At 37.9% G+C, this 144,179-nt stretch overlaps 1 protein-coding gene across 3 annotated transcripts; it reads right to left on the bottom strand.

Moving 5' to 3' along the window:
* Positions 1 to 73,987: 73,987 nt before the first annotated feature.
* On the bottom strand, positions 73,988 to 136,095 carry MTNR1A (melatonin receptor 1A). 3 transcript variants are annotated; one of them, XM_030022276.1, is made up of 2 exons: positions 135,621 to 136,095; positions 73,988 to 79,265 (listed from the first exon to the last, which is right to left on the bottom strand). In XM_030022276.1, exons 1-2 carry the CDS (start codon positions 135,811 to 135,813, stop codon positions 78,397 to 78,399), a joined length of 1,062 nt encoding a protein of 353 aa, XP_029878136.1. In that variant the 5' UTR covers positions 135,814 to 136,095; the 3' UTR covers positions 73,988 to 78,396. The 3 variants fall into 3 exon arrangements, 1 of the variants encoding a protein (XP_029878136.1); XR_003924575.1 differs by lacking the exon at positions 73,988 to 79,265 and adding an exon at positions 127,086 to 130,749 and having other exon boundaries at positions 135,621 to 135,814; XR_003924579.1 differs by lacking the exons at positions 73,988 to 79,265; positions 135,621 to 136,095 and adding exons at positions 127,086 to 130,749; positions 132,767 to 133,279.
* Between the last annotated feature and the right edge of the window lie 8,084 nt (positions 136,096 to 144,179).

Below are 144,179 nucleotides of genomic sequence, written 5' to 3'. Positions count from 1 at the left end.
AATTTAAAAGGTACTTATTCAAAAGATTTTCCTGGCAGATGAATACTCCATACTGCCTTGTTTCATGTGAGTATTAGAGATAAGAAATTAAAACCTCATTCCTATTTGGCCTGATTTTTTCCTAATTTTTAATGTAAAAGCATATGGACTCCTAAAAGAACTCATTCCAACTGCAATAATTTAATACCACAATTAAGAATAGGCAGATAAGAATTTATTTCTTACCCTAATCAAAGATGGTCTTAATTTGCTTCAGCTGATAAGCATAATTCCAGAAAGTCACTATTTCTTTTTCATGTACTGTAAAACTAGTTAAGTGATAGTAGGTAAGACACAAACTCTCAGACTGCTTGTACTAGAGTAAAAAAAAACAGAACAGAACAACTTGATATCAGCTATTGCACCCTAGAGCTCTCCTCAAAATATAGCCTTTTGTGTTTAAAATATATGTCACTGTCTACACTACAGAGGAATACTTAACAATAACAACATAAACTGTTTGCTTTTCATCCACAAATAAATCAGAGCATCAGTTCAGGTTTTTGGACACAACCTTCACTTGAAAAACCCTGAGGAGACACTATGGACTAGCGTGTGTTTCCAATTTCAACCTAGATTCCTAAATTAGAAAAGCAGTATCCCCAGAATCCTTCTTTATTCAGTGAAGCAGTTTCAGAGCTGTAGCATATCTAAATAAGTAACTGAGCTGGGATCAATATCCAAAGGAACTTACTCACTTATTACATGTGAGGTGAGTCCCTATAGTCTATATTATATGTAAGAAAAAGTGGTAAGGGAAAAGAATAGACAGCGTCACCTTGACTGTATGACAAATAGATCACATTCCTAGAGACACAACTGGATCAGTTGTGGTAGCTGCAGGTTCAAATACCACAACTATTAGTAACTACCACTTCTGAGCCTATTTGAGGATACCAACTTGCTTTGCTTGAGAATGACAGACCTCTCTTCCATATTTCTTTGTCTTATGTTTGTTTCACTGAATGTTACTATGCTTCCCAGAGCTGTCTCATCCTGTCACATTTTGCTGGGAACCTATTATGACACCACTCTTTCTTCTTTTACCTTTTCAGCATTATTATGTCTTCATTCCCTGCTGTAGTAATAAAATTCCCCATTCGCTTTTCCAAGTAAACTCAGGCCTCTTCCATTCTCCTTCTTCATTCTTAGTGAGACATCTCTCCTTCGTCCACCAAATGCCCTTACCATTTCTTGCACCTTGCATGTCACAGCATTTATTCCTTTCTCTTCCACTCGAGCTAGGTCTTCTCCAAATTAAAGCAAAGTAAAATCTTTCATTAAAGTAAATCTTCTCAAAATAGAAATGTAGGGAATTATAGTTTATAATCTTGTGTAGGTCCCTCAAAATCTGTTGCTAACATATCTACCTATGAATATTCGGGTACCTAAGTTTCATGTCAATGGAACCTATATATTATGGAAAGTAGGACTGTCATGATCTGTGAAAAGCAAACATAAAAATAGCAGAAGAAGGAATAATTTATCTTTGTGGTTCAGTAACACAGGGTGGAGCTCTGTGGTGGTGGGTTAAAAAGAATGTCTTTTGAATGTGTGGTGTCTGTACTGCAGACTAGATCTTCCATGGAAAAACCACAAAGTTCACCCACAATACATCATGAAGTTGATGTTTTGATACAAGTCTAGAAGATTGGAAGAGTGGCATGGATTTCAGCAGTGTAAGTAAATTAAAATAGCTCCTTTATTAACTGAAGAAAGTACAGCACCAAGAACCTGCACCAAACTAAGCAGTATTGTGACTTTCTGAAAAGCTTGAGAGATGTATTCTGCCTGACAGAAATGGGAAAAAAGTAAAATTGAATACAAGAGAAGCTTTTTAAGTGCTTCCTGTTGCTAGTCAGAAACGTACCAGTGAAGCAGTACTTTCAGCATCAATGCATACAACTGCCTAGGGAATAAGGAACAGAAGAAACTATTTCAATGATTTTTTGCAACTCTATAATGTTAAGCATAAATGTGATCCAGAAAATATTCTCCTATTACAAAATCAGCGGTATGACACTTTCTATTATCTCTGTAATGGTCATGTACAAAAGCTTTAATCAAAGATAAATGTCTCATTCCCTGAAGCACTATAAACCCATCCACAGTAAAAAGTCAGTTATTTAATGAATTAAGTATCTGTAGGCATAACCACTGGCAAAGTTAAAGTAAGTTAACATGTGATTAAATTTAGTTGTGATCAATGCTGTACAAACACACACAAATCATGGTTATTTTTTACAAAAGACATTCAGATTTCAGTCACTACTTGATCCAAGATACCCAAGTTAATGAGTTAGTACTGATGTATCCAATATCTTTAAATGGATCTATATGTCTGTCTGTACATGTCTGTGAAAAATAATAATATCATTGAAGAGACATGGATGATCCCCTATCAAACAGGCAAATCTACAAAGATGCTAATAGATAGATCTATGAATGAGCACTTGCATAACAAAGAAAGAGTAGACAGTGGCAATTATTAGGCAAGATTTAGAAAATATATGTCAAACAGAACAGTGATTATGTGTAGCCTGGAGGGCCAAAGTACAGGCAGAAAAAAGACTGGAAAACAAGTCTAGTAAAGAAAAACTACTGACTATAGATATGGCAGAGGAAATAAAACAGCTTCTGGAGAAATGACTGTGGATGGATAAAACTTCTGAAAACAGTATGAAACCTAATAACAGCTTTGAAAGCCATTGCAAGGTATTAAAATAGATCTAAGATACCAATTTGGAAGATATTGGAAGCCCCATGCCTTCGGTGGGCTCTCCATCTGCCTGACTGATTAGCAAAGTTCAGCTCATACAGATATTTTTTTTTGTGTGTGTGTGTGGTTTAGCTAGAGATCATATCACCTCTCCCGGTCAGATGGAAATATGTGAATCTAGAAATACATATCATATCTGGTTTCTTTCTTTCTGTATGTTCTGACCAGAATATGAACAAAATACTATGAATATGAGTGTGGTATATACAAGGGTGATGGAAAAAATTCTGCCACAGGGCATTGCCATACTTCTAGACCAAGAGTATCAACAACCATAGAATCCTATGAATTTTATAAAAGCAAATGAAACTTTCTGCAATTTGAATCATGACATGTTGAGTATTCTCATTCCATTATTTTATTTTAAAGTGTGAGGAATTAAGCATAATTGCTACCTACACTAAATTTAAGCATACATATCAAAAAGCCGTGAGACATACTCTTAACAAAAAACTTGCAGGCATAAGAAAAACAAAGTGGATAAAATGTATTGAAAAAATAAGACTCACTTAAAAGGAATTGTTGTATTGACTTGTTGATAGAGATGTTCTGACCGACTTGTAAAAAAATATTCTGTATGGTAACAGCATACTTAGAATGACTTCTATTCTAAGGGAGCAGAGAGTCATTATTAGTCCTTTTCTGCAATTCAAAATAAAAACCGAAGAATGTTCATTACATGGACTGACTACCCTGATTTTTCATATGACTTGTAAAGACTGAAGAGCTGAGTGGTCATATATGCTGAAATGCATAAGGTCTATATACCTGTCATATGAATATTTGGGGTTACACAATTAAAATGTGAAAGGGAATAGTAGAGAGGAGTACCTGAAAGGCTTTGCAAACATCAACTTAGTACCTCAATATTTTACTTAGGATGTAAACGATTTGTTGAAGAACAGAGTTCAGAGACAGTAAAATTTACTGATGACTGAAAACAGCAAAAGGAAGAAACCTCTGAAAATGCACAAGAACAAAGTAGACAAACTAATTTGCATGGATTACTCTCAAGTGGCTCATCCATCTCAGCAGAGAGAAGCACAAAGTAATTAGACTAGGGATTCAAATAAACGGACACCACAAGTCAGGAGTCACAATATTGAGTAACTGTGTGGTTTGAACATATGCAGTAGTAGGTTTGAGCAAATCAATATATGAAGCTCCAGAGTACTTTTCATCACTGGACCATGGGAGCTATATGGATTGCATTTTTACACAACTGCCAACTTACTTGATTTTATTTTTGTAGCTTGTAATATTTATTTTTACAGCTTCATAACTCCTTGTGACTTCTGTTTGTAACTATAGTTTGTGACTATAAAAGCCCTTATCCACTATGTATTGAAAATACTCTGTAAATCAGTATAAGCAGCCTGAAGATCCTGACAAGGAGAGAAAATCAGCAGTTTAGATTCTGAAATCTTCTTGATATTGGCATCTCTGGGGACAATATGACCAGAATTTTGAGATTGTACTTGGTTTATCAGCATGGCTAGAAAAAAAATCAGCACTGAATACTTTGATGCAACAGATATGGCTACAGTGGAAGTACACCAGGACAAACTGCATAATGGTGTTTGGTTTGGTGAAAAAAGGGAAGAAGGGGTCTGAGATGTAATTTATGTTTCTTTTTTTTGTAATGGGAAAATCATATTGTTAGGAGTTTGATTAACGTTTGATCTGCACTGTTCTGGTTCCCTTGACTTTTTGATTATAAGTATACAACTTTCCCACAGTTCTGGCTGCTCTGGCTATATTTAAGGTGTGGAATATTCTTACAAACTGCAGAATATTATAAATGAATGTTAACTACAAAGTCCTGAAGGGACCAGGATTTTAATGCTAACTGTTATAAAATAAATATCAGAGGTTTCACAGGGAATAAGTTCAGGAGTTATTGTGGATATGTGGAATAGCTTTGCATGTATGTGAATTTATAGCTCATGAAATTATTGTTTCATCTGTCCAAAAAACACAAGTGAGTAAACAGTTGCTATAACAACGGTGTCTGATGGACAGAGGCAGCTCACACTGTTGTAAATGTAATTAAACACACAACAAAGCAACTGTGCATCTGTGACATGATGAACAGCACAATACTGGAACCGCTAAACACAACAGAATTGTCTGAATAGTAAAAAAAGTAGTTTGCAGAGATTTTCAAGATTTTTCTGTGTTTCTCAGAGAGCTATGCTATTGATTATTATTTATTAATATTCATATGGTCATTGACTTGTACCTGAAAATGTTTGCATATTGCCAAGATGTTACTCCTTTGTCTAATTCTAGCATAAATGAGAGCTTGTCAGAACCCTCTTAATTAAATGCATCATCTTCTAAACTATTTATTTGCTCTCTGTTCATTTATTTAGGAAGCAAAACCAATACGATGTTACATGATAAATTTGACACAATAAATAGAAAACAGAGAATGAAGGAAGTCTCTGAGAGAAACAAGTTATCATCAATTCATTATCTTACATTTATACACATTGTGCATTTAATTAAAATTTGCAGAAAATGTTTGTAAAAAGCAGGATTTGCTCATGAACAGAGAGTTAAATATGAAATATCAGACCCTATGCATACCTTAGTTTCATTGACCTGTTTGGTAACTAAAAAAGCAAATAAATTAAGTGATGAAATACTATGTCGCTACAACCAAATGTATCCCTAGCCTGGTAGGCACAGCATCTATGCTACTATGACCCTATTACAGCATTTGCCTTATCTAATTGATCTGAAAGTAGAAGGCAAAAATGAAGTTCAGCATGTTGCTCAAATTGTCAGTGTATGTAGCATGAGGTAGGTCTGAGAAATCTAAGGAGAAAGAGAAAAGCTGCATCATCAATTCAGAAGTGCTTTTAAAGCTTCTGGTGGTAGCAGGAGAGCCAAAGCCAAAGCTTTAATAAAATTTGACTTTGTGCCATATGCATTTTCTGTATGACAAATACTCAAACTCCTGTGTAAGCAATGTGATACTGTAGAAGGATAAGGCAATGTCACAAGTCATGTAGAAAAACATGATTTATAATTTTTAAGAGACTTGTGTATGTAAAGAAAAGGAACTCTAGTAAATATATGCAAATAATATTATGGGTTTCTCACTTTAAAGTTTTAAGGGAGAAATTCAGTAGGGTTACCTTACAATTATGTTCACAAAATACAACATACTTCTTTATCATCTTTCATTTTAGTTTTTTATCTGAACCAGTTTTGCAAAATTCCTCATGTTCATAATTTGCAATGAAATTAACTTTTAAAAATTTTCTAAAAAAGCTGAAATATGGAAGTTGTAATTTTTACTATTATGTAAATAACAGTACGTATTCTACAATGAGACTGAACTTTTTAATTGCTAATATGTTTCTCAGCTTTTGCAAAACTTAAATAATAAAACCCCTCTGAAAGCTACTAAAACTATTCTGATGTTTTGAATTGAAAAAAGAAAAATAAATTTTCAAAATTTCCCAGTAAAAAAAAATAAATTTGATTCAGGGGTCTTGAAATATTTCATTCTGCATAATTTCATTATGCTATTTTCAAATCATTAGGGTATACCACACTATATATCATTAAGATAAACTTGTCAAAATGCTAGTTGAAACAAATTGAAGATAAATTAATCAAAACACCAATTATTATTATTGTTTAATTGAAATTATGTATTTCAACTGTATTTATAATATTTCATTTTAAATGTGCTAGGTTGTGTGATTAAAAGCTAATCACAGGAAACACAGCAAGGATTACAGGAACAACACAGGCAGAGGAGCCCTGGTGACCTGGTAAGTGAAATGATGTCACAGAAAAAGCTTCTCCAAAGACGATCAGAGGAGACTAGTTAGACCATTGACCCCAGTGGGAAATGCACCAGGATGAGCCAGCCAAACCCCCTCTTTCCGTATTGCCATCCAGGCTATCACGGGTGACTGCCTGAGTGGGTGTAGGATTTAATACAGATACAGGAGGAAGAGCATTTGGGGACTCTGTAAAACTCCTGATATGGCTTAAAGGGGTTGCGGGATTAAGCAAGACTCAATATGGGATGCTGTACTGGGGTTGGTTGGACTGGAGTTAACTTCCTCCATAGCAGCCCCTACAGCGCTGTGTTTTGGATTTGTGACTAAACCAGCATTGCTGATGCACTGGTGTTCTGGCTACCGCCGAACAGTGCTTGCACAGCGGTAAGGTTTTCTCTTTTTCTTACCTACCAGCAGCTTTCAGTCCTGAGCAGCCAGAGGGACTGGATCAAGTTGTCCTTGCTGCTCATGTTTGTGTGAGTGTGGGTGCCCTCGAAGGCACTGTTTTCTCTCTGCATTGGTCTGTGTGGCCAGCCGTGTTAGCAGAGTGTGTGTGTGCTACTGGGAATATGTGCTCAGCCTTGCCACTGGCTGGACCTGGGGACATGGAGCCACAGCAGCCTCACATCTATGGGGCTGGGACCTGAGGGGGCCACCTGGCTCCTGGAAGTCCACCAGATGTGGCATCTTCTGACCACATAAGTTGCCTGCTCTTAATTGAGATGCCCATACCAGGGGACACTACTGAATTTCTGAAAAAGCTGTACAACTACTGACTTCAGTGTCCTCAGTGCTCTTGTGTATTCTAGAAATGGAGCACCGTCCTTTCATAGTCTTCTGTCCTGAACCTTATTTTATTACCTTATTTAGGTAACTCTTGCAGATAATACAGTCTCCTCTCTGACCTGTACAGCAAGATCCTCTCAGCTTCAGCTCGTGTGGCAACTAAAGATTTCCTCTCAGCTAGGAAAAAAATCCTTTGCTCCTTCCTTGAATTAACCTCTGTTTTTAGAGGGCTTCACTAGCCCTTTGTCCATTTCTTCTTTGTCTTAAGTATTTTCCCTTTCTATTCTCCTAAGCCTCTGAAGAGTAGTACTTTATTTCAGGTGGGAAGTGCAAGGTTTACTCATTTGTTCATGGACGATGAACGTCCTATCTGACAAGTGTTACAGATGGAATCCACACCACTGTTAACATTCTTACTGTCAGCGCTAGAAGTCCAGTGCAGGAACCAAAGATATTACCATGACAGAAATTGGAGTAGAACTCTTAATCTCAATATTGAAAATAAATGGGGAATTTGTCAAGCTACAGAATAGGATCCTCAGTGTTATCCTAACCTGAACTTACTCATATAGTAATAACTGGAAAGATTTGCAAGCAAAAGATACATTCCAAGAAGTACACGTATAACATGAGAAATATGGGACTTTATAGGTAGATGAATGAAATTCTTATGCCAGGAATTATGATGATAACCATTTAAACAAGATTGTGACTCTATTCTAAAAGTTTGTATATACTCAGTGAAGTTCATGATTCTCTATCCCATTTTTCTTTTAAGAAAGGAAAACAGAAAAGAATATATTTAAGAGGCAGTAATAAACACCAGTAGAAGTTGGAAGTGTAATTTATAGTAAATCATGGGAAAAGTTTCCCTTTTAAAAGGAAAACTACTGAAATCTATTCAAATATTTTTCATTTCTCTAAACACTGTCTAGATCATACATCAAATATTCTGTGTTTAGAAGGTTTGCCTTTTGTCCTTGAAGATGCTATGAAAATACATTTTTCTGAACACCCAGTTAGAATGAAAAATTGACTTTTTCTTTATTTTGTTCCAATTTATTCTATTTTATTGTAAGCCCAGAGGTTCAATAAATGCTTTTAAGCAGAGTGTAGTAGTTAGCTACCAGTAAAGTAAATTCAGAACAATGATACAAGACATTAGTAAATAGTAACTGACCTCTCCGGGATTCTCTTTAAAAGAGCTATTGCAGTCTCTGGGTGCATTACTTTTCTAAAGGTGAGAATTGACTATGCTGTGCAGTAAGAACCTCATGAGGTCGTGCTGTTCCTATGCTGAGCCTGATTTTCATCTGAAGCTATTTTTTGGTGGATTTTTTATGTCAGGAACAAACAAAGCCAGCTCTTTGTGGTTCCTGTCTAGTAGTGGAGCTGGAAGATACATGTATTTCTGTTCACACTTTGTGACAGCTGATTGACAAAGGTTGCTTGTCTACACTGCACCAAAATCCTATTGAAAAAGTGTCAGGAAGGTTACATGCTCTGTTCAAAAGGGTTATTGAACTATTTTTGCCATATCTTCTATTCCATATATCAAGAAAAAAAATTGAGCTATTTATAAAAGACACTGTTTGGGCTATTTATAAAGGACACCAAGTAAGATTTAGCCTGCATGATCATAAGTCATACCTTTTACAGTTTTTTCTTTTTCTCCTGTTGAGAAAAATTACAGAATAACAGACTCTTAAAGAAAACAAACCCAAACTATCTATTGACTTCAACAGGTTGAGTCAGAATGAATATAGAGGAGAAAAAAGAATATAAAGAGAGGGAGACATTAATTTATGTATTAAAAAATGTTTCAGACAACAGAAAAGATATTATGATATTAGAAATTATTAAATATAATAAAAGAGAGATGTTACAAAACATTTTTTAAAGAGAAACTGATATGAACATTCATGTCTTTGCTCCTCTACAACCAAATATGCTCGAAGTCACTCAAGGATCTACCAGCAGGCACCTCCCTTTGGTACTCCAGAGCACCACTGCGGACACATTGCAGCAACAAAGATCCCCACTAGATGGTAGTGGCACCACTAATTGCTGATCCTTCACCTTAAAACTTTTTTTTTTAATTACGTTGACACTTGCACCTTCAAGATTGATAATTAAAACACGTTGGTTTTTAAACCAATCATAAGCCTAGGAAAGTTACTAATAAATTTAACAAATACTGAAATTTCCATCCTGTGGGAAAGCATTTTACTAGCACTTGTTGTTGGGCTAAATGGAACCTAAAATAAGATATGGAAACATTTGCATGACTGAAAAGTACTTGGAAATTCAGAAATCATGACAATAAATGAGTATATGCAAAAAAAAAAATCTTTCACTTTGAGTAAATTCAAGATTAAACTACACTTTCCTACAATGTCCTGAAACTCATCATTTAGGTAACTGATATTCTGTTCTTCTCTAATGTCTTCAGTCCTTGGCTGAATTATGCTTTTCAAGACTCACTATGCTGCTTAATCAGAAAAAAAAATGATACACTGTAATTTAGAAGAAACAGTCATCCCAGGAAGCCCATGAGAAAAAATGGTTCAAGCCACAATATTCAAGAAACACTTTGCCATAAGAGGAGAGTACTGTCTGCTCTGCCATGTTTTTGGAAGGGCCTCTGAGACACTCTGGCCTCTAAGATAGCCTTTAAAAACCTTTTTTCAAATTGTTTTTTTTTTTCTTTCTGGAGAACTCCTATTCATTGCCCATTAATTTTTTACAAAAAACACATATTAATCTGTAATTTTATGGAATCATATTAGTCTGCTCATTTTACAGAAGCTTTCAGTAACTCAAGGTTACTGCTTCTACATTTTTTTTGGTGCTTGATAAACTGGAAGCAGAGGAGGCCGGAAGTAACGGCAACAAGCTAGGAGATAATACCAAGGAGGAAACAAAATCAAATTAAATCTGTTGGCTCCATGCCTTGGGCACAGTCTGAAGATCCTAAGTCAAGTAAAACTCTATTCACAAGTAAATCTAGTTCCCCGATGCATCCACAGATTAAGAATGGCTTGTCTCCTCTTCTAGAAATTACACTAATTGTTTCCTCAGGGGAGAAAGTGATGTATATGCAAGCTGTTAAGTCTGTGGGCAGACGTTTTCTTTCACAGGAGAGACTTCAAGGAGAGCATTATCTTTTCCTGGCTGTAGCTATTGAAGATCACCAAAATGGAGTTATGGTATTCTCTCCTGCCAACTTCTGTTATAAATAATGCAGGTTGTAGTCTGATTTATGCATATTTCCAGGATACAACACAGGTAGTAAAACCATGCACACAATGAATTCTCCACTAAGCATTTAAGACAGCTTCACAGGGCTTTTGCTCTAGGAAAGAATGCAAAGAGTGGCCAGGAGGAGATGCACTGTCTTCAGATCTTGTCTGAAATATCTTCAGTCTGTAATCTGTGAAATAATTTTGTTTCCCTGTAACACCGAGAAGTATGGAGAGTTCCCTGCAACCGAGCAGTGCACTCTATTGAGTTTCTCTTTCTGAGAAAAGGATACCCTAGCATTAGCAGCTTTTTATTTTTTTATTCCTTTTGAGGTTTTTTTGTGATATATGTGGTCAAAGGATGCCACATCTGGTGGACTTCCAGGAGCCAGGTGGCCCCCTCAGGTCCCAGCCCCATAGATGTGAGGCTGCTGTGGCTCCATGTCCCCAGGTCCAGCCAGTGGCAAGGCTGAGCATGTATTCCCAATAGTGCACGCACACATTGCTAACATGGCTGGCCGCACAGACCAACGAAGAGAGAAAACTGGATATTTGCTCAATGACATATGTTCTGTCTGAGTGCCTTGTCCCATTCCAAATTTTAAGACAGGCAGTGAAAATAAAAGGCCTCTTAAATCATCAAAGATGGCCTTGGACTTAGGCAGATGTCTAAACTCTGAACTGTGATTCTTAATTCTCTGCTTAATTCCCAACTAATCCTTGAGGTCCATAAACTCAAAAAACGCCTGAGTTTCCGTTGGCATCTAACGTTCAATTTGTGTAAATGACCATATTTCAGGCCGGACTCTGTGGGGCAGGTCATTGCCAAAATGTGGTGCCTAAATCTAATCCGTATCTACAAACTGAATGGGGCAATGCTTATCTACCAAAGAAAAGTAGAACTAGTAGCTGTAGGATGGCGTATAGTTTGCATGGAGTATAAAGGATTTATTTTAAACTACTGGCATCTCAGCGACTACAGCTCTCACTCGGGACCACAAGACCCAGGTTCAGTTTTCCTCTTTCCCTGGGAAGATGTGAATTCAAATTGCCTGCCTCCCTGATTTGGAAGTAAAGTCCTCCTGTTGAAGCCATGTAATTGTGAAGAAAAGCCAGCTGGGCCAGAAGAACTGCTATGTGTCGTTTAGTAGTTACGTCAGTCTCCTGGACTTCATATATTAAGTTTGTAAACCAAAGAAGGGAACAAAAACCACACCAGCTCTAGCATGAGTTAGAAGTTTTTCTATGGCTCTTTTCTTCCTCTCAACCATGTCCTGAAAGGAAAGAATTGCACATTTCATTTTTCAAGGAAAAATCATAGACCTTTGTCTTACAGAGAAGTTTCTGCAGACAGTCCTGCAAGGAAGTATTCACCTTGTTGAAATAATGTACCCTAGTTCTCTACAGAGAAAGGGCATATGGGCTTATTTCAGTTTTTCTGGGTCTATGTCTTCAATACCTAGCTTGTCCGGTATCTAACTTTCTTCAGGTATCATATTTAGGGTCTTGATCCTTAACACATTAGTCTGGATTCTACTTGAAGAAGCAAGAACTTCAAAATTACATGTTTAAAGTCTGCATTGTGGTACACAACCTTTTTTACAGACTAGAGCCCTTTGATCTTTTATTATGTATGGACGTTCTCATCTGAGACATTAGCAGATTCATTTTTTATAAAAAGGAGTGTGCAAAGAAAAGCATAAATTGTGTGCCAGAGTGATCCGTTTGGAATTTCTCAAATTCCAGCTGCGGGTTTTACAAGTCATAATTGCATTATTAGCTGAAACAGTTAGCACTATAGCTAGAAACTGGGAACAACAAAACTCCCAACATTTTTCTCAAGGGTTATTAAAGCCATATATATAGTAAGGTTCTTATTTAACTACAACAAGACACTTTAGTGTATAAGTTATACTTCAGTGTAAGTTCCTACAAATAACTGATAATCCTGCTGTCATACAGAAGGACTGCTCAACTCAGGAACTTATTCTAAATATCCTGTAACCTAGGAAAATTAATAGGGTAATATGACAGCTTCGTGTAGCAATTTATACTTATTATCATTAAAGTGTATCATGTGCTGAAGTGCATAGAGAGAGTCAGTGTCTTGTTTTAGTTTGTTTGGGGGGGGTTGTTTGGGGTTTGGGTTTGGGGTTTTTTTACAAAGGAATTTTTCATTCATATACAGCCAGGGGGAGGGGGGACGTGTTCTGGTATGAAAGGGGAGATTTTACAATGAATATTGTTTATTTTCCATATTTTGATATTTCAAATGGAAAGACAATTACAAGTTTGAAATCTTCAGGATTTAAAATTTTCCTAAGTTTAAGATTAGATAAAATACTTATATATAAACCTCTCTTTTGCCTGAGGATAGGAAAGTGACTCCTCCACACCCTTCCCACATATATCTTAATGTTTATACTAATCATTGACATCAGGGTAGGTGCCAATAACACTTTTCCAGATGGCTGTCATTTTAAGGTACAACAAAAATATAGATCCTAGAAGCTACTAACACTCACCATGATTATTCTTTTGAAAGTCCTCTGTGAGGACACTGTAATCACTTAAAGTAGAATATCAAAGAGGATTCTGAGTGGCCTTGGGGAATCCTCAGTAGCCTTCTGAGTTGTGATGGCTTATGCAAATATTTCTTACCAGCTCTCTTTTATTGTCATACAAGAATCTATGCTCTTCTGCTTTCATATCATAGAGTATTGGAGCTCTGGAAAAATAATGTGCAATGAAGGTCTTACAATACTTTGTGGTTTTGTACTACTTTTTGCTTTCTTTCTAGAATTGTTAAATATGGAAAAATGTTTTCCTGTTAAAAAAAAAATTTTCAAGCCTCATGAATGTGGGAAAAAGTTGAAAAATTAATCTATTTTTGGGGGGGGGGGGGAAATGTGGGAAACATTATCTGAAGTATTCTAAGTGCTCAAAACCAAGAAGTGAAAGAAAACAACTCACAGTTTATTATTTCATCAATAACTCATGACATTGCAGCAAATTTCCTTAATTTTGGAAAGTTGTTTTATGTTTTCTGAGCACTTTGAAGTGGAAATACTAAAAAGGTACAAAATAGAGTGTATCAAACGTAAAAATTTCAAATAGTTGATTGTTTTCAAATGAAAAATACAAAATAATAAGTAAGATCCCTGAAAATCAAAATGAAAGTTTGATTAATTTTTCATTTCAGCTTATGCTTATTCAGCTGCAAGTATTTTCCATTGTCTTCAAACTGTGAGTAATTAGAAACAGCTGTGAAAGAAAGATGATGTTACTTGCACAATTTTTACCCCCTTTACTGATGTCAAGCCTTGACAAAAGACCATCATCATCAAATATGATTGAATACCTCGATACAGGCATGTTTGTGGTAAGAGAGTGTCAAGTTCTGTCATTGGTAATTATGTGGATATAATGTCAACAAGACTAGAAAGGAATGTTTTGTAACTCAGATTTGCAGAGGCAATCTGCAATATATTGCACCATAGGAAATCCCCATGTTTTATAGAGGGCTGTTGGTGACTGATGTTTTTAAGACTTGAAGTGTCACAAAATGTTGAGAAACATCTTTCAAATACATTTTTTTCATCTAATATAGGAAGTAGGAACTTGATGAAGGTCTCTCTGGAGAAGGGTAACAGAGGAAGAGAAGGATATAGATAAAATGCTTTGTTTTCTTTTCTGTGAAATGCTCATGTATTAACATGAAAGCAACCATGAGATTATATAAACAGATCTAAATAAAACAGAACCCAAACTCCCCCTTTTTTTTTTTTCAGCAAAAAACAAATTCTCTAAAAAAAGAACAGGGCAGGCTGGGTATTAGAAAGAATCTTGTAGACTTTTCTTTTCCCTTTGGTTATATCTGTTTTTTAAAATCTTTTTTGGAAGCACACAGTACTAGTCACTTTTTAGAAACAGAATACCGGTGGGTATTAACAGATGATAGGGGTGATGAGTGTAGCACTGAGGAGCCACCGTAATGGACTGGAAATCCAGATTCTGTCTGTTTGGGCAATTATTGTGTTCTTCTAAAAAATATACTTCACACTTCTCTAACATTTCTTTCCTGTTTTGGATCCAAAATTACTGTATGAGCATGTATAAATAAGATTATCCAGATTTTTATAGTCAGAGAAACTGGGGCACTAAGTGGGTAAATGGCTTGCTTAGCCTGTAGCAGAGTTGAGAATTAAACTAGCATTTTCCAACTGCTAGTTTCAGTAGAAAATATAATGTCCTGTATTTGTTACCTTCTTTTGGAATTTGGGGGGGTGGATTTTTTTTTTTAGTCTTTTAATGTTAATTCAGTTTTTGTTACAGTAATTATGTAGCTACGGTAGCCTATGGTCCATTTTGCAGCCAGCTGTAAATTACTAGAGCAATAGCCATTTCTCCCCATTTTTTTAGATGTAGTTAACTCATGGCTATCTCAGCTACAGAAGAAATAAGTAGACCTGAGAGAAAGTTTCTGATTTGCAGCTACATACAATGTTATTTGAGTATGCACACATCCTTGGATATAAACTGCATTTGGAAGAAGCCTTCAAATCTCATCTTTCTTGGCTAAAGGAGTTGACTTGTTTTAAATCATGAAATACATAATCCTGTCCATAAGACAAATAAAACCACATAAGTCTGCAAATACTTTGGGAAATTCTGCTCTTAAGAAGCTCATGGTAAAGTTTAGTGTTTTTCCAGTTTATATTCTTAAAGGCTACTTGCCAAAGAAAGAGAATAATACTTAATTCTTTCAAATATTTTTAAAAACCCTAACCTAAACTACATAACTGCTATTAACAAAAATACATATGTTCTATAATAATTCAAAGTACTAGAAGATTCTAAATTTTTTCTTTAACCAAGATGTTAGAATACCTACTATCAAAACAGTTAAACAGTTGTGATACCTTAGAACAGCAGAACCATGCATCTGAGTGTGGAATTCAGGAGAAATGGAGAAGGGAAACAGAAAAAGAGGGAATATGGAGACTTGATATGTCAGTGCACCTGGGCAATTAAGTAGGTGAAAAAATACAACCCTAAGCATCAGTCAGCACCATGTATAGACAGATAAAGAATGAGCTTATCTATTATTACTGTGGAATACAGTATTTGGGCAGTTTGCTCTTTTCCACCCTCAATGTAATAGCCACATTTATATGACTATCACTTTGCTGGACCTGGGGGATCACTCTTCCACTGATGTGTTTTCTCTTTTATTTTCTCTGACTCCAAAGACTACCTTTTTTCTCAGCTGGAAGCTGGGATGCTTTGTCATTCCCTTGGAGTCTTCCTTCTTTGTCCAGGAAGGCCAGTGTCTTAGGAGAAGGGAAAAGTAGTAGCAAAAATTTTCTGTGTGCAGAAAACCTTTGTGAATAAATTGCTTGAACATTGTCACCAGCTGGAGTCAACCTTTTCTTGTTCATGACTATGTAAAGTTCCATTTCCATCAGTTTGAAAGTCCAAGTCATGTTTATCTGCTTTCATTTATCAGAGATGTGTTATCCCCCTGTGCACCTAGCCAGTTTTATTAGGTTTGATTATTGCAGTTGCCCTTTTACATTTAATTGTCAATGCTGTTAGTGCCATCAAAATTAATTTGTGTCTCATGGAATGCAGTTTGGTTGAATTCTTGCCTTTTGGATTTCTAAATTTGGTTCTTTATGTGGGTATCCCATTAATAAAGTATGAATATGAAATACATATTTCCTGATTTAATTACAGTTTCTTATAAAAGAGATTTATGACATGATTTTCATAGATTGTGTTTTGTAAAAACTAACTGTAGTGGTGATGTGGCTGCAAAAAGCCATGACTTTGGGCAGGTGCCTTTCTACTTGGACTGCAAATTACAGTTCAGGCTTATGAGGTACAAATTATGATGATTTTTTTTTTATTAATAATGCTTATTGTAACATGTTTGGATAGCATGGAAAACTGTTATTAGTATTCCCTACAATAATATGTGGTGTACGGAAAAATTTACATTGCCTTTTCCAAAATTAACCTAAGATTACTAATAAAAAATTCCATAGTTTGTCTTTTGTTTTTCTCTTTTGCAATTATAGTGGAAGACATAAATGGAAAACACAGATTAACAAAATGAAAAACAAAAGTTTGGGATAATAAAAAGAAAGATTCAAGAATTATTTAAAAACAGGGAGGCAAGGGCTGTGGTCTACATTTTTAAACGAGACTGTATTCTCATTTTATTGATGTCACAGTAGCAACTTCAGACACATTAAATGGATTTGATTTTCTGGGAAGTAGATTACTGCATTTTCAAAGCTGGACATAAATGAGCAATCTAAAACCTAGAATCACTTTTGTAAATGAAGGCTTACATGCTGACAGTTAGAACAAAGAGGTCAGGAATCTTTATGAGAAGATCTCTTCAAGAGATTCTCTGGCCATGCAAAAGATGCATAGCACAAGGCAGGTCCTGGTCTTCAAGATTTGGCTGCAGCATGCTGTTGTTCTCTCTAGAGTCCATGTGGAGTGCTTTTCTTGCCAGGGTAAGGAATGTATGGATGGGGGCTTTTGTGCATCTGATCTCATTCTGATATGGGATTAAAATATGCCTGGATCACTTACATGGGCCTAGGGACCAAAATGTGCTCCTGGATTGTGTACTCTAAATATATCTCATATGTCCCAAAAGAAGCCACTTCACCACTCCGCACTTCCATCTGTTTGATGGTGCCTCATTCCACATCTGAATTCAGAAATTTTCTGGGGACCTCCTCTCTTCCAGTTGAGTCTGATAAAATGTTGACAGGCATTCTTTTCTTCATCTGTCTGTGCAAGGTGAGTGTTTAAGTGTGCAACAGGTTGATAAAAGAGATCCATGGTGACTGAGAGAAAAGATCGATTGGCATCTCTATGGACACTGTTTCCTTGTCCATACTACTTGCCAGCACTTTATTTAAAGAACATTAAATTTCCACTGGTATACTGCTAGAGTGTCAGTTAAACAATCTCAAGTGTCCTAAAATGCTAATTGATGGAGCTGCTTGGAAGTGAGCTTGGTTGTTTTTTTATTGCATCATGTCTCTTTCAAGCTCATTTCTCTGAGCTTGGGATAAAGTTTTCATAGCTGACCTGCACTTTGTTTCATTGGTAGCATGTGTCTTAAAAATACAATTCTGTACCTATATTCCACATACTTATATATTCATATGGGCTCTTTATTTAACAACATCCCTGACATTAGAGGAGGAAATTATTTTTTTTAAAAGAGAGAATGAGAGAGAGAAAGAACTCACTAAATTAGCAGTATGTGCCTGGAAAAATTATGTGGCATTTTAAGTGGAGAGGAATACTCTACTAATTAGAAAACCCTTGGGAATATTCAGCAAATGAAATCCAGTGATTGACTGCATGTTGCTAACCTACTAGATTTAAATAGATGTTGACTCACTGCAACAGTGGTCATAGCAACAGATCATTCCATTTGGAGGGGAGAGGGATGTAGAGGAATACTGCGCTTGAAATACTTTTATACTTAAACAGGCACAGAAACACACAGAGATACAGATATACATATCTAAAAACATGCTTTCCAAGAGCCATACAATCTTTTTACAACTTGTTAGGAGCTTAGCCCTCAGCAGTACTTGGAGTCTACACACTCAAAGATACAAAAATGAGAATAGAACCATTTAGTTTTACCGCAGCATCTCATATCCTGATTTTGTTCTGCTCGGCAAACAATCTTTAAATCAATTGTAGATTAATCATCAAAGCACATAAACAAAATTTTATCAGAGTAGATTAATACAGTTTATATTGATTTAAAATACATGATTTTTTAAAAGTGAAATCTGAACTTGTAAACAGAAAATTACTTCTGATTTACTCTATGTTTTGTTTAATCAGAAGGGCTTGGGTTGTAAAAAGTAACATGCCAACATACCACCCACACAGTGATACTTTAAACACTCACTACCACAGCAACATGATGCCCTCATCACTACTGAGTTCCTGAGGTAAATTGGTTCTGGAGGCTTCATTTATGAGCCAAAAAAAAATTTTTTAATGTTACAGTGACAGTTTGGGACTAAAGGTTCCCATTTCAGTAGGTACATCAATAAATGAGAACAATTATAGGTGTGTATACCAACCTTTGAAAACAAAATAGATCAATTAAAAAACCAAAACACTTGAGAGGATGACACAGTAGTGGAACCACACTCATGTTATTGGAATAAGCCTACAGGAAGCTTTTATGTTACATCTAGTTAAGGTACTTACTCAGTACCCTTTAGCATCTGAATAGCTTAGATTCTTTATTATTCTTGTGTTAATATTATTAATAATAATTTTTAATAATTGCTAATAGCACTGTTTTACACCTAGTGATCTAAGAGTATGGGAAAATGAATTGGCCAAAGGCACAGTAAACATTTTTCCCATCACAATTATGCACTTGAAAATTTGGACTATTTTTCATCTGAACTGCTGCTGGAAAACATGGATGCAAAATTATTACAAGAACGTAGGACTTTATCCCACTCACTGAACAGCTTTTCCTTCAGTTGGACTGCTCATAGGAATGTTTCAAGGTACTGCCCAGAATCCTCACTTCTCTCTATAGAACAGCCTCACCTTATTAAAATTAAGAAAAAACTGTATCAAATACATGCCCAGAATGTTTGTCTTTTCAGACAGAAAATGCATAGTATTGTGGGCTAAACTTTGATTCTATGAGAGCAAATCACTCACTGATTTAAACTGATTTCAAAACAAATGCACAAGTCCACTGATCTTTGGCAGAATATGGAAAAGCTGGATCTAGTTTTCTATAAAAAATGTTGTGATGATTCATTAAAAACTCTCCAAGCCATTTCTTCTGACTTAGAAATTTTTTAGTCTTTGCTGCAACAATTTGTTATTTTGTTACATACAATGGTTTGCAAGCTTGGCAGACCAGAAGACAGAGGCACGTGGTTTTTTGTTTTCTACCCTGTAAAGTATATAGGGACGGTGTGAGAACAGCATAGGAGAAAAAAAAAAAAATTAGCTGTGAATCTCTCTATAGAGCCTCCTTAGTACTTATTCAGTAAGGATAAGGACAGCTGACTGCTGGGGTCATGGCATTCCCATATGGTAACAATTACTGTGGCATTTTTTTCTTATTAATAGCCTGAGAGATACTTCCCCTCAAACCCAGTGAATCTGTCTATCACAGAGTTCACTTACCCAGAGATAAGAGTGCAGAAATTCCCCCAGAGGGAGAATGGCTGCTGAATAAAAAGGTGTCATTTCTGACAACAGTTGTTTTAATGATTCCAATAAACTTTGAGACTGTGTAGCTTAGTCATATATAGTTTAAATATATATATCTAATTACATTATAGACAGAGCATATATCTAGAATGATTATATATATAGTATACATATAATACAGTTTAAATAAAGATTATTAATGACTAGTGCTATTCATCCCTAAAAGATTAATTTTTCCTTATGCATTTTTAAGTATACATTCCTATATATTTTTATATCTGAGGTCACCTGTCATGGTTTAACCCCAGCTGGCAACTAAGCACCACACAGCTGCTCACTCACTCCCCCCGCTCAGCGGGATAGGGGGGAGAATCGGAAGAGTAAAAGTGAGACAACTGGTGGGCTGAGATAAAGACAGTTTAATAGGTAACGCAAAAGCCACGCACGGAAGCAAAGCAAAACAAGGAATTCATTCACCGCTTCCCATCGACAGGCCGGTGTTCAGCCATCTCCAGGAAAGCAGGGCTCCATCATTCATAATGGTTACTTGGGAAGACAAACACCATCACTCCAAACGCCCCCCTTCATTCTCCTTTCCCCAGCTTTATATACTGAGCATGACATCATATGGTCTGGAATATCCCTTTGGTCAGTTGGGGTCAGCTGTTCCATCTGTGTCCCCTCACATCTTCTTGTGCCCCTCCAGCCTACTTTCTGGTGGGGTGGTGGGAGAAGCAGAAAAGGCCTTGACGCTGTGTAAGTGCTGCTCAGCGGTAATGAAAACATCCCTGTGTTATCAACAGTGTTTCCAGCACAAATCCAAAACATAGCCCTGTACTAGCTACTATGAAGAAAATGAACTCTATCCCAGCCAAAACCAGCACATCACCTTATCATAATTTGTAACATCTTCAACAATGAATTCTCATTAGTTAATCTCTAAAATTAAAAAGTTCTTGGAAACACATGCTGACAAATGTGAGAACGATTTTAACTCATTAGTTAATAATATGAAGACATTTGGCAAATTTCTATAATCTCGTGCTATGGATAGAAACAAACACGACTGAAAGCAATTGCACTAATCTGCTGATAGCAGCTGTTGTATTATTATACTGTGTAAACTTACACAAGAGGAGCTGGTAAACTGCAACAGCATTACCAACAGAAATCTCTGAAGTCCCCTTGGCATTCAGACCAACAATCTCCAGAGTTTTCTCAAAGGGAGATTGGAAACAGTGCTCACATGTTAGAGTTTAAAGTATCTCTTTGTCTCCCTATATAGATCATATTCTTTTAAAGGCAAATTTCAAACCCAGTATCCAGGAACAGGTTGCACTTTTACATTTAATACAGTTTAACCTTCTTTCCAACACTGCCAGTGTCAGAAACTACAGCACTGCCAGGCATACTGAGAATAACCTACACTGTTATGAACCAAAACCACTGCTTACTCCTTTTCTGAATTATTTATTTTTTTAACATTCCTTAAAAAGTAATTGTTCTATATTTGTTAAGAACTTAATGTTATTCCCACAGAATTATTTAGTAAATTTTTGTCCTTCATGTAGGATAGCTCTATCCATTTTTACAGTTTCTAGTCAGTGAAAACACCAGGACATATAAAAAACCCTTAAACAATCTAAGACACCCTTCTCCCAATAATTACAGGGCAAAGAAAGTTTACTTCATGGTCTTGAAACAGATGTATTCATCGGTTATCACTGGTTTTGCTATACTGTTGATGTAATCAACCATAAACCCAAGTGTTTTTTAAAAGCTTTTCTTATGAATACCTCTTTGGAAGATAATACTAACAAGGCTGCAAGCTTCTTGCTTCTTTCTTCTAAGGACTGAATCATAAATTTCAAAGGGTGGCAGGTTCCTGTTCTTATGTTCCTATGTAATGTATTGATAAACATGCATGTCAGAGTCATAAAATAACATATCTCTAATGCTTCTTCTTTCAGCTCTTATGAAAATGTTTCTGTTACTGACTAACACCTTGGGTATTGAGATGGAAAAACAGTCCTAGAAAATCTTAGTTATGCTTAAGACAGAAAGTTTGAACTAGTTCCTCAGAATGCTTTAAATATTAGCATGGGGTCTGATCAAGAAAAGATCAGTTAGGGGATTGATCAGCAGAAAAAAAGAAAGAGCATTGTGGTAACTTTCTGGCAACTTGGTTTTTTATTAAGAAAACAGGTTGCGGCATTTTGTGCCAGCAGGTTGAATGGGTAGATAAAATACAATTGAAGTAACCAGTTGGAAGTCCTAAAGGTATGTTTGAGTCATTAGTATTTGCTGGGTTAAGATAACATTTGCTGACCGGTCACCTAAGGAAGCACATAGGTTAGTTTAAAGTTATCCTAGCTACAAGGAAACTCAGCAAGTCTAAAGAGATTTCAATGCCAAAACCTGAAAATACAAAACTAATCACATACTTTTCAGTCCTTCCAAAAAATGTGGTTTTTTAAAAGATCTCTCACTTCTGAAAGTAGGTCTTTAAATACTGACTAATTGAGACATAGAATAAGTGGTGGGAAAAAACCTTAAGCCAGAGAAACCACATAACTAGAGAAGTTATAGCAGAATCTTTGTAAACAAATACATACATATGAAGAGACTAATGGAACATTGAGGAATAAAATACATATGAAATGATAAAATAAAATGGGAAAATAAACTCCAGAGTTCTGAGCACAGTGATAAGTAAAAAATAAGGTTGGTAGAAAATTAGTTGTATTCTTCCACATGGGTAGTGGATTAGAAGAAATTGTGTTGAAGTAGGTTGAGTTATAATAGAATTAAAAAAAAAAGAGTTTGTGAAATCAGAATTTGGTCAAATCCATGAGATGAAAATAGAGGAAAAAGGCCAGATTTGTCTTTCAAAGAAGTTAAAGAGAAATACGGAACTCAGATAGTGAATAAGTTATATGCGACAGCAGGACCAAAAGCAATGGTGGTTTTATGGGTATGTGAAAAAAGTATGCAGTACTATGAAAAAGATGCATTCTTTTTCAGGCAAGCAATCAAGCAAGATATGACATATGAGAAACTGAGGAAGGTCAAGAAAAGCCAGTTGCTTAAATATTCCAAACTATTATTTGATAATAGTTTTTCTTTGTGGATTTGTATCAAAAGACGCAAAGAATAGGATCGATCAAGTTGTCTTTCAGCAGGACAGTAGCACATAGACTGCTTCGTAAGAACATTTGTAAAAATCAAAAGACATCTCTTGCTGAGTAACTGTTCTTTGGTTAAGGCAAAACAATGGATAGATATTGGTGGCCAGATGTCTAGCTTGATATTAAATTACAAGGTATAAATCTAATTAAAAAAGGATACTGTATGGTGATATGGTAAGGAAGTATACAAATAAGCATCCCACAAAAGTTGACTGGCAGTTACAAAAAGGGAGAAACAAAACTGATGCAGGTATCAGACAGATACCAGGGTAATATTTGATGTATTGTTGGGGAGAAAATAAAGAGAAAATTATGTAATTGCTTAATGTAATTTTCATCTTCATTATGAGGAAAATATAGATATACTTGATTCCAAAAGAAACCCAAGTCTAATATAAAAAACACCCATGGACTTTGAAAGAAGAGGCATCATTCTGTTAATCTGCTCTGTGTGTACCTGAATTTGAAAAAGTTACTGTATAACTTTTGTTAAACTTGGCTCTTAGAACGTAGCTTGCCTGTTGCATATCACAGAATACTTCAGAGCTTTTTTTGGATCCATCGATTTTGAAGTTAGTTGAACCTGTCTTTTGATCTTTTTTTTTTTAATTTAGATTAATTGATTTTCCTACCTGTACTTGTCCCCACATTTTAAACCTGCTTAACATCACTGATCTGTTGCTCTCCACTATGGCTTTGCTAATTTCCTGATTTTGTGTTGCAGACTTCCCTAGGTTCTCTTTTGTAAATTACACCAAATAATAATCATCAAGGCCACAGCCTCTCTCTTTTTATTCAAACAAGCACTTCAGACAAGAGAAAAATGGCAAGAGGAATAAAGATACAAATATAATTATCAAACCTAATAGGAAAGTCAGAATAATTATTTTAAAATCAGTTGATAATTTGTGACCTCACTCAGCAAGAATTATACTGAACAAATTGCAATGATTTGAAACAGGAAAACAGGCTATTGGTATTCTTATGTTTACTTCATTGGAACAGAGATTACATATGATTGAACAAGGCATACCACAACAGAGAAGAAAAAAGAGCATTGTAATCCCTGTTTCTCACTAATGAGATCCTATGGCAGAGCTTTGGATTGCTTTTCAGAAGCCTCCTTCTCTTCCACTGATTCTCAGATAACAATTTTGCATCAAGTCTTACTGGTCAACTGCCTGAAATAAAAAGACTGAGAGAAAAGGTCTAATTCTTTCATCATTTTATCCAAGTGAATTGTTGCAAAGGTTCTGATAATGCAAGAAGACTACATTTCCTAAAAAAATCACTCTTTCATGGTAGATATCTGCCCAAAGTTTTAGGCAAGCAATTGGACCATACAATCACAAAGGACAATATATGATGCAGTACTAGGATATGGTCTCAGTAACAGGATGAAACACTTATTCCATCTGAATTTCTCAGGCATTCCTACACAATGATAACACGCTAGTATCAGCAAACATACATCATTACGTTACAAGAAAAGCAAGATATGCACATACATGGTAATCTAAACCACTGTAATCTGTGGAGGTATGATGGTTTATAAGGTTTGAGAGCAAAGTCATATAAAACTTGACATAAAAAGGTCTCAATCCAGACTCCATCTAACCACTTGTTTGTTGTAGATTCAAAAATAATCTAGACACAGCCAATGTACATAATTATCTTCTGATTTGGATGCTATAGAAACTGCAGTACATTTCCAAATAAGGCCAACTGTAATTTATTAAAAAAACCCCTAAATCTCCTTAAAATAATTAATCAGCACCAATTAAAATGTATGGAAATGTTTATGTCAGAAGCTGTCAGAAGACAGCTAATCTTTTAGTACAGTGAGGGAATTCTCCTTTCTCATCTTTTGAATGAGACAGATGCCTTAATCTAAGTATTCCCAGGGCTCAAGCTAAACCAGGTCAGGCAGCAGTTGCTGACCACTGCACAATGTTAAACCAAGCCCCAGCCAGCGCAGGCCAAGGCAAGCGAAGGCAAGTGCTGAGACCCTGCACTGCCAGGTCAGTGTAAAGCCTGGCACCTTCTCCTGGTAATGATGTTTACTGCACTACACAAGGAGATGTTAAATATGTTAGTAGCTAAGGTGATTTCAGGGAAATCCCATGACAAGAATAGAAGAGCAAATTCATACAGTTCATGGCTTTGCTTACAGCTGCTTTCACAAAACGGAATACACTACTTTTTGATTTACCTCTGGTTCAGTCTTTTACAGCTTTTCTTCAAAACCACTTGCTTAGAGATGCTTAAAGAAAAGCCCCAAACCTTAGATACTAGGGTAGAATTTTTCTGCAAATTCAAACAGAACAACCAAGTAGTAATTTATATATTTTCCTGATTCTCCACCTAATTGCATTATACATGGAGGTCTGTGACATATGCAAGCTTGGCAGACCACACATTGTCTAGTTGCTTTTCAGCAATGAAATGATAAACACAAAATGTCATTTATGATTCAAGTGGTTCATAATAAACCAGTGCTTCAAGCTGATGAAATAACCACATGCTATTGAAGTCAGCTATCAAGACTTCATGGTATTGTCTCTTTCTTTAGAAGACTGAGATGAAGGCAACTAACTGATGTATTAACCAATCTAAGTAACTAATTTTATTCATTTTTCCAGAACATCTGCAATTTGAAATTCCCTTAAAAAAAGCAAATATAGCAAAGGCTCTGTGAACTTCTAATTTTTTTTGAGATTTCTGGGGATTTTTGTACAGTGTATACTGTACAACTTAAATAAAATTGCAGTGTCTGGCCTCTCTCCAGGTTTTTAGGTGTCTCATAACATTTAGAAATAACAATTAAAACATGTCATGATTTTCCAGTACAATACCAAAATTAATCATTTTTCCAAGTGCAAAAGCAGTAAAAGCAAATAGAAATCAATTTATTCTGCCAAAGCACAGTCATATAAACTTCTCTTCAGTCCCCAGTTTATCCAACATAGAAAGCCACTAGTCTCTTTCAAAGTTTACAAAAACAAAACCAAAAATTCTTTCTGTTCTCTGCAGGAGGACAATAGAACATCCAGGCTCTTTTTGATTCACAGAACCATTGCAAGTTCTTAATTCTGGAAAGTATCCTACTAATAATCCCTTACCATCTGATTTTAATGACCACAATTAGAAACATTATCACAGATGTTTAGAACTTAGTAACATAAAGCCAATACCTTAAACTCTAGCCAGACACTCTCCCTAAATCAGATAAGCATATGCTATCTCTGCCAGTTACTTTCCTTAAATCACTAACATTATTTCATTGTCAGCTGACTTAAGCCACATGCAACTATAGTACATAGGACAAGTGGGATTATAACACAGTGGATTGGTGAATTTTAATAAACAGCATTATCAGTGGTAACATAAATTTATTAATATAGCATTCAGTAGATCTTTGGGGTATTTACCATTATTAAACTTGAGTTTATAAAAACCTGCAATTGTACAACTCAAAGATCACTTGCATTCTCAAACAAGAAAATTTGTTTTTGTTTACATGGCTTTGTTGATCTAAATATACTAAATAATGACCTCAGTTATCCACGTTCAGTAGTGAGGTTAAGTATGAGAAACTGAAGATCACAAAAGTTTTAGCCTTTAGATACTGTGAAGTCAATTAAGGATATTTAAAGTATTCTAGATCTAGGCTCATCAAAATCACAAGGTTTAGACAGACCTGTTAGGAGACTGTGACCACAAAACATTCTGATTGTGTTCTCCAGTTCGTGATTTTTTTAATTTTTTTTTTTCATTAATGAGCATGCTTAAGATTCAATGAACAAATGACTCAAAGGTCCCTATACTGTGGTAATGTTCCTTCAATCATTTAATTTGTATGTTGAAAAGACAATGTGAAAAGACTCTTCAAAGCAAGCCTAACCAAAATAAACAGTCCCTGTGTCATAAACAAAGTGTGACCTTGGAGATTTGTTAACTACCTAATTAGAATTGAAAAGAAATCTAAAACATAGATTGAATTAGGATAATAGGAATAAAGAGGTGATAAAATGGAAGAAAACATAAACAGCCTTATTGATGATGGATCAGAAAAGGGGAGAGGACAGAAAGTTCTGTGACACATATACTGTCCTGGTGAGCAGAAAAGAATTATTAGGTTGAAACTTAAACTATAGCTTTTGCAACTGTGTAGAGTACCTGGCACTACCTTACAAAACACAAAATGTTTCAAAATTGGCTTCTAAAAAAATTAAATCATGGCTAGAAAATTGCAAGATAAGAATAAGCACTATGCTTTGAAAAGTTAATATAGCAAGATCTTCTACACTCAAAAGCAGAACCCCTTTCTGTGTCTCAGATTCCCTATCTATAACATAAACAATGCTAATCATGATGGATTTCCCTGTATAGCACTTTCAAATCTATATAAAAATGCCCTGATATTTCTAGTAACAGGTTCATAGACAGCTTTCCAAAAATGAAACCTCAATGTTTAAAAGTATTTGCAGAGGAATACTTACATTTATAAACTCTGGAAAAAAAAAAACAGAAAATATTTTTTTTCCTTCAGTGGACTATAAAACAGTGATGAATTAAGGAAATTCCCCTTCTTATAGACCATTACATTCTTTGTTTGAAGTGAGACTCATGTTTGATGGGTTCAAGTAGCTTTTTTTAAAAATAGAGCAAGGCAATGGACTGCACATCCAAAGAGAATAATAGAAGCTGAGGCTGTGAACAAGTTGCGCCCTGTAAGTGAAAATATCACTCAATAGATCAAGAAGGGATTATAAAAATTGTTAGCAATAAAAAAGAACTCCTTGGATCATTGTTAGTGGTAATTCTTTTGTCTAAACTCTCAGATTAAAACTTCTCTATTATTGGGTCAAAGATGAAGCAGATAGGTGCTAAGTAAATTTCCAGGAACTATCTGCATGGATTTAGAAAAATCATCAATAAAGCTAGAGTATGTGGGGAGCACAGGACAGGATGAAAGAAAGGGAAGTGGACCTAGTGTTCAAAGTGAACAGTGTGAGACAACTACAGCCAGGAACCAGGCAGCACAAGAAGTTGCCTGCTGACTTCCACTGCTCTAATACTTTTTTTGATATGTTAAATAATGGGTGCACCCCATATCCAGCAAATTTCTAGTGACAATTTTTGATGCAGGGTGGACACAAAAATCTGGAAGGTGCTTTGCTGGATCTGCTACTTACTATTAAGGATGAACTTGCCAGATGCTTAATAGTTGATGAAAGCCTTTGCTGAAGTGACCGTGAGACAGTAAAGATTTATATCCTTGGGGAAGGGAGGCAGGAGACTTCAGCACAGCAGACTTTGGCATCATCAGGGAACTGATAGGAAGCCATGGGAAGCTGCTGGGCAGGAGAAAGGGGTCCAGGACAACTAGTTGATCTTCTAGGGGGACAACCTTCACAAAGTACTCTCTAATGTTCCATTCCAACATGCAAGAACCTGAATAGGCATGGCAGGTGGCCAGACTGGTTGAATAAGGAATTGCTGACTGAACTAGAAAGTAAAAATAAGCTGTATGAAAGGTTAAAAAGGGGACAGGCTACCAACGTGAAATGCAGAAGCATCACCTAAATTTGCAGCACTGGATTTGAAAATGTCAAGGATGTGAAAGGCAGATACAAATATTCTTATATATCCAATGAATCTGTATAAGCTTCAGATGTGCCCCCCAATTTTTTTCTCTAAATGTTATAAAGCATTGTTAAAATTGGCACTAAGATTAATCTTCATCATATGAAGAACATTTGGGGGGCAGAGTGTGTGGGGGGAACCAAAGTCAGATCAGCATAGTCAAAGGCACATGCCTCGAAATCCAAGTTAATATTTTTCGTTTCATTTCCTGGAAAGTAAAATGTGGCAAGAAGGGAATATAGACTGTGATCAAATGAATTCAAGTTAATGAATCACATCATAGGATTTAGAAAGATCAAGTGAATTTTTATACAACAAAGCATACACCTTCTTGATACAGGCAAAGATTAGATGGCAATTTAGATAAATTTGAGCCTGGGAAAACTGCAGCTGAATCCACAAGTGAGAAAGGAAAATTTATAACTTGACAATCTTGAATAGATTTGTCTTCTGTAAAGTGTTTTAAGACGTTACTGCCCTAACCTATCTGAACCATCTTTCTGTCAAAGGTTGCCCCGTAGAGACAGCAGAGAACAGATTGCATGTTCTTACAGTTGCTTTGGTTCTGTCGCAGATGAAGTGACGCACTTCACTCATAAGAAAGAAGTAGCAATATGTTTAGTGATATAAAACAGTGATTTAACAAAGTTTGATAGGAAATGAGACAGTGATTTAACAAGATTCGATGGCAAGGTTCACTTTATATTTACTGCATAGAAGACAGGGTCAGACAAAACTGTCAGGGAGACCCTCCCATTGAGTCATGAGGTTCAGAATGAACCCCCTTGCTTTCTAAACTCCTTCTCAGAGAGGAGTCTAGGTGTGGCTGGATCCACTCCTAGTCCCAGACTTTGTCCACCGTTTATGTCTAAAGGATTATATATGCACAATCTATCCTTTATATCACTTAGCTAAGATTTCAAAGTTTAGCATGCTGTTAATCACTTACTGAGACTCTGTTGTGGCAAGGAATCTCTCAACCTTGAGGAGCAACCTTGGGAGGCATCCCTACTCAAGGGGAGATCCTGGTGTGCAGCCCGCTGCCATACAGAACCCAACAGGCCCTAGGCTGTCCGCTATTTATGGAGTAAGATGATTGACGCATAGTCGTATTTGCATACTGACTACAGTGTTTCTTCCAAATTTGGCTTGAGTCGGACATTGACCAGCACTGTGGTTAGGTGGGTGCATTGTTCAAATTAGCCCTTGTCTATTGTATTGTTATCTGACCAGATGCATCCATTACTGTAGCCACTGGTGGTTATTGCTTGAGCAAGATTACAGGAAATACAGGTCTGGTTGGGGGCGGGGGAGCACACTGCCACAGGTTCACAGTCTGGCTGTGAGTCTCCAACTCCTAATAAAGGGAACTCTTTATTAATATGTCAAAGTGTAGCAGCTGACAAGCACCCTGCTCTGCTGTAGCTACAGAGATGGTGGTGATCTCTGGCAAAAGGGTGAGGAAACTGCTTCAGCTAAATCCAAACTAGTGCATCTGACAGAACTTTAAATTAGTATTTCCCATCTCAGACTGGACAAAAATGGAATTTTTCTCTCTTCTAATTGTGCTCTAGATTCTCTCTTTTCATATATGTCTGCAGCAACATTTAAAGGAAAAGTGAGACATAATTGAGGGAATAATTTTTAACTACTACCAGAATTAAATATATTTTCAATGTAATTGTTTGTGCCTGTCTTCTTATACTTACATAATGTTAAACTCTCTGTCCTTTTAATGTTTCATCTCCATAGTTGCTGCTACAGGCTTTGAAATAACAGTTAACTGCATTTCGGAATTTAGATGAGCTGTGACCTATTTTATTTTTTTTCTCCTCAGTGCAAAAAGCACTGCCTTTCAAAACAAGCTGTATCAAATAAATGGTTTGATGAAATTTATTAGGGAAAAGGGTCCACTTCTGATCCATTAATACAAGCACAGTACTGTAGTGCATGATAATGAATACAGAGCAGTTCATGTGAGCTTCATTCATGAATTTGGTGGGTGTTTTCCCCATATACGTAATCAACTTTATGGTAGGGAAGATTATGACTCTCATGTTCCTGTTAGAAGACTTCTTAACTACTATGGAGAAGTGTTGTACTTGTCCAATAAATGCAGATTTTGTGGGTACTATTCAGAGCTAAAAATTGTATTTTTGTTCATTCATTTAAAACAAGAAAAATCCATAGGTGACACTTTCATTTGTAAGAAAACTTTCCTAATTGGGCTCTGCCTTTCAGGTAGAATAATCTGGTAACAGTGATGAATTTACATGCTCATGCAGATCAGCAGACATTACTGTATATTTTGAAACAGTTCTGTGGCTGCATTGGCTCACAGACTGAATTAATGTACCAGTTGCAAGGAAGGTAGGTAAGCATGATCGTATCCAGGAGATCAAGCTTTCCTCCAAGATTCCTACTAGCAATTTCTTGTAGCAATTCTCTTTGCATCAGTTTGGTACCTATAAATGTGAGATAATAAGTGTTCTTTTATTCTCCTGTCCTGTCTTCTCTGTTCAGATTGTAGGCTCTTCAGGACAGCAATGTGTTCATATCGATCTATACAGTGTGATAGATATATATATACACACACTGTGTTCAGAACTGTGCTTATTTCAGAGAAGGTGCTTTACTTACACTTGCACTTCGAGAAAAAGAAGAAGAAATAAATTAATTTAAATTCTGGAAAAGTATAAGGATTTGATGTATTAAATGCAACTGTAATACATTAATAAATTTGAAATACAGTTATAAACATTTCCAATATGGATTCAGTATTTTCAACTAGAATTTCCAGTAAAAGAACATACTTTTGGTGAATAATTTTTTCCCCAAAATAGTTACCAACAATAACGGAAAACAGAAAAAACAAACATAGAAACAAAAGATAACAAAATTGTACCTCAGTTAATTAAGTAAAAACACTCCAGGAAAACAGATTTTTCCAGAGACAAGACATTCTTTCCTTCAAATGCATTTTAAATATTCAATATAGTTTTATGTAAACTTTGAATTGAGTTTTGTGTAAAAGAGTATTAGAAAAAAGAAAATAAGCTTTTTTCATATTTTTATTAAATAAAAAATGTACCCCGCAATAGACTTTTTAAAGTGGACTGGAATGTTTATAAACATTTTAAATGAGATCAATATAATTTTCAGATACTGAACTGAAGGGCTTTGTATTTTATTAAACAATTTCTTCTGCCCTTCTAAAATTTTTGAAGCATTTACATTTAAGATATATTATAACCCTCATAAACTTGATTTGATTTTCATTTCAGGCTGTTAACTGTGTCTACTTCCTAACTTTTGGCAGTAAATTTTTAAGAACTTGTAAGCATACACACAAAAAAATTCTCTTTCTGCATCTCTCAATGTAAGAAATTGCTTATAAGCAATGACAATGACACTTATTTTTATTAACAATAAACTTTCTGATATCTGAGCATTTGGTTTCATACCACAGCACAGATTAAAGTACGGATTTGAATGAGCAGTCATGCACACAATCAGTTATATAGCCATATAGAACCCGTTACAAACTTTGTTGTAGTCATCCCCCAAAACAGCAGAAGAAATCTGTACAGATGGCCAGCCAGTTAAAAACTCTGAGTGTTAGATTAAAGATATTCTGCTGCAGTCTATGGGAACTTTAATATCTTGTGCTAAAGAGTTCATGCAAGCCACAAAAAGGCACAAAGCAAATACCACAGAAATTTCTATCATTACTTGCTCATGAAGGGAAACTAACCTCACAAAAACAGTGCATGAAAGAGAGCAGGTATTTAGGTAGCAGAGGAATGGCTCTTCAGAGGAAACAGTGAAACTTATATACAGATTATGGTCAGAATAAGAAAAGTGCTTAAAGCAGACACTCATGACACCTTTTGCAATGAGCAAGGGAAACATTAGTTCTGTCATTTCAAAACAGATGAGCTTCCCCCCTTGGAACTACAGCAGTTTTACCAAGTACTCTTGTTGTTATTCTATCTGCATTAAACAGAAGAATGCATGTTCTAAAGTGTTATATCCATAATTAAGTACCTCTTATTTGTAAAAACATAGGACAACTACTTGCATTCTTCTGCATTTCATGAATCTGTCTTTAATAAACCAAGGACAAATCTCCCTGTTACATTTTTATGGAAAGGACTGGGATCTTTAGACAAAGTTTTAAATATAACACTAGATAAAAGATTTATTCTATAAATTCAATATATACTTTCTTAATATACACTTTGTTTGGCTGGAAACTGTAATGAACTGCTGGGAAAGTCAAGCTTTAGTCTGTGGAATATGGCTTCTTTATAACTACAATAGCTACTTCTGTAAAGAACTTAAATAATACGTATCCCTCCAATGAATCTTATCTCAAAGTTATGTCAAAAACTTAATTACTTCGTAGGAGCATTTGACAAGCAGCCTGCTTTTCAATCTCTTCAAGAAAACTTAGGAGAGAATATAAACTCTGGGGAAAAAAATGAAAAATATCCCTTCTTCAGCTGTTTTTGTAATAATATCTGCTTAACTTACTAACTAAAATTAGCTTTGCCTGCTTTTTACTCCTACAGAAATTTAGAGTCAACATAGTTATGAAGGCAGTAATTGAAAAGACAATGTAAAAACAGTTCAGGTGATAGATATCTATCTGGAGATAGATACTGCCCTGTTGGACCTGCAGTGGTGGCAATGACAAAGGAACCGGAAAGCTCACAGTTAACTGCAAAATTCCAAGCTGAGATTGCAAAACGGACACAGAAAAAAAAGAGAAAAAAAAGCTCCAAACACATTTCCTTACTTGTAGAAAGTATAAAGTAGAGAAACAAATCTGTGAGACTTTAGAAACTTAAGATCTCATACTTTATTTTGAAACAGTTACTCTAATAACAGAGTTAATCTTTAAGGACTCATTTCTAGTCCCATTGAAGGTATTAATCTGGAGTAAAACATAAGGCAATAGTGTCAGAACATGGAACTTGAAGGAGGGGGATGGATAGGTTTCTTTCATGTCAGAATCACTATTACCAAGTCAGAAAGCCTGTATATATTATTTTTCCTTTTATTAACATTGTAATAATGATATAATCAGTTAAGCTTCAAAAGTCACATTAATATGTCTGTCATTTAAAAGTCACATTAATATGTCTGTCGGTTGCCACTGCATTCTTAGGAGGTAATCTGATCCACAAAAAGTAATATTGCACATTAATACGATTAAAAATACAAAGTCTTCTGCTAATACAAGAAAAAGAACACCAGACTTCTCCTGAACACTCAGAGTAGACCTTCCGTCTCATTTTTTTATGTGAAACAAGATACTGTTGGGCTCTGACTGGATAAAATAACCGTTATTCTTTTCCAAGTTATAATAAGTGTTATTCTTTTCTGGTTTGTGTCATTCTGTCTTCAATGTATTTTTTTTTTTAAATATTTTAAATAGATAAATAAACAAGAGGTTAGGGGGGTTCATACTATTTTTACTGGTCACCGGCATCACTATATGACTTTCAATTCTGCTTTAAAAAGTATTTGACAGACTAGGATTTCTCAAGGCTTGTATCTTTTTGGTAAGGAAATTCACAAATTGGTGAATTCTCTTGTGTACACCATTATGAAGTAGAGTAGGAGAGGAACTAGAGGAATTATTATCCTAAAAGACTTCCTAGTACTGTTCATTTTTAGATTACATTAGCTGCTATCATCAGAATAAAATGTCATTGCAGTGCTGCACATAAAAGGAGACAACAAGAATCTTCACAAGCTGATAAATCCACTTGTATGACACCTAAGTTTTCTCTCAGAGGAATTACAAGAAAGATACGGAGGTGAGTCTTTTTCTCCACCCCTGCACCGCCTCTGTAATATCTGCATTTGGAGGTACTCCTTTGCATTGCCACAAAAGCTAAAAAGGAGGACCAGCAAGGCCAAGCATATCTCACAAAGACTCTCACTTCAGCTCTAGAGCTGTTTCGGCTCTGCAGTCAAGCATACCACAATCACACTATAGGTGAATTGAGAAAGCCATTTAAGACACTTTCTACATAACTTGCATCTCTGTAATTCTGGACATTACCACTTGGCTACTGTTATCTCTTTCTTTCCAGAGATTTTAAAAGTATAAGAGTTTCTTAGTTGTCAAAAGATCATATCTCATTGTCATAAGCTCTTTGAAAGTCATTTAACCTCCACATAAGTTGTGGCCTCCATCTCCAATATGAGCTTATTTTTTGGACATTTAACATAGCTGCTCAATTAATGTCGAGCTTGAAGAGCAGTTACACGTCTGAATCTGGCCAGCAAGCAGACACTACCAAAATACCTCGGGAAAGACGGCTGTACTCATTTGCAATACTGGATTCATGATGCCTGCATTGTTCCACCAGCACTCCAAGGTTACTGGATGCCAACACATCCTTTCTGAACACATTGTGTTTTATTTCAGTAAACCTTACTGAGGTCAAAGCTACAGGGCTTGACCAATTTTCGGCGCAGGCAGGGTGAGTGTAGATGTCTCTGGAAAAGGCTGTGAGGACAAACTGGATCATAGCACTCCATAACGCATTTGAGTAATGACTGCATCTGAATTTAAATACAAACCACGAGGAAGAAAGAAACATACAAAATAGCAATAGTCAGACGCACAACAAGATATCACAGTAGTCTATTGTTTGATTTTCAGCTACATTGATCTTAGATAGGCTGCCAAACCTTCAGTAAAGAGGTATGTCCTAGTTTCAGCTGGGATAGAGTTAACTGTCTTCCTAGTAGCTGGTACGGTGCTATGTTTTGAGTTCAGTATGAGAAGAATGTTGATAACACTGATGTTTTCAGTTGCTGCTAGTAGTGTTTAGACTAATGTCAAGGATTTTTCAGCTTCTCATGCCCAGCCGGCGAGAGGGCTGGAGGGGCACGGGAGGTTGGCACAGGACACAGCCAGGGCACCTGACCCAAACTGGCCAACAGGGTATTCCATACCATATGACGTTCCATCTAGTATAGGAACTGGGAAGTGGGGGTGGGGAATCGCCGCTCGGGGGACTAGCTGGGTGCCGGTCGGCGGGTGGTGAGCAATTGCACTGCGCATCATTTGTACATTCCAATCCTTTCATTATTGCTGTTGTCATTTTATTAGTGTTATCATTATCATTATCCGTTTCTTCTTTTCTGTTCTATTAAACTGTTCTTATCTCAACCCGTGGGTTTTGCTTCTTTTTCCCGATTTTCTCCCCCATCCCACTGGGTGGGGGGGGAGTGAGTGAGCGGCTGCGTGGTGCTTAGTTGCTGGCTGGGGTTAAACCACGACAGTCCATTTTGGCGCCCAACGTGGGGCTCGAAGGGTTGAGATAACGACAAACCTGACCAGAGCTCGTTAAAACAAATTTGTTATAAGCATTCATTATATTGGTCTTATAGTCGCTGGTCATTATGTTGATTTATGTGTTCTTAGAGTTGTTGCTCTGGTTTTTAAAGTTCTGTTATGCATCACCTCGCTTGCTGTATGTAGTCCCTCTTCTCCTGCTTATCATCCGTGGGAGGTGGATTAAGGTTTTTGCTTTGATGTATTGTATAACACTGGTTTATGGTATGATAAAGTCATCAGTTGTGGAATTAATCCGGTATTTGCACTCAGCATTGTCACCTTTATACTGCGGGAGCCATCTGTGGGAAACTATTAATAATTATACCATTTACCTTTCCTCCTTGGAAAACCAGTCTATGAGTGGGATACCTTTTTTCCCCTCTCCTTTCTCCTTCAGTCCAGTTACAATGGTGTTTGGGAATTTTGAAAAATTTGAATACTCTTGGGATGTTGATACCAGCACGGTCCTAGCCCTACTGCTGGGAATTAGCATGCTTCTGAATGTGGTTCAGCTCTTGTTTAAGGTTAAACAACTATTTAAGAAGATCACCCAGAGGTCTGCCCCGAGGCTGGATAATTATGAGTGGCAGGGTGTGTGGGGTAGTATGGGCAAGTACCTAGAAAAGTGGGCACCTCCAGTGTTTTGGAAATTCACCCCTGAACAAATGCAGAATCCAGAAGAACTAGTAAAATATTTGGAAAAGGTATGCTGTCACCCCGGCAGCTCCAGAGAGATACAAATCACTGCAACGTGCTGGGGCCTGGCCCATGCCTATCGAGCCCTGTTCGACACAACTCAGCACCCCCAAGGGGAAGAGAAGGTCTCTGGACCTAACAACAAAGCAATGAGCACTGCGGTCACCCAAACCCCGGCAATGGGCGCTGCGGCCCCTCCAGCCCCGGCGACGAGCATTGCGGCCACCCAGACCTTGGTGACAGGTACCGTGACCCCTCCAGCCCTGGCAACGAGAACTGTGGCTACCCAAACCTCAGCAACAGGCACTGCAGCCCCTCCAGCCGCAGCAACGAGCACAGCAGCTACCCAAACCCTGGCAACAGGCACTGCGGTCCCTCCAGCCCCAGCGACGAGCACTGCTGCTACCCAAACCTTGGCGACAGACGCTGCTACCCAAACCTTGGCGACAGACGCTGCGGATATCCAAAACCCGGCGAGTGATACTGCAACTGAACCAGCGGATCAACCTGCACCAGTATCAGTTGCCCCCGTACAGAAAAAGAAATATAAAAAATCAGCTCGCTTAGCAAAGGATGAAGGTGAACCAGGGCCATCACGGGAACAGGAGGAAGAGGCAGAACCAGAGGTAATAACCCGGTCCCTATCCTTGAGTGAGCTGCGAGATATGCGAAAAGATTTTGGCCGCCGTATAGGTGAGCATATTATCACCTGGCTTCTCCGATGCTGGGACAATGGGGCTAATAGCTTGGAATTAGAAGGTAGGGAAGCCAAGCAGCTGGGATCGCTTGCCAGGGAAGGTGGCATTGACAAGGCAATTGGAAGAGGAACACAAGCCATCAGCCTCTGGAGGCGACTCTTGTCAAGTGTGAAGGAAAGGTACCCCTTTAAGGAAGATGTTATATGTCAATCAAGCAAGTGGACCACCATGGAAAAAGGTATCCAATATCTGAGGGAATTAGCTGTGCTAGAGACGATTCATCATGACCCGGACAACCCACAATTACCCAAAGATCCAGACGAAGTCCAATGCACACGACCCATGTGGCGGAAATTTGTACGGAGCGCACCATCGTCCTATGCCAACTCACTGGCAATAATGACCTGGAAAGACGAAGAGGCACCGACAGTGGATGAAGTGGCTCGCCAACTCCGTCAATACGAAGAAAATCTCTCCTCCTCCCTACAAGCCTGCATCTCGGCTGTGGAGAAGCTGTCCGAGGATTTCCAACAATTCAAAGAGGATATGTCCTATTGCCCACCTGTAAGGACCAATGTCTCAGCTATTAGGAGTGAGCGCTCCTCTGCCCAAGAGAGAGAATATAGAAGGTACACACCGCGAGGTGCCCTGTGGTTTTACCTATGTGATCATGGAGAGGACATGAGGAAATGGGATGGAAAACCTACCTCGGTCCTAAATGCACGGGTACGTGAGCTGCGAGGAAAAACCACCACAAAAGGGGATTCTACTAGGAAAAATGCCGCTCCAGTTTCCAAACAGAGCAGAAGGGCTGATCTTATTTCTGATCCTCTTGAAGGGACTTCTGAGCCAATTTTACGAGAAGTGAATACCGGATACTCTGGCCAGAATTAGAGGGGCCCTGCCTCCAGCCAGGTGGAGGAAAGGGATAACCGGGTCTATTGGACTGTGTGGATTCGATGGCCTGGCACGTTAGACCCACAGGAGTATAAGGCTCTAGTAGACACCGGCGCACAGTGCACTCTAATGCCATCAAGTTATAAAGGGGCAGAACCCATCTGTATTTCTGGTGTGACAGGGGGATCCCAAGAGTTAACTGTATTGGAAGCTGAAGTAAGCCTAACTGGGAATGAATGGCAGAATCACGCCATTGTGACTGGTCCGGAGGCTCCGTGTATCCTTGGCATAGACTATCTCAGGAGAGGGTATTTTAAGGACCCGAAGGGGTATCGATGGGCTTTTGGTATAGCTGCCTTGGAGACGGAGGGCACTGAACAGCTGTCTACCCTGCCTGGTCTCTCTCAAGACCCTTCGATTGTGGGGTTGCTGAGGGTTGAAGAACAACAAGTGCCAATTGCTACCACGACGGTGCACCGGCGGCAATATCGCACCAACCGAGACTCTCTGATTCCCATCCACAAGTTGATTCGCCAACTGGAGAGCCAAGGAGTCATCAGCAAAACTCGCTCACCCTTTAATAGTCCCATATGGCCAGTGCTCTATCTCTATACTGACTCATGGATGGTGGCAAATGCCCTGTGGGGGTGGTTACAGCAGTGGAAGCAGAGCAACTGGCAGCGCAGAGGTAAACCCATTTGGGCTGCCGCACTGTGGCAAGATATCGCATTCCGGCTAGAGAATCTGGTTGTAAAAGTACGTCATGTAGATGCTCACGTACCCAAGAGTCGGGCCACTGAAGAACATCAAAATAACCAACAGGTGGATCAGGCTGCCAAGATTGAAGTGGCTCAGGTGGACTTGGACTGGCAACATAAGAGTGAGCTATTTATGGCTCGATGGGCCCATGATGCTTCAGGCCATCAGGGAAGAGATGCAACATATAGATGGGCTCGTGACCGAGGGGTGGACTTGAGCATGGACACTATTGCACAGGTTATCCATGAATGTGAAACATGTGCTGCAATTAAGCAAGCCAAACGGTTAAAACCCCTGTGGTATGGAGGACGATGGCTGAAATATAAATTTGGGGAAGCCTGGCAGATTGACTATATCACACTTCCACAAACTCGCCAAGGCAAGCGCTATGTGCTCACAATGGTGGAAACAACCACCGGATGGCTGGAAACATATTCTGTACCCCATGCCACTGCCCGGAACACTATCCTGGGCCTTGAAAAGCAGGTCTTGTGGCGACATGGCACCCCAGAGAGAATTGAGTCAGACAACGGGACTCATTTCCGAAACAACCTCATAGACACCTGGGCCAAAGAGCATGGCATTGAGTGGGTGTATCACATCCCCTATCATGCACCAGCCTCTGGGAAAATTGAGCGATACAATGGACTGTTAAAGACTACATTGAGAGCAATGGGGGGTGGAACTTTCAAACATTGGGATACACATTTAGCAAAAGCCACCTGGTTAGTCAACACCAGAGGATCTGCCAATGGGGGTGGCCCTGCCCAGTCAGAATTTTTACGTACTGTAGAAGGGGATAAAGTCCCTGTAGTGCACACAAAAAATATGTTAGGGAAGACAGTCTGGGTTACTCCTGCCTCAGGCAAAGGTAAACCCATTCGTGGGATTGCTTTTGCTCAAGGGCCTGGGTGCACTTGGTGGGTGATGCGAAAAGATGGGGAAGTCCGATGTGTGCCTCAAGGGGATTTAATTTTAGGTGAGAATAGCCAGAATTAAACTGTATGATACTAGTTGCTATATAACCCTGCTACCGTATGTTATCATTACTATAATTGTTATATGCTATATCCATAGTACTATAGTAAGAATCACTTAGATCAAGCAAGAAAAACTGTGATAAAACTGAGCGAAGCGCAGTAGTGATGGAACCAGAACTGACCTCAGCATGCAACAATCCAACGGTGCACACCATCCTCCTGCTGCGTCCAATGTCAACTGCTCGTCACACTGCACTGAAGCCCAACTCTGCTCTACCGACTGAGAGGACTTTGCACCATCCCTCCTGCCCAGAAAGACTGGTATGACGGATGGAGCCCAGAGTCAGGAACTAAATGAACTCAATGAACATTTAATGAACATAACACATAAACTAAAGGGATGATATCTCTGTGTATGTATACATATATATATATATCATTGTTCATATGTCTCAAAGTGATAGATAAGGTGTTGATGATTGACCAGGATGTAACTAAAGGTATGGGAACTGAGCATGACGTCAATGGTATAGAATAAGGGGTGGATACTGTCCTAGTTTCAGCTGGGATAGAGTTAACTGTCTTCCTAGTAGCTGGTACGGTGCTATGTTTTGAGTTCAGTATGAGAAGAATGTTGATAACACTGATGTTTTCAGTTGCTGCTAGTAGTGTTTAGACTAATGTCAAGGATTTTTCAGCTTCTCATGCCCAGCCGGCGAGAGGGCTGGAGGGGCACGGGAGGTTGGCACAGGACACAGCCAGGGCACCTGACCCAAACTGGCCAACAGGGTATTCCATACCATATGACGTTCCATCTAGTATAGGAACTGGGAAGTGGGGGTGGGGAATCGCCGCTCGGGGGACTAGCTGGGTGCCGGTCGGCGGGTGGTGAGCAATTGCACTGCGCATCATTTGTACATTCCAATCCTTTCATTATTGCTGTTGTCATTTTATTAGTGTTATCATTATCATTATCCGTTTCTTCTTTTCTGTTCTATTAAACTGTTCTTATCTCAACCCGTGGGTTTTGCTTCTTTTTCCCGATTTTCTCCCCCATCCCACTGGGTGGGGGGGGAGTGAGTGAGCGGCTGCGTGGTGCTTAGTTGCTGGCTGGGGTTAAACCACGACAGTCCATTTTGGCGCCCAACGTGGGGCTCGAAGGGTTGAGATAACGACAAACCTGACCAGAGCTCGTTAAAACAAATTTGTTATAAGCATTCATTATATTGGTCTTATAGTCGCTGGTCATTATGTTGATTTATGTGTTCTTAGAGTTGTTGCTCTGGTTTTTAAAGTTCTGTTATGCATCACCTCGCTTGCTGTATGTAGTCCCTCTTCTCCTGCTTATCATCCGTGGGAGGTGGATTAAGGTTTTTGCTTTGATGTATTGTATAACACTGGTTTATGGTATGATAAAGTCATCAGTTGTGGAATTAATCCGGTATTTGCACTCAGCATTGTCACCTTTATACTGCGGGAGCCATCTGTGGGAAACTATTAATAATTATACCATTTACCTTTCCTCCTTGGAAAACCAGTCTATGAGTGGGATACCTTTTTTCCCCTCTCCTTTCTCCTTCAGTCCAGTTACAATGGTGTTTGGGAATTTTGAAAAATTTGAATACTCTTGGGATGTTGATACCAGCACGGTCCTAGCCCTACTGCTGGGAATTAGCATGCTTCTGAATGTGGTTCAGCTCTTGTTTAAGGTTAAACAACTATTTAAGAAGATCACCCAGAGGTCTGCCCCGAGGCTGGATAATTATGAGTGGCAGGGTGTGTGGGGTAGTATGGGCAAGTACCTAGAAAAGTGGGCACCTCCAGTGTTTTGGAAATTCACCCCTGAACAAATGCAGAATCCAGAAGAACTAGTAAAATATTTGGAAAAGGTATGCTGTCACCCCGGCAGCTCCAGAGAGATACAAATCACTGCAACGTGCTGGGGCCTGGCCCATGCCTATCGAGCCCTGTTCGACACAACTCAGCACCCCCAAGGGGAAGAGAAGGTCTCTGGACCTAACAACAAAGCAATGAGCACTGCGGTCACCCAAACCCCGGCAATGGGCGCTGCGGCCCCTCCAGCCCCGGCGACGAGCATTGCGGCCACCCAGACCTTGGTGACAGGTACCGTGACCCCTCCAGCCCTGGCAATGAGAACTGTGGCTACCCAAACCTCAGCAACAGGCACTGCAGCCCCTCCAGCCGCAGCAACGAGCACAGCAGCTACCCAAACCCTGGCAACAGGCACTGCGGTCCCTCCAGCCCCAGCGACAAGCACTGCTGCTACCCAAACCTTGGCGACAGATGCTGCTACCCAAACCTTGGCGACAGACGCTGCGGATATCCAAAACCCGGCGAGTGATACTGCAACTGAACCAGCGGATCAACCTGCATCAGTATCAGAAACATTTGGAGAAAAGATATCTGTAATAAATATGGATCCTAAATGCTAGAAAACACTACCAATCATTAAAGGTAAAAAGAAAAATACAAAGCCTTCCTCTTTTATTGCTAGCAATCAATGTACTTTACTAAAATAAATAAGCTACCCCATTTGTTACACCTCCAGATTTTCATGATTTCCAATACACGTGAGATATTGAGATGAACTGTAAAATGTTTATATTGGTTAGGGGAAAAGCAGTAATCCTAGCCAAAGGGCAATTATCCAGAACCAATGGTGATCTGGAATTCCCTGGCCCTTAGTTATATAATTTATCATCTTCCATTTGCGGTGTACCATAATGGTCCCATCATAATCTATTGGTAAACCCTTACCAGACTTGCTTGAAGCCAAGAATTATGTTTTGTATTATGTATTCAGATAATTTACATACTACTTCCACATATTATACCCAAATTGCCACTTCTCATTAAAAAACAATCCTATGAGAACAACTACCTGTTACATATGCCATAAAAAAGCATTGTAACATAACACACATAATACAGAATAAACTTTACAGCTTCTGCAATCATTTTAGCATAAGATTTGACATCAGTATTTCATAGTAGAAATCATAAAAATACAGTTATGATCATCCAAAAATGAAACATGTTCATCAAAACAATTTTATTTTAAATTTGGAGAATAATAATAAACAGTTTTATATATGTCTCCTACCCCTATGTATTCCATAAGACCTACAGCCATTTTTCAGTGCAGCAGCAGTCAACAGAGAAGAAAAATATCCATTCGAAATGGTTTTCGTAAAAACCTTGCATTTTAACAGTTTCTGCTCAAGTCCCATATAATTCAGAACAGGCCCTCAAAGATAAGAATTTAAAAAAGAGAACTATAAATAAAATTTTAGTTAACTTAGTATTATATCTTTTTGCTTCCTGTCCATACTTCCTCCTGCTTCTGAAATCTTTCCCAGCTTCCCTCACCAAATTTATATCTGCTTCCTGGACATATTACCTCCAGATATATCTTGCAGTATGAGACATGAACATACTGTGCATGTGTTTGCTTTGCATATTAAGCCACAACTGTTCTATTTCGCTACATGTTCAGAAGTTTGAACAACAATATATCATGTGAACAATTCCCTATTAAATCTTGTACATACCTAGCATGTTGTTCAGTATCAAGTATTTATATAATTTAGATTATTCTTACAATTTATTTATCAAAATGATTGCAAAACTAAGTAGATGTCTTTCAGCCAGCTGAGAAGCAGTCTGTGAAAAGAAAACTCAGGTGGGCAAATCTTCTGAACAGATGCATAGGCAAGAAGAATGAAGTATTGCAAGTCACCATAACAAAAGGAACAGAGACTCTATTTTCTGTACCATGGAAAGATATGAGAAAGAGAGCCAAAGGGAAGCTAGATGGAAATTTTAGCAAAAATTTTAACACAAGGTCAGAATATATGGCAAGAAGTGGAAGCCAAGGCAAGATAATGGTGTTAATGCAAAAAGATAAAATATATAGCCAATAAAATTAGTCAAAGTTTCAGAAGTGGAAAAACAGTGGAACTACAGCAAATAGAAATGCTGCTGTATGCTGACACATATGCAGAAAATGAATAACTTCTGAGGATTTGAACAAGTCACTGGGAAGAATGTAGAAAAACACAGTGGTAAGTAACAAAATAAATGAGAAATCAGTAAATTCAGATGTTTGAAGAAATGACAAATGTTTACTCCTTATCTGAAGTGACTGCTTATTGTAGAAAATATAAAAAGTCCTCCTTTGATTACCTTCCTATCCCCAGTCTGCAGTGATTCATGTAACCACATGGGCTATAGACTAAGGTTTTCTACTCAAGTGGTTCTAAGGTTCTAATGCTCTAAGGTTCTAAGGTTTTGTTCTGCAGCAACTAGGGCTCATGGCCACTCTGATGTCTTTAGTGCCAAGTCCTAGGTTTGTGGAATGGTTGCTGGAAAAACTATGCCCTGAGCAGACATATGGCACTTGGAAGTTGACAGTCCCATTACTGTCGCTGAAAGTAACTATTGCAGGACTTTATGGTCACTCAGACTGCTCATGTAGGCAGGAAAATAATTTGAAACACTAAATGAGAGCATTCTGAAGAGGAATAAGACCTTGATTTTGAACTGATATTTAACTAAAAGCCAGTGTGGGAATAGTAGTTACAGTCTCAAAGACCTTTTTGAATTAGTTTTATCTTCTAATAAAAGTAAACATTTTGCTCTCTATAGGCAGAGGTTTAATTTCAACATACACTGCAATAATCAACCCAGAAGGCCGCAGAGCTACAGGTTTCCTAAGTGGTAACACACAGCCAGGGCAGGATCCAAATTCTGGAAAGGTGCTGGAGACCTGGCAGGACTTTTGTCATTTTTGAGAAGTGAGAGTCACTAAAAGTGTTTCTTTTCAATAAAGAAACGAAATACCTTACTGGTGCAAAAATTTGATTTTATGATTATAACAAGTTTCTCATCTTTCAACTCCTCCCATTTCCTTTTCTGTTTTCTTCCTTCGCTTCTTCTCCAGTTGAAAAAAAAACCAAAAGGGGAAATAAAAAATGGGAAGAAAGAGAAACAATACTGCTATTTTAGGGTTTTAGTAGTTTTTATCTGTTTTATAAGCTGTTTTAACTGTCTCCAGTATTTTAGTACAAGTAAAATATACAATTAAAGGGATAAACATTTCCCATTTCACTCCAATTTCACAGTCTGAAAGATCTGACAAGATCAATCTCATTTCTTTCCCCACTAGATAATAAAGCCTTTTTTTTTTAGTGCAAAAAATAAAGCCAGTTCTCAGAACCTGGGGAAAAGGATATATGTTCTAGGGACAATATCTATCCCCATGTCAGCATGGGCAAACTGAAAACTGTCCTAGGACCTTTTCAACCTATAAAAACATAACAATAAATGTGAATGTGTCCAAGACAGGGAAACAAGATCATTATTGCCTACCTAACAGTAACTAGCCCTGGTTATAAATGGGATTGGGGGGTCCACTGAAACAAGAGATATTATTAGTAACCATATTATTTAAAAGAGCCTTAGGAAAACTAATGTCTACTACTAAAAAATCATTTATAAAAAAGATATGATATCATGAGCTGAATGAATAATTCATAATGAGCAATTTAATTAGCTAACTCACTTGCTTCTTTCTGCCTGAGATTTGTCCAGGAACAGATTGCTATTTTCACACATTTGTTTCTTATTCAGAATAATTTTTCTTAATTAATCGTTGAGTGAGTAGTTGTTTGTTAAAAGATCATCATAAATATCCACCATTTGTCATGAATTCAAACTACCTTGGCGTAGTTTTTTGTGGAAAAAGCATTTGGTTTCCTTTTTGGGGAGTAATTTTAGAATGATGGGGTTTGTACCAATATGAATGTTAGGTAAGGTTTTATATTTGGCACCAGTTTTAACAGTGTCTGTTTTGGACATACTTCTATAAATAATAAAGTAACTGCATAGAAATGGATGCTGAAATAACTAGACATCAGTGATGAAAAATAAGCAAATTATGTCAGAGAAAGTTGCTTTGATCACAGTTACATCCCCCCAAAAGACTGACCACCTGATTTTGATCATTACAGTTTCTGCCCTTTTAAACGTAGTTTGTTCGCAATGGATAGATAACAGTTCAGAGGCAGCTCCACTGATGACCTGCATGCTTGTGTGTCAGTCATATTCTCTGGGGAGAACTAGAAAGGAGACGTGACAGTGAGGGAACTGGCTGGGCTCAAAGCACGGAAGGTGGCTTAGCATGGCTAGCCCTACTCTCATTAGCTATACTGGCATGGTCAAACAATCTGGCTGTGTTTTTCTAACTCATTCCCAACCATCCTGCCTTATTTATGTATTATTATGAGATGACAAGACTTCACAGGCAGATTAGAGACTAATCTTTTGTGGGCATATAGATGTAGATTTGTTCAATAGTCCCTGAGACCTGCTCAATATGTACATCAGCATTTTGTAACTGGTCACCCAGACTTTTTCTCTCTGATGGAAAGTTAGACTCCATGCTAAGCTGGGATGTACCATTGTCACACAATGCTCAAGAGAACAGAATAAATGTTAACTATGCTGCAATACACGACTGCAGCATCCACTGGGTAATTCAGTCTGAGGCCCTGCAATTACATATAAGTAATTTAATTAAGTTGTGATGAATATGACTGTAAGCAATGTTAGTTCTACATAAATATACATGCAGAATCAGACACATATCCTGGAAAACTAGTTTAGTTCAATGAAAAGTCCTAGAAGTCATACAAGTATAAAGTAAGCCACTTGCATTTTCATCAGCAGTAATCTTACACTGAATTCACTAAAGATTCTACCTTTGTATGTAAATTTGACATAGGATGACTTCACTGTTTTTAAATAGGGGAATACATTTTCCTGAAATACAATCCCAACAGAATTGAAATAACTCCATGATGTAAATGATTCAATGAATGTTTTTGTACTTATATGTAAGTCATGACATTTTAACAGTGACCTGTCTCTTCTAGTTTGTCCTTCCCTTCCTTTTTATTCTTAAATTGTTACTTACAGCAGTGTTCAGTGTCCTGCCAGCTATGAGAACAAGACAGCTTGGTAGAGCACTATGCTCTTGAAAACTGTAGGAACTAAATATGTCCTCCTAAGTCTAGAAAATCAATTTATACATGATGCAGTACCAAATGAAAGCATGAGACTCTGTAGATCTAACTAGCAGAAATAAAACATTCACATTTGAAATATACTTGATTTAAGAGATATTGTCTGTGTTAACTTCGTAACAACAATTACAATATGCTTTAAAATAAGACTGCAAACAATTTTCCAATAGATTTAGCTAGAAAAAAATATTTTTTATTTTATTTCTATGCATCATCATGAAGGCAATATATATTATGTTTTTCTACTCTGCTGTAATGGTTTCTTATACACCAGAAGAGAGACCAAAAACAGATGTTGTGTAGATTTAATCCCTGAATCATATCCAGCAGAAACAGTGACAATAGAGAAAAATACCATATATTTGTTCTGTAAAATAGTAGTTCTTTAAATGTCATGTAACATAAAACACTAAGGATGCTTCTGCAATGCAAAAATACCATATGCTGCTAACTATTCTCCAAAAACCAGAGGTGTATTTAGATTACAATGTAGAATTAAATTACCTTGGATGTAGCATCCAACTGGAAGACAAAACTGAGACTGAAGTTTCAGAAAGTGACATCTCACCTGCAGACTCTGACAAAGCCCTCCCTTGTTCAGCATCTAAGCTGTAATAAGGGCTACATCACATGATTCCTGGTACTGCAAGTTTCTGGCTGATGTCAATGTAGAGTCTGACTGCCAGAGAATCGAATGTGGTGGAGCAAAAAAAAAGAAATAACTATTAAAACACAGCTATACAATGACAGTGCTGAGATGACAGCTCCAATTAAGACTGCTGCCAAAATACTCCTCAGGAGGCTGGATAATTTGCTAGAACCATTGCTGCCCTGTTATCAAGATCAGTTCAATCTTCTTTTACAATCCAAAACAAAGGCATATCAACATATGGTATAAATCTGTATTCTGTGTGCATTTCCCATCATTAAAAATATTAAGTGGACTGGCTTCTGCAATGACTAAGAAATAATGACCTTTATGGACAGGCTTCTCTTTACTGCTGGTTTGCCTAGTTTAGGCCTGACACACTCCTCAGAACTACAGTGACCAAAAGCCATATTTAAAATACCTCTTTTTCTTCTCTGAAAGAGAACCTTTTCATTCTCTTCAAGTCCCAGCTGCTAGCACAGGCACTGCTGAGCAGACTAATATATAAAGCAATCGAAGAAACAAACAAACAAACAAAAACTTCAAATGTCCAAAAGAACACATCACTTCATACCTAACTCAAAAACATAGCACTATACCAGCTACTAGGAAGACAATTAATTCTATCCCAGCTGAAATCAAGACATTCCCCCAACAACAGCTTGTCTAAATATCACAGATGTAAGAAGCTTCTAACTAACCTGTGTAATTTAATGGCCATAGCAACATTTTGTTAGTACTGTTTCCTTCTCTCCTTCTTTTTAATAGTTACACCAATTAATTAAACCCTATCCTGATTGGCACTGACCTTCTTTAACTCTTCAGGCTCTGTGATCTGCTTTCCCTCACAGTCTTTTGTCTAGTCGAAGGTTCTTTGTGCATGGTTAATAGCTTCCTCCATTGTTAGGAAGACACCTTTATGTAGTCTCTTTTTGTGAAAGAAAGAACAATTTCTTTATTTAAAATAGTCTCCACAAGCAACTTCTTATACCTTCAGAAATTTTCAGGTTTACATAATCCCAAGGCTAGTAAGAAGACAGACTTATGAAGGCTGTGGTTATATGTCTTTGTAAACACAAGCAACATATCAGATAGTGTGGTTGCAAAATGTTTCTACATTTTAGAAATTAAATACTTTACAGTAGCAGTTTTTACTTCAGCATTAATTTCAGAACTATTAAAACCATGTTATTTAACAAGGGGCTTAGTGACTGGTTCAAAAAATTTATCCAAGTGAGTTTGGCATTGTTTGAATTACTTTTTCTTCAATAAAAAATACTTGTAAAAAGTTAGGAAAATTCTTCCCCTATTTAGTCTTTTATACGTTAAGGCTTAGGCAGATTCAGTTACAATTTACATCATTATAAGGATATACTTAAATCCAGTATTATATATGGAGAACTACTCCACATCTACCAAGTCAACCTATTGTGGATGGGAAAGATGAAAGTTGGTTTTTTTAAAAGACGTTTGCACTTGTTTCTCTAGACATCATGCTCTGAGACTTGTCACACTACCTTTTTGCTTGCTTGTTTGTTGTTTACAACCTCCTGAAAGCCTCAGAAAGCAAATCATATCCTTTTGATTGCAGAGTCAGTGTGGAATTTTTTTCATCTCTCAAGTCTGTGCAAAATCTCAGCATGTGCCAATTTCTTTCTGGTAGTGAGGGTATGCAGGGCAGCCTGCAGCCTACCCTTTTCTCATGGTACCAAAGCTGTGCTCCTGAAAGCCAGCTCTGTGTGTGAAGAGCATCATGACAATTTCTGTTTATATCTGCTTTCTGTACCAGGGATCCTATATCTGGACAACATCTGTTTAGTTCATTCCTTTAGTTGGCATTTCCATCTTACTACTATTCATTCTCTGAGCTTCAAAGGTCTAATTGCAGGCCTGTGATCCAGACTAGAACCTGGCCCTTTTCTGTCTGAGGCTGATGCCTGGCATAAGTGACCAGATAACCTCTGGAGGTTCCTTCCAACCTCAACCATTCTGTGATTCTGTGACAAGGACTATGTTTTGCAGCACTAATTCAGAATATTCTGTATGATAATTTCAAAGCACCACGACACAGAAAAATATCAGTGTAAGAAGCACCTTTCTTTATATTTGAAACTACAATATTGTGCATTCTCTCAGGGTATTTAGCAAACACAAGAGTATCGACACCCCCCTGGTGACTGTCACAGCCATGCTGATATATAAAAATGCTTTTGCCATTTTAGGTTATGTTATGCAGGGTAGGTAGTGTTGCTATGACAGCTGAAAAGGTTCTTCTGTCAGCCTATGCTGCATCTCCAGCAGGAGCTATGCCAACGTGGCTATGCTAGCATTGGCTTTGTAATGTAGATATGTTCTGAAGTATGAGTGGAGGATGATGCCTGGAAATGGAAAGCCTCTGCAAGCTGGTACCATTGCTGGTAGAAAAGGGAAGTTTTGTGTTGTAAATAAAATGAATTCTTTCTCAGAATATGTGGAGCCATGAAAACGTTGTTGCAGGATATGCTGGTGCAAGTCTTTTGAGAAAATCTGGGTACTGTGTAATTCCATCCAGATACCATGCCTTGCTGCATGACTGTGCTGGTTTTGGCTGGGACAGAGTTAATTTTCTTCACAGTAGCTAGTATGGGGCTATGTTTTGGATTTGTTCTGGAAACAGTGTTGATAATGCCGAGATGTTTTCGTTACTGCTGAGCAGTGCTTACACAGCGTCAAGGCCTTTTCTGCTTCTCCCACCACCCCACCAGTGAGTAGCCGGGGGGGCACAAGAAGTTGCAATGGGACACAGCTGGCACAGCTGTCCCCAACTGACCAAAGGGATATTCTAGACCATATGATGTCATGCTCAGCATATAAAGCTGGGGGAAGAAGAAGGAAGAGGGGGGACGTTCAGAGTGATGGCATTTGTAACCGTTACGCATAGTAGAGCCCTGCTTTCCTGGAGATGGCTGAACACCTGCCTGCCAATGGGAAGTGGTGAATCAATTCCTTGTTTTGCTTTGCTTGCATGAGCGGCTTTTGCTGTGCCTTTTAAGCTGTCTTTAGTTTAACCCATGAGTTTTCTCACTTTTACCCTTCTGATTCACTTTCCCATCCCACCAGGGGGGAGTGAGCAAGAGGCCATGTGGTGCTTAGTTGCCAGTTGAGGTTAAACCATGAAAAGACAAGCTCATTTTGGAGGGTAGGTATGGAGGTGCATATGCATTTAGGTGCCTACTGCTTTAACTCCAAGGCAGAGATATTCGTGCCAGAGGTCCTTCTTCCAAAGTCCTCAAGAAGACTGTAATTTGGCAGCTCTTCACATTTCCAGCTGTTTCACATCTCCACATCTCTTCAAAAACTGGAAAGGATCCTGAAAATATATTTTCAGGTCATGACAAGAAAAAAAAAAAAAGAGTAAGGATGGAACCGTAGTTCATTATATTTCACCATAAGCATGGGGAAAACAGGTCTGAAATGCTGTTCACTAGAAGAGTCAAAAGCAGATTAGTAAATCATGTAAGCACTTATGTTGAAAATACTGATAAAAATCAAGCAGAAAATTAGCTACTAGTACATAGCAAATGACATAAAACCTTTACAGCTGCATGCTGGAAAAATATATTTGAAATGACAGTACTTGTGAAGTTGCTTCCTCAGTCCTATGAGAGACAGTCCTGGAAGCTGGGCAGCCATGTAGGTAGCATTGCAAAGTCTTTGGATTTTACAAAAGGGTGAATCTGAAGTTTCACCTGAAGCCTAAATTATGTCAAATAAACATTAAAATTTCTGAGACAAGATGGGAGGAGAGGAAAAATGTATTTCTTTCAGCCAGGCTACTTTCTTATCCTCAACAAACAAGGCAAATCCATAATAGTCTATGTTGTGTAGTTCACACTACTGCGAGCCAATTATCTTTTCAAAGGGTGTATGAAGAACATGGAAAATTGGAGGCCGTTTTTAGTCTAAAAGCATTTAAAAGTTGAAAGCTTGTAGAGTATACTTGTGCTGAAATGGAGCAACAGGCTTATGGCCTAGCCTCAGTACAGATAAAAATGATGAAGTAGCAATGTCCCATATACAGGAAAGAAAACAACCTCATCTGAATGTATGCTAGGGAATATACTCTGCATCATCTGACATAATTTCCTGCCTAGAAATACTGAAATCCCTTTGCTTTTGCAAATCACATCTCTTTGGATTGTATACAAAAAAGTTTCAATATAGAAAACAACCTTGAGTCATCGCAAAGATGTTGCAACCTGCATGCCTTACCTTGTAAATAATATATAGACTGGAAAAGCAAATTAATTCTTTTTTTAGGAGGTTTATTTCCACAGCATGTACTTTAATGGGCACTATTCTCTCTTCTATTACGTTTCTGTATGCCTTCTTTTGCTACAATATATTGTACATTTCTAAAGTACATATGATGCAATTTGATGGGGCATGTGGGGGGCGGGTGGTGGAGTATCAGACTGGGGACAATTGAGAGTACCAAGCTTTATGGAGTCCACAAACAAAGCAATTGAACCTGAAATGTCATTGAGTTCCCTCTCTGGTAAAATACCCATTTCTTTCAGCTAATCACACAATGCATTTAAATGAAAGAAAGATAGAAACTTGATTAAAAAGAAAATTGTACTCCCAATTCTACTTACAGATGTGAAATAAAAATAAATTATTTCAGTCATTTCTCCATGACCACTCAATATACCACACTTCTAATGAACATACGTAACTTGTATCCCACATGTTGTTGCTAGGATCCTTTTACTGGCACCTGCTGCTATAGGTATAGAAGCCCACGAGGATGACACACATCACAGCACATAGCTGTATGGAGATGATAAGCTTTTCTAAAACTATTTATTATATTCTTTTATCAGGTAAATTTTGGGGTGAATGAAAACATACTATTTATCACTTTATAGACTACATATACACAGTTCAAAGTAGAAGACTTCTTTGCAAGACATTTCTATTCACTGTGCCAATTCAGAATATTTAGCACAGTTTTTTGAGTCTGCCTATAGTGTAATTGACAGCACTTCACAACTTATGATGTTATAGGTAAGGGAGAAAATAAAGGGATGACTAGTGCCCTATTTGGCCCTGTCTATGCACAAGGATGGCATGTTTTGCTCTGCATTCATATCTTGCTATGGATAATTATAAAGAATTATTAATTATATATATAATTATATATATAGAATATAATTATATATATAGAATTATAATTATAAAGAATAAAGATAATTATAAAGAAAAGTAATTGTTATTTATTAATTGTTAATTGTTAATATAATTGTTAATTATAAAGAAAAGTTCTTAGACCACAGAAAATCTTTGCTTTTGTATGATCCAGTATAACAGCAAATTAGTTTTAATAGTCACTGCCAAATCTCCTGAAATCCTATGTATTCTAGCTGGTGGTCTTTGAGCCAGTCTCATCCTCTGGGCACTACTAGCAGTGTATGGTCTGCTGTTATTAAGCAATGATTTCTTGTCTTAGCCAGACTGTATAATAACCTGAAAAAAGTTATCAGATCAGATAAAAAACAAAGCTCAAAAATAGGTGAAAATTACATGAAATATATCACATAAAGGCACTGGCAATGCCAATGTTCTCTGTGAGTTTATAGGGGAGTGGGGGTGGGGAGATCGCCGCTCTGGGACTAACTGGGCGTCGATCGGCGGGTGGTGAGCAATTGCATTGTGCATCACTTGTATATTCCAATCCTTTTATCATTAGTGCTGTCACTTTATTAGTGTTCTCATTATCATTATTAATTTCTTCTTTTTATATTCTATTAAATCATTCTTATCTCAACCCATGGGTTTTACTTCTTTTCCTGATTTTCTCCCCCCATCCCACTGGGTAGGGGGGAAGTGAGTGAGCGGCTGCATGGTGCTTAGTTGCTGGCTGGGGTTAAACCACGACAACACTACATCTGCTCAAATGAAATATTGAAGTTCTTGCATATAGAGACAATAACTACAGGAACCCAGGGGAAGGAGAGGAAAGCACTAGCAATGCCATTATTGTCTGACATGTGGGACAGGTTGGAGAAACTATAAAGAAATCTTTTTTTTTCTTTTAGGCCAAAGACCTGTGATCAAGGCACGTAAATATTTTGTTTCTCTTAAAAAGGGCTTTTATACAGAGAGGCACAGACGTCATGTAATTTAAACCAATAAAGCTGCATTTTACATGTAGGGAATATAAATTAAGATAAATCCTTTTCAGAAGAAGAAAAACGTTAGAAGAAATTCTCTAGGTGACATCTTATAGCACTGAAGATGATGATGAATAAGTGCTGATGTTTCCACAGAGGTCAGACTGTCATTCTAGTTGCTTAGTTTTTGTTATTTCCCTGCTGAATCCATTAAAGTGGTATACTGTGAAAAAAAAAAAAATACCATCTTAATGAGACCAGATGCTTTTTATGTAGTACTAGCAATTTGCATAATTTTCATTCTTTAGTTCTTGTGTTTAAGTTCTTTTTTTTTTTCAAATGTTGAAAAAATACTATTTAATTGTGATTAAAGATTTAATGCTAAGTGTTCCAGATCTACTTGGCTTTTCTGGTTTCCTATGCAGATGTGTAATTTTCCTCTTCCTCTAAATTTCTGGATGAACTGTATTTAGGAAGAGTTACTTAGTTGGAGGAATTGAATGTGAGAAATTAGTTTACCAGTGTTCCATGTCTGGTTACGCATCTGAATATTTGTTATGTTGAACTGTTCTTGATGACATTTTTTGTGATAGGCAGGCTATATAATTTTTTCCTGTTAGTGGCAGCTTTGGGGACTACCTGCTTGCTAAAAAACTGGCAGTACGGTTAACCAGTGCTTGTTCATTTGAGTTGTATTTTACATTTTTAAAGCAAAAGAGAGAAGATGGCATCGATACAAACCATTACTGTAAGGTTTGTTTACTGCACTTAAGCTGTTTCCATCTGCAGTACATTGCAGGGATTTCCATCTCCCAGGATGAATAATGACGGGCAAAGATGAAAGTTGACAAACAAAATTAAATCATGACAGTTTGCAGGCTGCAGCTCTTACTGGCGCTGGAGGAAGCTGTGATCTTGGGGCTGGGACTGCATCTTGGGAAGATGAGGTGAGGAGATACTGGATGGCAGTAAGTCCCTTCAAGTATCATGATTCCAACACAACATCTCTGTAAAGTTTCAGAACATTTCATACTATCTTTGATGTGTGTGCAACTTATTTAAGTCACACAGCCAGTGTACCTGGCAATTCTCCATCAGAAGCTGGATACACACACTCAGTCCCACTGTCAGTGTCAGCAGAGCCAAAGTTTATAGAACAAGGGAACTGTATCACATGCTCTGAGATCCTCAGCCACAAAGATAAGATTTTGAACTGCCCGTGATGGATGAAAGTCTTAACTTAGACAATCTACCTGCCACTTCATTCCTGGGTCACAGGAGAAACCTATAAGGTATGAACGACTACCCTGGGGGCCCTTTGATTTCTTCACAATGGCCAACAATATAAGAAGTGTTAAATGTAAACTCTCTGAAATGAGTAAATGTTGTTTTTTCTTTTAAAAAATGTCATGGTATATACCACTGATATGCATGAGCTTTACACTATCAACTACTTTCTACTAGATTACACTCAAATACTTAAACACATCTAAATTACTCCAGTTGAGGAATTCCTACTCAAGCCCATCTTCAGCATTCCAGTTCAGCTTCCATCTCAAAAACAGATAGGCAAGTTTGAGGAAGACATTTTCATTCTGAATGCACTGCTCTAAAGAAATAAAAATTAATGGCCAACTTTACACACCCTTGAAAACAGAGTCTAAAATGAAAGGTGTTAACTCTAGAAAGCAAATCTAGAAAACAAGTTCTAAGCAAAAGCATTTGTTACAGTGATAATGTCTGGAAAGTATGTTAGGCATTTCAAGCAAATACCAGCAGGCAAATTCTAAACACAAAACTTTATACAATAATAATTTCTGGTTTTATTTCCTTGTAGTTTAAATATATATGCACAATTTTCCAAGTGTTTTCTATTTGTCAATATTTGAAAGGAACTAATAGAGTGATACAAAGGGATATGCAGGCAGGCTCATCAAGGTGCTTTAACCAAGTGGAACTGGCCAAATAGTCATAATGAATACTGGACCCTTAATTTCTGCTAGCCTTAATAGATCCAGTCATAGGAGTTGGGATTTTTTGATTTTTTAAATCATCATTCTTCTTAGTAAATCATTTGTTTAAAAAAACAGTGATGGCTTAATGGACTGAGCATTGTGACTCATATTGTTTCTATTGAACTAGCTAATTCACATTAAATTTTAATTGTTGATCCTGATAAATGTTTTCAGCATACAAAACAAATAAAAACTTGGCGAAAGCAAACTAGGAACTGTTTACACACATATACTATGTCTTCAGTGACCAGATCCACCAACATCAGCATCTTGGGTAAAGCCTAATTTCTATGTATAAGCTATTTATGTAGATAAGTACACAAGCCATTTGTCCACAGTTTCCAACTGTCTCCTTACCTGGGCTACTAGGTGGCCAGAAATCCATTGTTTGCTGCCTGAAAATTACAGGGCAGTGAAATATTATTAAAAGAATTAACTTGTCTCTGAAAATAGTAACATTGTCAATTCCTATGGAGACTTGTTGGCACATGGTGACATATCCCAAGTTTTTGATACTCGGAGTGCACTTTAGTTTGAATTAAAATTAGCAGTACAAAGGAGATCTTCCCAAACTGCCCCAAGCCTGGCCAGCATGGGCTGCTCACACGGCATCCCTACCACTGCTCACTTCTATCAGGTTCTTAAGATTAGATGCTAAAAGCAAATGGCAGAGCACACAGGGTGCTGCCAAATTTCTATGATTCTTATGGCACACTATATACCACAGCACACCCTTTGGGAATCACTGGCACATAGGCTACATTTACTTTTTGAGATTTTGTACTTGCTATTGCAAAGCCACAGCTTTGAGCAGGGGCACTGGAAGCTACCAAATTTTAAATATAAAACAATAATAAATTACAGACTAAATCTGGGCATACACATCTGCAATATTCTCGCAAATGGAAACTGACATGATTTAATGTCCACAGATCTATAAAAAAAAGGGAAGCAACAGCATATCTGAATCAAATTGCAATATTGATTTTTCTGAACACAGGCACAGATCTATTTTCTTAGTATTACATGAGCTAAAGACATGATACTTGTATTTACAGTTAACAGTTGATGCTCTCCATATAGAACACAACTTACAGAAAACATTTCAGAAAAATACTGTGCGGCCTTCCAAATGCTAATAATTTTTTCCACTGATCTTTTTTTTTTTTTTCCTAAACACAAAGCATTTGGATTAAAAAGATGACTTGGCAGTCCTTTCTTCAAGGAAAGGTGGTTATATATAATTTTTTTTCTGTTTCAGTCAAGATAATGGTTTTGAAAGTATAGATAAGGTGATTAATAGGAACCTTGGAAAACTGGTACTTTGTTCATGTGCATAAACTCAAACTGAGAAGTGCCAAGTAAATGATCAGGCACAACCGAGATCTAGTGATAGCCCAGGCTTCCACTTGCATCTGGACTTTGAGAGACTTAACACAAGTGAATCAGGAACTCATAAAATGAAGCAAGATGGCTCTGCTGAACGAGACTTGTCAGCAGTCAGGTGGAACAAACCTCATTAGGTCAGCATGTAGTGGCAGCGTTTGTAAAATGGGACATCTGATAAGGTTGACATTTCTGATGGACTAGTGTCCCCTTAGTGTCAGGTAGCAATTTTTCAAGACTGGGAAGAAATACAGCATATCTGTTGGCACAAACCTTGAACTAGGCAGACCTGGCCTAATGGCAGCTAAGAAGAATCAGATTTGGTGGTAGAAGCAGTCTAACTAAATTCCTAAGGGAGTCCTGTGCGACTGAACACTGTATTTGAACACTACTGCGAAGTTACTGAGCCAGCACAAACTGTGCAGGCTGTCATCCATTTTTTTTTAGCCTTGCTGATTTCTTTTTATGAGAACAGTTATTTACGTCCCACTCCTCAATGAGGTTCATCTTCCCAGGAACTACTAACTGGATTGAAAGTGAGAAGAAAACATTTGTTCTTTGGATTTAGAGTTAAAGTTCCTAACACCTGAAAGTTTCTGGCTGAGGATTAAAACCCAAATATTTTGTTTTATTTGAAAAAAAATGAACTGCTAGACATCGTACTTGAATTGATTCTTGGTTTTGCTAATGACACCTAACACAGAAAGGGTATACATCATGGTTTGCTTGATTTCTTTTTACCGGAGGTTGCCAAACTCACTTACCATATTTATAGGAAACAGTTTCACTGGTGTGATTCTGTGTAATCTGCTTTGGAAAACTGCCAGTCCATCTAGCTTAACTGAAACTGACAGTCAGTTGTTTACATAGGGTTTCAAGACCATTATTCCGCTATGGCAAATTATTTTGCAAATCACTTTTCCATATAGCTGTTAATTCACTTGAGTATAGAATCTTGCTATATTTTATGTGCATTTTAATACATTTTACATTTTTATAAACCTAAAATGTACTGTGCATTTCAGAGAGAGAGAGAGAGAGAAAGACAGAACACAGTTTTGATATACCTCCTTAGGTATTACTCAGGAAAGAGTGAAGAAAGCATTATTGGGAAAAAGAAGTTCAGATTCTGGAGTCACACGTCCTAGTGGAGGCTATAACATTACATGACTTTAATGTAGTGGTACATAGAGATGGTGGCTTCTCTCCATCATAATTTTTTCCATCTCTTATGCTACATATCTTTGATAACTGTCATACTGGTGCATGGACACAAGTGATAGTGGAGTCTGATCACTCTGTAGTTAAACTCAGACTTTGAATTTCAGTGAAGATTTATGTGTTATTCTTAGGCACCACTGGTATTCATCCCAAACCACTCAGCAAAAAAAGAGCATCTGCTCAAAACACAAGTAACAAGGCTACCTCCAGATCTACCTAATGAGGCAACAGTTCATTTCTTTCTCCCAGAGAGTGTTGCAGTAGTCATTTGACTGACAGAAACTGAATCTGAGCTGACTTTGTTGAGGCAAAATGCAGAACCCACACAAGCATAAGTCATCATTGTTTTTGTAACATTTGGGAAAGCTCAGCCTGGCTGTTTTGGGAATTAGACCAGGAAAGAAGAGGCTAAATGTCTTTGTTCTTTTTACAGGGCAGGTGTAGAGAAGGTTAGAATCTGAGGGTGATGAAAAGGAAAAGAGAGGCAAGGTGAAACTGACCTTTTAGAGTCTGAGAAGGAAGCTGGATTTGTAACACTTTTGAAGATGGGAAGAACAGGAAAATAAAATCCTGCTTTAGGGTTTGCAAAGGAAATGAATGATCATTTAACACTATGCAATTTGTATTTGGTTCCTACTGTCTGATTTATAAAACATGTTTGCAGGGTGATTCTCCTTCTTTTCGTGGAGAAATCAAAGCCTCTTTCATAACTCTAGGAGAGAAACACGGTGTTTAAATAAGCCAGACTCACTGCTGGAAGCTGTCCAAAGATCCTGTGATAACACTCTGTAACAAAGATATGACTGAATCACTAAACACAATAAAGAGCAAGAGGAACCTTAGCATTCCTGGAAACAAATGATCTATTTTCTATTAATTCTGTTTTTCATTAACTTTCAGTATATTGACAGATAAACAACCTTTGCTGTTCCTTTAAGACAAAAAAAGCTACTTTAAGTAGCTTCCTATTTCTAAACTATGGCAGGTAGAAAACATCCTACTGAGTATTGATTTTATTGGATGGCAGGACTAAAACCTACTTTCAGATGGAAGTAAGGAATGTGAGCTTGGAGTCACATGCAGGGGCCGTTTGACAGAATGACGCGATGGATACGTCCTTCAGTTGCTATGGTGATGGCTCATCTGCTTATATGTCCAAGAAATAGGGCTTTTCATTATTTTCTCTAAGAAGAAAAACTGCTAACTCATAACAAAGTGATTTGTTTTTGCACTAAAGCACAGCTAATGCAAATACCATTGCTTGGTTTTAATTTGGGCATGAAATTAATATCCTAAAGCAAATAATATGAACAAATAACTTTTCTGTCCTCTTCCTAGTTGTTCCTGTAGCATTTTTCACTACAGCAACTGTTTACCTCTTCTGTGAACCTCCAATATATCTGCAATAAATTGGATTTCTGGAATAGTTGACATGAGGTCCCAGAATACTGTGGTAACTTTAATAAATTTTATTTCAAAGTAGGATTTAATTTTTTTTTTTTTTATCTAAGTCATCCAGATGTTAGAGCTGGACAGATTTTACCAGCACTTTCTATTAATAGCTTCCCGAATATTTAAGTGAATTCTGTTCAGCTGTGGCCATATTCTGTTTCTGTTTTTTTTTCTTCAAGTACCCTCTGACCAGTCTGTATTAGTGGGAATGTTTACAAGAAGCCCATATGAAAAAGGCACAGCTGAAGCTCCTGAAAATAACATTTTTTTAATGTACACAGGGAATATTTTTGTTAGAATTGCATGTATTCACAATCCAGGACCAGCAACACCAAGATGTGACTAATTAGATCAATTTCACGTGTCAACCAGAAGCAACTATTTGGTAGTACTTGATATTTTAGCTATTTTATTTTAGATGCAATACTATGTTTCCTTAAGCAGTAGAAAAATCAGTAGAAGAATGTTAAACAAAAAAGCCAGAGGAAATCATGTTCTTTCTGCAAGTGTTCCAAAAGAAAAATTAAATTCTCAGTTAAGATTCTTTCAGATACATCAGCCATGTCATAATTAAATGTAGCTGTCTCTTCATTTTAATATTCCTAATGCTGTTTCAGAAATCCAAATAAAATAAATATCAAGAACAACATGATATGGAAAGTGTTATAGAAATTACAGACATATCTGCAAGGAAATGAAGCCATCCTCTCATTCAACTAATTCAAAATCAGAATGCATGACCATGTAATTATATCGAATGCAGTAAGGGACTCTGTGGCCTCCAAAAAGTATTTTTGTAGATTAGGATATCAGTAATTGTAATGTGACACTTATTTCCAGATGTCCCCTTGATAAGTATGCCAGATAGAAAAACTAAGAAATCTAAAAATACATTTTAGTTGGCATGCAGCCCCAAATCTGGAGGTACCTGTTGTAGAATAAGCCTGTTTGCTTTGAATTAATTGTGATATTTGTTTTGAATGATTTGTCCCCCAGCTATATTGCATTACACAGCATATTATAAATAACCTTGTTACAGTAATGCACAGCTATACATTTTGAATAGCAATAGTCTTCCCTGATATAATGGGAATTACTTTTTTTTAAAGGAAAAGAGAATGCACAATTTTTTGCAAATGCCTGTGACCATGAATCTCCTAGTCATCATCTTAAATGATTTCTACAGATGGTCCATTTTATTACAATGATAGTTCTGAGGTTGCAAAAAATACAATAACAGCTTTATGCAAATAGTAATGGTGATGACACACACAATGAAGCAAGGACTAAGATTTGCGGGAGCAACTATGAATATTCTCCCAGAGCCATTCCCACTGCAAGGCATCTGTGCAAATTCTGTCACATGGTAGGCTCTCCTGAGTGTTGGATAGTATCTCAATCTCTCTTCCTTTTTTTATAAATTATATTTAAAATAAGTAATCTGTTTATAAATTTAGGGTTTGTTTTCCTCAAAATCTTTTCACTCCAGATTTCTAAGTATTGGCATAAGGCTAATAATACGAGTACGCTGAGTGCATGTTTTTCTGCAGAAATAATCCAGATTAACCACAGGTAAACTAACCATCTGTTTTATGTTTGAGGAACTGTGTCCTGCACTGCAGTTCCTACCAGCTGACCCATTTTGCCCTTATGCTAACTTAACAGCTAAATTGAGGTGAACAAATTTAAAGGCTTAAAGATCCCTTGCCATCTAAACTGTCTGTCTCGCACAGGTTGAGGACTCTGCCAATATAGCTCTCTAGTCCATGTCCAGCCACCTTTTGTGTGTCATCATGCTCTGGCTAAATTTCACCCGGTAGCCTGGAAGCAGAGCTTCCGATCTAGCAGGGAAGCTCTCCTAAGTGCACAAAATACTGACACCCTCACCTTGGTGCTGACATTAGCAGACGTACACCAGGGACACGAGGGCCATCTGCAGTATCACTCGCCAGTGCTGAGAGATCTGTGCCTGGTTCCCAGCGGTGACATTTCTGTTTCTAATCTAGCCTCAGCTCCTGCATTAACTGAGGTGATGTTGGTCACAGCTGGCTCATTGGAGTGCCTCTGGGCTGGAGCAGGAGCAGGTGGTCTGCTTGGCCTGCCATGTTTTGCCTGAAAGAATATGCTGGACTTTAATAGAAAATTGCCTTCCTGTTTGTCTTCCCATAACAGACTGACCTTACCCGCTTTTCTGTGATCCACATTCTTGTCAAGCACCCCCACACACCCCGAACCCCACAAGAAATTTCTATGAATAAGCCATTGCCTGGCCTGTAGCTTGATCAAGCTGAAACCCACTTCTCCATGGGCTGCGCTCCTTACTGCTTCTCTTCAGCAAATGCTTGTGGATACACACCATGCTTCAGCTTTTGGGTAGTACGCACCTGCAAAACAACCTTCGTCTTCATTTTTAACATCCTGACATTCTTCTGCTTCATGTAAACAGCAGATGTACTAAGCACTGCACAGGAACATTTTGCAGCCATCTTGGTCAAGGTAAAAGGCAAAGGCCTCGTGGAGAATCATGGCAATGCTAGCTGAAGCCCAGGTGTTTGGGTGGAGGGGGGAACCAGGCATCTGGACAAGGGGTGATGAACTGCTGTTAAAGGAGAGCTGCCTGTCAGCTGGTTGTCAAGGAAGGCCTGGGCCCAATCCCCCTGAGGAGACCCATTTTGCTGGGCTTCTGTTTGCCTTAGTGACAGGGGCTCCTGGCGGCGGGAGGCCGGACATGGCAGTGCCGGGTGAGGCATTACATCCAGCTCAGGTAAACCTGGCCCTCCTGAATACTCTCAAGCTTTTGGGGACTCCCCAACTAATCCGAGAGACAGTAAGCAGAGCTGACTGCAGCGAGGCAATTATTCATTAGCAGTCTGAGGCCTTCGTGTGTCTATACCTGGGCAAGGCTACGTGTGCCTGCTGGCGACCGCCGGCCGCTCTCCGAGGGCCTGAAGCTGCTCACGGGGCCAGCGCTCACCGCGTGCTTTTGGCTCGGGTCGTGGTAGGAGTTGGAGCCACTTAGCTAAGGCACTGATTGCTGGCTGGAGAGGTGGTGACAGACTTCCAGGGGTGGAGGTCCGCACCCTGTGCGCTTGCTTGGGGTACACGGGATTAACACACCCCCGGGGACGGCCACCCCCTAGGGGTTTGCAGAAGATCCAGCACAGCCTTTAAAATCCTAAACACACTTGTCGATTCCCATGCTCTGCAGCTGCAGTGATATACATACTTATATTGGCAGGGTGTATATATAGTGGTGGATGTAATTATATTTATCTTGTGGTTCACTGAGCGAAAGAGAAGAGACCCTCAGCCAGCAGCGTGAAAGCTTAGTTAGATAAAGGCCAAGATTTCATTCTCTGCTGGGGTAGAAAGAGCTGTTATCACCTACACAGTGAGTGAATTTGGCCCTTGGGTCTGATTCATTCTTCTGCTACCTCAGCGTTGCTTTGATGTAAAAGCAGGAGATGGTTCAAGACGCAACAATTGCAGAGCATTCCTTCCTACTGTCTTTTATTACGGTGCTTCCTGAGGTTTTTTTGTGTGCTTCACCTTATGACTGAAAGTACAGCAATGAATAAGTTTCCATGAAGTCTTACCAAAGTTTGGTTTCCTTCAGAGGGGCAAGATCATCAAACCTTACTATTGTCACATGTATCTCAGATCCTGAAGCAAATGTATGCAGTTACAGGCAGACTGACATTGGCAACATTTTCTGTGGCCTCTGAAAAGAGCTCTTTAACAATTTAGATGGCTGACATCTTTCCAGTGCTCTTTTGACATTTGCTGGCTGGAATTAAAAAATAATACACAATATGATTGCTATTTGTTAGATAAAAGTGCATTCTGGAATCAAAATAACTCATCCCTGGACTGAAATAGAGTTGTACTATTAATTCTGAGTAGCGCTTTTCATTTTTACGGTACCCATACATTTGTAGGAAATGAAAATGGAACTATTCACACTTCTTGAAGAATTTTATTTTTTGTTCAGTAAATCTTCAAAAAAAAAAGCCATTCATATATTCACTATTTGAATTTAGCTAGTTTTCTTAGGCACTCTAAACCAGCAAATTTTTGACCTTGTACTTTAAATTAAACAAGTAATTTGTCACAAAGCTTTTACTATAACTGAAATAATCTTAAATGACAAAATATCTTTTGTTTCATCAGAAAATATAATTAAATCTCAATCCAAACTGCCTATATACTTTATTGTCCTCTGCACGCTAGTCGGTATGTCATACTGTGATGGAAATATGGGCTACAAGTTTTCTAATTGCACAGTGGCCAAACACATTGAAATAAATGATAAAATTCTCTTGAATTAAGACAGGCAATAGAAAGCAAATTAAATGATAATTTAATTGGAATTGAGCTTCAAATGAACATGTACAAAAACTTTCTCAGCTCCGGTAGGTAAAATTTCTCTCACAGACATGTCTCCACCCTTTTCTACATTAGGAATATTCAACTTATGCAGGCTCTATAAATTCTAGAAAGCTTTAAAAAATTCACGTGCTTTCATGTAACCACAGTGGTGTTTCACTAAGCCAAAAGTTTACAGTAATACTACTCAAACACAAACACTTGACAAACCTATGCCTCAGTTTTCACATAAATCAGCCTAGAATCCTGCATATTATTGAAGTATCCTAAGAATTCAGAAAATAAAAAAAATCATAACTGATTTTATGACTTATTACAGTGTGACACGAAGAGAGTTTGTTAATAATGTGTAAGGAAAAACTAAGATTGCAACAATTAAAATATTAGGTTAATAATGAGGAAGTTTTGAATTTTCATTAATTTTGTAAAGTTTTGAGTTAATGTGGGATAGCTTATATGCTAACATCTTTTGGATGGTAACAGTTAAATGCATATTTTCATATTGATATTTTAGTAAAAAAGAGTAGGAGAATGATGTGCAGGCACCTTGGTTTAAGTATGCTGGGGAATGCATGAATATATTAGCAAAAAGAGAAAACAAAAGAATAAGGGGTCTTTAGTTTAATACCAATAGGTCTAAGAACCACTTCTAGTTGTTGGATTACTTTAGAAGAGTTTGAACTTCCAAATAAGCAGCAGATTAATTATTCCACTCCTGTATGTTGTATGTCTCCAGCCTTAATTATGTTGATTTACAGTGCAAGAATCATACTTACTTCAACACTTACAGCATCGTGTGAGTAGATGTGCATTTGTCAGGTAAAGGAGCAACTGCACATTAGCCATGTAAGAATTTCATGTGCAGTTCCATACTGGAGAGGCTGCAGTTACAGGCCATATGCCAGAACAATTCACTTAGCACTTGGCTAACCCCCTTGTTATTTCTGGAAAGGTCCTATGCAAGAGCTTGGAGGCTTCTCATCTACAATATGCACAGGACACAATTATCCATGGGAATTTGAGTGGATAAAAATAGTGGTTAGTGCTTCTCATAAAGGAAAACAAGGCTAGGGAAATTATCTGAGAGTTTGCTTAGGGCTGGAAAAAAATTATACTGGCTTCATGAAGGCAGGTAGCTGCATCTTAGTTCTCAAGAATCAACCAAAAATTGCATATCTTAAGCATGTTAGACTGCTCCCATAGCAGAATTAAGCTTTGTCAAAAACAGGCTGAGTAAAGTTACAATTTTTATTCAAGAAGGCATCCTGAGGGTTTTTTTGTTTTATTTTATTTTAAATTCCTGCTTCAGTTCTAATATGCTCCTATATTTTTAAAGCCCTGTTTGTTTTATATGTTTGAAAATGTGTACATTTTAGGATTGTAAAAGTTTAGCCAACAATTGTTATGCATATTTGAAATTACTATATATTATTGGGTTGTTTGGGGTTTCATATTCAAAGCAATAATTTGGAGACAATGTAAAGGCAGTGATAAGTTGATCCAAATCAAAACTGATAGCTCTAAAACACTGAAACTTTTAGAAATAATTTCTAATCCTGGAATTGTTATGTAAGGAGAGTACAGATAAAATTTGTCAAGAGTTGTATGCTACTGTAAAATCCTGAATGATCTTATTAAACCAAATCCACAAGATTCTCTTATTATACGGGTACATATGTTTTCTCTGCTGGTTGCTACTAAGGGCTGTCCCCATGTGGAGTTTGAAGTACCCTCATGCTTCCACAGTCAGACCTCTGGGTCTGACTTGCAATAAATACTATCTGAAAGGGAATTTCACCACCTGTCACTAGCTGCTGCTCTTGATTTGTACAAAAGGTTGTACAGACCTGCACAAAAGGAGAGTTTCATCAGTATTTTGCTCATCCAGATGCGCACATGTGCTGGAAGTGATGTATGAGCTAGCTGAACTTAAGCCTTTCCTCCAGGTCTTCCAATTGGCATGTGCTCATGATGCCCTGCAGGCCTTATAGGATCTATAGGATCCATAATCAAAATGAGTGAATTTTGTTGTACAATTGCCTCTATCTATTTTAATGTTACAAATATTCAGGGTGAAAAAAAATAGGAATAGAAATTTTATAAGGGAAAAAAAGCCCTAAATAGTTGGAAGGATAACATCTGTGTTTATTTTTTATGAGAAAATATTTTCTTAATATATGTAATATACCTAATTCTTACATGACTATTTCAGTAATAGTGTTAATTTTATTTTATTATTATTTTATTTTTCCTGTATTTTAATATAAAAATTTTCCTTAGACCTGAATAGCAAGAAAATTCTCAGTAAAGGAGATATACATGCAGTTCATTCAATGTGGTTTCCTCACACTGCCCCATCCTACCTAGGATTATTTGCAAATAATAGATTAAAAGAATAACACCGTGGAGGTGTTAAAAGATAGTCTTGTGATTTATCCACCCAACTATTCACAAGCTATTTTGCATTCAAGTGATAAAAGAACACTGAAGTTTATTGAAGCTTCTTGTTGTGCTGTTGAGCATGCGAGAAGTACATGGAGAGTGCTTTTCCTGGTTTTCAAATATGTATCTTAGTACAGGTCTTCTAATTTCAGCACGATTATAATATTTGTTGTTTTTCACCTACAAACAGTTTCAGGAGAATATCACTCTTCACTGGAGAAGAAAAAGTAAATGTCTAGTCCTCCAGGTTTTAAGGAAGGGTTGAATATGAATATGATTGCATCTTAAAGACCTGAAAATGGAAAGCAAATTAAAGTACTCTATTTTTATTATTATTTGAAAACACTTTTTTGTTTAATGCCATCCTCAGGTTTTTCTGTGCTTGATTGATGCTGTGTGAAGAATTAGGGCTGGCAATCCCAACTTTCAGAGTGACCAGGGGGCCAATTCCAGTCTATTCCTTTGAATTCTGATTAAGTCTCACACTTTTTCCAGAAATATATCAAATCCATGGTGTGGAATTGAGTAGGGAGAATTTATCCTATGCTATTTGCAAGTAAAACCATGTATGTATTTGATAGCTGGTGTCGTGGTTTAACCCCAGCCAGCAACTAAGCACCACGCAGCCGCTCACTCACTTCTCCCCCACCCAGTGGGATGGGGGAGAAAATCGGGAAAAGAAGTAAAACTTGCGGGTTGAGATAAGAACGGTTTAGTAGAACAGAAAAGAAGAAATTAATAATGATAATGATAACACTAATAAAGTGACAGCAGTAATGATAAAAGGATTGGAAGATACAAATGATGCACAATGCAGTTGCTCACCACCTGTCGACCTATGCCCAGTTAGTCCCAGAGTGGCGATCCCCCCCCCCCCACTCCCCCCAGTTTATATACTGGGCATGACATCACATGGTATGGAATACCCCTTTGGCCACTTTGGGTCAGCTGCCCTGGCTGTGTCCCCTCCCAACTTCTTGTGCCCCTCCAGCTTTCTTGCTGGCTGCGCATGCGAAGCTGAAAAATCCTTGACTTTAGACTAAACATTACTTAGCAACAACTGAAAACATCAGTGTGTTATCAACATTCTTCTCATACTGAACCCAAAACTTAACACCATACCAGCTACTAGAAAGAAAATTAACTCTATCCCAGCTGAAACCAGGACAGCTGGTTAAAGGAACAGTTTGTGCTGCCTCTGTCATTTATTACTGAAGTATAGCCATCCCAGGAGTGTAATTCCTGTTGCAATGGAGTAGCAATGCATATCAATATTAAACAAATCTTTAGTGCATGAAGGGAAAAATATACTAGGTTAACTCTAAAACAGAGGAGGGACCTTTAGGCAGGGAGAAGATTATAACTTAGGCTTGAATTTGGACATAACTTACCTATTCTTCATGGTGTGTCCTTTAAAAAAAGACAAATAGTAGTGCCCTGATGATACATTTCATCTGAATGAGACCAAAATGTACTCCAATCTTCAATAATAAAATTGGACTAGTATTGACTATCATGACTGGATAAAATTCACTGATAACACTTGAAAAGTTTTCATTCAGATGTCCTGTTCAAATACCAACCAATTCAAACTTCACTTGCAAGATATGCTGACATAAATGTGAGATAGCAAATTTCAACAAAAGGAATGGTGTTATTTTAGTATAAATTACTTACATTCTATTTAAGTTCATCTCCAGAGTTAAAATACTTGCTTTTTAGAAGGAGCAAACACAGAAAATTCTACATTTCTGGGTCTGAAAACTGAAGAAATTCTGCTAATTGGATTCACTTTCTGTTGCTGCAAGCCTTGAAAATAAGAAAAAACTTCACAGGATCTACTGTAACAACTCAGTTGAAATCCATTAATACCTTGATCACTGGTGTTAGTAATTGTGCTCTCTGTTGCCTATGAAAGGAAAGAATTAGGACTAGCAGGCAGTAAAATGAAACATGGATGGCTTTTACTAGGGGGTTAGTGTGGTCCATGCCCACCAGAACTTCATGAACACCAGCAAAACCTTTCAGAGTAATTTCCCTCTTGCACAGAGCATGCATGGCGCTTCTGCTAGCACCAAGCCCAGCACTGCAACGTGTCAGATCAGGAGGTATACTCTGGAGCGGGAAGTCTGCTGTGCCTGCAGAATAGCCGCAGTGGTGATCACTTTGCCTCTCCTCGAGCTGGCAGAGACAAGCATGTAGAAAATCTGGCTGAGAGAGAAGGGAGACCCACTACAGGGTGATTTACAAGATAGCAGCCATTCTTTTCTGTTTTTCTACATATATAGCAGCTAACAATTCTTGTCTTACTGGTAGCAATGACTAAACTTACTGTTTTAGTGTATAAGATATTCTTCTATTCCCCTTCCTTAAAGCATGCATGCGCGCGCACGCACACACACACACACACACACACACATACACAGAGGTGCAAAGTCCACTCCAAAATTTTATGTTGACATCTCCACCAGCTAGAAACCATTAGGGTTGAATGAAATGAAATGAAATGAAATGAAATGAAATGAAATGTAAGATAACAGGGGACATGCAAGTCCAATAGTTCAGTATAGCTCAGTTTGTTATTTGGTGTTGACCAAACAAATGTAATGCATATGATTTTCAAATGTCGTAGTCACTCCCTATGGCTGTTACTTACTCTTTACTGAATGCAAAGTCTAATTTTCATAGTTGTCTACAATTATGTATACCCAGCTGTATCCAAACATACTTGGAATGTATTATCAGGGTTCTCCTTGAACATTTTCCTCTTCCAAAATAGAAGGAAGAACTGAAACCAAGAATGTCACAGAGAGATACTAAATGGCTGTTCTCAGTATCATGGAACACTGCCCAAAGGTTGTGATGCTGAAGAAGAAAACTGAAAAATAAAATAACTGATGAGGCTGAAACTGAACTCTGGTTTAAGAATGCCTTCATGTGGCTACAGACACTGCTCTGAATTTCCTTAATTGTGTGTTTGTACTCTGAATGGAGCTTTTTTCATTCCATCTGCCTACACTATTATCATTCTGTCCTTAACTATGATTAGAGGGTTAGTTTGTAATAACTAATATTTGTCTTTAGATGTGACCCAATGACACTCTGCAGTTATTTATGAGAAAGTTCAACAGTCTTTTGGTTTGCCTTCCTGAACATACATACTCATCTGTGAAAAACAGTGACAGTTGTTTTTTTTTGATCAGTGTATTGGTGTTTATATACAAGCAATGTCCTAAATAAGAAGATTATGAAAAATTATTCTCATTATTTGAAAGTTATTCTGGAGATTTGATCATATTTATTTCAAGATTCAATACAAATGTTACTCAACTGTTTTTTTGACAACCAGGTAGATTTTTTATTTCAAATTCTTCTACTTGCTGAGAAATAATTCATTAGGTAGTATTATCTGTACCATAAAAACACTTCTTAGACATCAAGGAAACATTCTGAGATGATAAATTAACTGAAAAAATAGAATTGTTCCTTTTCTGTATTAATAAGGAAACTTTTTGATTAGCTAATTCTTTCAGGATACTGTCCTAATTGCTCTGAAAACACTTAATTTCTAACAGCAGTGAAGTAATTGTGTAAGATGGATTCTGTCTTTTGATTACTGTTTTCCCAGACAACAGTTTTCTAGCAATATGTGAATCAAATGTAAGATCTGTCTTGAAGGAGTAAACCAGAAACAATAAAAGACAAGAGGTAGGACAGTCCTGTTTAGGACCAGACTGACTATCTGGCCCTTGGATTCTCAACTAATAGCAGACATCTGTGTAATAGACCTTTAAGTCTATTTGGAATGACAAAATGCCTACCCTGTATCTTCATGTTTTCTGGACCTCCCATGACAAAAAATATCCCAATAAACATAGGTCTTTCCACTATGGCTGTCACTGTTGTGTTTCAAATGCTGTTGCCTGTAGGATGAAGGAGTGACTATTGCACTACTACCATCAGACGTGCTGGGAAGAATCAGAACAAAAGAGTGTGTTAAACAAATTTACACACACAGAATCTGCACCCATGCTGGTCCTTTCTTTCAGGTTTGGAGGTTTCAGTGGCTTTATGGGTTGCAAAAAACTTTATGGCCTCTTCTTAATCTCAACAGATAGGAGCATAAAAATGACCCAGAGGTACTGTGGAAGGGTGAGTGCAAAAACAGGAAAAAGTGGTAGACACTAGAAAGTTTTCTGTATAAAATTATACTTAATCTGTAGTCATATACATGACTTGAATCATATAATCAATAAGGATTTTCTATAATAATTAGATGATTTCGATTTGGGGTGTTTGTTTAATTGTAATTGGACTAAGAATAACTCACTTTTTTTTCCTAGACTATTAAAACATTAATTAAACTAGCAATAAATTCTTGGTTTCATATAGAAGATGGGCTCCCTTTTCCCATAACAGCTTTTTGATAGTAACACCAGTGATGATTCCTTTCTAACTATTCCTTATTGCTGAGCTTTTCCTGAAACAAGGTCTAATTTCTTTCTTTAAAATCTTAGGTAACAGTCACTTATTTTTTGTCAAATGCTTCAATACGTAGTGGTACCTACCCCTGGCCTAGCTTATAGGAGACTTCAAGTGCAACCCTTCTTCTAGTGACTATTTAATTCCTCCCTCAGTACAGGAGCTGGGTTCGTGACTGGTGGGGAAAAAGATGGGGGCAATAATGGGATTCATAAGCATTTAAAAGAAATAAAATTATTTTGAAGATTATAAAGCAAGGTTTATGTTTAAAGAATAGAGCTCTGTGGGGTTTTATTCATGTTATAAATTGTTATGCTTGTATTAAATCGTAGATTCTTGAAGGTGACTGGTATTGAAACTATTGTATTTAGTTTGTCTGTAAGATGGTCTTTAATTGACATCAAACTACTCTTAAAAAACACAAGTGGTCATAATAGATCACAAGAGGACAGGAACATTTCAGAGTCAAGAACATTATGGCATACATTCACTGGTATGGACAGATGGAATAGGGACAGCCAAGCTGACAGCATGGTCAGAACTGAGGAACAAAAGCACATCATCTGGGATTGGAAAGGCAAAAGGACTAATTTGGGAAGGAGAAGTATTTCTAGGAGTTTTCTGGGAAAATTGCGTTAACATAAAAAATGGTTAAGACAGATGATCTATAGGAACATAAATATTAATAAAGCAGTTAATATTTCTGCTTTCAAGCTAGGCAAAATTTATGGTGAGAGAGACATTGAATGTTATTAAACTATCAGGAAAGACTAGAAAATAGTCAATAAATTATTGGCATATTAGCCTTTCAGCCAGTCTGAAACTGAAGTTTGGGGATCTAAGGGCTTTCTAGTAGGTTTAATGTGCTTGTAGTAGCTATATTTCCTTATGTTGGATGTAAACATCTACTTGAATATAGTATTTGTGGACATGTCTTCTTACATAACTTGAAGGTTGTAAAGCATGCATATGTAATCCATAGAACTACATAATATTTTTATGTAACTTTAATCACAAAGGGCTTACTGATATTGTATCATTAAAAAGTGAACAAAAGTATCTCATTAATTTACTCTTATTAGAAGTTAATTATGATTTTGATGTTATTCTTGCCCACATATGTTTTTCTGTTGTTACCAAGCCTACATAGTAATTTGTAATTTGAGTGGCTGTCCTGCTCTCTCCTATCCTAACCTACCCTACTACTGTTATATTTTTAAAACATAGTTTTTACTGTATTAGCAGTTATTGGTTAGTAGGGGAAAAAAAGGACATTGCCAGTTTCTTAAAACAAATGATCAAGCCCTTTGTCTTTCAAAGTGCACTGTATTGGGTTAGTTCTGTTTAACATTTCTAGATCACACGTAGTTAGTCAGATAAAATGTCCATATACTCCAGGATCCTTTGGCCAGTATCTATACTGAGGAAGAGGGTAAGAACAGGGCAAAAATATAGTGATACTTCCTCCAGGTATCATTCCAACAACCCTTGGCTTAGGGATTTCCTGATGCTGAAGTATTTTTGTGCTTGCTAGCCCTAGGGAATCTTCTTGCTGTGAATCAGTGCAGGGTTTTTTTGTGTACCTGTTTAGAGTTTGTATAGGCAGTACTCTGTGGCAGAAAATTCCACAGCTTAAGTTGTGTGGAAAAATATTTTGGTTTGAACCATACATGTGATAACCTCATTGTATTGCCCTGACTTTTATACACATTATGAAAACCTGAATATTGCTACATACTGAAGAAGAGTGAAGAGTATGTATTTGAATATAAGCACTTTTAGAATCTGGAAACAAACATGCAAAGTAAAATTCTTGTTGCGATTAAATGAAACCCTTGTGCACACATGCAATATAAGCAGAAAGTATAATGGTAAGTAGATTTCCTGTCTCTGGATTGATCAAATCTCTTGTGTTAGGACAATTTTCTGCTAAATAGATACTAATTATACAGTTAAGAATGAAGCCACATAAAAGACTGCTGACTTTATATATTTAGTTATAAAAATTACAAATCACAGAGAGAGTTCCACTGGATGAGGTTAATTCTGCAGATATTTAGCAGGCAAATTCACATTCTCCCACAACCTGGACAGCTGATAATCCATGAGTTCCTTAGAAATATAACATATATTTCTTGTGTAATAGCATAAAATAGCTAATTTTTAGATTTATGAAATCTAATATGCTAAAATTCTCAGCTGACATGAACCAGTGAATGTGCTGGTTTATATGAGTTGCAAATGAGATATTGTGTCTCAAATACTGTTTGGTTGTAACTTTTGGAATAATCGGTATATACATTTATGAATAACATGCTTCTCAAAATATGCATACTTTGGTCAGTGTTTGGTAGTAAGGATGGTTTGGGTGATGAGTATTTTATTGAACTGGGAAAATATTTTCTGTGACCATTATTAATATATGTACTTCTTTGCTGAATTTACTTTTGTTTCTATTAAAAATTCTAAAGTCTATTGACTTGTACTGTGAGTCTTTCCCACCCTATTCTTTATTGCAATCTCTCAGACACATATTTGAGGTAGGAATAATATTTTAATGAGTAAATTCATAAAACCACATAATGGAATTCTTACTTAACACAGGCAAAAATTGGAGATACAGTACATGGGCTATAAGCCAGGCCACTACTTGAATATTTTTTTTTCTAAGAAATTTGGCTTTAGCACTTGTGATTTCCCAAGCCTCGGTGACAAGATGACAGACATTTGTAGTTCTTAATTATTTGTAAACCATATTAATGATACTTAGAAAGTGCAGTTATTAGAAAAGAATTAAAGAATAACCGTCCATCTGTATTACTACAGTTTCTGAACAAGATGTTCAAATAGAAGAGTTTCTGAGATTCTATTTTAAATCTGGTGACCACATATACCTATATACTTGTGTATTATATTTTAAGGAGTTTTTAAATGATTTTTCTTTCAGTGCAGTTTAAGGGAAATAACAGTGCCCTTCAGTATGTCATATTTAATCTGTTTTAACATGATACCATTTCGAAAGTGGTCCAAAAGAAGAAAAAAGTGCAATATTAACGGACTATAGAAGGATGCGCTATACACTGCAATATAGATTGATTACAATAGTATGTTTATTGTGGATGATTCAAAGACTTACTTTCTAAAACAAATAAGAAAAAGAAAAATAGTAAAATCATTGCTATATATTATGCCTATTGAAATAACATATATTTGCTTCATATCTATGCACTTCCACTAGCCCAGTGGAAGAAGAAAATGTGCAAAGCACTCTTAAGTGAGCTATTCCAAATGAAATTACATTGTTGCATACAGTTACAGTTTAACTATAATAAATACCCTGTTCATTGATATTAACATATTCATTAATATTCTCTTTGCTGGTAAATATGAAATAATGCTAAACTTCTTCTTGTTAACGTGAAGTTTGCAATGAAGATGACCACCAATAAAATTATCTATCTGTAAGGGTTCAAGATGCGTTGATATAAGATCATATTCAGATTGGCAACATATTCAAGATTGCGATATATGAAAGAAATTCTTGTAGGATAAGGTCAGGGTCAATTAGGCTATAAGTCTTCAGTGTGTTGCATACAGGGGTTCACTGCTCATTCACAGAGGTCCTTTGGCTTCATTGGGGCTCAGACCAGAAATGTATAGGAAGCCGGAAAGGGATGGGTCCCTGCAGGTGTTGTAGACTGCTAAGACTCATGTTTTAGAATTAAATCCATCCAGGGCTGATGACTGCTATAGGACAAGTACACTATCTAAAACTTCCAGATAGAACTCTAAATAATGCATTTGTGCTATGCTAGCTTTTCATACAGGGGAAAATTTAAATACTTGGAATGTAAAAAACATGTCATGGCTCATCCATTTGCACAGAAGCAACTAATTTTGGATAAGTTTCTAACTCCATCTCCTTAGAATGGACAGAAATCACACTTATTTTCATCAGTCATTTTTATATTGACCATAAAGGGTCTGATCTTGTGTGGTGCTGACTTACATTGTCATGCTCTTTGTCATTGAGCAGCTGACGAGGCTGCTGATTGTCTTACATTAATCACTTTCACTCCTTTGAAGCAATAGAATCTGATTAAAAGAAATAGTTACTGCAGAGTTTAACATCATTATTCTTTCACTTTTGCAATGAGTGGTTTTGCAAACCTTCCCTAAAATGTACTTCAGAACATCAGTAAATGCAAAATTAATTTGAAGAGGCCAGCAGATATTGCCCAGATTTTTCATCCATATTAATTTAAACTAAATTCTAAAGACTAACACTCTTCCCTTCCCCCAAAGAAGAACAAGAGATTAATTTCTTAAAATTATTGCTATATTTAGCAGCTCATAACATCACCAACATCCACACTTCTGTGATTTACATTTAATACAAATATTTCAAAATATCAGATCTGAAAAATGCTCTCCATTTTTATTACAGGCCTATTCAATAAAATATATACCTTTGGTATAATATGTTTTATTGCATATAGCAAACCATTTTCATTATCATCAAAAATATATTTTAGCACTTGTGAATTACAGGGGACTTTAGTTCCTCAGATAACCCACAATATTAGATACAGTATCTTGAACCAGCTCATAAATATGTAGACATGATAAATGTACATTTTCTGTTGGAAATGGCAAGTGAAAGATCTTTGAGAATTCTAAATTTACTGATGATTAAGCTACTTACACTATCTTTACGCTACTTTATTAAATGCTTTATAAGACATTATTTTCATTGAAAATATGCTTTAAATAAGGCAAGTTTTGTAAGATTTTAAATAGTGTTTTTTCTTACATGAAAAACTTCATTTCTTATAAGGTGCCTCCCTTGCTATTCTGAAATCACTACACACAAAGCAATAAAATTACGGAGCTACGCATCCTCCAAGGATGAAACCATAGTGAAGAAAGCTGTGATGTACTTTATATGCTGTTAGCCATGTTGTAGCATATTGCATCATATGATGATACCACAATAGAAGAGAGCTGGTTATTTACACAGTGGTTCTGACTGGCAAATGTAAACAAAGATGAGTCAAGCACCTCAGCAATGCATTGACTTGCTAGTTCATCTCCAGGGTTTTACAATGTTGTTCATTAGTTCTGTTGTCAACTTGACATGAGGCACCTATTTTTAGGGTAAAAGAAACTGGTCAGTTGACGAAGTGTCAGTGGGGGGTTTCAAGTAAATATGAATCTACTCCCTTTTAGTTTATTATTAAGTCAAGGGTACATTGATGTATGATCCAACAAAGATGAAATGCTCTTAGATTTCTATGCAGTCTAAGGAATTATATGACATTGAGTGACTGTTGGTTTCTAAGACATATAGGCTCAAGAAAATCTCCAGTACAGCAAGTAATAATTTAAAGGAACTGTTTAGGTAAAGTCCATGTTCTAATATAGATTAACAGAAGTCTGATGGCTATTCAGAAACTCTTAGTCCAGTTGAAATGATTGGAATTGGCTTGGAAAAGCTCAAGTGTACTTGAACATCAGTGTAGGTATGAACACTTGAGCATTAAAAGCTATGACAGTTGGAGCACCTTTCCAGAACAAAATGCTCCTTCTTTTTAAGGTCAATTTCAGGGTGAATCCTATTGTTGTGAATTGCTTTTCTCCACCGGAGGACTTCATTATAAACAGAGATTCATTGTTGCAGGAGACAGCCTGTCTAGCTATCCTTCCTCACTTCACAGTATGCTTCCCCTCACTGAAGAGGTGCCTGCTGCCTGTGGAAGGTCCACATAACAGGTCCTGTCCTGAGAGTTACATGTTCCTTCTTGTACCAGGGACATAAATAGGATCTTCTCTTTTCCATTATTTAAAGGTGTCTAATTGTTCTAGGTTATTACATTACCTTCATCATTGTGGTAAACACCTAATTATTATTTTGAAAAGCTTATCTGTGGCAGATTACAAAATAACCTAAGTCTCAGGCTATTCTCAGGAGATCAAGTTGAGAAAGATGTTAAATGCTCATCCTGTAAATATTTCTCATTTTGCAGTGATTCATGAGGTCAAGATTCCACTAACCAGACAAAACTGTCATCCTCACCCACCGTTCCTCTTAAATGCATTGATCTTCTTCTCACAGAAGTTTAGAACTACAAGTGAGAAATAACGGTCCTTCCTCGTTTGTGTTTCTAGGAGGTGTTTCCCCAGAAACTCCTCTGGGGCACTTCGTGATTTTGTGAATTACTGTCTCATCAGAAAGAATGATGGTTTATATTTCTCTTCCCAACCCTCCTACACATTTTCATGCCCAAATGGCTTGAGCTGATGAATCATGGCTCTTTTCTTTCCTTGCTGTTTATCCTCCTGCCCTTGTACCTTTGAAGATAATCAGTCATGTATATTTCTCCTCCTAAAAGCTATTTTAAAATTGAGAACTCATTTGAGAATGCCATTCCTAGGAGGGCTGGCAAGGTTTAATCTCCAAAATATGAATAATCGTGTCCATGTTAGGAGCAAAGCAACCCTAATGAATTTTCAATTACTTTGATTTCTCACCTCACATTTCCTAATATCTTGCATAAAGGTCTGATTTAATCTTTTAAAAGAAGTTCTCAGAGGTTTGAGAATCAGGAGCATAACCTGGCCAGAAGAAGCAGGCAGAAATTGGTAGGAATAATTTTGTGATTTCTTTTATTGAGACAGGCAATGTGGATACTTTCATTTCAATCTCCTTCTAGTTGTTTATCTCCATTTAAGGAAAAAAAAAAGTATCCATGCATAATTTTGTAATTCCCTCACTGTGTTGTTATAAGTGAGCTATACCCTTGTATGATAGGATCTGTATGTCAAGGCTCTGTAACTTCAGTTCCCAAATACCATGCAAGGAATTTGATCAAATGCTTTCAGTGTAGAAGAGATATTTCACCTTAATATTTAACAGTAGGTCTAATAAAACAGATACTTTATGTGGATGCTGTTGAGCGACAATAAGGTTCCCATTTTCAGACAGAGTCCACTTTCACTTGATTGTTGTTTGTAATCAATGGAGAAGGTTTACTTTTCATCCTGTCTCCCACATCATTAGAACTATCCTGGAAAAAAACTTTTGCTGTACAAAAAGTGACAATAATTCTCTTGTATTCTCTTCTGAAATTCTGGTTCAGGAGTCCATATATGATAGCATTAAGGCAGCTGTTGAAGTATGCCATGTAATAACTGGATACAAACAACCACTCTGGAATCCTAGGGATTACAGTTTCTGGGTTCACAGCCACAGCAAGGCCTATAAAGTTCAAAGGAGCCCAGCAGACTGCAAACAGCACAAATACCACAAACATGGTTACAAAGTTTCTGAAGTCATGTGGTTTTAGCCTGGGGTTGTTATCTGGTTTAACCCTTCGCCTTACCTGAATAACGAGGATCCATATTCTCAAGTAACAGAATGTAACTATGGCTATGGGAAGCAGGAAATGGAAAAACACAACTGCTATTGTATATGCTGAGCTCACAGATTGTGCAAATGTACATGAGTAAATCCTGGGGTCATATTGTAGTGATCCCACAAACAGGTTGGGCACAATAGCAACAAATGTTAGGACCCAGATAAGAACAACATAGCACAATGAATTCTTGTCGCTGTACAGCTTGTCATATTTGAGACTGTGACAGATATAGCAGTACCGATTGATAGCGATGCCTGTAATATTGAAGATTGATCCAATGACACTTAGGCCCATCAAGAAGCCACTAATCTGGCAGTGAAGGTATCCCAGGTTCCATCCGTTGTGAAATACAGATGTGAGGACCAGTGGATATGGGTAGATTGCTACAACCAAGTCTGCAACTGCCAGGCTTACAACAAACACATTTCCTGTAAAATAAATATAAAAAGCCAAGTATTAGTTTTTCTTTTGCTCTTTTCTGTCACTTCTGCTCTCAATATATTAATGAGCAGCCTTAGTGGAACACTTTAAATGTGATTAGTTTCTACTTTCTAGATCAAAATCCATTGTCATATACCAGAAATAAGACACTCATTTTTAATCTAAAAAGGAAGTAGCTTAACTTAAAGATGCACCTTTTAAAAGAAAACTGTCTTTGAGTTTAATTACCATGACCTAATATTTTTATCATCTCATTTATTTGGATTCTTCCAATCACACAGACTCAGAATTCATAACTTTAAACTTTGCTTTGGTTTTAAATAGATAGTCTCTTGAAAAATCAGCAGAAATAATACGATTACTAATACATTTCAAAACTCACATTTACCTTCCATATTTAATTTAATTTCTTTTCCTTACATTATCTGTGAAATTTTCCATTCCTGAAATGAAAATCTTTTTTTTCCCATTTCTATTTCCAGCTTCCATGACTGTAACATGACTTTTAAAGTGACCCTTTTTGAATCTGCTGGCTAGCACTGTCCTGGTGTCGGCTGGGACAGAGTTAATTTTCTTTCTAGTAGCTGGTATGGTGTTACGTTTTGGGTTCAGTATGAGAAGAATGTTAATAACACACTGATGTTTTCAGTTGTTGCTAAGTAATGTTTAGTCTAAAGTCAAGGATTTTTCAGCTTCTCATGCCCAGCCAGCAAGAAGGCTGGAGGGGCAGGAGAAGTTGGGAGGGGACACAGCCAGGGCAGCTGACCCAAAGTGGCCAACGGGGTATTCCATACCATGTGATGTCATGTCTAGTATATAAACTGGGGGGAGTGGGGCTGGGAGGGATCGCTGCTCGGGGACTTACTGGGTGTCAGTCGGTGGGTGGTGAGCAATCACATTGTGCATCACTTGTTTTGTATATTTCAATCCTTTTATTATTATCATTATCATTTCATTATTGTTATTATCAGTAGTAGTTTCTTCCTTTCTGTTCTATTAAACCATTCTTATCTCAACCCACAAGTTTTATTTTTTTTCTGATTCTCTCCCACTGGGTTGGGGGGAAGTGAGTGAGCTGCTGCATGCTACTTAGCTTAGTTGCTGGCTGGGGTTAAACCATGACAAGCACTTAACTAAACTTCTCAGAGTCTAGCTGAACACAGGCTTAGCTGTCTTTCCTAAGTATGAGAGACATACTCTTCAGTAAAAGACGTGATGCCGGGCAGTGACCTAGACAGTTCCCAGTCACTATTGATGCCACATTCTTCTCTGCCTCCAAACTGGAAAATTAAGCAATGATCTATTCTCTTGGTTCATCTTTTAATTAAAATAAAGGGAGATTATTTTAGACTGTGTTAATTCTTGATAGAACCACTCTCTGTTCTTCAAAAACAATGGAACCCATCATAACTAGATGTTTTGAATTAATCTTTTGAGCATAATTATATATTCTTTCTTTAGTTGCTTAAATGATAACTCATCTGAATGCCTCCCAACCATTCCAGTTTCTAAGAAGGTCACAAGATACATTGATATAGCTTTTATTCATTTTTTAAAAATTACTACTACATGTATTGGTCTAGTTATTCATGTCCATATCTACAGAAAGCTATAAATGTGTATATATATATACATGTGTGTAGGTTTCTAAATGCATGTGTATGCATGTATACATAGGTGTGTGTGCATTTGGGATTATATTTTGGAACTCTGAGATTATACACTGAAGATGAAATACGAGCTTCAATTGCAACCTATAAGAAAATGTACTGCTAGTTTTAGATGACGTAGAATTTCATTATTAATCCAAAGTGGGTTTGGTGGACTGTTTTATGCATTTATTTTGAGCAGACAAAATACAAATAGATAAAAATAGGTTAAAAGAAAAGGTAAAAGTATTTATGGACCAATAGGGCATTTTAGCTGTTATAATTCTCAAAACTATTTTATTAATATATTATCTCAAACATCTTAAAATGCATACTCTCTCATTAATCTCATGCTTTAAATGGCCAGGTAAAAATATTAAATCTGCAAACATCTACAGAAAAAACATAGAAATTATCTGGCTCAGGATGCTACTTATTCTCTTTTGTTTAAATTTTGATACATGCACAAAGTACCACATTTGATATTTATACTAATAGCAGCTGGGAGAAATGGCCTCAGTTAAAAGATTGTTACACTAGTTTTCATAGATTTTGCATCTGGATTTATAAATAACTTTCACTTGATAGTGTCTGTAGTTTTTTTCTTCTTTTGCCCGGGAATTCACTGCCAGACTGAAATATGCTTATCCTGAAGGCTTTGGCAGAATGCCAGATCATTTCAGCACAAACAGCAGAGCTCCTTTAAGCAAAAGAAGACAAGGGAAAAAAAACATTGCTTTCAGAATTTACCCTTGACATAGTGGTGAGTGGTACAAGAATGGATAAAGAGAACTATATGAAACTCAGGCCTCTGTGTTTATCTTATGACTCAAGAAGTGGAGAGTGAATGAAAAGTTGCTGTTGGCAGGTTTTTTTTCCCTGCCCAGAATATTGCAGGCTTGATGAAACGGCACCATATAAACTCCAGATGGGACAAAGAACCAGGACACTTATTTAAACATAATACTTAAAATAATTCTATTTATATTTGGTTATAAATTTTCTGCTTAGCTGGACACTGCCCATCCCAAGCTTCCCGCTCTGCCATCCACTGAAACTTCTGGTGCTCTCCATTAACATTGCTAATATTACCATTATTTACCCACTTGAGCCAAAAGATTCAGCTATAAGAACAAAGTTAAAAGTGTGGGTGGGTGTTCCCTTTGTTGAAAGAAGACAGGTGGTATATTTTCTCTGAATAGTTTTAGCAGCGTCGTGCTTTGGAGACAACTGAGTCTGGGAAGAGTAGGAGCTCTATCTCTGAATCAGCCAAATTTCAGGCTTCCATAAACTGATGCACCATGGTTGTCCCAGCTTATCTTCTCAGTAGGCTGCTATAGAGTAACAAACTGAAAGTCTTGGAAATACAAGCTGTTTCATATGGAAATTGGAGGCTAGCAGGATATCCTGGGTGGGAGCTTGTCTTTTTAAAAAAATCATGAACTTGGAAACCAAGTCCCAGGCTGGCAGCTCACGGTTAGCATGTCAGCTGGATGACCAAGGCATTGGGCTAGAAACTGCCTGGAAACCAGCTACCTGCTTGCAGAGAGGACTTTTAACCTGCCTTTCAGGAAGGGTTATCTTCAAACTTGAGTTCAGATACATTTTCCTTGTGAGCACAGAAACTTTGTCATTAAGATAGAATAGAAAATTCAAGTAAAAATGTATTTGGGATTAGTATGTTTGTTGTATATTTTGAGGTTCATTGTTTCAGACTCTGAAGTCAGATCTGAAATGATGTTGAGCTTTCATATGTTATATAATATACAATTTAAAAAAATATGATCTCAGATTTAGGCACCCACCATCAGAGGAAATTATTACTATTTTATGAAATTCCCATATATTTAATGGTATATTGTGAAATTAAACTCTTATGTTTGTGGAACACTTGGTATTATAGAGGTGCGTACCATAAAAAAAGATACAGGACAAAATTAATTTTTATCTTCAGAATTGGGTTTGAATAGAATGCTGTAAACAAAGACTGAAGCTCCATATCAAACCCTTTAAAAAAGCCACAAAATCAAAATCTTATAACTCTTCCTTGAACAAAAAGTATTCATTCTCTTTAGAGAGTGAGATCATATTGCTGTGAAAAAATGTGATTTATGTAACGAAAGAATGCATTACTGTGCATTAATACCAGTTGGCTGAACCAAGAAGGTAGAGGTTGAATTTCTTGACTTTGACATAAGTCAAATAAGCTTTAATAAATTTAAGCAGATGTTGTGCTACGAATGTATGTGGGAAGAAAGATAATCTTCTTTCTTAAGGTAACCAGCTTTACCAGGCTATGCTTTTAGATGCTGTCTAAAGCAATGTTCCATTAAATATTTTCACCACCCTTATGGAAAAAGATGCCTTTCTACTCAGCAAACACATAGCAACCTCAGACCTACCTGCTGAATAAAAAACTGCATTAAAGCAACAGAAAATGAACAAGTGCTCTCCTAGAAAATTTGACTTATTCAAGAACAAAATACAACATAAACTGAGTGTAAAATCTGTGACCCTGACAGATTATAAAAAAATAATTCTTATGGGATTAATTGTCATGATGTCAAAATGAATATATAGAGTATCTAAGAACTACATGATGTAGTTGTATCAGTAGCAACTTGTATCTGCATAACATACAAATTACTATGTGGGTTGTCATTCCCTAGATTTAGTGCTAAGTATGTCCTGAAGTTATTGGGAATTAGAAAGTTTCCAGAAATTTCTAGCAACTTAAATAAGTGCAGAATATCAATGGAAAAAAATTACAGTTACTTAGTCTAAGTGGTGCTGAATGCTTCCCATAGACTTTGACTGGAGGGCTGAGCACTTTGCCAGCAGATCAAAAAGGACTAATTCTTTCTGCAATTTTAGGAGAACTGAGAGAGATGTGGTCTACAGAACTCTTTCCTCAAGTGCTGAGACTTTGAAGTATTTTAACTCTTGTAAAACTTTTAGCCCGGGCAAAAAAATATATTGTAAAAAAGGGAAACAGCTTATCTATGGAACAAAATAACAGTGTTTTAAAGTATTGGGGACTCCAGCTAATTTTTTGGTACTAAGGAAATCTGAATGAATTTTAGAGAGTAATTTTGCTGGCAACATTGGTAAGGCTACTATTTCTCCTCCTTTTATTCCAAGATATTTCTGCAGTTTTTAATACTGGTTGCTACGTTACTATTTTTATGCATCTATTTCAAATTATTTCCTGTGTAGATAATGTATTGGCTTTTTACAACAAATGTTTTCCAGACACCATTGTGTTTTCATCATGTTGCTAGATTTTAAAGTATATAACATTACATTTCCTGTTTATGCATTAGCGCTTCAGGTTGCACCAAATTTAGCAAAGAGGGATTTAAAGCCTTTATGCTAACTGGAGATGCTTTTGCTTTTAGGTAAGTCTAAACAGTACATGCAGCTATCACTGAACTCACATATGAAGCTGTTGTTTCAGTGGCCATCGACTCAGACCTCTAATGTTTACTTAAGTATATTTTTAAGGAAAGAGGATAGTATAAACATTTACAGTGTTGGACCAGTTACAAGATCAAACTTAATTTCTAACTTCCAGGTCCGTGCCATTCTTATCTACTGTCTTTTAATCACCTGTCAGATATTGCCAGATATGCTAACAGTAATTTCTGATTGTTTCATAACTAAGCTTAATTAACAGGATGCTTTGCTATAAATTTAGATCACGTTTTCTAGAAGTTGTGATGTATTCAAAAACCATATTGCCAAGATGCTTATGTCCACAGTTTTTATATATTTAATGGCACCAAAGTTTTTATTTACATTTTAAAGCACTGATTTCTGATCACTTTAATACTTCCACTGATTTTCTTCAAGGATAGGTTACAGATTTTTTTTTTTGGCATTTTGAAATGTTTCTCATTAATCCAGCCCTTGCTCAGAATGTTAATCTGGGGCTTTATGCTGCTGGCTGAAAACAAGACTAAGATTACGTGCACACCACTGAATACCTGCAGCAGTAGAAAATTTAAATGTAGTACCTCATAGTTATAACTGAGCACAGCGTCATACTGACACATTTACTTCTAGCAAAAGTGGCAGCATTGATAGATAGCTGGCAAAACACCTGGTTTAGAAAACTAGTAACTCCCCTTCACAACTGAATGGTAGGAGTGAATAAGTCTCTGATTCTAGAATACAAGACATCACATGAAATAAGGCAATGGGCTAGTTTATAAAGAAAGCAAAATTAGAATGCGAAGCATAATATTCAATACGATATGCTTCATTTTGCCACTAAGAGCTGAACTTCTTCCTTAGAAAGGCATTTTGTTAGACCTCTGCTTCTCTCATGGCTGTTTCCATGCACAAAATGGTGTCTCAATGACAAATATTAACACCAGATTTGTTTCATATTCCATGAACATTTTTGCACTGAATGTTGTTGCATTAGCACCAGTATTTCACTTGTAAAACATCACAAAAAACTACAAAATCAAGGAGTGAAAGCTGTTTTTATGAGTGCCTAATGCAAATTTAATAAAATAACCTTGTTCATGTATCTGGAGACAAAGCTTAGCTCTACAGGCTCAGTAACCCTTCTCCCTGGGACCTTAACCAGTCATAACATTTCAAGAAAAAGACCTGTCCATAATCTTTCTGGGATCAATTTAATATTGGAAAATTGCTGTACCTGGCAGCACAGTTTGGGATTCCACAAAGGTCCTGTGCAAGAAAAATTATTAAATGAAAATACCTGTAAGTGGGGTCAATGACCACTGTTTTTTAGGCAAAATCCCAAAGCCAAGTAAGGTTACCTAGACAAGCAAGCATGCATACAGTCCCAGCTTCACTGAAGAAAGATCTGAAAGGCTTAAGAAACTAACAGTCCTTGCAGCTCAGCATCAAAATAGCAGAAAGCAGCTGAGCAAAAATGTAGGAATAAATATTGCATAAGCTCCAGTCACTCCTGGGAGCTTCATTCACTTTACAGATCATAATATCAACTCCCCTAGATCTGAAAAGTCTATTTTTAAACTAAAGGCACTATTTATAAACCTGGCCTGAATCAAGAAGTCCACGTGCACATTAAATTTGAATAGCGTGATGGGCCTGTGGGTTTTGCTTCACATTAGCAAATTAACCCTGATGCTGCAGGTGGTGATGCAGGGAAATTTGAATGGCTTAAAGCCCACAATGAACCTTTTAGCTTTAAGCAAATGTAGGAAAACCTTTCTCTTTCCTTTTAAGCTGAAAAAAACCTTTGTATTATTTAGCGATTTTCTTAAAGCCTCGTTCAAATGTACACTTCTGTCACATAATAGAAGAGATTTTCAGACCCTCTGTCATCTAGTTGGGACAGTAATGAAACCAGCTGTGTAATTACAGACACAGTAATTGCCTACAGCTGTAATGATGTCAGGCAGGTACCTTGTTAGCACTGAGGAAAGAGTATTAAATATTTACGGTTTGAACTCATTTATAATCTTACTAAGGTAGAGATTCTGAGTGTCACAGACAAGTTCAGATACTGCAATGACCTAAGTAACCTCAACTTTTAACTGCAGTTGATAGAAATACAGGGTGCTGAATCTTACGGGTCTGGACAGCTGGAGAACTACATAACAGTATATTGGAGAGATATGGAAGAATAGATTTGTTAAAGACCATGTTATCAGAATAATCCATACTGTAATACTTTATTCCAGTGTGCTGCAAGTTGAGGAAAAATTGACATAATCAGCACAGCATAAATGAAAGATCATACTGATGCACCCTGAAAAGAAAATGTTATACTGTATTTAGATTATACTAATTACCATACAGAAACTTCCAGTGAAGCTGCAGCAACAATTTAATTTGAAATGCCTATGCCATCTTCTGGCCAAGAAAATTAGATGCATGAAAGAGTAATTGGCAGAAAATGGCAGTGAGGAATTATATAATACTCAGAATAAAGCAATGGAGGATTTTGGTGTCAGGTCCAAGTTGACTGTAGCCAAATGGTATTTAGATGTGATTAAGTAGTTTTGCAGATATGCCAAATGGCATACAGTTTGCTGTTACTTTAGCACCTATCATCTTTTTCTGCAGTCCCATGGCACACATGCGAGTGAGACAGCTACTGCTCTTCTTAAAGTCTAAAAATATTTGGCAGCGCTATTCTTGGTGGTTCAGTCATGAGAGGAAAGTGATGTGAGTTTTACTGTCAGGCAAAGAAAGGAATTGAATCCATATGCTGGATGAGTGCTACAGGCGTGGGGATGTACCTTGCCCCTGGCAGTTTTGTATGACATGTCAGGGCTGCTTTGGAATGTCTCTTGTATTGGACCTCTCACATGATAGGAGTACTTAGTTTGTACTAGGCAGTAGATTTAGTAGTGCATGGGATATTGAATATCTCAATACTGGCAAGACTGAGGTATTTCTGGGTATGACAAGAAGGGTAGTGCTATCCACTGGATGAATTTATATGACATGAAATATAAAGCACCCGGGGAAAACAGCAGTGAAGAAAAGGCCTAGACTACCATTGTACATTTAGGCACCTGAAGTAGGAGTAAGCAGGATTTGACTGAAGACCTTTTGTGGATCTAAACTTAAAAATCTAGAGGTGGCATGGGTTTGGGTCTTTTAAAGGATTTTTAAGAAGTGCAGTTTTAAAAAGGACCTTGAATAATAGCAGTCAGAGCCACCAGTGAACCTCAAGGTACACTCTTCTTTCTGTTACATTATGCAGTGCCATGAAATATTTTGCTTTGAGACTCTACATAGTAGGTTCATGTCCAAGATATTTTGCTTTAGAAGGAGCAGCAAATTGAGCAAGACTTCTGTTCTTTTATGGAAACCTCTAAAATTTTATCAGAGTAATATCTAGATAATATGTATTTATTTTGGTAACAAGATCGTATTAAACTGGCACTGTCATACAGTTTTGTAGTTTTATAATATAGAAATAATAGATGAAAGTGACTCTTGTTAAATAAGTAGTCCTGAAACAGAACAATTCAGTTTTTTAAATGCTTCATTGAGAAATCTGCAATAGATGTTGATAAAATAAACATTTTAATTGCTGTTTGACAAAAGTTTGAAGTCCCATATGCATATTTCCTGATACTCAGAATGAATATTGCTGTAGTTTTGTCCCCCATTTAAATATGTGTTTTTTCAGTTCTATGGATGTTTTTCACCAAAACGTGAAGCCATGACAACTAATCCGGTTACGTGGAATACTGTTTAAATCATTCTTAACTTAGTTTCTTTTTGTCCACGCAGACAAGGGTGAACTTAGTCATAACATAAAATATCAAGAAGGCTTGTAATGACATTGAAGTGAATCAACAAACCCTGCTGTCTTGCAGGTGGAAGTTAGAAACCAGAGCAGGCAGATGTAGTGGTGGATGTCTCGAGTTCTGTGACCCTAGTTTTGGCTCTGGTATCTGCCTTGACTGTTCTTTCTACAGTTCACCGGGCTGGTGTGTTTTCAAGGTCAGGACATACATTCGCTCTGAACATCAGCCCCTTCTACCATGATGACAATATTTCAGAGACCAAATAGATTTGCCTGAGTAACTTATCCATTTTTACAGAAGGGAATTATATTACCACTTCTGATTTGATCTTTTCTATCTCTAACTTCTATGATACATTTGGGAGGAAAAAAAATCCTGTGGAACAGCCTGTTTTCCAACAAGGTATTGCCTAGGTGTTACAGAACACTAAGGTTGTCATCACAGTTCAGCAAGCTGTATGAAACCAATTAGAATAACAATACTGCTGATGTCAGAGGATCACGCTACTGAACTGCATCGCAGGAGAATCAGCGTAAGAGTACTTTTTTCCCCCTTCAACTGTATTTGCATTGGAGACTGGAAAAAAATGGAAGGACAAAAATGGTACTATCACAGTAATATCACAGCTCAGATAAATAAAACTAATAATACAGTTCAGAGAGTAAAACAAACGAAAGGGAAAAAGCAGGAAAAGGCAGAGACAGATGCTTATGAAATATAATTATGTTTGGTATTTGTACAAAATCTCATATATCAGTTAGCATCAGTGCTAGAAAATGGGAAGATACAGCCTATTCCCTTCCAAGTTCTAATACGTATTTTGAGAAAACAAGTAGGAGAAAACAGGAGAGTGAAGGTTCAACCACATAACCGACAGCATACTGTATATAATATTGCAAACATTAAATCCCTTTCCTGAATCTCTTTGAAAGTCAGTTTTATGTAACAGGATTTTGTGGCTGAATTTGTCCATAGAATTATTCATGGGAAGAAAAAGAAGTTAAACAAACTCTCAGGAGTACAAAATAATGAATTTTCTTTCTGTTATGACTAATAACAGTATAGGTGGTCATTCAGCGAATCCCACATTTAACTACAGAGTCCACAGTAGACAGCAAAGCTAATGAAATGAGTTCTTAAAACAGTCTTCCCAGTTCTTTCTCCTAAAATCAGCAATGGAAGGACATCTGCCAGGAAACTGAAAAATAGCACTATAGAAAATATCACTTACATATAGTTAAACACATGTGTATTTACTCTCCCTTCCTCTGTCCATTCTTTATTTCTCTATTCCTTTTCTTCCTTCTCTCATTAATTCCATCACCACATCTTTTCTCTCCTTACCACCTTACAACCCCAAATCTTTTACATTTCTGACAGAAGCCTTTTTCCTCCCTTCTTTCCCCTCCTTTCCTGTTTCTTTGTCCCAAGTTCCTTAAAAAAGGTGAAAATACAGAGAAGATTATCATATTGCACTCCCACCTTAGCAGTTTTATGATTTTTAGGGGGTACTCCATTATGTCATTATCAAAGACCCAGCTGCCTCCAGTTCTTCCTGCCTCCCTTTCATTTCTTCATTTTCCCTATTGTGCTACAGCAATAATCCAGAAGTTGAATGGTCCCAGACCACAGGGGGACAAGTGAAATGGTATCAAGTATCATGGGGAATTCACTAGAATAAGTGCTATTTTAATTGCAATATTAGTGGGTTTTGTTGATGAAAGTAACTGATGGTATCAAGAGATCTTCCTCTTCTATAGCATCAGAAATGCATTTAGCACTGGAAACTAAAAGGACAAAGATATGGAACTTCTATACACATGGCAGCAATGCCAAGGATCTTAATACCTTCTCTAATGTTTATCTATTCCTCTTTATAAAAACGAAATGGGAAAACAACAACTCTGGATTAAGAGAGAGTGAAGACCCCATGATCCGTAGTTCCTTTCCTCTGTAAAAAGTTTTATAAACACTGAGAAATTTACTCCAGCTATTGGACCAGAATAGACTGTTCTAGTCCAACACTGGAACACCTACATTATCCTCCTGTGCCTATGTATATCCACAGCCTGCCAGGAGAACCGCTTTCTTAGCATGTGCCTTTGTAATTTGGTGAGCACCTACACCAACTGCAGAGTTCTGCACCTGCCACGCTGGTGTGAAAACATGGTAAGAAATACAAATTAAACCTAAACTGGTTACACTGAGTGTCAAGCAAATTCACAATATGACAAAGCAACAATTTAGGTTTCAGACAACTTTCTTAGAGCATGTCGGTGTGAGAAATCTATTCAGGATTGCTGCAGCAAGCAATTAAAATTATAGCCTTGACAATGCAGGTGTGTCAAAAGCTTAGAAGCATTAGTTTATTTTCCCCCTTTGTATTATTTAAAATAACACAGATTTAGATATATGAAACAGGATAGATTTATAAGAAATCAAGGAAGCAGGCAGTTTATTCATTATTGCCCTGACTCATACAGGTAGTTAATTATCACATTTTAGCACCTGTATAGAATAATTGACTCAGAAACAATGTTTGTTTGCTTATATTAGATGTGCATTTTAAAATAGCTTGCTGATAAAACCTCAGGCTACAGCTGACATTTTATGTTAGAGAAGAAGGAATGAAGATATTGCACTACCTTAAGTAAAATCTGTATTTTAATTTGTATCAAAAAGTTGGGGGAATATATAATTCCTCTGCACCTAAACTTTTTTTTTTCCTCCTAAAGATCTAATTTCTAGTGCTCTAAGAACTAAAATGGATTTGGAGAAAACAGTTCCTCAGTTTTCTAATGATATCCCCATTGCTAGTAGCAATAGTCTATAGAAATCTTAAGATAAACTTTAACATTTATGATATTTGAATGACCATAAAAATATTTTCATTTATTTTAAGGCTTCTCAGGATTCTTATCTTTGTACAATTTAGTTTCTTCATTACAAAAGCAGCTGGCAGAACAGATAAAATAACAGGGACAAACTGACTATAAAGAATTTATAGAACTTTAAAAAATATTCTTAAGTCATTATTCCTTAAATTCTTTAGACAAATAAAGGCATGAGGGGTTTTTTTCAGTATTTCTTCTGGGAAGCCTAAAATATACACTGCGACTTCACTGCAGGCAAATAATGAAGCTATCCTAAATTCATGCCTATACCTTTACAGTATACAATGATATAAGTACTGATGCACATGTACATCAGCTAGTTATTCTGCAACAGGATTCTTGATGATGTTTAAAAACATTAAAATTGTTTAAATAATTTTAAATATAATATTTAGAAAAAGAACTATAATCCTACCTAAGCTATTCATACTACAAAATGTTTGGAATGTCCCCCATTTAGGCATTGTAACCTATGGGTCAACCGATAGTTAACTGCTTATGACAGAATATGGAAACAGGACTCTTGGCTTGGATATACTGTTATACTTGTAGTTAGTGAATATATCTACACTTTAATCTTAACTAAATAATCTGGTTTTTTGTCATCAGTCTGAATGATAAAATTTCCACAAATGTTGGCTCTAGTTTGACCAGGCTCTAGAAGTTACAGTCAGGAGGGGAATTCATTTATTGCTTGTTGCTTTTTTTTTTCCCCTGCATGATGGGATTTTTCACACAGCACAGAATAAAATTTCCAAGCAATAATTATTTGAGATAAACTAGTAAGAGAAATAGTCAGGTATGATTGTCCTTTGACATCATAGAAGACTTCAGGTATTTCCACAACGTACCCTGATGGGCTTACGTAAGTGAGGTCAACCTCTTAAAGGATTTTCCTTCTCTTTAGTAAATATTGACATACAACTCCAAAATTTTTCAATATCCTCTTGGTTAGTTAATTAGCAAATACATGACTTTTATATTTAATGCCTATTAGAAATGAAATGGGGTTTGGATTTGTGTCTTTTATCTTAACAGCATTAAATGAAGTTCTTTACTAAGAGCTCACTTACATGGAGATGTGATTTAGCATGCTAATAAATTTGCCAAACCATTGCATCCTTAGAAGCAGGCTTTTGACTAGAAGCAATTGGCTAAAATAATGATTTAGCTAACTCCACTGACTTCAGACAAGTTGAAATAGTGTATCAATAAGTGGCTCTGTGTATTGAATATATCTCATAATTTTATTATTGAACTATTATTCCTCTCCACCTTGTTTTAGTTACTTGCCTGTTCTCTGGGTTTTTCTTTCATGAGGAGTGGTGTGGAATTTTTCAGAAAGCATTTATTTTTCTATTGTTTAAGTCTAAACTGTCTGTTTATCACTGAATGTAGTTGAAGTACAATGGCACTAGCTAATAGGAAAGAAATATAAAAATGCTGTTGACTTTCAGTACCTACATATGTCTTCAGAACTTATCACTCAGGGTTGTTACTTAACCTGTCCAGTACAATGAAATAAATTGCTGAAACCAATACTTGCTGTCAAAATTATTGGATTTTGTATTATGGTAATTTCAGTATGGTAGCATTTAGAAGTTGTGTTATGATATCTCATCTGAAGTATTCGTACCCATTGATTTTTGTTATGACTCATAAATATCCTAAATGCTCACCCTGAGAAACCAAACACAACTTGCAAAATAAAGTTCAACACCTCCAATGTAAAAAATGTGAACCCTTTCTCTGTGTGAAAATAAAATAGATTTGGAAAACTATACCACCAATATAATCTTAGTCTCATAGTATTATGTATATGATATCTTGGCTGTTGGAGCTCCTTTGCTTTTTTAATGTCTATTTTTTCTCTTATACTCCTTTCTATCTTTGTTTAAATGTTAGGAGAGTCTTACAAAAAAAGCTTTTCAGCAAGCTGAAAAGCTAAATATAGACAGCTAAAGATAGTATCCTTTTAAATATTCAGTAAAAACTTTGCCTGTTCTCCTTCTGAACCTTACTCCTGAGTTCTTAATCTTTTTTTAGGTACAGGTTTTTAGTGTGCCAACGTACTTCATTATTTAACAAAATTTAACAAACCAGAAGTCAACTCTTCTACTTAGAAAACTAAAGATAAAGAAGGCACCCAAAGAAATGTGGGATAATTGTCTCAATGAATATTAAAAAAAAAATCCCTATGCTGAAAGGATGCCAGAAAGAAGAGGTTCTGCACAATCAGTGTATGTCAAAGATACAGTGTATTTATATTGTGTTGCAAAACCTGACATAAAGTTTATTATGAAAAGGATACAGTGGTGAAAAAATGGTAAGGCAGCCTCAGCTTCAGACAGCACTGAATGGTCCCTTAGTTTTTCTTTACTTTGGTCTATTAGGGCATAATCACCTCATTTTCTTAAACATTATCCTTGTAAAATGTTCTACAGGTGACTGAATGCTAAAAAAAGGGGGGAAAGCCTGTCTTCCACATCTTAGCTAAAGCCTCCTAGATTTTCTTAAGTTAGTTTCAGAAATATCTGTGTTTAGCTTTGTAGGTGAAAAGATTCCTTCAACAGTTTTGAAAGTGAAAGACAGCTTGAGCTCCTCAGAGAGCTACTTTAGCTGTTCCCATGTAAAAGCACAAAAATGTCTGCTTTAGCAGATTAATGTTTTTTGTAAAGTAACAGCAGAAGGGCTTCCCCAAAAGATCTGAAAATTCTTCGCTCTTTCAAAAAATATGTAAACCTAGACTAACAGCCTTCATTTGTGTGAAGAAAAACTAGTCAGTCCATGATGCAGAACTGTTTTGGTAACACGTAAAAAAACTCCTTCAAACTCTTTTATTGAAATTGTGTGTGTCGGCTGTAACCACTGATGGGTGATAGTAGTACTTGCTCTCATTATATTAATTTCCTGATAGACTTGAATTCATATTTTAGGAAAGTCCAAGGGGATTTTTTTTATACACTCCAAAATCTGGAATAGGACAGTGTCAGTTCTTTATGATATTTTTAGGTATATTTTATTAACAATGTCAAGCTTCCTGTAAATTTGGTGTGGCAGGATGTTGAGCTGGTCAGAGCTTTAAAATAGATCAATTAACCTTCTCTTTACAGTGAGCTCAACGAAAAACCATTTAAGACAGAGAAGAATAAAAATAAACCAGTTTCTCTCTGCCTTTTTTATCCTTTCAAGACAGATCCTTTCTTCCAGGACTGATTTCAGTCAGTTCAAGCACTTTGATGATCTCCTGTGGTCCTCTTCTCCCCACTTCTTAGGCCTGATCTGTTTCTGTTCTTCTCAGCCATCTCTGTCCCTGCTGGAGCTGCAAGCTCTCTTCTTCTTGATGCCTTCCCATGCCTGGTCTTCCTCTTGGCCAGTGCTTGCTTTTATTGACCCTGCTCAGCTGCTTCTGAGGGAGAGAGTCATCAACCTCACCCAGATATGCCTTTACTAACAGAATGTAGCACACAGTGAGAAAAAACGAAACACATACCTTTAGTCAGACTTAAGGGAGAGAAGAACAGTAGTTAAACTTTTCATCTTCAAGACAGTTCCTGAAAATGTCTCTCTTAAGTCTGCATGGAATTAAAAACCTATGCCACACTACCAAGTCAAACAAATGAACAAACATATTCAACCTTTTTCTTCCAGGATAAGAAGATACTTAGTTATATGAGATTTTCAGTAGATATATAAAAGTCAGTAGATGTACAAAGCAGAAGCAGGTTCAGCAGTGCTGACAAAGTATCTACCTCAGATTGGTCACCAAACCTTTCTTCTGACGATTAATTGTCTGAATATCAGGCCAGCTTGGAGACAATAACACTGACAAGCAAGCATTGCTCAGAATAAGAACTTGTTCCACACTGCTGAACAAGTCCCTAAACTGGGAAGAACAGGCGATAAAATAGATGCTAAAAGTGACAACATGGCAAAACTCCTTCATATGACGGGATACGGAGACAAATGAAAAAAACATTGGAAGAGAATGAGAGTTCTAGTCTAGGGAGAAAATATTTTGCCACTAAGGAATATGTTCTTCTGGAATAAATACATTAAATTTAAATTACAGACATTAAAGGGGAAAATAATATGGCATTGTTCTTTAGTTACCGTTCCCTTTTAGTAAATCCTATCCTATAGGACACACTACTCTTTTGCTCCAAGACCTATTTGGAAAAGAAATAAGAAAGTGGTTGGGATGTTAGTTGTTCAGTATCTTTAGGCAGGCCTAATTGAGGTTCAGGTCTTATTAATCAAGCAGCTAATGTGAAGACAGGAATCAGATGTTAGCTTCTTACTATTTCCCTCTACCAAAGAGAGAATTTGATTGTTCCACAGACAAAGGACACACCAGAGTCCAGTATTTTGTGCCAATTTGCAGTGGTTGGCTTGGTTTCTTTAATCTGTTCTAATGCATAAATTTTCATGGAACTAACGCTGTAGCTCCATGTTCCATACAAAGCCCTTAGTTTTATTTGTATTAGACAAAAAGAAGAAAAAAAAAGGTAGAAAAATGTGAGCACCTTCACATAAATCTGGCAAAGTGCTCTAAATATATTTTTCTTTGATACAAGTCAGAGAATCTACCCCTTACCACATCTCTAGAAGGAAATGTAGCTGATCAGTTATTTACAATTTCAAGTGGGACCAGCACTAAATGGCAGACTTAGGATTGGATTTTGCCCCTGCCTCATTGTGCAACTTTATAATTCCTTTTTGTCCTATGAAACTATACTCTTGCCTAGCATTTGTATTCCTCCTTTTTTGAACTTTTTTCCATATTCCTCTTTTCCAATATCTATGTATTATGTATTTATAATGACACTGTGGACATCTGTATTCTCAGTGTTAACATATGCTGTTGTACCTAACAGTATACAGTTAAGAAAAATAACTTTTTTGATTTATTACTATATTTCCATTGCTGTCTTCATATAGATAACTAACATTTAACATACAGAAATTAACATTTTTTGTGACAATGAAGCTCTCCTCCCTGTTCTGCCTATATCTGAGTGAGCAATAATAAAATGGAGTTCCCTGGGGCAGGAGGGAAATGGAGCAGTTCTTTCTTCATCTCCCTATCACAAACGCATACAGGAGCTAAAGCTCAGCGTGGTAGTTTATTGCGTTTAACACGCTGACATTGTTTTCTGTGAATAGGTACATACAGTTTGTAAGATTTTGATCTATATGTATTACTCGTATTGGTGTGCTTTCTAATGAATTGACAAACAATAATTGATACAGCTGAATAGCTATATCCATATGTAGACATGTAATGATGCCTATTGAACAAATGTGGGCCATACAAGGCTGTAAATAATCTTAGCCATATTATGGGAAAGAAGCATGGATTGGCATGCATTTGTGGTTTCATAAATAGGGAAGATTATTAGAAATCACTGCTGCCTCTATTTCATAATGAAAATTTAAATTTTAATGTAAATTTGGTTATAGTTAGTACAAGAGTTAAGATTTTAAAATCATGCTATTCATGAGTTCAAATTACAAATCAACCTCAAAGCAACTTCAGTTAGTTGTACAAATATAGAGTATTTGGACTATGGTTTATAGTATTAAATGAGTGCATTAGGATTTTTTAATGTGATAAACCTATATTCATACATAAAAAGATTCACTGAGAACACCAGTTGTTACTATACAGTGATCTTTTAGTGTTCCCTAGAGCACCTTGCTCACTGAGACTATTAATCTTCATAAAAGCGAGAGGCAATCCCAATCCCCCAAAAAGCCAATGACAGAAGTCTAGTGAAATTCTCAAGCCACCATGAATACATCCTGTATTTTATATTTCTCACACTCATTATTATTGCACACAATCAAGCCCTTCAAGGAAGACACCTGAAAATTTCCATTAGCAGTAATTGCTGCATTTTATTATTTTAGTTACTTCGTCCCAAGAAAAAGTAACTAGAGTGCAGTGATTTTGAAGCAATGCTTTTCTGGAAGAAAATTCTGAGAAGCAATAGAATTAAAATATTAGCTGTTGGCTATTTAAAATGTTGCTGTAGTCAACTGCTTCAGAATTGTTTAAATGAAATTCAGAAAAAATAGCATGATTACAAAAAACTTCAATGGGACTTGAATAGATCTATTTTTCACATTTCAACATAGTATCTTTTTAAGTTTCAACATACTAATTCATTATGATGCAGTCTCCAAAATTAACAAATCAGGCATAACCTGTTTCCTTGTAAAGTTAACTATTCTGCAAATGGAATTTATTTATTTGCACTCAAGTGTGTTTAAGAGTGAATAAAAGCACCCCAATAGATCCACTCATATAAAGTTCTGAACAAACCTTTGAAGCAAATTCAAGGGTAAAAAACCATATATCTCAACTCTTTGGTTTTCCTGGCAAGGGTTAAAGAAAATAAAATAGTTCTTTTTACAGAAAGCAGAAATATTTCCCTTTCTAAGCAGAACTTTGTATGCAGAAATAAATTTAAATTCTATGTGGAAAAAACTCACACAGAATACCAGAGAAGTGGATGATAGAGAGCTATCCCTCACTCTGGAAGATATGTTTCAGAAAAATTGCTGCTTAAGTGCTTATTTTAAGTGTCTGTTAGACACTATATACTGTTTGCTGATGGATGGTGCTTTGCCTTGCTATACTGTAAGGCCACTGCTTGCTGTGGAACTTCACCTAGTTTTCAGAGTTCATTTTCTGAGCAAAGGGATTATTTTTTAAAAATCTCATGATTACTAGGCTGGATTGAGAGCTTAATTTAAAAAACCCAACATTTAGTACAGCCAGCTTTGTTTCTTGTAGATTTTGCTAAAAGGTCAGAAAAGCAAAACTTCTATTTTCAAAAGAATGGTGGCATTCACAAGAACAGAGCTGTAACAAATTCTGGGCTTCCAGTAATCTTAAGAGAGCTGCAGCATGGTCATGTCCAGCCTGACCTGAGCCAGCAGAAGACACTGAAGATGTATCACTTCCACAGACAGTAAATTAATGGATTTTTTCCAAAATGATGCTGGCTTTTTTTCATTCTTCTGTTTCCTTCTCTGTTCTTTGATTTCTTCTCCCTTTCTTCTTCCCGCAGTTTGAGGCACCAGTAGTGAAAAACATGTTAGCTCTAGAAGATGAGCTCTGCTTCCAGGGCACAGATGCTCCAAAAGCAAAAGGAATGAGGAGGCATTTGGAGATATCCTTAATCACACTAGGACCAACTCTTTTGCTTCCTTTCTTTCTCTTACTGATAAATTGCTGGTGGATGGTATACGGTGAACAACAGCCTCTGAAGAAAAATGTCTCATATTCCCTAGGCTAGTAGATATGTGAAAGGATATCACAGTGTCCATCACTGAGTGATTGACAGCTTTTTGTCCTGAAGATTTTATGTCATGCAATTAGGAAAAAATAGGTGCCTTTGCCAATAGCATGTGTCAAGCTATAGTGAATTTGACTGTATTTCTTACATAGCTGCTGGAAAACTTCAGAAACTGTAATATAAATACCCTATACTGGCGATCTTAACATTGTAAACACATGGCAATGTCTCATGGAGGTTGTACTAGAATTACTATAAAAATCATTATAATTGTTAAATATTTGAAAGAGTAAAAAAGTCCATATGTTTTCTCTAGCAAAAGTTTACCATTAAACCTACTTCCAATCTTTCAGGTAATTTTTTATTCTAACTGGCAAATACTTTGTATGTCATTTAATGTTGGTGCAGTCACTGAAGTTAACAAATCTGTCAAGTGTGACATCTTCTCTTGTCCTGGTTTCAGCTGGGATAGAGTTAATTGTCTTCCTAGTAGCTGGTATAGATGCTATGTTTTTGAGTTAGGTATGAGAAGAATGTTGATAACACACTGATGTTTTCAGTTGTTGCTAAGTAATGTTTAGTCTAAAGTCAAGGATTTTTCAGCTTCTCATGCCCAGCCAGCAAGAAAGCTGGAGGGGCACAAGAAGTTGGGAGGGGACACAGCCAGGGCAGCTGACCCGAAGTGGCCAATGGGGTATTCCATACCATGTGATGTCACATCTAGTATAGAAACTGAGGGGAGTGGGGGTGGGGGGGTCGCCACTCTGGGACTAACTGGGCATAGGTCGACAGGTGGTGAGCAACTGCATTGTGCATCATTTGTACATTCCAATCCTTTTATTATTACTGTTGTCATTTTAGTAGTGTTATTATTATCATTATTAGTTTCTTCTTTTCTGTTGTATTAAACCATTCTTATCTCAACCCATGAGTTTTACTTCTTTTCCCGATTCTCTCCCCCATCCCACTGGGTGGGGGGGGAGTGAGTGAGCGGCTGCATGGTGCTTAGTTGCTGGCTGGGGTTAAACCACAACAAAAGTTAACTGTTCTGTGAATAGAATTGACTTACTTGCTCTCAGTTGTGTTTAAGAATGAATACAAGTAACATAGTAGATTCACTAGCCTGGGTGAATCTTCCAGTTACAGCCCTGTATTCTTATGGCACAGACCAGGCATAAAAGAAAATAAAAAGTGTAAGAGCCAGTGTTTGTGCTAATATGCATTCATTCTACCGTCTCTAGAAAGGGCTCCATGTTAGTGAGGAATTGTAACTGTGATGATCACTGCAGGAAAAGTATTGCTATTGGGTATGTGTTCACCTTCTGGTACACACAAGACAAACATACGCAATTCTGTTACATGCCATTTCTGTATATTCTCTTACGATTTTACTGGAGTAAAACTTCCAGGTCCAACTGTGTTTTCTTGAGTTAATCAACATAATCACAGTAACTTTGAGGAAACCATACAGGTTTACAGGCACTGAGAATAAAGCCATTTTGTGGTTTCTCAAATTTAAAGTCACATACATTTGACAATGTGTCCTTATCAAGGCCTAAAATCAATCATTACTATTCTCCAATAGACTTTCCGAAAACCAGACAGATGTGCTATAATTTTATTATATTGAAAGCTATCCTATTATTTCAGCATAATGCCTGGGTGAAAATAGAAACTCTTACTAAAAATAATGATCACATCCTTGACAAGTTTAACTTTTAATTTTTATTTAATAAACAAAATCAGTTTAAATATCAAACAGTTTGCAGGAGCATTTTTAGATGAGTGCATGTTGCATTTTCAGAAAGTCAAGAGAATATGAATAATCCACTGGTTCTATAGCCTGTTTCTCAGCTGTATTGTTCTTTGTATGTGCAGACACTGGGTGAGAATATTCTTTAAATCACCTCATCCATCATGATACAAGATATCCACACTTCTTGGTCCTTGGCCATTTAGGAACAATATGCACAAACAAAAAAGAACTCAAACATGAAGCATGTGTAATTCTCAATTCATAATAATATATGCTACCTACCATAATAAGTATAACTTCAGAGGTTATAGTGTTTCACCATAGGAACAACTTTCTGTTCTATAACCTGAACAGATGTTCAAATTATGAAACATTGAGCTTTCAGAAGTCTATTTATATCTTGTATTCACAAATCCCATGCTATTGGGAGCTGCAGCATTTCAACATATATGAAATTTCTGGCCAGCTGTTTGAGCTACAGGTCTGTGAGATAATAATTTTTATTTATTTGCTATGCACATAAAAATACTATAGTATTTCAGAGGATATTGTAATTATTTCAACAGTTGAAATCCTGTTCATTAGCAACATTTGGTTTAGGATCAGCTCTTACTCTGTATATTTAAAATAATTTTAAAAAGAGAGAGATAGCTTATATTATAATTTAGGAAAAATCTTTATTTTCTTATCCATTATTTCTAATCCATAATACTTTTCTTGGCAGATGACTGTGAACTGGAACAAAGAGTTATACACTGAAAATAATAAACAGTCATTGTAGTTAGCTAAATCAGAATGACTCAGTGTAAGATCTGTGTGGAGGGATGAGATACACAGTAGAGGCAAGTTGTTCAGGGTCCTCAAAGCATGTCTATTAGCCACAATATGCCTAAAAATTTGATATAGACTAGGATCAAGGTTGGAGGAATTTTACTTAAGCTTCTAAACCCTTTCCTTCTTTATTAAGCTAGAAAGTGTACAGATAAAGACTTTGGTTCAGGTCCAGATCATATCTATATGAAAAATATGTCTCTGGAATTAGTCATACCCAAGGGAGACTAACTCTTTGGGATCCTCAGTTAGTTTTAAGTTTTTCTGAGACAAAATGATCAAATCAGTCTGAATTTGCATATTTGACAGCAAAATTCTGCCCACTGATTTTTTGAGAGCTAATAGCATACTACTTGTGAAAAACTGCAACAAGCCAGCCAGAGCCATCATTAGAAACGTGTTTTGTTTAATGCAAGAATGCCATTAATTCAGTGAATAATTTTGCCATAAAGAAGATTTCTGTTACTTCATGAAGTTTAAATTTACATTTTTAACATGTTTTAAAAAAATTCTAGATAGCTTTCAAGTGTGGATTAAAATATATGGGAAGGCTTTATTCTAGGCACTTCTTTTCTCATGCAATAAATTACACATAGTATTCACATACCTGCCAAGCTTCACTCGTTTCAAGTGAGACTAATAACCAGCATGCTCTCAAAATTCAATGCTCAGAGAAAAGTTAAGTATAAAGTAGTGATGACATCTCTAAAAAAAAAAAGTTGTTGGAAAAACAGATGGGTGTCCAAATTGAAGTCATGAATCTTTTCTGAGCCAGTATTCTGTAAATTTAGCATTTTAAATGTGCATCCATGAATGAGTCCACAAAAATATTTTAATAAAGTAGTAACTTAATGACTTGAACACAGTACAGCTCTCTCATAATGCTTACAACTTTAGTTTAAATGCATTCTATCTTCAAAAGACTACAGTCAGGAGAGATGACTTGTGAATATGCAGAAGCAACTGGATGTTTTAGATTTTTGATAAGAGAAATTATATACTGGATACCAGTTGATCAAGTAGTCACTGGTCTTCCCTTTCAAATTTTATCTACAAAGAACTTTGTTTTTTTAATAAATTACTATGGAAAACTCTTTAATAGTATTCTAAAACTGACCAAATAGCTATACAAGCAGTGACCCTGTGTATGGTAGCGCTGAATCTTTACCACTACTGTTTAAACTAAGGTATTATGAAAGCTGTGTGTAATATTTGACAGTGCTCAGTGTGCTGTTCTAAGGAGCAAGCAAACATGCTTCCTGCACTATGAGCTGCAGTGGAAAGATGGCTGTACGTCTTCTATAAAAAAAGTACTCTCCAACCTATTTGCTAGCCAGGGCACAGATATCACTATGATTCTTACTACCCTGTGGGGAACTGGCTTAAACAGAGCCTGCAGGCAATTTAGCTGCATTTGAAATGGCCCTAACATATGATATAGACCTCAGAAAGGAACATCTGGCTATGATAGGAATATGATGCATAGTGTAGGCTTTAATTTTGTACATACAGAACTAATTGTGTAGGCTCGCTACACAACCAACATATAACATTTGTAGAGTGGGTTTAGTAATGATTTGACAGTAGAGGCAACAGTGATAAGAAGTTGCAGAAGATTAAATCACAGCCCTTTTTTATAATTTTAGTTCAGATTTTGAAAGCTGCATTTAGTGTTTCAACTCACGTTGTCCATCAGTTTTGACTGGAATTGGCCATCTAGCAGCTTGAAGTGGCTTTACAAATATTGCCTACCAACTACTATTTTACTCTACCAGTAGCTTGTGTTAAACTGTCCTGGCTGTTATATTAGACACTATCGTGAAGTTGCTGGGTTAGAACCAAAATGACAGTACAAGAAAGAGGAGATGAAAAAATATTTTCCCATCTACATGAAGAAAGCAAAGTAGAAAATTTCTCGAAATTTTCATATTTTATACCTATTGATAGCCTTTTGCTGTACAGACTATGATGAAAAAGAAGATGAGGTAAAATTTATTGACAAATACATTTGCTATCTGAAGGATCAAACTTGGGTTGTAAATATTATGGGTCAGGAGTCAGTTGAGAGCTTATGGGTGAAGATTAGTGGGCAGACCAACACGGTCTGCTGTTGTAGCCAGTATCTGCTACAGACCTCCTGATCAGGAAGAAGTAGATGAGGTTTTCTTCCAACTAGATGAGGCCTTCAAAAAACTGGAAGAAGCCTTACATTCACAGGCCCTGGTCCTCATGGAAGCCTTCAACCACCCTGATATCTGCCAGAAGGACAATACAGCAGGGCTCAAGCAATCTAGGTTTTTTGAGTGCACTGAAGACAACTTCCTGGCACAGGCAATTGAGGACCCAACAAAGAAAGATGCTATACTGGACCTGATACTTATGAACAAGGAAGAACTTGTCAGAAACTTGAAAGTCAGAGGCAGCCTTGGCTGCAGTGTTCATGAGGTGGTGGAGTTCAGGATCCTAACAGAAGGAATTGGGCAAAAAGCAGGACCACAGCCCTAGATTTCAACCTTTTCAGAGGATATGGCCCTGGAGAGAAGACTGTTCCAGGAGAGTTGGCTGATACTCAAGAATCATCCCCCCTAAGCTCAAGAAAGGTCTATCCCAACAATTAGGAAATCAAGCAATGGTGGCAGAAACCTGCATGGATAAGCAAGGAGCAACTAACTGAACTCAGACATAAAAAAGAAGTGTACAGAAGTGGAAGCAGGGGCAGGTCACCTAGGAGCAGTTGCTGTCCGGTCATGTAGGGATAGGGTTAGAAAAGCCAACTGGAGTTGAATCTGGCAAGGAATGTGAAGGACAACAAGAAAGGATTCTACAAGTACATAAACAGTGAAAGGAAGACTAGGGAAAACATGGGCCTGCTGCTGAATGGGGCAGGGGAACTGGCAGCAAATGAAATGCTGAAGGCCGAAGTGCTCAGTGCCTTCTTTGCTTCAGTGTTTACCCGTAAAACCAGCCTTCAGATCCCTCAGACCAGAGGGACTGTTCAGCCTGGAGAAGAGAAGGCTCAGGGAGGGACTTATCAATGTGTATAAACACCTGATGGGAGGGAATGAAGATAAGAGAGCCAGATTCTTCTCAGTGGTGCCCCATGATAGGACAAGAGGCAGTAGGCACAAATTTAAATACATGAAATTCCCTCTGAACATAAGAAAACCCTTTCTTACTGTAAGAGTGCTCAATCACTGGCAGAGAGGTTGTGGAGATATTCAAAACCTGACTGGACACTGTCCTAGGCAACCTACTTTAGCTGACCCTGCTTAAGCGGGATGTCAGACTAGATGATCTCAAGGGTCCCTTCCAACTTAAATGATTCTGTGATTCTGTGAATTTCTGTTACTTAACAAAAAAGCCTTGTCTCCTTGATAATGAACACTCAGAAAACTGATAGGAGGTGGCCTTCAGTTCCTTAAACACAGTGATCTTGTGTCATTTGTGAGGCCCTAGAGTGCCCTAACTAGCCTCTTGCTGCTGCCTCAGGAGATGGTGGCCCTGCAGGTTCTGTTTATATGTACCAGCCCTGTGCAGACATCTGTCTCAAATACTGTATAGCACCTCAGATGGCACCTAGATTTAAGTACCTCATTTGTAAGTATCTTAAGAAAGTAAGATGAATGTCCAAAAAAGCTATGGAACAGACAGGGAGAAGAAAAATAAATCATTTATAGAAAGGAATGGAATCTTCCTTTTTAATGTTCTTAATTGTTAGAAAATTAGTGTCATGCCTTGTCTGAGATGGCTTAAAGAAGTATGCCCCCAAAATACTGAAAAGATAACCATGAACATCTAGGATCTTGGCAATCAAGTGGGTTTGTGCCATATCTACTCAAAGGTGAGACATTCTTGGAAAAATAGATGCACTGGATTAAAAAAAAAACTTTCCCAAAATACCAAGAAACAGCCTTCTTTGTAGAAGTAATTCTTTGTAGAAAGTATTTGAAATAGACAAAGAGAAATCGATATTTCTATATATTTAGTATGTATGTCACATTGCTGCATCAGAAAAGAAAGGAACACTGTAGTAGCAACATTAAGAAACTAAGACTATGCCAGATCTTTCATTTATGCTTCTGTACTGATTCTCAGCTAATGTACTACTAATTCTCTCAGCAACATTTTGTGCTATTAAGGATCATCTGTAGTACTATGAAACAGAAGGCCTAACCCTGAGTATAGCAGAGTTCAGTTTTGTGGAATGCAGGTTAATCCAGCTTGAATTGCACTTAATCTTTGTTAGTAGATTAACAAAATATATTTTCCTGTTTCTTCTAGTTTACATACAAATGTTTGTAGAGATTAAGAATTGACATAGCTTAGAGCTCAGTAACAAAAGCTTTATTGGTTATGATTTCAACACTGGGAAAACACTGTATTTGCAATTGAAAAACTCTCTAGGAAATAAGAGGACACAAAAAATCAGAAGTCACAGTACAAAATGAAGGTTTTTCTGGATATATACAGTCTTTTCCATAGGGACCTCTCTTTGTTCCCTTCTAGGTTAATGATTTTACAACTTCTATGTATTACTGTGCAACTGCAGGAGAAAAATCTAAGTCTTTAATTATACATATATACATAATCATGCTTACATACACATATATAGTATTATACACAGGTACATAATGACAAATTGTCTCTGGTATAAACATAGCACAAGAAATAAAGTGCAGGTATCTGTGATAGATGCTTCTATGAATAACAGAGAAGTTCAAGTCCATATCAAGTTTACGGCAGAAGCCTGACTCTATTACAAACCAAGTTGAACTCTGTTAATTTTTTTAGGTATATTTATTTGATCATAAATCATAGTATAGCCAAAGTTGTTAAATAATAATGTTAGAAAACAATGTGATAGAATAGTACAAAATTAAGCTGCTTAACATATTCAGAATTTCAGTGACAGGTCTCATTCATTAGGGATATATTTTCCCCTTGTTGAGCATACATCAGTATCATTAACTGGAGTGATTTATGCACGTTTAAAACTGAAGATGACATTTAATAACTGCATCAGCAATTGCATGGGTATGTGTTCAGATAACCCAACTACTCGTTTCTGGCAATCATTGGAACATTTCAGCCTTGCTAAGTAGTCATGTTTGCTATACATTATGTATGAAGCTGTCCAGAACATATGAAATGCTCCCTTTTATATATCATTCCATTACAGATATATTACTTTTACATATGTGGTGCCTTGGTTTGTCTAATTAGTTACTTATTTTGATTAATAATCAAGCCCTTACTTTGTGAGAGGCACTGGAATTTTATTGCCAAAAGAATTGTCAGAAAACTCTCCATAAAATTACATTTGTAAAAGGTTAAATAAAAATAATAAATCTTTCCAATTATTTAAAGCAGCTGTATAGAATCCTGTCTAAACTCTGTATTTGACTGTCTCTCTATAAAATTATCTCCTTCCAGATGACAAAACCAACTGATCTGTTTGTAGAGCTCTTTTCCTTCACATTCAGATATATTTACACTTTAGAATATAACCTCATCATGAATTTGGGGACTTCTGAAGGTCTTGCCATTTCTTCTTAAAAAAACCAAACAAAAAACCCAAATCATTTTGGGGAAAGGTGTCAGTCTTTCACTTGTTACGATCATCTTTTTCTCCCCCCCAGTCCCTGAGTGTAGTTGCATCCTTGTCTTCTCACCTAACAAATGAGTATCAAACAAAAGTTCATATTATTCTTCACTTGCCAATTCACCTTTTGTCACCTAGTAGAATTAACACACCATCATCTCTCACTGTACTGGAGCAATCAGACAAGGGGTAACCACCAATTACATTGAGTAATTCTCCTGGCCGACACTTCTATTTATCTTTCCTCCCTTTTACTCTGTTTCTTGCATCTATCAGTATGAAAAACAGATTAACATACATCTCTGCCCTACATAGAGTATTCCTACACCTTTTCCTGAAACTAACCCACTGGGATTTGGTCAATCTAAGCAAAGAAATCAAAGTAATAAGGTAGCAGATGTCTTCATAGGAGAACCTTGGACTGAGGTTCTAAAATGGGCCTCAGGGATGTGGATGCCCAGGTCTCACTCAAGTTCAGTGGGAACCAGAAATCTAGTTTTTTGGGGCTTCTTTGAGAATCTCAATCACATTTTTCAGCAGTACAAACAGCAAGTTGTATTAAGCAGTTGTAATAGAAACAACCATAAGGACAGTTTATAAAACTGTAGCAATTATAAGGAATGAGCAAAGAAATTACTAGCAACTACGTTTAAAAAATTATGGGTCTGAAAACTCTCAAGATAACTGAACTTTAACTTAGAGTACATAGAGAAAGACAGCAGATAACATCCCAATGTTTTTAACACTGTCCCATAACGCCATATGCCTTTTAGTATTGGAGACATTCCAACATCTGGGTTAGGATGTTTTTTGGCTTAGTTTGAGGAATACACTTGCACACATCTGTTGTGCTCCCTGTTACCCATGACTGTTACACACTTCTGCCTTGTATGCCTGTCTGGGAGAAAACATCACTGAATTTTCTAAAATCTCCAGATTATTTCAAAATAAAATGTATTTGGATGTATATACAAAATATTTGGATTCTGCAAAGGTCTAAGTATGCCCAATTTCCTTGGGGTTTTGGGGGGTCTGTTTGGGGTTTTTTTTGTGGAAAAGCAGAACATAGAGAGTATGGAGTTCAAGAAAAAAGCTGGGGGACTTGCTTGGAGAAAGACAAATCACAAACATAAAAGAATTCTTTGTGCTTATGAAAATTAAGGTATGTTTCCTAGCAAAGATGAAGTGCAGTTTCTGTGAATGAACATGTGCCTGTAAAATGTTCATGAGAATTTCATCTGTAGACAGGAATGAAATTAATCAGCTACCATTACCTGGACAAAATTGTTACTGTATTTTAATGGATTTTCACCTTCTGTAAGGATTAAAAAATCAGACTGTACCACATCTTAATACCAGCTGACTGCTTAGTAAAGAATACCGTTATGAATCCTGTGTTTTCTCAGATCGGAGTGCTAATTCAATGACTCAATAACAACATTACTACAGTATAGTTAATCACTTCCTGCTACAGCTAGAAAATCTTTAACAAATGTTATTATGAGCCACTGCATTCTTATTCTGAGAAATGATGCATAAAACGGAATACATTACAGTTTGGTTTGCATCTTAATGGTCTAAAAACACGGAACATTTTTCCCCTCTAGTGTCTGGTAGTGGAAATTACAACTAGTTGAATGCATTTTTGAATAATTACAATATTTTAGTTAATTTATAAAGATTTTTTTAAACTCATGAGCATATTAAAGTCTTAGTTAGACCAAATGGGTTATTTTGAAATTATTCCCCGGTGAAGAATTAATATCAGATCCAATCCTCATACTGAAATCAAGGAAAGTTTTATTGTTGATGTCAATGGGCTTTAAATTCCTTATTAAAATGAGAAACTGGGAAAAAGACATCCTCAGAAGTTTCAGATGAGTTAAAGTAACATCATGCTACTGAGTTAGAAATAATTATAGCACATATAGATTGGAACATATATTGAAAATATGGATATTTAAGTTTTGTAAAAGTTCTACACCTTCAGATGTATCAATATCATCTGCACTACAAAGCAATGGTTTCTGGGAATAGCCAACATCTGTTAACTTGCAGTCAGAGACTGCTCTGCCCCATCCGAGCTTGCCTCTGTAGGCTCTATAAATTTAATACAGTGGAGCCATAGATTGATACTGGGACTTACTAGAGCAGCTAAATTCAAGAAATCAAGAAGAGCAATTCCAAGTGACTGCTATCTGTACCTGTCATATCCAAGTCCTATAGAGTCAGCAGAGAAAAGCAAGCATGTAATCTAGGAACTTACAGTAGATGTTTTGCATATGGCATTTTCCTGTCTGTGTAGGGCGCTTTGGAGAATAGAGGTCAGAACCATTAATTGCTGCTTTGAATGTCACTATAGTGACCAGATTTTCTCATAGGTCCAAGAGTCTGTTCTATGAATACACCCAGTAAGTGGTAAATATTATTAAAAAGAAATCAGACTAAACAACGGAATGTTTCTAATCTTCTGCATGGAGCATACATTCCCACAGAATTTACAATCTATTGTATAATTACATGAAACTAAAAGCCTTTGTATGTAAATGGGACTTAGCCTGGATTTTGCTGCTGCTGGTCAGATCTCATGAGAGGAGTCTACACTTGGAAGTCTGTCTGTTTTCTCCAGCCATTATTTTAGTGAAATTTATTATCCCTTTGCACAAATCTTACCTCAGATAACTAAATTTCTGTAACTTTTCCAAACTGGTGTTAACGGCAACTTTTGAACATTGTTTCTCCTGTTGGGTTTTAGGGAGTTCGGTTTTGTGGGTTTTTTTGGATGAAATGTCTTTTTTTTTTTGGCTAAAGATGTGCTGACTATCAAAGACAGCAAGGTTACTCTTGCATACCCAGCCTACTCTCCAGTTGACCTTTCTCGGTAAAGGCAAAAGGAAAAACATTCATGTTCATTTGTTCATAGAACATGAGTACACATACACCATTTCTTCCCTCTTCCCATTCTCAGGCTGATGAAGGGCATAAGGTAATAGAGGGATCTTTTTTGGCTATGCAATAGTCAGCTAAAATCACATGCAGTACTTTGCACTTCTCCTTGATGAAATTCATGAGGCTCCTGTCAACCTGCTTCCCTAAGCTAGATTATCAAGAAACATGTTTTTTTCTTATTACTCTTCTCCTTTTACTTTTCTGCTTTTAAGCAGAGGAAAAGATCAGTATAAAATATAATTAATCATCATTAAGGAGAAAAAAAAAAGTGTTCATACTATTACAGAAGTAGTAACATTTATTTCATACTATTTGAGAGGAACATTGTCAAAACCAATGATTTATTTAAATATATATTTTGCAATCAGAAACTTTTCTATATAAAGGAAAAAGCTCTGAAAAGTCTTTAACCTGGACTCTAAAGTTTGCACACAAGATTCCAGAGATGAAAAATAAGAGTGCCAGCTTCAATTATTTTATTTTCTAATCAATTTAAAAAAAAAAAAAAAAGTAGAGAAACAAGAAGTCATATCTTTCTCTCCTTTGTCCCTCTGTACCTCTGCTCCAACTTGTATGTCTAACATTCATTGTTCTGGCTTCTGCTATCTTCATAATGCTGTCCCATATTGCCATATATTTAGTGGGGAAAACGAAACTTCATACCTTTTCAATGAAACCTCTCACTTTGCTCCTTCTCTGTTACAATTACTAGGCCTTCCTTTTCCTCTCAGTGATTCAGGCATGCCATATGTTTATAAGAATAAGTAGTTATCCCAGTAACAAAACTAAAAACTAGAAATAGTTACTAGCGGAATGGAGCAAATAGCAGCCAGATGTTTGTTTAATGAGAGAAAGATGGCTCTCAGAAAAGTCATAATAGTGCTCGTTATTATTAACCATCTGTATGGCACTCTTATGAACCTCTGAGACTTTGTGCAAAAACACAATGGAGAATTCTGTCTCAGCTGACGAGCTTTCTTGAGGTGTTTCCATTGATTTTATAGAGGCCAAAAAAGAAAAAAGAGAGCAACTATGATATAAATCATAGATACAAGAAAATAAGAATGCCAAGTACTACCCATTCTTGTTTAAGAAACAGAGATAGAGGAGTTTGAAATTAATAATAAACACATGAACAAACAAAACCAGTAAACAGTCTTAAGATTTCTACGCTGCCGTTTGATCTCCCAGACATATTACTCAAATTTCAGAAATATGTAGCTGCCACAGAACTGTAGACTTTTTGGTCCCTAGTCCTTTGATACAACACTGTATTTTCCCTGTTCAGGCAATTGCTTAAGTATTTTCTGGCCTAAAAAATATTTGTGGAGGAAGATACATTCAGGAGAAAGAACTCCTACATATGACAGATTGTTTTATTATGACTCTCCTATGAAAGCAACAAGAAAAGGTGTACAATTTTTAGAGACATTTTATAAATAAACTTAAATACAATGCTGAAGTCCATTGCTGTTTAAAGTGTTTAGCATTCCAGCGTAAGAATGAAATCAAATAGCTAGTTTTCCGTTAAAGAGTATGTTGGTCATCCTAATTACAAAGACTAATGTTGGTCATCTTCTTACAAAAGTATATCAGGCTTAACAAAAATGAAGAAATTTTATTCCAAGAGAAGAGAGTTTCAATGCCCTGTAGCAGAAGAATATGCTTTATGTATTTCAAGTAATTAATGTCTCTTACGGAACTTGCAAATTGACAGATGCTGCAACTTATTATTTTTAGTGTCTTTTAATGAAGATAATTTCCCTACAGGGAAAAAAGTTCTAAACAGTTTGATGCAATAACCCACAAGATTTTTACTGTGGTATTTACCCACTGCCAAAATCACTGCTGATGGATTACTTTCAAAATCTCAAGAAGCAAAAAATCTTACCAAGCTTGGGTGAACTGTAAAAACCTGACGTTTGTTGAACCTTTGGCTAAATAGTGCCAAAGGAAGTATAAATCAAATACTTTGCCTAAAATGGCTCTTTAACAAAATCCCTCAGAGTTTGCTGGAGATGAATTAACAAGCAATTGGTTGCAGAGGGAGTTCTCTGTAGATGGCAAGCTAATGAATTCTGACAGGTTGAATGGCGCAAAGATAATGGGCTGAGCTGTCCGCTGACTGTAAAGCAGAAGCTGATTAAGGTTAAGACTTTAGGAAAACACCCCAACAAAACTGGATCAAAAGGAATGATTTATTTGATTTAGAGGTTGAACTGCAGGGGTTCAGTTTCTTTACTAAAGATTGCTGTGTTAGTCCAATTCAAGCATCGGAAGTTTTACACTGGTATCATGACTTGCTACGTAATTCATGATTGTTCTAATATTGCCATTCACTCCTCCTTTCCAAATATGAAGGGTCACACAAAATTTACTTCATCATCTTAATACTGTCTTTGAAATAATTTCAGATTCAATTAGATATAAAGAGTTACTATTGCATAATTTGCTGGAAAACTTTTTCAAAACAGAGTACCTGAAATCAGATTTCAGGAGATGAAGCAAGAATAAATAATAGTGAGAGTTACCTACCAAAGAACTGTTATACAGTTTTTCTTCCAGAAGAAGTGTCATTTTGTGTCTTTAAAATCATGGCTGATGGAACTAAGACTTTATGTAAGAAAGGTGGCAAAACATATTTGAACAGGCTGGATGACTTTAGTCAGGCCTATAATGAGTAAAAAATAGGTAGGGCTTGTAAGGTAGAAAAGAAAGGTTTGTTTCTAGAGAGATTCATTTGTTTAGCTTATGCACAAAACAGATTAATTAAATCTCTCAGAAACCAGCAACAGAAGAAACAACATTTACACTTTCTATCATCAGCAGAATGAAAAGCAATTAAAAAGATACTGATTTTCTTTTCTTTATTCTGTTATTTTTTTAAACGTCATCTACAAAAAGCACACTGAATTGTTCTAGACAGTGACTTATATAATCAACCAAGGCTGGATCCTATTATCACTACTAAAGTATCAATAGACCAAGGTGCTTTTCTTGGTCATCATTACAAAGACTAAAAAAAATTCACAAACCTAAACCAGAAAAAAAAGAAAAATAATCTGAATGTGAATTTGGCAAGATATCTAACTTAACGAGCTTTCATAATGAGGTTCTGAAAATTCTGATAGAGTTATGGATCATTAACGTCAGTAGGGTGCTGGAAACAACTTTCAGGGGAAAAAAACCCCCCAAAACTTCAACAAAGAAGACAAAGATTATTTTCAATGGACAAGTATGGAACCCTCACTGTTAACACTCAAGGTTAAGCCATACGTTACCGCTCTCAAACTATAAATAAAACCCCCTTATTCTTCACAAAAAAGATGTAATAATATTAAACAGTCATTTTTTTCTTTTATGAAATGCTAATCTATCTTGAAGCATAAAAATATAATATAATTTGAAATTAAAGATTTTGCTTTCTAAAACTGTAAACACACTAACACATGTAGAAATTTTTTGTCATAAACCTCAATAAGATGATTCACATGATCCAAAGTAGGATTCTAATTGGTCAAACTATTTTGAGAATTTTCTTTGTAAAGTCTTAGGTGAAGGATAAAGGGCAAGAGGCTATTTCTCATATTGGAAAAATCATTATGTGTTATTGCAAAATGATTATATGTTTTTAATCTTTGTATCCGACACAGACATGTGACAAAGATAGACTGATTGATGACAAAGATAGACAGAGATTGATGCTAATACTTCTGAGCTCTCTTCATCAATTCCACATGCCATTAGAAGCAGGAAGAGAAACACCACTTCCCAAAGACAATGAGAACGTAGTTACTATACGCACAGATGCAAAGTCAGTCTTTACTCCATAACCTTACTGCACAGAAATAAGCAAGCAGATTCTGAAATACAATAATGAATTGACCTAGGACACACTTTTTGAGAGTCACTTTGGTAGAGCTGATCCTGTGTTAGGTAGGATAAAAGGCAGACTGGATGACCCCTTGAAATTCCTACAACAGCTATTTGCTCTCATCCGTATAGAATTTGACATATCTACTATTTTGAGAGCTACTAATATTTCATTCCAAGTGCACAAAAGACTAAGGTTGAAGGGAGATACAGTGGAACAGATCAAAATTTCCAACACGAAAAAAATGTCAATATATATTTTAAGTTCCCAAGCACCTTAAATTATTTGTTTTAAGGTCATGCTTACGTGTCCCATTCAGAATTCAAGTACCTTTATAATGTCATAGATCATTCTTCAGCCACTGCAATCTGCCAGGTAGAAATCAGACAGCAATCACTGTGGCTATATAGTTTCCAAACTGTGAAAATACTGATGTGAGACATTTTTCCATTCTGGATAACTAGAGAGTTATAGATGTTATAACTCTATAACTAGAGTTATAGATGGAGTCTAAAAAGACTTTCTGCTTTGTGCAAGTGTTAATGATATCATTGGCAAAGCGTACACATCAGGCAGATTCGGCTTGACAGTCCAACAGGTAGTAACCTCAACTCTTCTGAGGAGACACGATGTTCTCTTATGACAGTCAAGCTCCTGGAAATTTTGGGAGGAAAAAATCTTCAAAAAGTGCCATTTAGCTTAAACGACATGATTAGTGAAAGGAATCACTGGCACAAAACAGTGAAGTCATTTGCTTGTTGGAAACGATCAAATTAGTCTTTTGCAAACCATCCACTTGCCTTTAGAAACCAGAAAAACCCTGGCTGCTTAATAACATCAGTAAGAGCTCTCATATGAAAAACATTCAAAGATGGGGTAAAAGGGATACTAAAATTGTGGAATAAAATCACCTGGAAATTTAAAACAACAAAGAAACCCCAGAAAATTTAGCACTGAAAGCTCCTTCTGAACTTTGGATTGCAATTGATGTGCACAGCTTTAGCCTGTCAGTACTCAAAGAACAGCATCACAAACTTTATTTTGATGAAAAGCAGCTGCCTCTATTAATATCACTTTTGTGGCAACTCAAGCAGCTAAGAATAAGCCAAAGGGGAATGCAGTGTGTTGGAACTGATTTTGATTTTAGATAAATCCATGGATTTGAGTGACTGGAACGTGGACATACTAGGCATGTAGATACAGTGACATAAGAAATCTTCCAGTTACCATTGCTAAAAACATGTCTTAGGAACTTCATTTTGAATACTTTGTTTATCAGAAGAGTCAAGTCATTTGAGCAGAAAGTGCCTTGAGCATCTGGATAGAAAATAAAATATATTCGTCTCTTCTTCTCAAGTATAACTGGCACTGAAGATAATTTTTTTTCCCCCTAGATGTTTAATACATCAATCATGCTCTGCTTTTGTGGAGGTGTTACAATAAGATGAAGACAGAACTATGTGAAGTAACTGAAGTATTCTTGGGACTTGTTGCAGATTCAGTGGCAGCATTTCCTATGTCCTGAATGTTTTCTGCTCTCAAAAACATTTGAATCCTAAGTTCAGTTTAGACAAGGATAAAAAAAGAGGGAAGAAAAAAAAAATCTTTATAATGGCTTTTAGTTCGAGGCATTCCAATAGTGACATACACAGCTGAGCCCCAGACCTGTAAAGCATTTAAACATCAGTCAGCTTCAGGGATAAGCATTGTTTGACTGGGGCATTCACATCCTTAAAATGTTTGTGTTGAAATGGAACTGCACAGAAAAAGAACACTGTCTGAAGAAACAACAACAACAACAAAAACCAGCAGTGACCATCCTCCCCCTTCTTCACTTGTACAAAAAAGGTCATGTGAAAAAAGAAAAAGAAACTTCATCGGAGTCCCCTGTGAGGTGACCATCTTTGAAAGACAGCAGGAACCAAGTTTCCAAAAAGGTCCTTAGCAAACTGTAAAGCCTTGCTAACCTACCCAGGTTTTCCTGAAGTGGGCAGAATGGACTGTTCCCCAGTCAGTGGTTCCCACAACACAAAACCCTCCTCCATCTCAGGGAGATAAAAAGACACTCACTAATAATCACAGATCTTCAGAACTCTATGCATGCCCGTAACAGTACAGGAGGTACATGCACCATACACCCTTCAGCTGGAAAGTTTATCTCAAGAACACTCCTGTAGAGCTCAACTGTCCTGCTGCTCTCTCTACTCCGCAGGTGGGGTAGAGGAGCTGGTACTTACTTTCCACCTCTCAGTTCTTCTGAACTGCAGAGTCCTCGTGTGTCAGGGACTTTGATAACAGGTTGGGGAGAGTAAAAGGTGATGCAGAGCATGCACGTGGATAACGCATATTGCAAGCTCCAGTTCCTGGTATGCAACTTTGTCTTTTACCTCTAGCAGTTTTTCATGAGCATATCTTACTATGGGTGATTCTCATCCACCCTCCACAGCTTGCAGCTGTAAACAAAGATGTCTAGAGGACTGCTTGGCCAGTCCCAGTGTCCCCTCTGAAGCCTCTACAATGATGTAAAGCACACTGAAAACGTGTAAGGAGATTTAAATGATATCATATGGAAATAAAGACTTTTTGAAGGGAGGCCATTTAATCTACCTGGCAGTATCCAATCAAATTCTGTTTTGGCTTGAGTAGGCAGATGTCCTATTAAGTAAGAAAACACCATAGCTTCTTATGGCTTGAAATTGAATTTAAATAGGCAAAGATCATTACAGGGGGGTGTGTAACATCAGCTGCAGCTGACTGTCACAGCTGTAGGAGCTGAGACCATTAACATCAGTTAAGGATCTGTTTGTCTGATTTAAAGCAGATTAAGGAGGAAACTACCAAACTCTGTTGTGGTACAGACACCCCACTTTCACACAACAAAATGTATGCAATGCCACTGCTATTAAAATCTACTGTGAAACTCTCAATTCAATGTAAAAAGTCAGCATAGCTGAATTCAGTGGGGCAGATGGCTCTGGATTTTCATCCGATAGATGAAATACAACACTGAAGTGGAAAGAACTGTTTGAGATATTCAGTCCATTTTAAATTAGGTTTGAAGACAAATATAGCAGTAGATGTATTCTCACATACTGAGAGGGCAGCAAATCTAAACATCTGCAGCCAAAGGTATGCAGGTGTTAATCAAACATGAAATTATTATTCTAAGGGGTGCTGCTCCGGGCAATATAAAAGATGTCATGTAACAGGGATATATATTTCCCATAGTATATGATATGCATAGTATACATATATACACCTTTCAGTCTGCCACATCTCTTACCCAACTGTAGTACAAGTTATAGCTGTGACACACATCTGGAATGAATCATCAGCAGAGAATTCCAGAATACTGCTGTGATCAGTCCTCAAATAATAAATAATTGCACAAACCCAATTCCTCATTACTTGAATGCAACCCTTTTAATAGGGACCTCTATTTTGGTGCTTTTGCAATGTTTACTACATAGAAGCTCAATCTATGACAGGGGCAGTATAGATATGCATGGAACTGGTAAATATTATTCCTATTGCTATGAAATTTCATTTCTGTTGTCATAAACAATAAACAGTCTCTTTCATCTTTTTCCTATGGTTTAGCAAATACTTTTTCAAATTAGTACATAAGGCTCATGGAAATGAAAACAAGAGACTGTTTCCAAATTCATGCTTTCCCCTTATACTGGTCATGATAGTTTCAATATTTAAACGATTACATATCAACAGAGGGACCACTCCAATGCTTTTTAGAAAAATCTCTGTTTACAACTGTATTAACAAATCTCTGAGTCACGCTAGCAGCTTGATTTGTCGTTTACTCGATGTGCTCTCAGCTTTGCTATTTAGTTTCTTCAGGGACAAGATTTTTTCAGGAGTCTGTCTGCTTTGCTGTTCCTTTTATGAGACAGAATATTTGGCTGCTACTCCTAGACTAATATTTTAATGTAAAAAGTGTGTTAATACTATGATGATAACACTTTTAAGTCAAAGTCACTCATTGTCTCTTAAAATTAACGTCGATGTGATAAACATAAGCGTCATCAGAATGGAAACTTTCCAGAAAGTTTTGATGTCTGCAATTTATGTGGCATAGACCATAACTGTAGGAGCAAGCATTACTAGTTTTTCTTGTAGTGATTTTAAAGCTATGCCATGCCTATATTTTATGACTACTCTATAGCCATCAGTAGAATTTTCACACACGCATAGTCACTGTCGACTGGCATTTCAACTTGTTTACAAGGACATAAACAATTTTATTAGAAGTTTAAAAATTCACAAGCTAAAGGAGACTTGAATTTCTTACTGTAAGTCTATTCACAGATAACCTGCGGTCTTCTGAACATGGTCATAACACTTGCTGGTCTTCGGAGGAAACAGACAAAGCTGCCTGTAAATAAGAAGCACTGTAGAATTTCCTAGCAAGGACAGCAAAGTGTTTTTTGGCCAAACTGAGGGGCTGATGGCTGATTTCACATATGTATGCTTTAAAACAATGTCAAGTTCTTTGATGTGAGCATTCTTAGCAAGGAGAAAAATGCAAGTCAAGCCCATCTCCTGCTTTCAGCAGAGTCCAGTATCTTCTGTGAAGTTTCTGCTTTCAACAGTATGGAAAACTATGGAAATGTGGTGGGAGAGATGACAATACTTATTTCTCCTGGTAAGATGGAGATTTTAGGGCCAGCTCTGTGAGAATCATGAACTTTAGGCACTGGTGCAAGACATGAGAGAAGATGCATTCTGGGGCATATTAGACATTATTTGAACTGTCATTTGAGACGTAAAGAGTGGAAATATCCAAAAGGTGTGTTTTCACTGAAGCAAGGCAATATGAGGCAGAAAAGTCAATTAAACAGCATGGCTAAAGGGGCTGACAGAAAGCTAAAAGAATTCACATGAGCTTTTGAACTTTGTATCAATAGTGACCAACTCCTATGTTTAATTCAATGATCTTCATGATGTACCCAGATCAAAAGAGAGGTAAATGGAGATAAGAGTTTTAAATGGCGTTATATGGAAAGGCTGGAAATAAAGACTTTTTGAAGGGAGGCCACTTAATCTACCTGGTATTATCCAATACCTGTAACCCAGTAACAAATGTTACTGAAAATAACAAATGTTACACTGAAAAGACTATGCTGTAGTGGAACTCAGCAGATCAGGTGAATCACGGTCTCATGAACTCCACTGGCTTTGCCATCTCACTGATGTCTCCCAAAACGGTATGTTTTGGAACAATTCCAGAAAAAATAAACCCAACATCTTCTAATGTTTATCCTCATTGTATCATCTCATCCAAAAACGTCTGTGCAAACTTATGTAGGAAATTGTCTCAGTACATGATTATGAAAGAACATTTAATTACACAGTTCATTTCAAGGTAATTTTTTGATGCTGTATTGGACATATATTCTCTGAATAAAACACTTTTGTGAACAAAAGGCATTTATAAGGAAGGATATTTGGAGAAAAACTCAAGTGTTTTCTTTTAAAGTTATCGTTCTTGCAACATGCAAGGTACATTTTCAGAATTTCACAAGCTGCACCAAAACTGTTTTAAAAATGTATGGGAAGATCAAGTCTGAATTGCATACTGACAGACTCATAGACCACTCACAAAAGAGCAGGGAGAGTGCCAAACTTGAAAGTCAGAAATTAATATATGTAATTACATATATGCAATATATACAATAGTCTGCACAACTGAGTCTATATACAGACTCAAGTTTTGAAGTAATACGTCACAGATGTGGAAAATAAAATCACAATCTGCCATGTTCAGAATAGATGACTTACCTACCCAAAAGATAAATTCACAAATTTCTGCCTCAGCTCTAAAGTACTACAGAATAAATCACATCTAAAGCTTGGCATTCAGAGAAACTTAGTATCTTTCACTGTATTTAGAGACTGTATCTCTCAAGCTTTTTAAAGACACTGAAGCCAATCTATTGCATTATTATAGGTACTCACTTTATAGAGATAGTAGGTCTCCCTCAGATAAGGTAGTCTGAGATTGTGCGTGTAAGATGTGAAGGAATCCAAAAAGCCTGAGGTGAGATGACCTTAGTGGGAGCAACAGTCCAGAATAAGGGCAGTTCTTAATACTTTTTCCTGAAAAGTTCTACAGTGCCATTGAAGCTGAAAAGCTTCCTTTTTTCTAAGCCTAAATATGCTAAATTAGGCATGCTCTGAACAAATGCGTCCATCACTGAAATAAATCTAATTGTGCAGTGCCTGAAATTCTTTGAGGGGCTAGGGGCATTCCTGAGCATTGTACATTTGTAATGATTCATATACTCCTTTAAAATATACAAGTTTCAGAAAAATGGATTTTGATCAATAGACTCAGAAATACACCTAGAAAGGGAAGAACCATAAGTAGTGTGAATTTGTCATGAGAAAGGCTAATAGCACAGCCCTAAGGCACCCTTCCAACTGCAATTTCTATTGATATTGAAGATCCTAACATAGCTATTAAGAAGTAAGAAGAGGCTATGCACTTAACCACAAACATTTAACATCAAATAATCAAACAGGTGGTGAAAACAAATTAACTATTCTGGATAAGAAAAATGGATAGTGACAAAAAAAGATGAAGCATCAGCTAAACTGGGCACACTAGATACACGGTATTACACATTTTTTCATATTCTTTTGGGAATAAAGTCAATGGTGGAATAGTGGAATACTTTGACAAAAGAGCTAAGAGATTAATTCAGGGACATTACAGGCATCCATGCAATAGCTAAGGAAATGATACAAACTCAAAGAGAGTATGAGGAGGCACTGAAGAAAGCAGTGACAGAAAATAGCAAGTTGGATCAGATATAACATTGATGACATAGTGAAAGAAATCAAATGCATTAACTATATGTTTTCTCCATGGAAAACCAAGCCAATTGACAGAAAAGCTGCAGTCATAGGCTTGTACAAGGTTTCCATATGGCACAGAGGTGCTGTGGAAGATTATACTCCCTGCACAGTTGTTTCAGATAAAGAATCACTGACTGCCCAGCTGAGACAAAAACTGCTCCAGAATGAAGCTGGGAAATGTTCATGGGAACATAACAAAGTATTGGAACAAGTAAATTCAAGAGAAGAACTGGGATGCTACACACGAGCCAGTACCATTCAAACAGTGAAGTCCAAAAATGGCTTAGGAACTGGGCTTTTACAATACTACAACAGTAAGTGTAAGAGGAGACAGACAGCTGTAACATAAGAAAGAAATAGATTCTCAGCTGAGAAGAAATTACTTATCATTGCATATGCCTCAACAAATACATAAACAATATGGGTCAAAATAAAACAGACTGCAGTCAATTTCAGATGATATTTAATTTTCTTGGAAAATACTTCCAAGGTTATGCTGAGCATGACTTCAGTTGAAAAAAATTTATCTTAAAGTCATATTCCTATTTGAGTTTGTATAGAAGGGAATTGAAAAGGTCACCTTAGTCCTTTTTCTTCTTCAAATATATGATTAACTCTGCCTATGGCATTCCTATACATAACTGCCTACTCCATCTGTATCTTAAATCAGCATGTGATCTAATATCTTTCTTGTCCTGGACTAATTTTTTACACTGTCCGAGTCTCATTTACAAAGTATTACAGATTCTTACAGGACTTCACAAGCTCTGAAAACTGAGTATCTAGAAGATCCTTTGGCATCTGTGGCATCTTCAGTTCCAAAACCAAAGGCCTCGTATCCAAATAGGCTTCAGGGAAAACACAGGTCCTTAAAAGAGTCACTACTTATCTAATACTAGAATTTTGAAAAAACTCATGTGGTTGGAATTTTTTCTTCCATACTTAGAAAGGCCTTACTCTTCTTGTTTCATTCATACTTCTGTTTCCTATTTTTTGGTGTCAATAGTTTGCGTAATGTATACACTATTACTGCTCAAAGGGCTTTACAGTGTATTGAAGAAAACAGTTTAGACCCACATAATAGTTAGCTGGATAAGTAAAAGTCATTGGTGACAGAGGAAATGCAGTGATTTTTTTTTCTGGATTCACAAAACTGGCAAATGGGAATTTCAGGTACCTATGAGTTTCAGGTTCAAAATATTCTACCATTTGCTCCACTTAACTGAGACTAATTTCAAGACTCATGTTAATCCCTTTTTCCACATCCCCTCCTTTCAGAACAGTGCCAGTACACGATGAAATTTTGAAGGCAGTGCTGAGTCATTAAAATAAGTAATCTGTCTGGTTAATTAACAAAGCATTAGGTACTGGTTTAAACAGCTTTACTCCAAGCAGACTTTCTTCCCAGTGGCCATAATCCAAACAAGAACTTGAAACAGCAAGAAGTGAAGAACACTTGTCAGTAAATCTTTCTAATACACCTGCAGAGTAATACTGTATTTCAGATGGTTCAAATTTATTTTTTTCTCTACTTACTATAAAAGTCTTATCTTTTGAAATTGTTTTGACTGAAGTTATGTTATTGCTCCACTTCTTTCAGAAACTATTAGTAATAGTTATTAACTGGAATGCTATCAAGTCTACCTACCTATGTAGGAAAGACTTACATTTATAGCTGAACATTCCTGGTATTTCACAATGATTTGTAAACTGAAGGGATCTGATGTAGGGGCAGAATAAATATGAAGCGCTAAAGTGTAATTTTTGAAGTCATTGTTTCCTAAGTGTAGTCACAGTTTAAAATGATGTAGGGTTTGATGTAGAAAATACATGTAGAAAAAATTGCCTAGGGACTGCAGAAAGCAATAGAAGCCAATGGATTTAGCTATTTTCTACACTGACAGCTTGAAAATCATGACATAAAGCAAGATCTATGAGGGGATCTAATGAAATGTAATGTATTATGAGCTTTGGCTAGGAACAAATATGGAAGGAAAGTCTTGACAAATAGGACAAAAAAAGAGGAGAACAGTACTAAAAGCAAAAGCCTCAGGGAGAATGAGAAATAGAGGTCACATGTACACAAGTGCTCAGAAATTTAGTATTCAATATATTGACACAGACTGAAAAAAAAAAGTCACTTCTGAACTTTGAGTATGGATATAGAGTCAATGAAGTCCACAGAGGACTGGGAGGATGGTTCTGGAAGACAATAAGAAAAAGGGCAACTGATGCCCTTTCATTAGAACTTCAGTAGATGATTTCTTAAGCCTCATCTTCTGAAGGAGCACAAATAACAACATTGGAGAGCTTGGTGCCATTTGTTGTTGAAGAGCTGGAAAAACAACCTAAAGCTGCTGTAAAACTCCAGAGAAATAAAGGGCAAGAGAAAATGACAAAACGAACTCTGCCCGCTTGCATTTATTATTCAGTACTTTAGAGCATGCTGGATAACATGCAGTTTTGTTTTAGTTATGAGCAGCAAAATGTTTCATTATCCTTGTCAGATAATGAACAGATAGGAGAACTGAAGCAAATGCATTCCCTTAATACTGCAATCTAAAATGGCCAGAAGCCTGGTGGAATCAAGGTGTCCTGAACAAAAGAGCAGGTCCTTCTGGAAAGACTCAGTGTGACAAGGATTACAACGGGGTATAGTACCATGCATGTCCATCTCTCATGCATGGTGCAAAGGTATCCTTGAAGTAGCTGTACTGTTCTGCATGGTGGCTGAGGAGAATTCCAGGTCGGAGCTAAAAACTAAGTTGAATAACTAATTTCAGGGCAAAGAAGTCAGGGTACTTATCAAAATCAGGATACTTATCAAATGACACTAACTGCAAAAAAATCTCAACTCAAAATGTTCTGCGCTCTGAAGGGTCCAATTTCTTTTCCAGGAGCAAGAGAAATAAAAGGAAGCAGGAAAGCATGAGAGAGAACAGCACCATTTTGAGGCTGCTAGCTGAATGACACCCTGTGGACTAAAAACACCTTGAATGACTGAAAGTTTGCAGTGGGGCCCTTTCTGTCCACCACGAGTACTGTAATTACTGCAGCTGCAATCACTGGGTGGGGTGTGGGGCTTTTAATCTGAGAACGGTCTCCGGTAGGACAGACTCCAGCCCTAGGTAATCACGTAGGTACACGTGCAAAGAGAGTAGCAGCTTACTTCTAATAACTAACTCCATACTTGACACCTGTGAGAGGAAGGTCGGGTTTAGGATTACTGCCTAATTAGTGCCCTCCTATAGCTGACATTAATCTAACTTTTCCACTTATACCACACTGCTAACTTGTCAGCTCATCCGACTCTTTTCTTACCTCAGTAGAGGCTCAGAGTTTCTGAATATAGAAGGCATATTATTTTAATTTACAGATGATCATTAGACAGTTCTTTATTTCCAGTAACATTCCAAAGTACTAAAAATGTCCATTTTTTAGTGTTTCTAGAAAAAGTAGTTGGTCACATACTACATTTGTACTTAACACATGAATATGTAGAAATGCTCCTACAAAATAAATTCTTAAAATGTTAATAAATATGTCTTCAGAATGGGTTTCAGCTTAAATTAAACACATACTGGAGCTGCCACCCTGGAATACCTGTATAAGAGAGTAGACCAAAAAAAGACACAAGCAAATTCATGATTTGGAGATTTATTTGCAAGACAAGCAAGTTTCATGTTTTTGAGTAAAGTAAGCAAACATTCTGTCCAGCCATCACAAGGAATGGTCAACAATTCAAAAGACAGAAACAGGTGAAATCTCTGTGAAAATTGAATCTGATCAAGAAGGTTTTCTGAGGAAATATGGGGACAGGAGATAATATGAATATCTGAATATGAGCGAAAGATCTTAGAAATCAATTCACTGCTTTGGTGGTAGTCTATGAAGTTATCTCTGCACAAGAAAGATGTACTCAGGCAGCTAGACTCCAGTAAGCATTCTGGCAGCAAAGCCCTGTCACTGCAATAGCTTGAGAAAAGTAAAAGAGAAGACCTGCTAGAAAAGCTTACAATGAAGGGATGCATCACTGTTGCGACAACTGGGATACCCCAGTACAAAACAAGCACCGACAACAAGCAGACTGCAAATCCTATGTCCACTAGGTTGCTTCAGCTTAGCTTATTTGCTTCTCTTTTTTTTTCCGTTCACACTTCTGCATTTACACGTTTGTCAGATTCAGCCACATCTTTAGGGCACTTTTTAGATAATGATTGCTGCAAGCAGTATTAACAAGGTGTAAGTACAAGCTTTGTACAACTGTATCATCTCCCCTAGATTGTCACTCAGTATGCATTAGAATTTCTTACCAGGAATAATTGCAAAAGTAGCACTCAACCTCCTTTTAAAATGCTAGTATTCATAATGCCCATAAGAACAGTGCAGCATCTCAGTATTCTATTATTACAGAGTGTATAAAAAACAGTTTTCACAGAATATGTAATGGATCCCATAAAGGAGAGACCCAAGTCAGTAACAACTCTAAAACAAGAGCCTTTCAGACAAAACCTGACAGATCTACCCTCAATGGAAAAATGCAGGGAGAAGAAAGAAAAAAAAAAAAAAAAACAAACAAAAAAACAACTTCAGCAGCAAGCAATTTAACAAGGATAGTGCAAAGTTATTCTTCAATACAGGAGTGGTCATCTTCATGCCATCTTCAGCATAATACCCAGTGACTATGGATCATCCAAAGAAAAAGTGCGAATGTATGATGAACAGAAGCATGACAAATTCCTAGGAACATCCAAAAATAATTGAACAAAAGTGGGTATGTTACCTAGATACAAAATATTGTTGGAGGAGAGCATCTATGAACAAGACAAGTATTATGCCATAAAAACTATGAAAATCAAGGCAGGTTTCCAGCAACCAAAAAAATGTTCATAGCTGACAATCTTATCAGCCACTGCAGAGATTCCCAGTAGTGGGATACACTGAATAGGCAATAGGAGAAGAGCTGCAAAAAACAGGATTAGGATGTATACAGATTTGTAAGAGAAGCTGCAAAAGAAATGCCCAATTATTTCCTAAAAGCAATGTTCAAAAACCTTTGCTGCAAGAAAGTGTGAGAAAATCTGACAGCATTTTGAGCTCTACATTAGGTATTTAATATATGCTAAGACACAAACTTGGTTCTGCTCTCTTCTCCGTACTTACCAGTATATAGAGGAGATGAGAAGCTGTTTTACCCAGCCTTATGAGGATTACTGTGTTAACTCTGTAGTCCTGGACACTTACACACAGAATAGTTAGAATGAGCTTGGCCAGTGAAAGCTATGTTGACATGACACTCACCGATACATAACTCCCTGTGGGAGCTGTCTCAGTAAGCATGAATTACAGAAACACTGAAACTGTTCTAATTTATACCATGAAGTAAACCCACTACCTGTTTCTAGGTGGAGGAAAGATAAGGAAACATTACCGTCCTTCCTTCCTGTCAGACATGCTGAATATTGTTCTCCTACATACGAGAAATTCTCATGTCTAGAGAGAGTGTATATTCACAAGCAATATACTAAAATATGAGTTATAATGTGCCAGTGGATGCTGCATTAGGAGAAAGAAAAAAAAAGGGGAAAACGAAAAGGTACTTTCTACAAAAATACCCAAATAATTAGAGGAAATGTTTCTAGACACATCTATATCTCTAAATTCATAAAACCAAAGTATACCACAAAATGAAACAACCTTTGGTATGAGTACCTTCTGCAACATGGTAAAAACAAGTAGGATTTACATATGCTTTAATATAAATGTGTTTCTGTATATCCCCAAAACAAGTCACAGCCAATGCTAAGAAAAACCTTAGCAACAGGTGTTGAAATGTGTTACATCATCGGGAAGGGAGAATAAGATGGGTTTATGAGGTGCTGCAGAGATTCTCAACAGTACAGTTCTTTAGACAAGAAAAAAAATCAAAGGGAGAGCTAAAAAGATAGTGGTCGGAGATAGTCAGATCGATAAGAGAAATTTCCAAAGGAACATCATACATATACATGATGATGTTGTATTTTGCAACAGAACCACCAGACAATCTGTACAATGAGGCTATAGCAGCAAAACCCCAATTCTGAAATTTATTCTGCTTAATTAACATATTAAATAACTACAAGTTCCTAGAAAGCAGAAGAGGACAAAGATAATATCAAGGATAAACTGATGTGATCTGACTAGACAACTCTAGTGCAAGCAAACTGTCCTTGACCCAAGTAATGTAATTTCCATTTGTTAAACAAAAAAAACCCCCAAAACCCCAGAAAGGACAGCACTGCAGCAGTAGATGGTCTCTTGTGTTTTCTTTATTCCCAGGGGTGTTCTTGAAGCATCAATTCTCAGACTTAATAGTTTGCATACCTACCATACATGAAATTGTAAGTGGCTTCCCATGATGCACCCACCTCAGGATATACAAATCAGGCACTTATGACCCTGATCTGTAATCAGCTTTATTGCAAGGACATCAGCGATCCAACAAAAATCCTGTTGTGACTCCAAACTTATGGTAAAGAGTTCTCTGCTTACCACACTTTGGGTTTAAGGCTGTTAGCAGTACAGCAGCCTTCTTACTCATGGGCAAGCATCGTGGCCAGAAAAGTGAAAGGCGACAGGCACTGACCTAGGTAAGAGGTTTGCTGTTGATTTCAGTAAAACCAGGATTTCACTTTTAGGGAAGGTATTTCCAGAGATGACGCATGCTCCTGGGGGTAGTGCTCTCTCGCACAAGGGGGAAGATTATTTTGTAAATAGACTAATAGAATTTGATATCCAACTTGTTTGGACTAGCAAAATGACAGCCAAGAGGTCATGTCTTAATTCCCACTCATTACACGAATAGATATGTTAAGTAATGTTAAGTAACATTGGTACGCTAGCAAAAGCATATAAACTGACAGAAAATACATTTAGGCAGTGAGAATACCCTTCTTGAGTTGGAATAAGGAGAAAAAGCTATAACTTAAGGTGAAAGGTGATTCTGAAAGGATTTGCATGAACACCTACTATACCTGGAAATTGGATTTGATGATCGAGAAAGTTTTTTTCAATCCTTTGTTCTAAGTGAGAACTAATTCAGTAACAGAGATTCAGGGAAGGTTCGGAGATGTAATATGGCATAATGGAAATGTGGGGAGGAACCTAGGTTTTGTGAAGTAAATTGCAATTATGTGAACCTGCATGTTAGGTGCAGGCATTACAGTACATTACAATACCCAAATTACAGAAGGCAGACCCCAGAATTACACAGCCAGAGATAAACTGGAGACATACTTTTAATGTACTATAATTAAGACAGAACATATTAATGCAAAATACACATAAACTATTAATAAAAACAGGTGGGGGTTTTTTATTTATAGGCCATTAATTCTTCATCCAAAATGAAACAAAAATGCAACTGAAGTAACTGATTCTTTCGCATTTATGCAAACTTTGATTCTTCATAATATGTAAATCCCATATTTTCAACAATATCCAGTCTCAAAATAAGTCTGTGGATGCTGTTACTTAAGGAAAGAAAGAAAATATCCCAAGAGGGCTGAAGGAGGATAAAAAAGCATTGCAATTCTTCATTTTATGAGTAACTTCACGATGTTTGACTGAAGGGGCAAGTAGTGGCTGTTAATGAGGAAAATTCACAGAAAGAGGTACCTTCCTTTCAATATCTCTAACACAAAAATGTCCATACCCTAACTCTGTTGGGCTAAGAATACTCTTTTACCTCTGAAAATGAAACCACTTCTTTTCTCCCAAACACAGACAGGGAGATGAATGTGTCCTTAAAAATCAAGTAAGACTAAGGAGAAATAGAAAACTGCTCATCGCTCAGTCTGGAAAACAGGAACATCAGATGAAATCCATAGCTACTACCAGGGGGAAAAGAACATTCACGATTCTTCCTCAAAACACACAAGAAGACAGGTATCTGCTGAAACTTCTCTATGGTGTGACTGATCAAGGCCAATCGCCGTACTCATGCCCATTCATCACTTTGGCCAATGGCTATAGAGTTAACCATCTTGTCTGCTTAAATAACATAGTACTGAGAGTTGTACTATAACCACGCTAGGCTAACACTCGGGTGCGGCTGAAATGGCCGACTAACAAAAGCAGTGTTACTGATTGACCTCACGCAATACCAAGCACCAAGGGAGGAGCTGACCTCTGTCAGCACAGAGTACCTCTGCTTGGTAACCTCTCCTTGAAGAGCAGTTAGTTTTGCTAATCTTGCATCTGCACTCCAAAAGAAAAGTCAAGGTGACAGAATATAAATAGACCTTATATTTCAGCATCACATGTAGAATCACATGTACACATCATGTAGAACGGGGTTTCTGTAGGCCTAAATGGAAAAATTACATATCCTGTCCAACTTACACAACAAAGGTAGGTGAAGTCTGTTTAAAGGTATGGACAAAAAAATAAAATATAATTAACCAGAAATAATCCATAAACCTTTCCAGCTACTTAGCATGTATTTGAATAGAGAATTCCAGTGCTTGGTCACACACAGCAGGGTTTGAAATCAGCTGCTTCTATTCTCTCTTTTGTTTTAGAGAGCAAGGGACCTTCGGAGTTAGGGGAGATTAGATAGTCTGAGTGAAGTGTTGAAGGGCTTTTTCTTAGAACTCTAGCAATGGAAAAAATGAAGAGTTCTCCATGATCAAGAAAACTCAAACTCACCCCCCTCCCCAAAACCAAGACAACCTAATTCAAGTCCCTAACTCAAGTATAGGACTCTGAGATGATCAAGAGCTGCATTTTTATGCTCATCAAAAAGGTAATAACTATTCTTCAAAAAGCATATCTAACTATATGACCTGGTACTATATTAGCTCATTTATAAAATCAAAAGAATGAGCTGCAAATCTTTTACTTCTGGTGCAAGGTGTTTCTTCAAGGAAGGGGTATAAGTTTGCCTTCTCTATAGATAACAAACTTCATTAAACAAAAAAAAAAAAAAAAAAGAACTACAGGGCACAAAACTTTGTACACTTACTAGTCAGTTATTAGCACAAAACTATTTAAGCTACAGAAGTCACTATCTAAAAGCTGTAAATAGACTTACTGATTATACCTTAGTTTCTGCTCTACTTGAAAAAGAAAAGATTAAGAAGTTTGCAGCACACTTATCTGAATTTAAGAGTATTGGTAAAGTTTTTTTTGTATATTTTATCTATTCTTAAAACTGAGTAAAAAGATAATCAGACCTTTATTCTGTCATGTAAGGTAGGAACCTTGATTATCCCACTGAACTGTAATACTGCCCATCTTTTTGACTTCAGGACGGCTAGATTTTGAAAGAACACTTGTTCAGTAGCAGCATTGGTATTACAGTTCCAAGCATTACTTAATTACACATGTAAATACAAGTTTATTTGTTTATTAAATAAGTAAACATTAAAACATTGTGTTCTGTTATCCTGAAAAATTCTTAGTAACACTCGTCCTCCTGAAACAGAGGTTGGTAATTGTTTCTCAGGAGCGGAAAATGTGGAATTTGGGGCAGCTCACGGACGTGAGTAGAAGAAAAACTGCCAACAGCAAGGGTGACAAGGTTCTTGAGGTCGCAAAATTAAACTGTGATGCACAGCATTGAATTGACACTACAACATTTTTATTGCCCTAGGAAAGCAAGCCTCTTTGTATAAACAGAGAGGACGTTGTCATATCAGCACTGGATGCCTATTGTTGGTAGCATTTTCTGTCACTAAACTAGACTTGCTGATGATGTCTTATGCTAGAAAGACATGAAGTATCTATGTTATAACAAGACAGAAAAGTGGATAGTGTAAAAAGAAATAGAAAAGAGAGAAGAATAGAAGCAGATCAGAAATTGCTAAGGAAAAGATTAAGGATGAAAAAAAACTTAATGAGAAGAGAGAGACCCCCTCAAAAAAATAACTTAAAAGTGACAGCAAGTAGCATAGCATATCAATACCCTTGTCTGCTGGCAGCAGCAAACCAGAAAAAGCAGTGCCTCTATAAACTTCAGAATGCAGAATATTGCAGAAAGAACACATAGCTGAGTTTGACAGACATATTAGTAAGAATAGAGTATTAATTATTTGAAATACTCATCTCTACCTTTAGTCACTGACAGCACAGTGCCATTTAAACAGGTTTCTGAAGTAAACCTTTGATTCAGTAAAATATTCAATCAAAACCAGTCTGAGGAACAGCTTTATTTAAACTGTATTTTTATGCTCAGTTCTGTTCAACAATTGGCAAAGGTCAGCATCTCCACTAGGTAGTTTCCCTCCTCCCAAACAGCTTACCATTTTTAATACTGGAAGTTATTCATGTCTGAAATAATGTTCATTGCCATCAACATCCCAGTTTTCATCAGAACCCTGAATTTGCGCTACAACTTGATCTTCTACAAGTTATCTCCCTCGAGTCAAATATTTGTCGGGCTACCCATTGTCTCTCGGGGCACAAAAAGAAGTCCAAGGACCACCTGTGACAGAAACAATGATTCCATTAGTCTGAATTCACAACAGGAGTTTCATTTATTAGATAAAACAATCTTTAATAGAGCATTTAACATTACCATTTTAAAACTAAAAAACAAAACATCATCAAGAACAATCATATTCTGAAAAGGCTGATTAGATCTCCAACCTGATTATCAAAAGATAGTTCCATTCTTATATTTAAAATTTATATTCTAGAATTATCAAAAGATAGTTCCATTCTTATATTTAAAATTTATATTCTAGAAAATGCACTAAGAGAGGAACAGTCCTCAACTAGATTCTTATACTGCTCAAACCAAAACCCAGGGCCAGTTTAAAAAGCCTCCAAAATAAAATTCTTATTGATAGATCTCATCCCCCAATTCTGCAATGGCTGTACTATTTAACAAAAATTGGGTTAAAAAAAAAAAAAAAAAAGAAAGAAAATCATAAGTAGCTGTGTTCCCTACTTCTTCCATAAGTAACTTCACTGATCTTACAGATTTTGGTCAGAGATTACTCTTGAATTTTATTCTTTTGAGCACTCACAGAGCTGTCTTTACAGAAGTGTTTGGACCTAATACAGCTGAGGCAGATTTAGCATACAAACATCATCTTTCTTCCCCTTTTTCATTGCCATCTCATTCAGAAAAGCAGTTAACACACATACTTAAGTTTAAGCATGTGTGCAGTCCTACTGAAGGAACTATCTTGCTGCTCTAGGGCCCTGGGGCCTCAGCAGTGTCAGACTTACTCTCTGCCTTCTTCACTAGTAACAAAACCAAGAGTTTTAGCAACAAAACATTTGGGCCAAGGACATGGGAAACCGGGGAAAAAGTACAAAACCCCAAATGCATCTAACAGAACAGAGATGGGCGAGAAGGGGGTGAATGCAGCTTTCTGCCCTGATGTGGTATGTGCTAGTTACCAGCTTGGCACCAGTCCCTGTGTTACCCCAACTCGTGTCAGGTGTTAGCAGACAGGACAGGCACCGAAGAGTGAGGGTGAGACTGGTGGGGCTCTCTTCTTGCCTGCTGGAGGTTCCCTTCCAACACAGGGATCGGTTGGAGGGGTAGCCAGGGCACCTTTGGACCTCAGCACATAAAGCGCCCAGGAAAAAGCAACCCACCAGGCCAAGAGAACAGTTTCAAAAGGAAGAGAAAGAAGAGCAAGAGGTGTAAAAGAGAGCTTTCTTCATTGACCTTAAGAATGGTCCAGTCCTGCAACCACTAAGTACCCAAATGCCCCTGTCACCGGAATACAGCTGCACATCAACTGACATTTTAATGTAACAAGTGGTAAACTAATCTCCGTAGTCAAAGACTTAGAACTGCTCTCTCACCTTGTTCTTGATGCATTGTTTTTCTTGGCATGGGTAACAACAAAGGCATAAGGATACTAGCAATCACTGAATTTGTGTGTAATATTACATAAATAACTTTTAATGGTCTCTTCAGTTTTCGGAGTTGCTCTAATCCAATGTTGATCAAGTAAAAACTCAACTGGTTGCAAAAAGTACTAGTAGTTCTTTAATTCGCCTTCCCTAAGGCTAGTTATTTCATCTTTTCAGGGTGGAACTGTTGAATGACCTTATTTCTGATCTATGAATATTAGCCATGGAAAACGAGACACATTAGGATGATTTACACCAAACTTCTTTTCAAAATGAGCTATTATTCTTTTTAAAATTAATTATTAAAGAAAGCACATCCATTTAAAGTTCAAGCTGCATGAATGTGCTATCAAGATATGGCCACTGAAATCCTTATGCCTTGAATGTTTCCCTTGAACTTTGTTTCAAAGTTAAAAGATCACAGACATCATAAACCAAATTCAGTCTTTGCGTAGGCTAGCATTAAATCACAGCTGTCCCCATCAGGACTGAATTGGTGTCAGGCACCTGTTAGATTACAAAGCCACCATTTAAAAAAAAAAAAAAAGAAAAAAAGAAAAAAAAGAACAGACCAGAACTATGAAACTTATTACAAGTCAAGTACATTAAATAAAAGAGGATCCTACCAGTTGCATCATCAGCTTCTGTGTCTAGAAGAGCATCTACTGAAGCCATGCTTGTGACTATGAAGGAGTCTGTAGTATCAGACACTCCTCGCTTGCTGAGACAAACTTCTTTGAGATACTGACTTCTCTGCTTTGATCAGTGTCTTTTACTAACCTTCTCACTGTCAGGAAGGTTACACCACTTGTTGAGAAGGTTTTTCTAGGCCTTCCTACTATTTCCCAATGCACTTTTTTAATCATAAGTCCATAGGTTCAATTTGTAGTTATCTTCCAAAAATATTTATATAATAGAGAGTGGGACAGAGATGCAAGATGTTTTCCCCCACCAAATCCACCTTTTTGGTAAAGTGTTAAATACTCCTTATCTCTGTTAGTCCTCTCTTGCAAAGAAGGAAGAAAGTCTTCAATGAGATACATTTTCTTCAGGAGGTATCTTCTGTTCCTCCCTGACCTTTTTTCCAGTGGAATTTTCATCCTGTGTCCTTTTTCCTCAATAAATGTGCCAGCAAAAGACTTATTAATAAATATAGGTTGTTGTAAAATCAGAAGTTTCTTTCTTATTACAGCTCTGTAAAAAGTTGTAACTGTCTTTATAATTAGCAAGTTGCAAATTAGTTGTATGTATAAATCAGATCATTTTCAATGTAATCTCTTCCTGAATAATCTGAATTAGTGTAAACAAGACTCAGGAAACTTTATTCTTCATACTCACAAGTATTAGGCCAGGGTATTCTAAATACTTATGCCTCATCATAAATTTAGTCACCTGAGTAACCCTTTCTTAATTCAATGCCAAGTTTAATAGTGGTGCTCACATAAGTAAAGTTATGCCCAGGCATAGGTTTTTTGCAGGATTAATCAAAAACATTTTGCACGCCTTTTTGAATCTTAACTAATTATGTTCTTTCCAAAGTTTCCTTTTATCCATGTACTAAAAAAATATTTACTTTGAAGAAAAAAAAGACTTTAAAATTTTAAAAAACTTGTTATTATTTTTTTCCTAAAACAGACTAAAAACTATTTCCCATCTTGTACAAAGCATCTACTTATTTCAATTCATCCTTAATTTCAGAGGGTAAACCAGTATCTAGTTCATGTTCCAGTCTAAAATAATATATGTTCAGAAGAATGCTCTGTTCTCCTAGCTGTAGGAGATAACTGTTGCCAGTTTGCTGCAGTTCTTAACAGCTGCTATGACAGAAAAGGCAAGAACAAGAAATGCAGTAAGAGTGAGCAAGTGAGCACATGTTGGGATTCAAGAGGGATTACGTGAGATCTACAGTAGAGAATATGCGCACGCATAGAGCCCAAGGATTCAGTTACGTTTCCAGAAAACAGGCACCACATTTATTTCAGACTTATTACCAGACATGTCTGTATTGCAGACTCCCCACAGAAGTGCTGAAGTATGTATTTAGTAATTAAGGGGGAGGAGAATCTGACCCTTTCCCCTGGAGTAACCCCAGTAATATGCCTATCTGGACCCTTTCTCCCTCCACCTGAAAATCTCCCAGGGAACAGGGGTAGTCAAGCGCTGACTTGGACTTCTGGAGTCTGATTCTCCTAACATATAGTATTGCAGTGTGTAACCCTGCCAGCTCCAGTGAATTAAATTTCTGTCAATGAAAGCGAGAGGAGAACATAGCTTTTAGAATTTACATCAGTGGCAACCAGAGGGAGAAAAAAAATAAAATCTGTTAGTCTTCATTTTGATCCTGTGTGTTGGCATTCCACTATGGCTGAATAAAACTGAAACGTACAACCCCTTTGAATTACCTGACTTAACCTTAAAAAGCTAAGTGTGCCACTGTTTGCCAGAGTCCAGTATTAGCTACCTTCATTAGGCTAGCTTACAGCAAAGCCCGGGCTCAAGTTCCCCCTCAGATGAATTTTAAACCACTAGCTAATGAACTTAGTGGAGCTATAATAAAGAACCTGACAGCCAGTTGTGAAAAAAACAAAAGCAGCATCTCAGTCATCATGGAGTGAAATTCTGCTTTCATTAACAACACAGCTCTCTCCACATGCTCCTGTATTTTTTTCAATGAAAGATGCATAGGGTTTTGAGTGCACAGATTTGGTACACGTGCGCAGCAGCTGGTCTGACATGATAAAGCAGAATGAATGTGAAGAAGTTCCTGCCCGTCTGACCAATAATCCATGAACTGAGGGATTTACTCAATCGACCATCACAGATTCTATCCTGTCAAAATTCGAGATTTTTTTTTTTAAGAACGTGCCTAAATCTGTTTTCTGTCAGATGTTTCCCATTCCCCAAAGACCTAGATAGCAAGTAGGAAGTGAACAAAGAAATGAAACGACTGTCTTGGTTTGTTTTATTGCTGGTTTTTTTTTCCTGAATCCTGCAACGTCTATAACTTCGTATTTGCTCGCTTTGAAGCTCCAACCGTAGTATTTATTACTGGAGACATTTCTGTAACTCAGCAAAAATCAATCAGAAGAACAGCATCCAGCATGCGCGGGCACACACCGTATGCCACAGCAGCATCCCCAGTACCACGTCTGAATTTCGTTCTTAAGTAAGGCTTCCTTGCCTTTCTTTTTTGCTAGGTGGGAACCGTCGAGAGCTAAAAATAGCACCACGATTCGGTGGCGGGCGCTAAAAATACCCTTACCCGCTCGATCACCGACTCGGTAGGGAAGACGAAGCCCTCGGCATCTGTCACAGCCTATAACCGCTACCTGGGGATGAAGGCAAGGAGCGCCCGGCCCTGGAGTTGCGCGCCCGGGCAAAGTTTTACCGACAGACGGAGAGCCCCCGGCGCTGCGCCCCGCAGCCCCTCACCCCCACCCCGGGCGACCCCCCCTCCCGGGCCTCCCCGCCGCCCCTTACCCGCGTTCCGCAGTTTCTTGTTGCGGTAGACGGAGAGGATGACCAGCAGGTTGCCCAGCAGGTCCACCGCGATGGTGAAGATGAGGATGGCGGCCAAGGTGGAGGTCACCCAGGGCGGGCGGCGCGGGGCGACCTCGGCCGGCGGGTCCCGCGGGAGGACGGAGCTGTTCAGCTCGCTCCCGTTCACTCTCATCCTGCCGCCGCCACCTCCACCTCCCTCCACCTCCTCCTCCCAGTGCGGAGCCGGGTGCCGGCGGAGCGGGCGCGCCCGCCAGCGCTGCCTCCCGCGGGAGGGGTGGGGGGGACAGGTCGGGGCGGGGGTCCCGGCCGCAGCCGCCCTCCGCCGCGGGGCTGCCCGCCCTTAGGGCGGAGAGGGGCTGGCGGGACCGGGCGCTCCTCCCATGGCCGCCACGGCCGCTCCGGCTAGGAAGTTTCCCCGAAGTGTGCATGTGCCGCGGCGGGACGCCTTTATAGCCTCCCCCGCGCCTCCCGCCCCGCCCCGCCCCGCCCGCCGCCGCCGCCGCCGCCGCCGCCGCCACCGCTGCCGCCAGGTGACACCGAGCCGCCCCCGCGCCGGCACGTGCGCGGCCGGGGGGGTTCCAGCTGCCGCGCGGCGGCGGCGGCGGCGGCGACGCAGCGCCACAGCTCCCCCCCCGCGGCGCCCGCCCGCCCGCCCGGCGCGGCGGCCCCCATTCACTCCCGCGCTCCGCTTCCCCCATTCATCCGCCCGCCCGGCCGCTCCATTCATCCGCCCGGCCGCTCCATTCAGCGGCGGATCGATGGGTTTTGCCGTCTTGCGGTTTGTGTGCTTTGCAGCGCTCGGGGCTATTTTTAGCTCCTCTGGTTAACGCCGTCTCTTGGTGAGGCGCGCGCTGAACTCCCTTTCCCCTCCTCCCCCGGCTTTATTTAACATCGCACTCGCACGGTAACGTGAGCGCGGCGAGAAACACCCCCCCCCCCCCCCCCCCATCGGGGAGCGGGTCGGTGCTGCTATAAAAAGCTCCTCGCGAAGCCGCGCTCGCCGCGGGCGGGGGAAGGGAGGGGGGCGTCTGAGGACCCGCGTCCCGGGAGCACCACGTGCCGCTGTTGCACGGGGGTGGCGGGGGGAGACACAGCGCCCCCGCAGCCCCCCCCCCCCTTTTCCTCCCCCGCCCCCTCGGCGGCGCGGGCGAGCCGCACGCCGCGGCTACGAGCCCGGTGGGGTCCGGCTCCGGCGTTCCCCAAAAGCAGCGCGGAGGGAACGGGGAGCCATTGCCCAGCCGTGAGGAGGAACCGGTTGAGTGAGCGGGGTACCCCCTCGTACGGTGGGTGTTCCGGTAAAAAAATAAATGAAAAAGGCGCTTTCTTCTGACTGTTACAACGGCACCGAGTCTTCTCGCTCGACCGGTATAAAGCTGTTTAAAATACCGGAGCAAACTGGGCATAGGAATTCCTCTCCCGTACAACAGGCTGCGGAGGGCAGTACCACGCTGCGCTCCGCTAAGCACGGGGCTGTGAGCGGCGCTGGCGCCCACGGGCGACCCCCGCGATCCCACCCGCAACACTTATCGGGGTACTGCGCAGCTTGGGGGGTACCCGAAACCACGGTGGTGGGGGGGGGGGGGGTGTTTCTCCCGCGGTGGGAACGCGGGGCAAACACCGTTACGAGCGACGGTGGCTCCGCCGGCCACGTTACGTAACGGCGGCGGGTGTGACAACAAAACCGGCGGCCGCGCGGGGACCCCGGCGAAAGCGGCAGCCAGTGCTGGTACCCCGAGGCGCTACGGATGGCCGCGCTTTACCCCCCCCCCCCCACCCCAGGACTGAACCCCCCTTTTCGGGCCCGCCGCCGCCTCCAGCGCAGCCGTGCGGGCCGGGGCTGCGGGCCGGCCGGGGCGGGGGGCTCCCGCCCCCCGCCCCGGCCGGCCCCGCAGCCCCGGCCCGCACGGCTGCGCTGGGCTGTAAAGGCGGTGGGTGTCGGGGAAACCTCTCCCCCGAGGAGAGCAAAGCCCGTCACTGGGGACGGAGAGCAGCAACCCGCGCTAGAGGGGAGGTTGCAGTAGGTTCCCCGTGTTCTCCTCCCCAGCGCGGCGCTGGTGAGCACAGCCTGTCCCGTCCCCCGTGTCCCCCACGCCACCCCCCAAAGGTGATCTTGCAGAGAGGGAAAAACGAGCCTGTGCGTCCTTGTAGGTACATTACAAACAGGTTATCAAGCTGTGGAAGAAGATTAAAACTGGGGGGGAGCCAGTATCAGGGGGCCATCAGGTCGAGGGCAGGCACACGTGGGGATGGGCAGAACTGCCTGGTCCTCAGTAGACCTCATCGGGTGTTTCACTGGACAGGGAAGGGCTGCCCAGAGACAGTCGTGAAGTTTCGCAAGGTCAAATATTTTTAACCAGAAGGTAGCGTGGTGATGAGCATCAGCCCAGCATCAGCCCAGCATTTTGCTTCAAAGAAAGGGAATCTGGTCCATGAGGGGACTGCTGGCATTTGTCTCATTGCTGGGATGTTAATTTGTCTCATTGCGGGGATGTTCAGCCACATGTTTTCAATTTAGACCCACAGGCGAATGGAGGCATCACTCAGTCTCAGTTTAGTCTTGTGACAAGAGCGTACACTGGGCACAAGGGCTGCTTGTGCTGGTGAGAGCAATGCTTGGGGAAGGGAATGCTCCCTGAAAAAGGAACCGGAGAGGTCCTATCAGAAAACCCTGTAAGAGCTGAGGGAGACCCAAGCACTAACAAGGGCCAAGATACCTTGAGAAGCCTTGTGCTGTTGCTCAGTGTGCCAACTTTGCTTCCTGGAGAGTGGGAACTGAGCATCAGCACGTAGGTCAGGCTCCAGCCAGGACTGCCTTCCCATTCCCCCTGGGCTGTCCTTCTCTCGCCTCGACAGAGACAACTCATCCTAGAAAACATGCTGCTCTTTAAGGTTTTTACAGGTGTTTACTCACATTTTGGAGAGTTAGAGACATTAATATGCCACCCAAATAAGCAGGCTGTGAAAACTGCAGAGGAGCAGCTCTGGCATGATCAGGCTAGTTCACACTGCTCAGCATTCAGAGTCAGACAGTCTTAGAGGCAGTTTGTCTGGTACTGTCTGTTACATTGGCTGGAGCTGGTCTCTCTTTCCTCACATTTTCTACACTTTTTTTCTACATATGCATTTATAAAGAGTGCATGAAGTTAAATTATGCTTTACGTGAAAGCGGCATAGAAGTGATGAAGGCATAAGAACAAGCAAATCACCAGGGCCAGTCACCCCCTATTATAATCGTTTAAATCAGGATTGACTTCACTGTAATTGGCAAAGTTAGCAGAGATCCGAACCAGCTTTTGGTGAATTTACTTTATTACCTGAAGAAACACAGAACTTGTCTGGTCTGTCTTAGAAGAGCCCTGATTTGTCTTTGCTTGAGTTATGTTGGGAATGTGCCTGTTGCCCCTGTCCTATCTCTGGCTTTGTTTCCTGGCTGACCTTGGACTCGTGTTGTAGTCTTGATTTTGGTCCTGTCTCCTGTTGATCCTATCGTGGGCTCTGTGGATGGGTGCTGGGCACCTGACTCATCTCTTTGCCCTCTCTAGGGCTGTTGTCAGCCTTGGCTCCTGGCTTACCTTCTCTTGTGGAGAAGCTCTTAACTGCTGCCCAGCAAGGGACACCAGATGAAGTGTGGGGAGTTAATGGATCCACACCACCCATCTGAAAAGATAGGTGGAAATGTAGAAAGCATGAGAAGAAATTAGCAATTCACCTGGTTCTCTGATTAAGAGAATGGAGGCTGCCTGGCAGGCGGGACTGGAATACATGATGGCCAGTAACAGGACCAAGCACTGAGAGTGCTGGTACAGGTGCCTGGCAGAGAATGGAGTGGGAGGGCAAAAGGCGTAACAGTTGTCTCCATCTGCAGAAGTCTTCATCAGGGTACTGCATGCTTTTCATACACGTCCTGGTTTCAGAGGGAACAGCCGGGGAGGCTGATGACACAGATAGCATACCTGGGCTGGGGCTGACTTGGACACAAATCTGGGAGGAAGCCCTTGGAGGGCTGTACTGGGACAAGAAAGTAGGTAAGCTGTGGTGCCTGTGGCAGTGTAGCAGCAGCATCTGATACCCTTTATGTTCTGGTGCCTTTCTCTTCTTCAGAGAAGCCCAGAAGCTGCAGGAAATAAATAAATGCAGACTCTGTTCTGCTCAATCCCAACAGGTGTTTCAGTAGTGAAATGTAGAGACTATCTTAGAGTGGAGGGAGAAAGGGATGAGGTAAACAAAGTGGCAGTGTGTTTCTGTGGCAGGAAGTAGGGGAGAGTAGGAGCAGCTGCACATTTGAATGCTCAGCTTTAAATTCTTGGGCACAGATTCTGTCTGGTGCTGTTTTTTGTAGTAAAGCTTATTATTTTGAAACCTTCAGAGTTCCTCCGTTATCCTGAAGAACAGTTATAATGCTGATGGTTCTTGGGCATTCTAGGAAAAAAAGAAACTCGTAGCTCCTCTTCACTGTGATGCTCTGAGCACTTTCACCATTACATTTGCCAGCCTCTTGGGCTGCTCTCACAGAGCACTGGCACTGTCTTTGCATTGGGTTTGCATGGCAAGGTTTTGGTAGCAGGGGGGCTACAAGGGTGGCTTCTGTGAGAAGCCGCTAGAAGCTTCCCCCATGTCCAACAGAGCCAGTGCCAGCTGGCTCCAAGATGGACCAGCCACTGGCCAAGGCTGAGCCCATCAGCGACAGTGGTAGTGCCTCTGGGATAACAGATTTAAGAAGGGGAAAAAACTGCACAATGGCAACTTCAGCCAGAGAGAGGAGTGAGAATATGTGAGTGAAAACAGCCCTGCAGACACCAAGGTCAGTGAAGAAGGAGGGGGAGGAGGTGCTCCAGGCACCAGAGCAGAGATTCCCCTGCAGCCCATGGTGAGGCAGACTGTCCCCCTGCAGCCCATGGAGGTCCATGGTGGAGCAGATATCCACCTGCAGCCCATGGAGGACCCCGCGCCGGAGCAAGTGGATGCCTGAAGGAGGCTCTGACCCGTGGGAAGCCCGTGCTGGAGCAGGCTCCTGGCAGGACCTGTGGCCCTGTGGAGAGAGAGGCCCATGCTGGAGCAGGTTTTCTGGCAGGACTTGTGACCCCGCGGGGGACCCATGCTGGAGCAGTCTGTGCATGAAGGACTGCAGCCTGTGGAAGGGACCCACGCTGGAGCAGAGGAAGAGTGACGAGTCCTGCCCCTGAGCAGGAAGGAGTGGCAGAGATAACGTGTGATGAACTGATCATAACCCCCATTCCCCATCCCCCTGCGCTGGTGGGGGGGGGGAGGTAGAGAAATGGGGCATGAAGTTAAGCCTGGGAAGAAGGGAGGGGTGGGGGGAAGGTGTTTTAAGATTTGTTTTTTATTTCTCATTATCCTACTTTGATTTGATTGGTATTAAATTGAGTTAATTTTCCCCAAGTCAAGTCTGGTTTGCCCGTGATGGTAATTGGTGAACGGTCTCTCCCTGTCCTTATCTCGACCCACGAGCCTTTTGCTATATTTTCTCTCCCCTGTCCAGTTGAGGAGGGGAATGATAGAATGGCTTTGGTGGGCACCTGGCATCCAGCCATGGTCAACCCACCACAGTCCTTTAGTTCTTCCCACAAACTTGCCTTGACAGCTGATGTTCAGTACACAGCTCTTGCTGATATGCCTATGGGTAAACACGAGGGACAATTCCACTTCATCAACAGTAAAATTGGTGTGTCAATAAGTATGTTCCATCTCATCCCATGGTGGGAGATACCTGCTCTTCATTACATCTGACAATTGGTTGTGATTCTGCACTGCAAATGAACTTGGCTGTTGTTACTTCTGTCTTTCAGAGGAATGATTCTGAGTGCTGAAATTTCATCATGTTCTATTTTGTGATCTGCAGCTCTCTTTCCCTGATGCATCTGTGTGACAAGTCTTTTATTTCAGTGGGTTTTTTCTCACTTACAATCTGTGGCATCTTCTACCTACATGTTGTAAGTACTAAAATAGCTGTGTAAATTGCATCCTGTCTACGAGTACCTTTTTTGGGCAGGTGATGTAAGAGATCGATGGGAAATACACCAGCTCTTTAGTTTTTTATTCAGCACTGTCTTAGGGCACACTTTTTGCTTTCAGAGAGAGCTGTTACAGCAGTTCTTGTGCAGCATGGGCTGCTTCTGGTTTCGGGGTGTCTAAGGTGAGATGCCATCCATGGCTAGGACAGGGAGAAATGCTCTGTAGAAATGGAACTATGTCCTAGGACTACTCTCTATATTAATACTCTCTTCTCCTGCAACATGAAATTGCCTGAAAAGGAGACAATGGTAGCTTCTCACTGTAGAATAGTATATTATCTAATTGTTAAAGCATTCTCCAGGATGATTAGAAAATTCTCTTTGAAACTTAGCTAGCAGAAAAGAGATTTAATCTTGGCTCATCTGTGGTTTAGGGTAAGAATGTGCAATGTTGTATATTGTAGCTCACTGTTTTAAGCATGCTACCTCTTAATTTTGATGTTAAAGATTAATTGGGAGCTAACTTTGAACCTGGGGGAATGGGCGTGGTTAAGGTTCAGGGCTATAAATCCTGACTGGAAACTGATACTTTCTGAAGTCTGTAGTCTGACACCAAAGTTGCTGAGTGAGTTAATACTCAGCTTTGTCATCAGTGGCTTTGTCATTAAATCAGCGCTTCTAGTGGTAGATCACACTAAGGGGCCTAACTTGTTACATGTAAGTATAGCAAGAGGTTGCTCACCTCAAACTGTACCTCTTACTACATGACCTGTTTCCTTGCCCTGTCCATTTCTTTGTCCTGTGATTCTTCAGGATATTGGTCCCTAACAACTGCTTTTGAGAGCTGATTGATGTAGATTGTCCCAAAATGTTAGCAGTCCAGTGATTAACAAGCAACGCTGCTGCTAGACAAGGCACTCTGTATTACTGCATACTTGTTCACTGAGGGGACAGAACTGTTCTATTATTTGTGACTGCCTTCTGTGTCCTCCAAGTCTGCATTTAAAATGTGAAAAATAAGAATTTCCATGGCGCTGGCATTTTATAGCGTCATGATAGTGTGTCACTCTGCTGCCCTGCCTTCTGGGCACAGTTCCAGACACTGCCTGGTACATACCATTTACTTGCATTAACTGTAGAAGTTGAAATACTCCTGCAATTAAATTAAAGTTCTGCCAAAACCCGGAACACATCTGCACATTCACATCGTCAACTTCTTGCAAGGCTGCTGCCTGTTTACATATGCTATTACAGTGCTTTGTTATTTAGCAAACTCTGAAGTTCGTGCTGCTTCCAGTCCACCCATTTCTCTAGTGTTCTCACTGTGCTGACCAAATGCAGGCTGCCTACTTAATACTTAAATTTGTTTTTTTCTATACAGGAGTCGTACTTCCTATGACAATGAGGGAAACAGCATATTCCTTTAACAGAGCATGCAAAATGGTTTAAAACAGAAAGAAAATTCTCTTTCTGGTTGTATATTTTTTATACTCACCTTTGAATATTCTGCTGTTGTGTGATTATTTTTTTTCCTTCTCAGCAGCAATTTTAACACCTTTCAATATTCCCTTGTATTCTCTTCTATGACTGTTTTCTCAGTCCAAGTGAATGTTTTCTTTGGCTTTCCTTTTGTTGAAATATGGGGAAGACAGGGGACATGTTTTGAATTGTAATCACTGAACTGGAAAGGCACTACAAAAAGAATTGACTGCAGTAAAGCTTCGTGTATTAAAATCCAGCCAGTGTGGTCCTTATCAAGTGTAGAAAGGCAGAAAAATACATACAAGCTCAAAGAATGTGTAGAGAAAGTTAACATGGAAATGAGTGAAACGAATGGGAAGAATTGAGATTGATAGCCTTTGCCATGAAGCTGGATGAGAATGACCCAGGGGTGGGGTAGGGTAGGGTACTGAGTGTGGGGGAATGGAAGAGGTTAAAATGCTTACAGTGGAAAAACATATGATTGTTGTGTGTAGTCAATATTCTAGTTTTAGGCTGTTAATACTCTACTGAAATCAGTGGGATATAACTTGACTGAAATAGCGATGACACAATTCCATGATGTAATGCTATGGAGTGCTTGGCAATGTGCCCTTTAAGAAATGCGGAAACATGTGCAATTAGAATTGATTGAAAAACACTACGACTTAATCTGATTTGAAATCATCAGAGGCTGTACCAAGTATTGAGTGATTTTGATAATATAAAAGTTCACAAAAAAGGAATCAGTAACATAGTTACTTTTAAATTTTATTCAACAAATATGGGCTGAGCCATTTTCTTCATTTAGAGTATTATCAGTAAGGCAAGGAAGAAATCCTTAAACAGTCTCCTCTGTCTGCGGTGTTTCCAAAAACCTTTTCAGTCTGGAGTCTACAAATAACAACTTCTTGGTTCGGGTTTTGTTTGTTTCTGTTTGGCCCCGCTCCCCCCAATAAACCCAGAGTAAGCTCAGATATAGTTTGTAGATGAGAATAAGGCTCGTGACGTTGATATACCTTTCTCCTTTTGTCCATGAAAATGACAAAACTTCCACTAAATCATCCAGGTGATACGCCACTGTGAG

Source organism: Aquila chrysaetos, chromosome 1 (assembly GCF_900496995.4).
Source record: "Aquila chrysaetos chrysaetos chromosome 1, bAquChr1.4, whole genome shotgun sequence".
NCBI classification, from domain to species: domain Eukaryota; kingdom Metazoa; phylum Chordata; class Aves; order Accipitriformes; family Accipitridae; genus Aquila; species Aquila chrysaetos.
This window is presented reverse-complemented; position numbering and strand designations above follow the sequence as displayed.

Excerpts from the sequence above, each read along its gene's own strand:
- MTNR1A (XM_030022276.1), bottom strand. The coding sequence starts at position 135,813 with ATGAGAGTGAACGGGAGCGAGCTGAACAGCTCCGTCCTCCCGCGGGAC. Across the intron at positions 79,266-135,620 it reads CAAGAAACTGCGGAACGCGG|GAAATGTGTTTGTTGTAAGC; the intron begins GTAAGGGGCGGC and ends TTTATTTTACAG.